The 144,179-nt window shown below is 44.4% G+C and overlaps 1 protein-coding gene across 1 annotated transcript; it reads right to left on the minus strand.

Annotated features, from left to right (window-relative positions):
• Window positions 1-18,703: 18,703 nt before the first annotated feature.
• On the minus strand, window positions 18,704-111,263 carry CFAP95 (cilia and flagella associated protein 95). The gene is made up of 6 exons (XM_069763582.1): window positions 110,900-111,263; window positions 105,558-105,669; window positions 100,811-100,926; window positions 84,031-84,099; window positions 59,633-59,693; window positions 18,704-19,056 (listed from the first exon to the last, which is right to left on the minus strand). The coding sequence occupies exons 1-6, from the start codon at window positions 110,986-110,988 to the stop codon at window positions 18,877-18,879; spliced, it is 627 nt and encodes a 208-aa protein (XP_069619683.1). The 5' UTR covers window positions 110,989-111,263; the 3' UTR covers window positions 18,704-18,876.
• Window positions 111,264-144,179: the final 32,916 nt, after the last annotated feature.

The following is a 144,179-nucleotide window of genomic DNA, read 5'->3' on the forward strand; positions in this document are numbered from 1 at the left end:
TTTTCTTTGCCTTATTTGAGATCTGCAAACATTTTGCAGAGGTCTTTTTAATTTTTGCCAGAGCTGTATTACTTCAGGAGATATCAAGTGTATGACTAATAGGAGAGTAGACATGACTTACAAATACAGAGTTGCATCATCCATGAAGCATAGAAAGGGCTAACAGACTCCCCTATGAAATTAGCCATTCCATTGGGAAAGACATGCAACTTGGCCATGACTAAAGAATGTAGATACCAGCAAAAATTATCCCTTTAATATAGTTAAGTAAGGCAACTGCTACAGTCATGGACACCGTCACTACCCAGTTTAACATTCCCAAGAACCCAGGAAAGTATCCACCTCCTGTTCCTGACGATTTCAAGTTTACTTTTCAGAATATATCATTGGTTGAAACTGTTGTAAAAGACTACATAGGGACCATGTAACATATAGCACATCAAATAAAGTAAATCCAAATAATATACTCTAGGGGACATAAAGAAATTAGAACAAGAAGCAAGATTGTTTCAAAATATTGACTGGATGTGCCAGCTTTATTGGGAAAAGAGATGAGCGCTAGATTGGAAATATCTTAAGGTATTTTTCTTTTAAATAAGACCTTTCACCAAATTATCATACTGATCTGGTCACATCATGTAATAGTGGCTGCAGAGTGGAATAAAATGTTTTGTTTTTTTAATTTTGCACCTCCTTTGCAGCGATATGAACAATCAAAGAAGGGTTTGGCACCTAATGAGTTAACTTTTTAAAAAGATAAGTGAAATAAAAAAAAGTTTTATGCTGTTCTGCAGTTGATATTATATGGTGAGTTCAGTTCAACATGAAAAATTTGTTCAAAGGTCCCTTTTCTACATAAGGTAGATGATCTTAAGCATTATGTTGCACATGTCGAAAACAGCTTTCAAAATGGTTGTTCACTGCTTGGACAGTCCCACTTTGATCTCTATTTTACCCCCTTATAAAATAATATAAAATCAGACATCTGGAGAAAGGGAGAAAGAAATCGCAGCTCTCATCTTGTTCTGATTTCCGTTACGTCCGAAGGAGGTGAGAGTGAAAGAGGCCACTGATGGCGGCTAGAATTGCATTACACAATGTCACTCGAGCCTTGGGATAGCCATCAACTGTGCAACTCTATAAACAAATATATTATGGACATTTATTATGGAAAGTAAAAATGTTTTGGTCTACACCGTTAGGGAGAGTCACACGACGATATAACTCGGACGAGGATCGCATTGCAATGCTTGAATTGGCTGTAGGCTCTCCCAACCTAAGTGTTACAGTAACATAGAAATGCGTGTTGTCACGCTCCTGTTGGGAAAGCCGACGGCCAGTCCGAGCATAGCGTTGCTATCCTCATCTGAGTTATATTGCTATGTGACTCTCTGCTTAAAGGGATTTGCTTGTTTTGAAAAACATGGCTGCTTTCCTTCATTATGTCACACAAGCCTCGGGAGAGCCAGTGCCAGTGCTGACACAACTGGAGTAATGCTAGCATTGGTGCTGGCACCGAAGGTGAGTATAGGTGTTATTATTTTAGAAAGGGGGACATAATGATTGAAAAGGGGTTGTCTGAGCAGTGGACAACCCCTTTAATACGTGTATATTTCAAAATTTTAGTTTTGTCATTTTAAGCTGCAGTTAGTTGTTTAGGGGCTGTACTCACTCGGGTGCGATGGGAGGAAAACAGGAGGCACATTCCTTTAAAAGATCATGTGGGTTTATTGCTTCATAAACCTAGAAGCGAAAACAGACTTTAGATCAAGCAAAACAAAGTATAAATGTCCATAGCAAGGCTCTGCTGTGGGCACACAGGCTGGGGTAATATCCAGTACTCAGGCTCGGTCTGAAGCCATACATACAGGAGGCCTTCTCCCTCCAAACACACAGACCATGTGCCAAACAACAGCCTCCATGTAACCACACCCATAGGTGAGGTGCGTGGGTAGCCACACACGCCCATCTCTCGTGGCTACCCGCAGCCTTATCCCAGGTGCACCAAACAAACCTCTTAGTGTTTTCGTGCACTAAAGAAGATACTCCAGGTTACATCACTGAGCACAGCCATCTCTGTGACACATACTTCCCATCGACTACGCGGCCATTAGCCTTCTTACAACAGAAAACACAATGAAACTTGTACATTTATTTTAACGCATATTCCTGTTTGAAAAAAAAAACATCACGACCTCCACTTCAGGCATAATGTGGCATCAGTCCTGCAATATACGCCAATGAGAGGTTTCCAAAGATTCACATCTAGTTTATATTTAGCCTTACTTTTTCTTAGAAAGTACGAAAAAATATAAACGTCCTTGCAGGTTATTTTCTTGTCATTTGCTCCAGTCATATTATACAACTTCCTGGCACCTGGCAGGAGTATCATAAAATTGCCTCCACTTCTGCCAAGAAAGTGAAATCTACTGCCAACTGATCCAAAGAGCAGAAAGGTGTTTGCCAGTGTTGCACAGAATATACATAATAATGACAAGGGGTTTTTATTTTCAAACACTGTGTTTGTACTTGAAGAGCTCATAAAGGCATAAGTCGGACAGGGTAAACTGTGCCACCACTGCATCAAAATCACATAAAAAAGTTTCAAAAATAATTTTAGGAAAATGTTGAGACTTATTTTGTGGAGGGTAGGGGGATCTGGGTCCTCTGATATTTATTATAACATGTTCTGGACTAAGCAGGTGATATATGTCAACTATAGATTAAAAAAATGTGGATCAAATAACACACATATATAAATTGATATACTGTACATATGTAGGAAATGGAATGGCAGACCATTTGGAAGAAATATGTGCCCAAAGAAGAAAAACTGAACTTGTAGTCATTAAAAAAGTCAGAATCAGAATATTAAAAGTAAGAAACTTTTATTAGCAAACAATGGTTGTATTGTGGTACTATAAAAGACAGGTGCCCATGCCCAACAATAAGTATACACATGTCAATACAAGGGTGCGTAATAGGATATAACACCCCAAATCACAGGACAAGAGTTCGAGTGCATCTCATAACATTAGAAAATCATCAAAAAGTTGATTTATTTCAGTTCTTTAATACAAAAAGTGAAGCTCATATATTATATAGAGTCATTGGAAACCCAAAAGTCATTATCTCAGTAAATTAAAATACTTTATAACACAAGCTTGAAAAATGATTTTTCACTCAATACTTGGTCTGGGCTCCATTTGCATCAATTATTGCATCAATGTGGCGTGGCATGGAGGCGATCAGCCTGTGGCACTGCTTAGGTATTAATACTGTTGTTTTTAAACCAGGTATAGGTACTTTTGGCAGTGTGGATAGGTGCCAAGTCCTGCTGGAGAATGAAATTTCCATCTACAAAAAGTTTGTCAGCAGAGGGAAACATGAAGTGCTCTAAAATATCCTGGTAGACAGCTGCGCTGACTTTGGTCTTGATAAAACACAGTGGACCTACACCAGCAGATGACATAGCTCCCCAAACCATCACTGATTGTGGAAACTTCACACTAGACCTCAAGTAGCTTGGATTGTGTACCTCTCCATTCTTCCTCCAGTCTCTGGGACCTTGATTTCCAAATGAAATGCAAAATGAGCAACGGTCCAGTTCTTTTTCTCCTAGGCCGTGGTAAGACACTTCTGGAGTTGTCTATTGGTCATGAGTGGCTTGACACAAGAAATGCGACACTTTTAGCCCATATCCTGGATACATCTCTGTGTGGTGGCTCTTGAAGTAATGACTCCAGCAGCAGTCCACTACTTGTGAATCTCATCTGAAAACAACACCTTGAAACACCGAGCAACAGTCTAGTTCTTTTTCTCCTTGACCAAGGTAAAACGCTTCTGGCATTGTCTATTGGTCATGAGTGGCTTCACACAAAGAATGCGACAATTGTAGCCAATTTCATGGATGCGTCTGTGTGTGGTGGCTCTTGAAGCAATGACTCCAGGAGCAGTCCACCCCTTGTGAATCTCCTCCAAATTTTTGAATGGCCTTTTCTTAACAATCATTTCAAGGCTGCGATTATCCCGGTTGCTTGTGCACCTTTTTCTACTACAATTTTTCCTTCCACTCAACTTTACATTAATATGCTGGAATACAGCACTCTGTGAACAGCCAGCTTCTTTAGCAATGACCTTTTGTGGCTTACCCTCCTTGTGGAGTGTGTCAATGACTGCCTACTGGACATCTGTCAAATCAGCAGTCTTCCTCATGATTGTGGAGCCTACTGAGACAGACGAAGGGACTTTTTAAATGCTTAGGAAGCCTTTGCAGGTTTTTTTGTTAATTATTCTAATTTACTGAGCTAATGACTTTTGGGTTTTCATTGGCTGTAAGTCATAATCATCAACATTAACAGAAATATGCACTTGAAATAGATCACTCTGTTTGTAATGACTCTATATATGAGTTTCACTTTTTGTATTGAAGAGCTGAAATTAACTTTTTGCTGATATTCTAATTTTGTGAGAAGCATCTGTATATGCCAAATACAGATAGAAAAGAGACAGGTGTAAATTCAATATGGTGAATCAGATAAATAATTTCACCACTGTATACATGGAATGAATGTGCTGAATGTGTCTCTGTAAATGTTGCCTCCTCCTCCTACTCCGCTTCCTTCACCACATCCTCATCCGGTCAGCGTACCACCTGCACAACCAACTTCAGCACAGCCAGAGGGAAATGACAGCAGGCTGGTGTGAAAATCATCTGCACAGGTGCTGTGGGGGGTATCAAACAACATACTGATGAATGGTTGGTGCCGCTGTACCTCAAGCCCGGTCTGGTGGTGTGTGATAAAGGGCAAAATCATGTAGCAGCTCCAGGCCTAGCCAGTTTGATGCACATCCCTTTCCTGGCACATATGCTGAATTTGGTGGTGCAGGGCTTCCTGAAAAATTACGCTGAGTTGTCAGAGCTGCTGCTGAAAGTGTGGGCTGTCTGTGTGTTCTTTTGTCATTCTCGGCATTCTCACCCTGCTGCTGCTCGCCTGTCTGTGCTGCAGGTTCACTTCCCCGTCACCGCCTCATATGCGACATACCCACAAGGTCGACCTCCACCACAAGGTCGACCTCCACCTTGCATATGCTGGTCTATGCAAGCAGCAGCAGGCAATAGTGGAGTTTCAGCTGCAGCACGCACGGGTATGTCACTTTGTGGAACAGCACCACTTCACCACTAACAAGTGGGCCTCCATGTAGAACATGTGCGCTGCTTCGAGTACTCCACGAACATGGACAGCGCTGATGATATTCTTGAAAAAATGTTTCAGGTCATGATGAATTGGATGATGGCACAGAAGGAAGTGGAGGAGGAACAGGGACCATTCACAACATTATCAGGCCAGTGGTCCACACATGGCTCAGAGGGTGCGTTCCTGTACCAAGGTTAGATATTTGTGCCTTCCATCAAGCTGAAAGGTAGCGCTGACTTTCATGCTGGACCAGAGACCTGTGAATCGATCTGCTCATCTTTTGTCCCAACTGTCCCAGATACAGAGGACAGTCCCATATTTGGGTCTACAGCCTGAAGTCTTGGGCATCTGCTGAATCTCCCTCACTACCACCGCATTTCCCTTCTCCTGTCAGTTTAGAGAGAAATGGTAAATGGGTGTGGATTGGGGTGTGATCAGGGGTATGGTCAAAATATACTTGAGCCAAAAGCTCTGTCCCTCTTTCTGTTCTTCAAAAGTTGAGAAGTGTGCCACAGATATATAGTGCACCGCTTAGCATAAGCACCATATTGCTTGTCCCAACATTCTGTCTTCGGGAGAAGAACTGCTTTGCCTGGGGATACCAGCCGATCACTGTGCTAACACCACTCAAAAATGGAGTTGTATTCAAAAGAGAATTCATGTAAAAAAAATAAGACGGAAACATACATCATGGTCTAAACAGGCCTTTTTTTCAATTGCTAGGATGCTAAGATTAGAGGGAATCTGGATCAGCAGCTTATCAGTAACATTACTTTTTATAAGTATTGTTACGTACGGTTGTATAGTCACGGGTTGCTGATCCCGATCCCAGATTGAAGCATTTTCGTTATTTTTGAACAGAAGCCCCTATTGTATGTGAGGATGTTCTGAATTATATTGGAATGGTGACATCTGTAATATTTTACTTGGAAAGTAAATGTTTAGAATTGTAAGACATTGGATTGCCAGGGAGACATTGCTCCAGCGCCAATCAGGACAGCAGCAAGACAAAAGATAAACAGGCGAAATAACCAACCAAGGAATCTGGCGAACAAATATCAACAGATCTGAATGCTACTGCTGGAAAATAATAGTTCACAAATAGACATCCGGGGGCGGCGGCAGCTGTTCTGAGCAGTTGTTCAACAGTGAGAAGCAGTTTATGCTGAATGCATGATGGAAATCAAGGCAGAAGCCAAATTAAATAGGTTCATGCTGTGCTGCTTTGTAAAAAGCATTCCATAATGAAAAAAAAGGACTGCTACTGCGACATCCAATGAGCTGTCCTGGATTATTCAGAATTCCAAACATGACTGAGAGTCTTACTGTGTATCTGTAAAATAATATTTGTAAAGTAATAGAAAACTCTGCATGTCTTGTTTATTTAGGCGCTAATAATAACAGTAAGATCCTAAAGATTTTGATTTGTTCATATTTTTAAAAATATTTCATAATATGTGTGGCATTAGGTTTAACCCCTTCATGACCATGGGATTTTTCGTTTTTCCGTGTTCGTTTTTCACTCCCCTCCTTCCCAGAGCCATAACTTTTTTATTTTTCCGTCAATTTGGCCATGTGAGGGCTTATTTTTTGCGGGACAAGTTGTACTTTTGAACGACATCATTGGTTTTAGCATGTCGTGTACTAGAAAACGGGAAAAAAATTCCAAGTGCGGTGAAATTGCAAAAAAAGTGCAGTCCCACACTTGTTTTTTGTTTGGCTTTTTTGCTAGGTTCACTAAATGCTAAAACTGACTTGACATTATGATTCTCCAGGTCAGTACGAGTTCGTAGACACCTAACATGACTAGGTTATTTTTTATCTAAGTGGTGAAAAAAAATTCCAAACTTTGCTAAAAAAAAAAAAAAAAAAAAAAAAAAAATTGCGCCATTTTCCGATACTCGTAGCGTCTCCATTTTTCGTGATCTGGGGTCGGTTGAGGGCTTATTTTTTGCGTGCCGAGATGACGTTTTTAATGATAGCATTTCGGTGCAGATACGTTCTTTTGATCGCCCGTTATTGCATTTTAATGCAATGTCGCGGCGACCAAAAAAAGTAATTCTGGTGTTTCGAATTTTTTTCCCGCTACGCTGTTTAGCGATCAGGTTAATGCTTTTTTTTAATTGATAGATCGGGCGATTCTGAGAGCGGCGATACCAAATATGTGTAGATTTGATATTTTTTTTATTGATTTATTTTGATTGGGGCGAAAGGGGGGTGATTTAAACTTTTATATTTTTTTTATTTTTTTAACATTTTTCTTCCATGAGAGGCTAGAAGCAGGCACAACGCGATCGCCTCTGCTACATAGCAGCGATCTGCTGATCGCGTCGGCGATGACGTCATTTCCGGCCGCCCGGCCGGAAGCGGTGGTTAAATGCCGCTGTCTGCGTTTGACAGCGGCATTTAACTAGTTAATAGGTGCGGGCAGATCGCGATTATGCCCGCGCCTATTACGGGCACATGTCAGCTGTTCAAAACAGCTGACATGTCCCGGCTTTGATGCGGGCTCACCGCGGAACCCTGCATCAAAGCAGGGGATCTGACCTTGGACGTACTATCCCGTCCAAGGTCAGATAGGGGTTAAAGTGGCTGTCAAGTTGTGGGCATAAAACTTCTACGCAAAGACAGACAGATATCTGAGGCACGTGTACGTAAAACTGGCAATTTTGGAGCAATTGTCCAACAACCTAATATGTTGGGCCAGGCAGTCTTCCCACAGATGTTGGGAGAAACAAGGATCAGTCCTACTGGATTTCATTATGTCTGATCATTTGTTCTAACAGGAAGTAGGTTGCTAAAACGGCTGTCAGACAGCAGTTTATTTCTCTCCCTCTATTTAAATCAGGGGTGTACAATCTTGTTTGACCCAAGAGTCATATTGTAACACTGAACCAATCCAGGGGCCGCACTAAAAATGAAAGGGGTATTACTTTCAGTGACATTTTTGGTGTATTGAAAGTATATTCCATGAATGTCAGATACAGTATGTAACTATCTACAGAATTCTTACCACCAAAAATCAAATCAGCACTCTCATGGTATGTTCACGAAGATTTAGAAGTAGCTTCTGGTCCTAAATCCGTATCAAAAACTGTGTCAAATACTCTATGAATAAGTTTCCAACTGATTTTCATGGGAAAAGCTTCCTTAGTGCACACAGTGCTGTTTTTTCATGTTATTTTGAATATTTTGCAATAAAACCAGACGAAGCTTATTAAAAGAGTATTTGAAGCATTTAATGTGGATTTGCCCAGAACTACACCGGAAGACCTGGTCAATGACCTGATGAGAGCTGGGATCACAGTCTCAAACACTGCTGTTAGTAACACACTACGCCGTCATGGAATAAAATCCTGAAGGTCCCCCTGCTCACACCAGCACATGTCCAGGCCTGTTAAATGATCGCCAATTATCATTTAGATGATCCAGAGGAAGATTGGAAGGTCAGATGAGACCAAAATAGAACTTTTGATATCAACTCCAACTGTTTGGAGGACAAAGGATTAGTACAACCCCAAGAACACCTTCCCAATCGTGAAGCATGGTGGGGGAAACATCATACTTTGGGGGGTGCTTTTCTGTAAAGGGAACAGTATGACTGCACTGTATTGAAGGGAGGATGGATGAGGTCATGTATCTCGAGATTTTGTCCAACAACCTCCTTTCCTTAGTAACATCAATGCTGATGGGTTGAGTCTTCCAGCATGACAATGGCCAAAAACACAGTCAGGGCAACTAAGGAGTGGCTCATTAAGAAGCATTTTAAGGTCCTGGAGTGGCATAGCCAGTCTCCAAAATTGAACCCATTAGAAAATATTTGGAGGGAGCTGAAACTCAATGTTGCTCAGCGACAGCCCCGAAACCTGAAAGACCTGGAGATCTGTAAGGAGGAGTGGGCTAAAATCCGTGCTGCAGTGTGTGATAACTTGAACAAGAACTACATGAAACGTCTGACCTCTAATTGTAAACAAAGGTTTCTGTACCAAATATTAAGTTCTGTTTATCTATTGTATGAAATACTTGTGCAATAAAATGCAAATTTATTATTTAAAAATCATACAATGTGATTTTCTGTTTTTATTTTTTTATTTTTAGATTCTGTCTCTCATAGTTGAAGTGTACCTACGATAAAAAATTACAGACCTCTCCATTCTTTGTAGGTGGGAAAACTTGTAAAATCGGCAGTGTATCAAATACTTATTTTCCCCACTGTATGTAACCTGTCAGTCAAGCATTTTTCTTTCCATACGTTTGGGGCCACGCAGAATGACATTGTGGGCTTTGCGTGGCCCCCCAGGGGATGCAGGTTTTCCACACCTGATTTAAATAAACAGCTGGTTTGTAAAGGTGTATGGGATCCTTCCTGAACCCTTCCCACGGTATTGAAGACTCTAATGCCTTGTGCAGAGAGCTTCACTGCAATTACACAGGGTTGTTGTTACATTTTTTTCACTCGTAAACGGAGCAATTATGATGAGAATACCTAAGGAAATGGATAGTGCCGTCATAGGCAATTCAAATGTTCAAACTTTCTGTAAACTAGATCTTGATTGTAAGAATAAAATCACTGCAACCAGAGTAAAGTACGGTAATATTTTCCCCGAGCTGAATAATGAATCTGAATAATGCGGGTGTATTTTGAGTGAGTGCAGTGTCAGACGACTTATCAGCTCATGAAAGCTAAATATATGGTCTACATGCAAAGCCAAAGGAGTGTGAGACAGTGGGAGGAAATCAGGACGTGCTCAGCTTACATTAGTAACAGAAGGTCAGACACAGCATTTTCATCTTTATTACTTTTCTCCATGTATATGCAGCCATTCTTTTTCCATTGGGCCATCTTCTCCTCAGCTGCCCTCTCAGAGAAGCTCTGTATCATGACTTTGTCTGGTTTTCCTGTTTTGCCGGCAATCATTTTTCTTCTCTTCATGCCAGTATGAACATCTGCACCGGCGGAATGGCTCGTGGCAAGCTCTGCTCAGCACTGGAATTCCTGTGGGTATTATTCAAAACTGTCTGCTCATGAGACTTATTACACAACACAGTCCTGAATTCAGGTGGTATTACAACTGACACATTGAAATGTAGTGGGTTCATTTTTTTTCTTTGTCTCCCTAGGTGCCATTAAGATGATATAATTCTTTATATTTCTATCCAAAACTTCTCTATTTGGGATATCTTCCCCACAAAAAAATCCGAGCAAGAAACATTCGAGCAAGAATATTCACAAAGGGGTCAATTATTCTATTTGCTGTATTCACTTTGTTGTATTCGATACCTGTGATAAATTGGAAAAGATCTACACATTTGTGTCATGAAAAATTAAGTTCTACCCTCATTTAGCAATGTCCAAGGGGATAGAATTCTGGGTTCACACACCATTTTCTCTTATGTTCTCTTATGTTCAATGGTTCTGTCGGAGCTTAGGCCTAAACCCCCCGCAAAGCAGGATTCAAAACGGCAGGGCCATGGCCTAAAATGATGCATATGTAGTCACCGTGTGCTCTGTCGTGCATCATTTTTGGCCTTATTGCAGGCAGTCATCGACATAGTTCACTACATCTTGATGTCCATATCTTGATGCCTGCCTCCAAAAGTAAGAATTCCTCTAAAAATAGAAGTGTTAATAGTTTACTCTTATAAAGTAACAAAATTCAAAGTGAAAGAACAAAAGAGAAATCTAAATCCAAACAATATTTAGTGTGACCACTCTGCCCACAGAGTCCGGATCTAAACATAAAATTCTGTCTGGGATTACATGAAGAGACGAAGGATCTGTGCAAGCCTATGTCCAGTGAAGATCTGTGGTTAGTTGTCCAGGATGTTTGGAACAATCTCCCTTCAAAATGTATTTAGAAACTGTGTACAAGGTGTAAGTATACCTAGAATAATTTATTAATCCCATAATCCTATTTAGGCTAGCAGATAACAGCACTTCAATCATAGATACTTACATTATTTACCTAATAAAGGTACGAAGTGACTAAAGAGTAAATAAAAAAAATTCTTTCTTAAGACAAAATTTAAAATTGTTTAAAAGGACAGGAAAAAACAACAGGACCTCCAAAAAGTTCAGGGTACGGTACAATCAGATGATGGATATGCAATATATCTGCCTTTTGAAGTGGTCTTTTCTTATTATATGAACTTGCTAAGTAGGGTGGACATACAAATATCTCATTAGTTCCTCTTTCTTTTTTTGAGGTCCTGTTGCTTTTTCCTGTCCTTTTAAACTATTTTAAATTTTGTCTTAATAAATAATTCTTTCACTTACTCTTTAGTCACTTCGTACGTAGAATAATTTATGCTGTTTTGAAGACAAAGGATGGTCACATCAAATATTGATTTGATTTAGAGTTCTCTTTTGTTCATTTACTTTTCAGTTGGAAAAATTAACTATTAACACTACTATTTTTTTTAAAGCATTCTTACTTTGCAGCATTTTTTGCACTAACAACTCCACTTAGCAGGTCCTCAAAGATCCCTGTTGTTTACTCTTTTACTGCTATACAGGAATTTAGACTTTACTACAAAGGCCCCTGGGTTATGCCCAAGGAAGAGCTGCTGGCCGATGGTGTATGTTCAGGCAAAAAAAGTGTCAAGGAGCCTGGCCAGAATGGGAAAAGAGGGGACAATCACAAAATCCTATACAGAAGCATAGTCGGAGGAATAGATGTGTAGAAGTGAAGGTTGGGGGAACGAGAGACATTTTGCAAAAAGAGTAAACAGACAATCCAGGGGTTAAGTTTAGAAGAACATCCAAAGGGTGATTAAAACAAAGAACTGACAGATTGGATCATTTCTGTTCTGATAAGATCTGAACACGCTTTCACATGCAGTACGTACTTTTGCAGCCATTATTAGCAATGGTTTGTGTTACACAAGATGACCTCTGGATCTGTCTCTTAAGATAAATACTGTTTACTGAGAAAGGAAGATTTCTTTTTCTTATTTCAATATTAGCACATGACTGACTTAAAATTTCCATTATTACATCCCTTTGTTTATTAATAATATGTTCAGATTTAGTCATGCGTAAAGCACACCATATGATTACCTTATCTCTCCTTATGTGACTTCTCCACTGAGAAGTTGGGATAACTGCTGAAAAATCACTTTTGTCTAGATCTCCACTACTAAGTAAACTGTGCCCCGTTTCATATGTACTGGCAGTGCTGTAAAAAAGTTTTTGACTTGAATATGTCATATACTGTAAGTTGGTTTCTGTTATTCAGCTAAGCAAAACCAAACTGAATTAAATGCAAATGGATGCCTGAACTAAAGGCCCCGTCACACATAGCGACGCTTAAGCGATCCCGACAACGATACGACCTGTCAGGGATCGTTGCTGCGTCGCTATGTGGTCGCTGGTGAGATGTCACACAGTGCGATCTCCCCAACGACGCAGCAGCGATGCGGCGAACTGTAGCGACCTGTAGAACGATGCTATTTCATGATGATTCAATGGGACGTCCTGTCAACGAGGTCGTTGGTAAGGTGTCAAACACAGCGATGTGTGCTGCCCAGCGGGACCTCAACGATCAAAAAATGGTCCAGGCCATTCCGACACGACCAGCGATCTCACAGCAGGGGCCGGATCGCTGCTACGTGTCACACATAGCGAGATCGCTACTGAGATCACTGTTGCGTCACAAAACTTGTGACTCAGCAGCGATCTCGCTAGCGATCTCGCTATGTGAGACGGGGGCTTTAGAATTAAAAACATATTGGACGACCCACTTTTGGCCTTAACGATCAAGATAAATATTTTGCTCTTGCCTCATTGCATTCTCTTAGCCATTCTATTTACCATAACAGAGACCACAGACCAAAGGCAGCCAATGCAGTAGTGGATATGTAATTTTCCACGCGGGCCTCAGGTCCAGCTGGAAAAAAAAAAATCACATTATGTGCAAATCTTGTCTGCTTTGCAGACTAGACTAATGTATGTAAAGAGCAGACAGCTGCACCATCCACTATGCAGATGAGCAACAGAGCTGGACGCTGAGCCAGTCACATGTATAATTTGGCGATGTGACTGGTCTGCAAAGCTCAGCTTTTGTCTGAACTTGACCTACGGCTGTGTAATTATTTGAGACCTTTGTTTTTCAGCAAGAGTTGTATTTTTTATATCATTTTGGGTAAATGTATGGTTGGTAGTGTTTGATTGATATATAGTTAGGTCCAGAAATACACTGCTCAAAAAAATAAAGGCAACATTAAAATACCACATCCTAGATATCACTGAATGAAAAATTCCAGATGCAAACCTTTATTCATTACATAGTTTAATGCCTTGAGAACAATAAAACATAAAAATGTAAATCTAAATTAATATCCCATGGAGGTCTGGATGTGAAATGATACTCAAAATCATAGTGGATCATAGTGGAAAATCAAATTACAGGCTGATCCAACGTCAGTGGTAATGCCTTAAGACAAGGAAATTAGGCTCAGTAGTGTGTGGCCTGATGAGTAGAGATGAGCGAGTATGTTTGGAAAACGATTGGCAAACATAAATTCGGCATGAATATGGTGCATTCAGATTTGTGGTCGGTAACACAAGCATTTTTCTTAAAATTGCAAAAGTTGATAACATTTGGTAAAAGTTCAGGAAAATAATAGCATTACCACTAAAGTATTTTAAAGTAGATGATGGGTAGATAGAATAAAAGCCAGCAATTCATGTGTCATGAACAGTAAAATCACAGCATGACAGGTTAGAATAGATAGAATAGATATATACACACATAGAATACATATATATATATATATATATATATATATATCAGTGACACACACTGTTATGTTACAGTGGTTTAATAGCAACATGGAACGAGCTCCGAAGGAAGTGGTAACTGTACTGACCGCAGTCCCTAAGCCCAACACAACACTAGAAGCAGCCGTGGGATGCCCCCAACCCTCCCCAGGCACCCCGCCACAGCCCAAGAGCCAACCACCCCCAAAGACAGAAGCAGGAAAATCCCCAAAGGATAGACTAGCCCCCCACAAACAATGACTGCGAGTGGAGAGGGGAAAGACACACACAGAATGAAACCAGGATGAGCACAGGAGGCCAGTCCAGCCAAACAGATAGGACAGGACGGAACACCGTGCGGTCAGCACAAAACACTACAAAAATCCACGCAGAGTTAACAAAAAATCTCCACACCTGACTAAAGGCGTGGAGGGCAAACCTGCCCCCCAGAGCTTCCAGCAAGACAGAATTAATTCATACTGATAAGCTGGACAAACATAGAAAGCACAGAACGGATAAGTCCACAATCTATGGACAGAAAAGAGTAAGGAAAAAACCTAGCTTTGCTGAACTGGTCAGGATAACAGGGAAATCCAAAGAGATGTGAATCCAACCAGGAACCATTTACAAGTGGCACTGGCTGAAGGAAAGAGCCAGGCATAAATAGCCGAGCAGAAAAGACGATCAGTGGAAGCAGCTGAAGACAGCTAAATCCAAAGAGCAGCCATACCACTAGAAACCACAAGAGGGAGCCCAAGAGCAGAACTCACAAAAGTGCCACTTACAACCACCGGAGGGAGCCCAAGAGCGGAATTCACAACAACACACACATATATATGTATATATATTACATGGATAGATAGATAGATAGATAGATAGATAGATAGATAGATAGAAAAGCCGTCAATTCAGCAGCCACACAGAGTAAAATCACTGCAGGAGCCGACAGGATAGAAGAGATGGATTACATACAGTAACTACAAATAGAAAAGGTAGATATGCAGATTTCTGTGAGAAATACAATTATAGTGTGTGTGCAGCTTATTGCACATGTATTTAATTAAAGATAATTTAAAAAAAATGTTGTGGGGCTCCCGCATAATTTTCGTAACCAGCAGAGGGAAAGCCAACGGCTTGGGGCTGATGTTTATAGACTGGGAAGGAGGTAATACCAATGGAGCTTCCCAGGCTATTAATATCAGCTCACAACTCTATACTTAGCCTTTGCTGGCAATTAAAATGGGGGACGCTAAAAAAAATGACGTAGGGTCCCCTATAATTAATAACCAGCAAAGGCTATACAGACAATTGCGGGCTGATATTAATAACCTAGGAAGGGGCCATGGATACTGCCCCCCCAGGCTAAAAACCTGAGCTCTCAGCTGCCCCAGAAAAGGCACATTTCTAAGATGCACGAATTCTGGCACTTAGCCTCGCTCTTCCCAATTGCCCTGTAGCGGTGGCAAGTGGGGTTATAGTGGGGAGGGGGTCACCTTTGTATTGTCAGGTGACAGCAAGCCTCGAGGTTCATAATGGAGAGGCATCAATAAGATGTTATGGAAATTTGGTTTGGATAAATCTATCCCTGTGTGTGCTGTGGCCGTTCCCAATTAGACTGAGTATTTTGAGCGCTCAAGGAATGAGACTGCACATCATTGTGACAATAACATTCCACCAATACTGATAATTTATTGTACATACATGGATTTATAATTGCATATAGAAAGGAGGTGGTTAGGGGTGGTTAGTTAATTATCATATTGTCTAGCTCCTCTGTTATTGGTTATCTAAATATATATGGAATATTGTGATTAATGCACATAAGGATGCTGATTAAGCAACTAAAATGTAGCTCTCTGCATCTAGGACAAAGTTGAGACATCTGATCATCACTTAATACATCTGGTGCTGTTCCGCTTTTTGGGTGTCTGAAAAGTACCGAGAAACCATCTGGCCTAGCTCATATGGTCAAGTTGAGCAATTGATTATAAACTAGCTGAGTATATAGATATATTTGCGTTTATATGAGTATATATGATTATAAAGGAGTATACATGCAAGTGAGATCTACATGATATATATATTTCCATCACAAAGACACCCCCATTACTAACCCCATAGCCACACTGCATGAAAACACAGACACCCAGAATAAAGTCCTTTAACCCCTTAATCCCATATGATGTACTATCCAATCAAGATAACCTGGGACTTCATTCCCAGTGACGGGATAGTACGTCATACTGTTTAATGCGACATCGCGACTTAAGTTGCGGTGATCGCATAAAATTTCCAGCGCATCTTACCTGGAGGAAAATGGCATCGGCATCCCAGGGCCTGGCTCCGCCCCCCAGGCCTCTCGATCACTGTGATTGGCTGTTCAATTCTGAACAGCCAATCACAGCGTTTATCATTGTTTCAGCCAATCAGCTTGGCTGAAACAATGAGGTCCCAGGCTAGGATCGAGTACCGATGCACTCGATCCTAGGGCCTTTGAATGACAATACCAGGCACCGGCAAAACACCCCCCCCCGGATGTCACCTGCAGTTGATCTGTCTGACCACTCTGCAGGGGTTCCCACTCTAGCTGAGAACTCCTGCAGAGCAGTTACACAGCCAGATGTAGTCTTGCTGGGCTTTGTGGTGCTACAGAAGCCTGTAACACCACAATCCCTGCATCAGTGCATTAGAAAAGAAAGAAAGAAGAGCGACTACAAACGTGTTATCAGCCCCTACCCGATCTCTCTTCACCCCCCAATCCCCCATCCCCCTCTTTTTACCCTCCTCCATCCCTCCTTGCACCACCTCCGTGCGCACGTTTAGCAGCCGCTGTGCGTTGATTGATGACACAGTTTACGGATCAACACTCGTGCTCGCTTTTATTTCATCAGCCCCCTTTGCCCAATTCCGTACACCCATCCCGCAGCCGCCAAACTTTGATAAGTGATGCAGATCACTTATCAGAGCTTGTGCCTGCCATTTTCCCTCTTTTTTTTTCACCACACCTGTGCGCACACCCAGCAGCCGCCGAACTTTGATAAGTGATGCGGTTCACTTATCAAAGCTCTCGTGCCTTCCTCTTTTTTTTCACATCTCCGTGCGCTCACCCAGCCGCCGCGTCTAACCCGTGCCTTCCTTTTCTTTTTTTTCACATCTCCGTTCGCACACCCAGCAGCCGCTGAACTTTGATAAGTGAGGCAGCTCACTTATCAGAGCTTGTGCCTGCCATTTTCCCTCTTTTTTTTCACCACACCTGTGCGCACACCCAGCAGCCGCCGAACTTTGATAAGTGACGCGGTTCACTTATCAAAGCTCTTGTGCTTTCCTTTTTTTTCACATCTCCGTGCGCTCACCCAGCCGCCGCGTCTAACCCGTGCCTTCCTTTTCTTTTTTTTCACATCTTCGTGCGCTCACCCAGCCGCCGCGTCTAATCCTTGCCTTCCTTTTCTTTTTTTCATCTCCGTGCGCTCACCCAGCCGCCGCGTCTAACCTGTGCCTTCCTTTTCTTTTTTCACATCTCCGTTCGCACACCCAGCAGCCGCTGAACTTTCATAAGTGACGCGGTTCACTTATCAGAGCTCTCGTGCCTGACGGTTGATTTTTTTTTTCACATCCCCGTTCGCACACTCAGCAGCTGTCGAACTTTGATAAGTGACGCAATTCACTTATCCGAGCTAGGGCCTGCTGTTTTAGACTTTTCTTTCACAGGTATTTTTTTTTCCCTATTTGCTTTTTTTTCCTTTAGCTTTTTCTTTTCAGAGTAGTTTGCACCAAGCACTATCCCCCCCGACACGTACACATAGTTACCAATAAAGTACACCCAAGCACCATACTTACAAAAAAATGTCCCGCTCGTCTCGTTCGTCCCAACAGCGCTATTTAGCGGAGGATGCATATTCTTTCCTTGCCTCCGACACTTATAGCGAGGGAGAGGATCTCACTTTTCTTTATTTTTCCGATTCTTCCTCATCCTCTTCCCACTCCTCATCTTCCTCCTCCGGCCCTGCGGAACCGCCACACAGACGCCGCAGGACAGAAGATGAGGCAGCACCCATCACTGATGAAGATGATGAAGCGCCCACCATTGCCGATGACGAACCAGCGCACCCCACAGCTCTGCTACATCTCTACTAGTGAGCCTCCAGCCATACCCAACTATGCTGTTTCACAGGGATCTACTGGATTGGTCCTGACATACCTAGCTCTGATTATGATGTTCTGCTGGGCTTTGAAGAATTGTTTTACTGGGCTCTGCTTCATTGACAAATCTACTCTACTGTAGGGTTATCTTGACCCTGCTTCTTTGGTTTACATGACCCGAATCTCCAGCTTACCTTTCCAGAGTCTCCTGTGGCCTACTACCCTACTCCTCATCAGCCATCAGCTTTTTTTCACTTTACCTGCATCATCTGCCAATGCAGATGCCTGAGCCAAGGCCAATAAGGATCCATCCCACCAGGTGAGACATAACAACTCGCCACTTAATTCCCCATTGCTCCTGCACTGTTGCTTCATTGATCTTGCTGGTCTTGGTTTCATTTGGATGCTGCAGTCACAGGCTATACATCCATATAACCAATGCATTCCATCAGTGACATCTGTAGTCTCACCATCCATCTCTCTCCCCTTCTCAAAGATATAAGAATACTCTACACCTACGAAGATTAAAAGAAGGCAGGTACATTCTCAGCCATTTTTAAATTTAGGAAACAAACTGCTGCAAAAACTAGAACAGAAAACGGGCTAGAGTTGCAGCAAAATAGAGACATTTTTAATGATTTTCTGAAGACATTGACACTTCCCATTTAATGTATTTGCCCATTGTTTCATAAAGTTTTAAGTTGACACTTTATTAGCTGTAACAATTTTCCTAATTTCCATAGAATTTCCATAGCGATATATGAATATGTTTTATCTTCACAGATGTGGTGTGATAGGGCAGGTTGGTTTAAACGCCTTTTGTTTCACTTCTCTATTACCATATATGCCACTTTCATCTTGCCAAGTGTTTCTTCCATGCCTTCTGTAGTCCGCTGTGTCTGTAAATTGGGAATGGCACTTTTTGAAGGCAGAATAGTTTGGAACTTCTGGAACTTTCTGAATATCAAAACAGAATATAGACAAACATGATTTTATTTAGACATGATGCTGTATAATAAATGATATGTAAATGTATTGTTAGAACAAACAAAAGAAAAGATTACAGAAGGTTGCTGGTTGAAAAAACCCCAAAACACTATCTTGTTGGACTAAGACTATCCACTGACATTATTCCTCTACTGTCCAGTTATATATTGACGTCACGTGTACTACTTAGTTACTATGTTACACATACAGATCCTTTACCTTGTGTTTTTAAAAGCAAATGAATAAATTAGGTTTTTATATATATTTTCTTGCAGTTGCTGGAAATCTACTCCTCTACACTATTATTCCAAATTTCTGCAATTGAAAAATACTATTTATACCACAAAACAAGATCTCAGTAACAGAAAAAGTTATTGCTAAGTTGCAAAGAGTAATAATACTTCAAAATATGACCACAGGTTTATTCCCACAGTTTTGAGAGATTGTACATATTTTCTAGAAATTTGAATATGGCTTATGAATTTACTGAAATCGATCTGCTCTAAACTCAGTTTTCATCATCTTCATACAGACATGATACACAATATAACACACAAGGTAGTGGAACCACTGTGCCATGGACCGAGGAGAACCTGGAGGGGTGTGACTAGGTGAACACCTGACTCTTCGCAAGAACGGCTGAAGGTGTGGTTAGACGTTAGGTGCTACTCCAGGATAGACCTCGGACACACAGCCGCTGACCCCCAGAGGGGTAGGGAGCTGGAACGGCCAGAAAACGGTGGGCACAACAGGTATAGGCAGGCACGGCTGATATACAGAAAGGCACAGCAGGTGCTTTTAGGCATGGCTGCTATACAGGAAAGCACGGCAGTTGCAGGCAGGTATGGCTAGTATACAGGAAGGCACAGCAGGTACACTGGAAGAAACAACTGGACTATAGGCAGGCACGGCAAATGTAGAGTAGACAGTGTAAGTATACTGGGATACAAGCACTTGGGACCTGAGCACTAGCAAGCATGCAGACTTGCTGACAGAACACGTTGCTCAGGCACCTTCCATAAGGTGGAGGTGCGTTAAATAATAAGTGTGTCAAAGCCATTGAAATCACCGTATATCAGGTAGAAAGTACTAAATAAATCAACAAAAATCACTGCCCTAAATACCATATCAGCAGTTAAATCATACCTTTTATTACAATTATGTAAAGGAGTATAATCATTCAAATGAGTTTTACTTAAAAAAATACTCGAACCATAGATTAGTCTGTCTGCACTCCAACAAGAGAAGAGGTTTACCCTAATTGGCCACTATTGTCTTACTACCTTGCAGCAGAGGTTGGCACCCTTAACCTGTGCAATAGCGTCCCGCTCAGTCAGCTATCCCTCCCTGGCCCTATATGGCCTTAAATAGAAAAGCGAATAGAATATAGAAATACCCGCTGCAAAATACAATATGATGTATAGATTTACAGAGACAGACAGCAAAGTACAATACAGTCTGTAGATTTACCAAGATGGCATCCAAAAAATATGTTTTAGGACACTCAACACACCTAGGGATATCACCAAGGTAAAGGACAGAATATAATTCTTCATAACAAAAAAACCCCTCATGAACCATTAAGTTCAGATTCCCAATTAAAACACTGGGTGTCTTCGATAGACATGTACTCTATGTCCAAAGATATCCCATACTGCTGTCCTGTATAATCTTTACAACAGTAATAAAAATAGAAGGTAGATGCAGAATAACAATATATCAAATACATGCCAAGATCCAATATTGCACTTATTCACAGTAAATCAGAATATTCTCAACACATTTCCCATCCGATCAGTTCATCAGGAAAACAAATGCAAATATAGACATGTAAAGATTTAGAATGAGCTTAATTAGTGGTCATTCAGAGAGTCTAGGAGACAAAAGGGGACCAGTGTCCGTCCATGTGTATCAAGGTATCAGTGTATCCGCCAACACTGATCCCTTGATACACATGGACAGACACTGCGATAGGAGGATGGGTATCACGTAGGGACAACAGTGAAACAGTACCCCACCCTTATGGGGCATGGATATTCTCTTTGGGCTCCCACAACCTCTCCTCGGGACCCAACCCCTTCCAATCTACTAGTAAAAGAGCTAACTTCGAATAGCTGACTGGAGCAGGAGTGGTACCCGGGTCCTTGAAGAAGGAGCTTAAGACAACAGGCTTGAGGAGAGACATACTGTATGGAATGAGTTGGAATGAGTTAAATAGGCCGTGAGCTTGAGCTTGCAGGATGCTGCATTTATATATTTGAGAACCTCGAAAGGACTGATAAAGTAATGACTCAACTTGTATGAAGGTAACTTGAGACGGAAAAACTTCAAGTAAAACCAAATCTTGTCCCCAGGATGAAACAGAGGAGGGTCTAAACGCTTCTTGTCTGCATCTTCGTCTTTCTTCACCCGTTCTGAAGACTTCATCAATGTGGCCTTGGTGTCCTACCAAATTATAAAGAAGCCCTTGGTGAGAGCTTCGGCCACAGGGATGTCAGAGGTAGTAGCTACAGGAAATGGAATATTGGGGTGTTGACCATACACAATTAAAAATGGAAACTTAGCACAGGACTCACGTATATGGTTATTGTAAGAGAATTCAGCCCAAGGTAGGAGTTTGGCCCAATCACTGTGGTGAGTATTGACGAAATGCCTCTGTAAACTAGTTAAGATTTGGTTGACCCGCTCTACCTGGCCGTTGGATTGAAGATGGTAGGTTGAAGAGAAGTGCAAAGTTACATTCAGTATCTTACAGGTAGCCCTCCAGGACCGTTATGTAAACTGGATGCCTCTATCAGAAACTATAGGGAAAGGTAACCCGTGAAGATGGAAGATATGCTGGATGAACTTATCAGCAAGCACAGGAGCAGATGTTAGGCCAGATAACGGAGTAAAGTGGGCCATCTTAGAGAAGCGATTGACAGCTACCCAGATGACAGTATAACCCTCAGATACTGGAAGATCGATAATGAAGTCCATCACAATATGCTGCCAGGGAGCTGATGGTACGAGCAGGGATAGTAACAGGCCAGGCAGAAGCTGATTCGGACTCTTATTCTGGGCACAGGATGAGCAGGCTGAGATGAAATTCGCAATACCTTTGCTCAGGGATGGCAAACAATAATACTGTGAAATGAGAAAGGCTGTTTTCTTCTACCTGGCATGACCAGCCAATTTAGATCAATGACCCTACTGAAAAACCCACTTCCTGTCTGATTCCGTGACGAAGGTCCTCCCGGGTGGAACTTGAGACAAGTTCACAGGAGTGACCGTAAGCATCTTGGAGGACTCAATGATGTATTGAGGCTCTTCCTCTTGGTCAGTAGACAGAACGGACCTAGAAAATGTATCTGCCTTGACATTGTCTGCTGGCCGGAAATGGAGAAAAAAATTAAAGCAGGTGAAGAACAATGACCACCTGGCTTGACGAGGATTTAGCCTCTGTTTGGACTGCAGGTAGGCCAAGTTCTTGTGGTCAGTGTAAGTAATAAGGGGATGAGCGTTTTTTTCAAGTAGAAAGCGCCACTCTTCCAAAGCCAATTTAATTACCAACAGTTCATGATCACTAATCAAGTAATTGAATTGTGTTCAGGAGCTGAAAAGGCTTTGTTAAAGAAACCACATGTCACCATATGTCCGGTAAAAAACTTCTCAGTAAGAATAGCACCGGCCCCAGCGGAAGAAGCATCCACTTCCAAGACAAACTGCTTATTAGTGTCAGGTCTGTGCTGCATTGTAGCTGAGGAGTAGGCCCATTTTAGGGAGACAAGGGAGCTTTCAGTCTCTGGAGTCCATGCCCTAGGATTAACAGCCTTGCTGGTAAGAGCAGAGATTGGAGCTGTCCAAAAAATGTGGTATGAACTGGAGATAGTAATTAGCGAATCCCAGAAACCACTGGATTAATTTCAATCCGCCTCAATCTTTGCAGGTCATTTTGGACATCCCTCCTGTGTGTGGGCAGATCAGGAGAAAACACCAATATGTCGTCCAAGTAGACCATCACACACTAGTAGGGTAGATCCCGGGAAATATTATTCACCAGTTCTTGGATGATAGCTGCTGCATTGCTGAGCCCGAAAGACTGAACAAGGAAGCAAGGATGAATAGAAGGAGCACTGCCAAAGCCCTGCAAAATGACCTCCAGTAGGCAACAGAAAACCGACTCCATGAGGATGGTCTGAGTGCCCGATGTCCACATATGGGGTTGTGCTCACAGCCCAACACCGTGCAGGACGTTTGGCATTTGCCACAGAACACCAGGATTGGCAAATTCGCCACTTGCACCCTGTGCTTTTCACAGATGAAAGCAGGTTCACACTAAGCACGTGACAGAGTCTGGAGACGCCGTGGAGGGTGATCTGCTGCCTGCAACATCCTTCAGCGTGACTGGTTTGGCAGTGGGTCAGTAATGGTGTGGGGTGGCATTTCTTTGGAGGGACGCAAAGGACTCCATGTGCTTGCCAGAGGTAGCCTGACTGCCACTAGGTAACGAGATGAGATCATCAGACCCCTTGTGAGACCATATGCTGGTGCGGTTGGCCCTGGGTTCCTCCTAATGCAGGACAATGCCAGACCTCATGTGGCTGAAGTGTGTCAGCAGTTCCTGCAAGATGAAGGCATTGAAGCTATAGTAACATAGTAACATAGTTAGTAAGGCCGAAAAAAGACATTTGTCCATCCAGTTCAGCCTATATTCCATCATAATAAATCCCCAGATCTACGTCCTTCTACAGAACCTAATAATTGTATGTTACAATATTGTTCTGCTCCAGGAAGACATCCAGGCCTCTCTTGGCCCGCTCGTTCCCCAGACCTGAATCAGATTGAAGACATCTGGGACATCATGTCTCGCACCATGCACCAACGTCACGTTGCACCACAGACTGTCCAGGAGTTGGCGGATGCTTTAGTCAAGGTCTGGGAGGAGATCCCTCAGGAGACCATCTGCCGCCTCATCAGGAGCATGCCCAGGCGTTGTAGAGAGATCATACAGGCACATGGAGGCCACACACACTACTGACCATAATCTCCTTGTCTTGAGGCATTTCCACTGAAGTTGGATCAGCCTGTAACTTCATTTTCCACTTTGATTTTGAGCATCATTCTAACTCCAGACCTCCTTGGGATATTAGTTGTGATTTATGTTGATCATTTTTAGGTTTTATTGTATTCAACACATTCCACTATGTAATGAATAAAGATTTACAACTAGAATATTTCATTCAGTGATATCTAGGATGTGGGATTTTAGTGTTCCCTTTATTTTTATGAGCAGTGTATGTATTGAAATTGCAACACTAGAATGAAGAGTCAGGAATTTAATGGTAAGCAAATGATGAAAAAATGGAAACAAAATTTGTAAATCATTTAATTTTAGATAGTATTAAGAATAAGTGCCATGTGCAGAAATACATGCACTTACATGTCCTGGCATGGTATCAATTCGGTTACTAAGGGCTTTCTGAGGAATGTTCTGCCACGCTGCATGCACTTTGGCTTGCAAATCATCAAGGTCCTCTGCTGGCAGCTCCCTTTGCAATTGCCAACCAATGATGTCTCACATGTGCTCAATGGGAGACAAGCCTGGAGGTGCTGCAGGCCATGGTAGGATGTTTAGGCCACACACACTGCTCACAGCAGCATGAGCAACATGCGGCATGGCTCATACTTTATACTAGATACTTGCTATCGCGATGTTTTAAAAATGATGCTTCCATTTTTTCATCATTTGCATCTTACTAGCATGTCTATCGATTCTGTGATTTTTATAATTACAAGATTTTTCCTTCTCTCTCTTATATTTTACACATATACACACACACACACACACACACATACCTCAATAAATTAGAATATCATCAAAAAGTTAATTTATTTTAGTTTGTCAATACAAAAAGTGAAACTTGTATATTATATAGAGTTATTAGACACAGAGTGATCTATTTCAAGTGTTTATTTTTGTTAATGTTGATGATTATGGCTTACAGCCAATGAAAACCCAGAAATCATTATCTCAGTAAATTAGAATAATTAACAAAAACACCTGCAAAGGCTTCCTAAGCATTTAAAAAGGTCCCTTAGTCTGTTCAATAGGCTCCACAATCATGTGGAAGACTGCTGAATTGATAGATGTCCAGAAGGCAGTCATTGACACACTCCACAAGGAGGGCTAGCCACAATTGGTCATTGCTAAAGAAGCTGGCTGTTCAAAGTGCTGTATCAAAGCATATTAATTGAAAGTTGAGAAAAAGGTGCACAAGCAACCGGGAGAACCGCAACCTTGAAAGGATTGTTAAGAAAAGGCCATTCAAAAATTTGTAGGAGATTCACAAGGAGTGGACTGCTGCTGGAGTCATTGCTTCAAGAGCCACCACACATAGACGCATCCAGGACATGTGCTACAATTGTCGCATTCTTTGTGTGAAGCCACTCATGACCAATAGACAACGCCAGAAGCGTCTTACCTTGGTCAAGGAGAAAAAGAACTGGACTGTTGCTCGGTGTTCCAAGATGTTGTTTTCAGATAAAAGTACATTTTGCATTTCATTTGGAAATCAAGTTCCCAAAGTCTGGAGGAAGAGTGGAGAGGCACAATCCAAGCTGCTTGAGGTTTAATGTGAAGTTTCCATAATCAGTTATGGTTTGGGGAACCATGTCATCTGCTGGTGTAGGTCTACTGTGTTTTATCAAGACCAAAGTCAGCTCAGCCGTCTACCAGGAAATTTTAGAGCACTTCCTGCCTCCCTCTGCTGACAAGCTTTTTGGAGATGGAAATTTCATTCTCCAGCAGGACTTGGCACCTGTTCATACTGCCAAAAGTACTAATATCTGGTTTAAAAACAACAGTATCACTGAGCTTGATTGGCCAGCAAACTCCGGTATTATCAAGAAGACGAGAGACATGAGACCCAACAATTCAGACGAACCGAAGGCTGCTATGAAAGCAACCTGGGCTTCCATAATACCTCAGCAGAGCCACAGGCTGATCGCCTCCATAACACGTAGCATTGATGCAGTAATTGATGCAAAAGGAGCCCCGACCAAGTATTGAGTGCATTTACTGAACATACATTTCAATAGGAAAACATTTTGGATTTTAAAATTATTTTTTAAGCTGGTGTTACGCTGGGCATAAATCAGTACATCCCCTTTGAAATGTAAGATTTTAATCAATATCTCACTGAACAATAGAACAATTTCCAAAATAGTGAGTTTCATAGAACATTTTTGCAATCCATAACAAAAATGTAATAATCTAACTTCCATTACAAAATCTTCTGTTTTATTCAAATAAGCTGTAAAAATGAATACCCCCAAATCAAAATCTACTACATCTAGTATTTTGACCTCCATGATTTTTAAGGGCAGCACCAAGTCTTCCAGGTCTGGAATGAACAAGGTAGTGACATAAATCAATCTTTTCCATTCTTCAATAACTTCTTTTTAGAGCCTGGATGCTGGATGGAGAGTGATGGTCAACTTGTCTCCACAGAATTCCCCATAGATGTTCGATTGGGTTCAACTCATATTCTTAAAACATGCAACAGATGTGTGTTTTGGTTCATTGTCATGTTGGAAAAGTGAACGTCTTTCAAGGGAGTGATGGTAGCATCTTCTCTTTCAATATAAAGCAGTACATCTGTGAATTCAAGATGTCATCAATGAAGTGTAGCTCCCTGACACCAACAGCACTCATGCAGCTCCACATAATGAAACCACTACCATCATGTTTCATTGTAGGCACCATACATTTGGAAAAATAAATTGAGAAAAATTCTGAAAGATATAAAGAAGTTGTCCACTACTATAAAGTTTTTTTTTCTTCATAAATCTTGCTATTATGTGCCACTGAAAACATCTACTGTGTTTATTTTAGCAATATTACCTGTTATCATGCTGTAGCAGCACATCTTTAGTGCACCTGGCACACCCACTCCAAAACACACCCAAACCCCTCCCTCCTCTATGTTCAGGCTGATGAGGAGAGGTCACATCTTGGTCACAAGCTGAAAGCAGCCCCAAGAACTTCACAACCATGGTGATCAAGCTTTGAGCTTTTTTTCTTTCTCATCTATTTCATAGTATAGTTTAGTATACATATATGATATAATGTAAAGATATCTCACTGCGTATATGTCTTAGATATGTAAATTACACAGTACATGTGTGGGTATATATGTCCATCTACATACACTTGTGTGCATGTATATATTATGTGTTCTTATTTTACACTATTTGTGCTTATATACAGGCACAGTCCGGCCGCAAATTGGCCCCCACTACTTCCGTCCAGTCAGTGCCCCCTCCATACTCCCCTCCAGTCAGCGCCCACATAGCGTTTTAGGACTGCGTTTCTCTGCAGCATAACGCGGTGTAACGCAGTCCTTTAACGCTGTCATTAATCGTCTATGTGTGCCCAATTTTTTACTATTGATGCTGCCTATGCAGCATCAATAATAAAAACATATGATGTTAAAAGTAATACAAAAAAAATTACATTATATTCTCACCTTCCGCGCCAGCCTTTCACACTACTCTCGACGATCTGGTCCAAATAATGCATTGCGGCAATGCCCGAACATGACGTAGCGTTCTTGCGAGACTGCTACATCATCACGTGTTATGGCTGCCAGGCATTACTGGCAACGGAACGTCACAACATGGTCTGGATGCGGGGGACGCCGGAAGGTGAGTATATAACTATTTTTTATTTTATTTCTTTTTTTTTAAACAGTGATATGGTGCCCACATTGCAATATACTACGTGAGCTTTGTTATATACTACATGGGCTGTATTATATACTACATACATATTCTAGAGTACTCGATGCGTTACAATCTGGCCAACATCTAGTAAATCTTATTCACGCAGCGTTTCACAGTTGAAAACAAAATGGCAAAATACTAGGCAGAAACGTGTTAACGCTGTGATAAAGTGCAGAGTGCTAATAAGGTGATACATATAGTGCTTACTCATGTGGGTATGGTGCCCGCTGAGTACGTAGCTCCAACGCACGTTTCGCAATATTTGCTGCTTCGGGAGGCTTGTGCACTGCTGCTTCAGATTGTTGTGTCATCACTAGTGTTGAGCATTCCGATACTGCAAATATCGGGTATCGGCCGATATTCGCTGTATCGGAATTCCGATACCGAGTTCCGATATTTTTGCGATATCGGAAATCGGAATCAGAAGTTCCTATAGTGCAATTATGCAGTATAATGAAATGTAAGCGGTGCGTGGGCGGAGACTGGGTGTGTGTGCGGGCGGTGTCTGTGCGTGACCGTGGGGCTCTCTGCGTGTGTGCCGGGGCTCTATGGGACGTGCAGGGTGTCTCTGCAGCGGGCGGGGTGTCTCTGCGGCGGGCGTGGTCTCTTTGTGGCGGGCGTGGTCTCTGTGCGGCGGGCGGGGTGTCTCTGCGGGGCGTGCGGGGTGTCTCTGCGGGGCATGCGGCGTGTCTCTGTGCGGGGTGTCTCAGTGCGGGCATCGTCCGATGGGACTACAGGTCCCATCGGACGATGTCTACTACACTGACAGTGATTGACACATTAGCCAATGATGGGACAGTAGTAGTCCCATCATCCGGCTAATGTGTTGAATGAAAAAAAAAAACTCCATACATACTCCATACAGTACATACATGACATACATATCAGGGGCGGATTATCAGAGGGTCAATATGGGCAGTAGCCCAGGGCCCAGTGGTCTGGGGGGGCCCTGGGCTACCGCACAGATTGACCCTCCACTAATTGTCTGAATGCCCGCCGGCATTTGTGTGCCCCCGGACCCGGTGGGCAGAGAGAGGGGGCCCGCATTGGTTGGGAGGTGCGTGTATCAGCCGGTCAGCTGAGAGCTCCGAGTCCCTGCACCAGGCCTGCACAGCAGCACAGCAGCACACCACATAATGGCTGCTCTGTGCACAGGACCTGTGATGAGGTCACAGGATGGGAGGAGTCAGGGGTCACATGATCGGGAGGAGGACCTCCGTGTACAGGACTTTGCTGGTTGCCATGGCGCCACAGGAAGGTAAGGCAGCGTATGTGTGAGGTCAGGAGGTGTTTACAGGGTGGATGTAGCAGAGCCGTGTGTGTACGAGGTGTATGGATCAGAGCAGCGTGTGAAAGGTGTATGGAGCGGAGTCGTGTGTGTACGATGTGTACGGAGCCGTGTGCATGAGGTGTACGGAGCGTAGCCGCGTGTGTACGAGGTGTACGGAGCAGAGAAGCGTGTGTATGAGGTGTACGGAGCGGAGCCGTGTGTACGAGGTGTACGGAGCACAGCCGCGTGTGTATGAGGTGTACGGAGCGGAGCAGCGTGTGTATGAGGTGTATGGATCGGAGCAGCATGTGAAAGGTGTACGGAGTGGAGTCGTGTGTACGAGGTGTACGGAGCACAGCCGCGTGTGTACGGAGCACAGCCGCGTGTGTAGGAGGTGTACGGAGCCCAGCGCCGTGTGTACGATGTGTACGGAGCACTGCCGCGTGTGTACGAGGTGTACGGAGCACAGCCGCGTGTGTATGAGGTGTACGGAGCACAGCCGCGTGTGTATGAGGTGTACGGAGCGGAGCAGCATGTGAAAGGTGTACGGAGCGGAGCCGTGTGTACGATGTGTACGGAGCACAGCCGCGTGTGTACGAGGTGTACGGAGCCCAGCCGCGTGTGTACGGAGCGGAGCCGTGTGTACGATGTGTACGGAGCACTGCCGCGTGTGTACGAGGTGTACGGAGCCCAGCCGCCTGTGTACGAGGTGTACGATGTGTACGGAGCACTGCCGCGTGTGCACGAGGTGTACGGAGCACAGCCGCGTGTGTATGAGGTGTACGGAGCGGAGCAGCATGTGAAAGGTGTACGGAGTGGAGTCGTGTGTACGAGGTGTACGGAGCAGAGCAGCGTGTGTATGAGGTGTACAGAGCGGAGTTGTGTGTACAAGGTGTACGGAGCACAGCCGCGTGTGTACGAGGTGTACGGAGCACAGCCGCGTGTGTACGAGGTGTACGGAGCGGAGCCGTGTGTACGAGGTGTACGGAGCACAGCCGCGTGTGTATGAGGTGTACGGAGCGGAGCAGCGTGTGTATGAGGTGTATGGATCGGAGCAGCATGTGAAAGGTGTACGGAGTGGAGTCGTGTGTACGAGGTGTACGGAGCACAGCCGCGTGTGTACGGAGCACAGCCGCGTGTGTAGGAGGTGTACGGAGCCCAGCGCCGTGTGTACGATGTGTACGGAGCACTGCCGCGTGTGTACGAGGTGTACGGAGCACAGCCGCGTGTGTATGAGGTGTACGGAGCACAGCCGCGTGTGTATGAGGTGTACGGAGCGGAGCAGCATGTGAAAGGTGTACGGAGCGGAGCCGTGTGTACGATGTGTACGGAGCACAGCCGTGTGTGTACGAGGTGTACGGAGCCCAGCCGCGTGTGTACGAGGTGTACGGAGCGGAGCCGTGTGTACGATGTGTACGGAGCACTGCCGCGTGTGTACGAGGTGTACGGAGCCCAGCCGCGTGTGTACGAGGTGTACGGAGCGGAGCCGTGTGTACGATGTGTACGGAGCACTACCGCGTGTGTACGAGGTGTACGGAGCACAGCCGCGTGTGTATGAGGTGTACGGAGCGGAGCAGCATGTGAAAGGTGTACGGAGTGGAGTCGTGTGTACGAGGTGTACGGAGCAGAGCAGCGTGTGTATGAGGTGTACAGAGCGGAGTTGTGTGTACAAGGTGTACGGAGCACAGCCGCGTGTGTACGAGGTGTACGGAGCACAGCCGCGTGTGTACGAGGTGTACGGAGCCCAGCCGCGTGTGTACGAGGTGTACGGAGCGGAGCCGTGTGTACGATGTGTACGGAGCACTGCCGCGTGTGTACGAGGTGTACGGAGCACAGCCGCGTGTGTACGAGGTGTACGGAGCACAGCCGCGTGTGTACGGAGCGGAGCCGTGTGTACGATGTGTACGGAGCACTGCCGCGTGTGTACGAGGTGTACGGAGCGCAGCATGTGAAAGGTGTACGGAGTGGAGTCGTGTGTACGAGGTGTACGGAGCACAGCTGCGTGTGTACGAGGTGTACGGAGCACAGCCGCGTGTGTACGAGGTGTACGGAGCGCAGCCGCGTGTGTACGAGGTGTACGGAGCGGAGTCGTGTGTAAGAGGTGTACGGAGCCATGTGTACAAGGTGTACGGAGCACAGCCGCATGTGTACAAGGTGTACGGAGCGGAGTCGTGTGTAAGAGGTGTACGGAGCCATGTGTACGAGGTGTACGGAGCGTAGTCGTGTGTACGAGGTGTACGGAGCACAGCCGCGTGTGTATGAGGTGTACGGAGCACAGCCACGTGTGTATGAAGTGTACGGAGTAGTGCCGTGTGTGTACGAGATGTATGGAGAGGAGCCGTATGTGTATGAGGTGTACGCAGCGGAGCTGTGTGTGTGCAAGGTATGCGGAGCAGTGTGTGCAATGTGTATGGAGCGGAGCGGTGTGTGTATGAGGTGTACGGAGTAGTGCCGTGTGTACGAGATGTATGGAGCGGAGCCGTGTGTGTATGAGGTGTATGGAGCGGAGCCGTGTATGAGGTGTATGGAGCAGAGCCGTGTGTGTATGAGGTGTATGGAGCAGAGCCGTGTATGAGGTGTATGGAGCGGAGCTGAATGTGTACGGAGCGGAGCCGTGTGTGTATGAGATGTATGGAGTGGAGCCTTGTATGCAAAGTTTACGGAGCGCAGCCGCGTGTGTAGGAGTAGCTATGTGTGGCCATTATCATGTGCGGCCAATATACAGTAAGGAGCATCATGTGTGGCCATTATACAGTATGGAGCATCATGTGCGGTCATTATACAGTATTATTGAGCATCATGTGCGGTCATTATACAGTATGGAGAATCATGTGTGGCCATTATACAGTATGGAGCATCATGTGCGGTCATTATACAGTATGGAGCATCATGTGCGGTCATTATACACTATGGAGCATCATGTGTGGTCATTATACAGTATGGAGCATCATGTGCGGTCATTATACACTATGGAGCATCATGTGCGGTCATTATACACTATGGAGCATCATGTGCGGTCATTATACAGTATGGAGCATCATGTGCGGTCATTATACACTATGGAGCATCATGTGCGGTCATTATACAGTATGGAGCATCATGTTCGGTCATTATACAGTATGGAGCATCATGTGCGGTCATTATACAGTATGGAGCATGATGTGCAGTCATTATACAGTATGGAGCATCATGTGCGGCTATTATACAGTATGGAACATCATGTGCGGTCATTTTACAGTATGGAGCCTCATGTGCGGTCATTATAAAGTATGGAGCCTCATGTGCGGTCATTATACAGTATCGAGCATCATGTGCGGCTATTATACAGTATGGAACATCATGTGCGGTCATTATACAGTATGGAGCATCATGTGTGGCCATTATACAGTATGGAGCATCATGTGCGGTCATTATACAGTATGGAGCATCATGTGCGGCTATTATACAGTATGGAGCATCATGTGTGGCCATTATACAGTATAGAGCATCATGTGCGGCCATTATACAGTATAGAGCATCATGTGCGGTCATTATACAGTATGGAGCATCATGTGCGGTCATTATACAGTATGGAGCATCATGTGTGGCCATTATACAGTATGGAGCATCATGTGCTGTCATTATACAGTATGGAGCATCATGTGCTGTCATTATACAGTATGGAGCATCATGTGCAGTCATTATACAGTATGGAGCATCATGTGCTGTCATACAGTATGGAGCATCATGTGCAGTCATTATACAGTATGGAGCATCATGTGCGGCTATTATACAGTATGGAGCATCATATGCGGTCATTATACAGTATGGAGCATCATGTGTGGCCATTATGGAGCATCATGTGCGGTCATTATACAATATGGAGCATCATGTGTGGTCATTATACAGTATAGAGCATCATGTGCGGTCATTATACAGTATGGAGCATCATGTGTGGCCATTATACAGTATGGAGCATCATGTGTGGCCATTATACAGTATTGAGCATCATGTGCTTTCATTATACAGTATGGAGCATCATGTGTGGCCATTATACAGTATGGAGCATCATGTGTGGCCATTATACAGTATTGAGCATCATGTGCGGTCATTATACAGTATGAAGCATCATGTGCAGTCACTATACAGTATGGAGCATCATGTGTGGCCATTATACAGTATTTAGCATCATGTGGGGTCATTATACAGTATTGAGAATCATGTGGGGCCATTATACAGTATTGAGCATCATGTGGGGTCATTATACAGTATTGAGCATCATGTGGGGCACTTATACAGTATTGAGCATCACGTGGGGTCATTATACAGTATTGAGCATCACGTGGGGCCATTATACAGTATGGAGCATCATGTGTGGCCATTATACAGTATGGAGCATCATGTGTGGCCATTATACAGTATTGAGCATCATGTGGGGTCATTATACAGTATTGAGCATCATGTGGGGCCATTATACAGTATTGAGCATCATGTGGGGTCATTATACAGTATTGAGCATCATGTGTGGCCATTATACAGTATTGAGCATCATGTGGGGTCATTATACAGTATTGAGCATCACGTGGGGCCATTATACAGTATTGAGCATCACATGGGGTCATTATACAGTATTGAGCATCATGTGGGGCCATTATACAGTATGGAGCATCATGTGTGGCCATTATACAGTATTGAGCATCATGTGGGGTCATTATACAGTATTGAGCATCATGTGTGGCCATTATACAGTATTGAGCATCATGTGGGGTCCTTATACAGTATGGAGCATCATGTGTGGCCATTATACAGTATTGAGCATCATGTGGGGTCATTATACAGTATTGAGCATCATGTGGGGCCATTATACAGTATTGAGCATCATGTGGGGTCATTATACAGTATTGAGCATCATGTGTGGCCATTATACAGTATTGAGCATCATGTGGGGTCATTATACAGTATTGAGCATCACGTGGGGCCATTATACAGTATTGAGCATCACGTGGGGTCATTATACAGTATTGAGCATCATGTGGGGCCATTATACAGTATGGAGCATCATGTGTGGCCATTATACAGTATTGAGCATCATGTGGGGTCATTATACAGTATTGAACATCATGTGTGGCCATTATACAGTATTGAGCATCATGTGGTCATGTGGGGTCGTTATACAGTATGGAGCACTGTGTGGCCATTATACAGTATCGAGCACTGTGTGGCCATATTTTTTTTTTTATAATTATTCTTTATGAACAGTGTGATCAGCAGTGCTAAATGGGTGTGGTTGAGACATGGATATGGGTGTGACTAGTGAATGGGTGTGGTCAGAGGTGTGTCCTAAAATTTGCTGCGGCGCACAACGCGCGCCGCAAACTTTGTCCCTCTTTCCCAACTTCAAAAGTTGGGAGGTATGGTAATATGTGGTCTGGAAATGGTGCGGTGGTATTTGTCCCTTGTATGTGCTATTATTCGATCACTGTGGTTGTAATTTGTGGTCTGGTCATGGTGCGGTGGTATTTGTTCCTTGTATGTGATATTATTGGTCAAGATATACCTAAATTGTATTGCAGATTTTAACAAATATTTCCTAGGTTACAGTAGAGTAGGGCCCGGCCCTTTTTCTGGAATAATCTGGTTCGGGTATATCGTGACCCCCCGTCACGTGACCCCCCGTCACATGACCCCCGTCACATGACCCCCGTCACATGACCCCCGTCACATGACCCCCGTCACATGACCGGGGGGGGGGCCCACAGTGTGTGAACAGCCCGGGGCCCTGGCTACCCTTAATCCACCCCTGATACATATAGACATACAGTACATTAAACATAGAGTTCATACTCACCATTACTTGTCATTTTGATCCCCGAAACCAGTGTCATCTGTAAAAAAGGTGGAAAAAACAAACAACCAATATACTCCCTGTCCGCAGAAATCCACGAGTGTCCCACGACGATCTCCCGTGGAGAACGGCAGCAACAGCTGTTGCGACCACTCACCAGGGGCCCCAGAAACACATTGACGAGAGAAAGGGATAACTCCGCCGCTGTAAAAAAATAGTCCCTAGCCTCACTTATGGCATTGCTGCATGAGAAATTTTCCCACACAGCAATTGCCATAAAGTAAGACTTTGAACTTTAGTTACCTCAGTGATGCACTGCAGGAGCCATTGTCTCCTGTCAGTGTGTCACTGAGGGTCCTATAGAGCAGTGACATCACCCGATGTCACTGTTCTATAGGGGAGATCGTCGTGGGACACTCGTTATTAATTGGACTACGGCGAACAGGTAGCATACGGTTTATTATTTTACGTTTTTTTCCAGGCGCTGAAGTATGGCAAGTATGGTTAAATGAAGAATATTAAAATACCTTTTTCCGAATGTGTGCGTGTTTTATTAACCCTTTCTTACTATTGGATTAATAGTATGCTTATTAATAGCATCTTCTTGACGCCTCTCCGTTATTAACCCGGCTTAATGTCACCTTACAATAGCAAGGTGACATTAACCCCTTATTACCCCATATCCCACCGCTACACGGGAGTGGGAAGAGAGGGGCTAAGTGCCCCTCAGGTACAGGTGACAATGGCTTCGGGGAACAAAGTGACAAGTGATGGTGAGTATGTACTCTATGTTATATGTACTGTATGTATGTACTGTATGTCTGTATGTACTGTATGTCGCATGTCCCATGTCGCATGTTGTCGCATGTCCCATGTCGCATGGTGCATGGCGCATGTCGACGCATGGTGCATGTCGTCGCATGGTGCATGCCACATGTCGCCGCATGGTGCAAGTCGTCGCATGGTGCATGTCGCATGTCGTCACATGGTGCATGTCGTCGCATTTCGCATGTCGTCGCATGGTGCATGTCACTGCATGGTGCATGTCGTCGCATGGTGCATGTCATTGCATGGTGCCGCATGGTGCATGTCACATTTCGTCGCATGGTGCATGTCATCGCATGGTGCATGTCGTCGCATGGTGCATGTCATTGCATGGTGCCGCATGGTGCATGTCGTCGCATGGTGCATGTTGTCGCATGGTGCATGTTGTCGCATGGTGCATGTCGTCTCAAGATGCATGTCGCCGCATGGTGCATGTCGCCGCATGGTGCATGTCACATGTCGCATGGTGTATGTCGTCGCATGTTGCATGTCGCTGCATGGTGCCGCATGGTGCATGACGCATGGTGCATGTCACATGTCGTCGCATGGTGCATGTCGTCGCATGGTGCATGTCGCATGTCGTCGCATGGTGCATGGTGCCGCATGGTGCATGTCGTCGCATGGTGCATGTCGCATGTCATCGCATGGTGCATGTTGCATGCTGTTGCATGGTGCATGTCGTCACATGGTGCATGTCATCACATGGGGCATGTTGTTGCATGGTGCCGCATGGTGCATGTCGTCGCATGGTGCATGTCGCATGTTGCCGCATGGTGCACGTCACATGTCATCGCATGGTGCATGTCGTCGCATGGTGCATGTCACATGTCGTCGTATGGTGTATGTCGTCGCATGTTGCATGTCGTTGCATGGTGCCGCATGGTGCATGTTGCATGTCGTCGCATGGTGCATGTCGCATGTTGTCAAATGTGGCATGGTGTGTGTTGTATGTATGTATGCACTCTTTTTTTTACATTCAACACATTAGCCGGATGATGGGACTACTACTGTCCCATCATTGGCTAATGTGTCACTCACTGTCAGTGTAGCAGGCAGAGCCCGATGGGACTTGTCCTATCGGATGATGCCTACACACCCCCCCCCCCAATGACAATCCCCCGCAGCAGACCCCCGGCGCCGGCACGCACATACCGGCGCCAGCATGCACGTACCGGCGCCGGCCCGCACATACTGGCGCCGGCACGCAGACCCCCGGCATCCGCACAATGATCATCCCAGCACAGCCCTGCCCGCCCCCAGCACAGCCACGCAGGCAGCCCCCAGCCCCGCTCACAGCCCAGTCACGCTTGATGAGTGACTGCTGACTGTGAGGCTGGTCACGCCTGCTCCTGACGTCACGTCAATTTCCAGAGTCTGGAAATTGATCTGACGTCGGCGGAAATAAGCGGCGGCTGCAGCCTGGGGGTCACATGACCCTGACTCAGCCGCCGGAATAGCGCCGCTCACAGGTGAAAACGGCAACATAAGGTATTTGCACAATTCATTAGGGGCCCCAGGGGGATACATTGGGGGTTAATTGAAAGTAGTGGACAACCCCTTTAACCTTACTTTCATAGTATATGTTAAAAAAAATGTTATATGAAACACAATCTTGTCAAAGTTTTGGAAACTATTCATGTATTCAGTGAGACAGTGAGATATTGGTGTACTCATTTATGCTGATTAAATATATATATATATATATATATATATATACACACACACACACTGTAGTAGAGCACCTCACTCGGCTGCACACGGAGGTGGACACGGGTACACTCCGGCTTTAAGAACATCCTTTTGTGTATTGCAGGCAGCATAAACTAAGGTGTAGTAAAGAAAATACAGACCTCTGGGCGAAACAGGAAAACAAAATGGTGGCAGAACAAACAGTCCTTCTGTGAACGGGGTTCCTCCCGCTCATGGCTGGGAGAACACACTGTTCAGGTTCACCAGTCCAAGCAACACTTTCCTGGAGCATTCATTATCCAGGCCCACACTGAACACTGAAAGCTCTGGTTTTCGACCATTAAGCCTAGACCTTGTGATTCCCCATCATGTGACTGATCACATGATCCTGACATCACACAGGTCCTGTCAGGACTCTGCAGGTGAAGATATGGTGAACCCCCTCCCACCTGCTCTATGGAGGTCCACTAAAAGCAGCCCATAACATAATTCATTTAATCCTCTCAACACGTATTGTGCTGAAGGAAACTACTCTGGTTTTACATCACTGATGTCTTCATGCGCAGTGACACGTATCTTCCCTCAATCACTTCATCAGTGACTGTCACAATACACACGCATATATACACACTTATATAGTACTGTGAAAGGGTTTTGTAAGGTTTCTGGATGTTCCATGGAGCCTGTTTTGCCCTCGTCCAGGAAGGAGTCTGGTACTTCGCCCTGTCCTTGAACTTCCTGTCAGTTCTGTTATTTAAGTCCAGGTCGGGAAAGGACACACTGGTAACATGTCAGGCAAGTTCTCTGGATACGAGATGTACGACTAAGGTATCTATGTTACCACTCATTTATGATTAATTTTCTGATATTTGTGATAAGAAAATGGCAGAACAGCTTCCTCCTCACAGACCATATGATTGTCCTATTGAACTACTTCTGGGGGCGGCTATCCCATTCAAAAATGTCTATCCACTAGCAGCTCCGAAGTTGCAGGCCCTAAAAGAATACATTGATGAGAATCTGGCCAAGGGATTAATTCATCCTTCCTCATCACTGGCAGGAGCACCCATCTTTTTGTAAAGCAGGATGGTACTCTTAGATCCTGTATTGATTATTGGGAGCTCAACAAGGTAACCATTCAGAACCGTTATCCTCTGTCGTTAATTCCTGAAGTGCTTGAAAGAGTATGTCACACTAAGATCTTCTCTAAGTTAGCTCTTCAAGGAGCGTATAACCCGATTCGGATCTGCTCTGAAGACGAATGGAAGACGGAATTTAGATGTCGTTATGGGCACTGAGTATCTTGTGATGCCTTTTGGTCTTTGCAACACTCCGGCAACCTTCCAACACTTAGCTAATGACATTTTTAGGGATCTTTTAGATCATTTTGTCCTAATCTATCTGTACAATAGTTAGATTTTTTCCGATTCATTACAGGAAAATCAATAGCCTGTTAAGATTGTTTTAAGACGCCTGAAAGAGAATCATCTCTACTGTACATCAAACCTGAGAAGTATGAGTTACATTGCACAGAGATTCAATTTCTCGGTTATGTCATCTCACCACAGGGACATAACATGGAAGCAAGTAAGATCCAGGCTAATTTTGATTTGTCCGCACCTAGGAATGTCAAGCAGGTACAACGTTTTATCGGGTTCACTAACTTTTACAGACGGTTTATTCGTAATTTTTCTGAGATAGTTCGACCTATCACTCCGCTAACTAAGAAGAAAAATATGCAAATTGCCTCTTCTGAGAAAAAGAGGACTTAAATTCTATAGCGACACCTGTTGGAAGTAGCGATCCTACAAGTCACAATCAACCCTTTAACGAGTCGTGCAATATGACTTAGGATAAAAGCCAAATCAGTATCTCAATTCGCAGACACGGTGTTTCGGGCTGTTGGCCCTCGTCAGTGCGAAGCATGAGAACTGATATGGCTAGGTGAGAGGCTCTGGACTGGGGTCTAAGGGGTATTATTTCTCCTTATGGAGAGTGACATACCCTCTCTGGCTTGTCAAGGTAAGGAGGCTTATTCGCCGTGCAATGCTCCTCTGGGAAATATAATATGCAAATTGCCTCTTCTGAGAAAGAGGACTTAAGAAGAAAAAGACTTTCTTGGGGTCTTCTCAAGCTCAAGAGGCTTTTGATTGTCTTAAGTCCCATTTCACTTCTGCACTAGTGTTGATTCATCCTAACCCAGCACATCCTTTCATCGTGAAGTGGACGCTTCGGATTGTGCTCTGGGGGCCATCCACTCATAAAGAACAGGATAGAAAGGTCTGTTACATGTTCCATGGAGCCTGTTTTGCCCTCGTCCAGGATGGAGTCTGGTACTTCGCCTTGTTCTTGAACTTCCTGTCAGTTCTGTTATTTAAGTCCAGATCGGGAAACACTGCTTGTCTGAGTATTTTGTTTGCTGTTGGCTTCTGAACTTCCTCCTGGCTTGCTTCTGGAGTTCCTGCTGCTGCTCGTTTACTCGGTGCTCTGCCTCATCACTTCCAGCTGCCTTCAGTCCTCTGTGCTGCTTCCTGATTCTGGAGGTGGTTACCTTTTGTCCAAACGTCTAAAGAGAGGAGCTATACATCTCTGGTTCTGCTGTGGTCTGTAAGAATTTCTGACATTATTCTTACCTGAGTATTACTTCTTGGACAGTGTTTGTGTGGGCTGTGGTGCTGGACTTGAGCAGAACTTTTTCAGCCCAAAAAGTAGTACACTAAAACCTCCTTGCTGACAGCACCTGCATATTTCTGGACTTCCATGAAAGGTGTCGTCTCCACTGTCTGCATATTTCTGGACTACCACATATAAGTTCCGGTCACACTCTTGCTTCATAAAATTGCTGGACTTGCTTGTTGTAGCGCTCGCACCCCGCAATCACAGTTGCTGGACATTTTTGTTTTGTGCTGTGCAGTTCGCTGTAATTTAAAGATTGTCTCTGTTAGTTTGTGTTATACTCCTTGCTTTTTTAAATACAGTCTATTTTTCTCAACTTTGGTCTCAGATTCGTTTTATCCCACGCAATCAGATTCCATAGTACCTTCATAATTGTTACAGGTTTAAGTAGATCTGCATAGAGCACCCATCTCAAAATAATCAAGTCTGGTTTCTGGAAGAGACTGAAGGGTTTGTGCAAGTCTATATCCACAGAAGATCTATGGTTTGTCCTCCAGGATGTTTGGAACAACGTCCCTGTCAAATTCCATCAATAACTGTTTGCACTCACCCAGCAAACACTGAAATGATGTGGCAGGTCACAAATTGCAGAAGACGACTGGAGCGGCACTCATAACAGAAGAAGATGGCAGCAGGTAAGTACACTGAATAAAAATATAAACATAACACTTATTTTTGCTCCCATTTTTCATGAACTCAAAGATCTAAGACTTTTTCAATGTAGGCAAAAGGCATTTTTTCTCTCAAATATTGTTCACATATTGTCTCAGTCTGTGTTAGTGAACACTTCTCCTTTGCAGAGATAATCCATCCACCTCACAGGTGTGGCATATCAAGATGCTGACTAGACAGCATGATTATTGCACAGGTGTGCCTTAGGGTGACCACAATAAAAGGCCATTCTAAAATACAAAGTTTTATCACACAGCACAATTGGCACAGATGTCCCAAGTTTTCAGGGAGAGTGTATTTGGCATGCTGACTGCAGAATTTTCCATGAATGCTGTTGCCCGTGAATTGAATGTTAATTCATCTACCATAAGCCATCTCTAAAAGAATTTCAGAGAACTTGGCAGAACATCCAACCGGCCTTACAACTGCAGACCACGTGTAAACATAACAGCCCAGGACTTCAACATCCAGCATCTTCACCTCCAAAATCATCTGAGACTAGCCACCCAGACAGGTGCTGCAAGGATCAGTTTGCATAACCAAAGAATTTCTGCACAAACCATCAGAAACTGTCTCAGGAAATCCCATCTGCATGCTCATCGTCCTCTTTGGGGTCACCATCTGACTGCAGTTTATCATCGTAACAGACATTAATGGGCAAATGCTCAAATTTGATGGCATCTGGCAAGTTGAAGAGGTGTTTTCTTCACGGATGAATCCCGGTTTTCACTGCACAGGGCAGATGACAGACTGCATGTATGGCGTCGTGTGGGTGAGCGGTTTGCTGATATCAACAATGTGAGTCGAGTGGCCCATGGTGACAGTGGGATTATGTTATAGGCAGTCGTAAGTTACTGTATGTACAAAAGTCTGGATGCGGGAATGTTCACACACACACAAGAGATGCAGAGCATCTGGCTCACAGCCTATTAATGACGCCCATACTCTTAGATCAGGCGGGCTGCCCAGTGCTAAATAAAGTGCATCCTGTGTGAACAGAGGCCACAGTTTACAGAGCCATCTGGGCCCAACTGCGCCCTGAAAAAATATATATAGTGCAAAAAACACATAGCAATATATGTGAGGTATTAGTTAATATTATGGACAAATACGGAAGCTCGCAACCCACACAGGATGCATTTTAGTTAGCACTGGGCAGCCCGCCTGATCTAAGAGTATGGACGTCATTAATAGGCTGTGAGCCAGATGTTCTGCATCGCTTGTGTGTGAACATTGCCGCATACAGACTGTATCTTTTTGTGCACTGGTGTACCAAACAGCCACCCCGATTGAAGGCTGGCTGTCTCATCGGTATTACTGCACCTGTGTAGCTGCCATCTTTAATTGGGTCCACTGCACCCTGATAGTGCATTTGTTTTTTAGGCCTGGGCATGTAAGCATCTCTGCCTTTTTCCTGGTGTTTTTTTTATAGATTTTTGGAGGATTTTCAAGTCCTCTTTCTGTGGTTTTAATACCAGCATACTCACTAGACATGTCACCCATTGAGCATGTTTGCGATGCTCTGGATCGGAATATACGACAGCATGTTCATGTTCATGCCAATATCCAGCAACTTCGCACAGCCACTGAATAGGAATGGACTAATACTTTACAGGCCACAATCAACAACCTGGTCAACTCTATGTGATGGAGAGGTGTTGCACTGCGTAAGGCAAATGTTGGTCACACCAGATACTGACTGGTTTTCTGACTCCCAACCCTCTCCAGAACTTCCCAGTACTGTAAAACTGCGCATTTTAGTGAAGCCATTTATTGTGGCCAGTCTAAGGCACACCGGTGCAATAATCCTGCTGTCTAGTCAGCATCTTGATATGCCACACCTGTTATGTGGATGGATTACCTCGGCAAAGGAGAAGTGCACACTAACACAGATAGACAAATTTGTGAACAATATTTGAGAGAAAAAAGGCCTTTTGTGTACATATTAAAAGTTTTTGATCTTGAGTTCAGCTTATGAAAACTGGGAGACAAAACAAAAAATTGTTGTGTTTATACTTTTGCTCAATGTATTTTAATTGGGGGGAAAAGGACCATTCCAGTGGTAAAATAAAAACAAAACAAAATGCCGGAGTGTCGCTTTAAACACAGAATACTTATCCTGAGAGCATGGACTTCTCTGAAGAATATTTCATTAGAGATTATTTATAGAGCCTTGTCTAATGAGCAAAAATACGAAACCTGATCCAACAGTATGTGTGGTCCAGACTGTGTGCACAATCAGTCCTTGTGTGCAGACATCATGCAGAAAGAAATTGTGAAGTCTTCTGAGTAAGAAGATAATTGTCTGGAAGTTGCTTAGAAGTAAGATTAATAGCTATATAACTCCTTGCAATATTTTGAGTGAAGCACAGACTTTCAGTTGTGTTTGACTTTTATTGCACCCATTTGGTAAATTCAAAAAAGTTCTTTTTTTCACATTAATGTACACTCTGCACCTTATCTTGACTGAAAAAAATGAAATGTAGAAATTTTGGCAATTTAATACAAAAGAAAAACTGAAATATCACATGGCCATAAGTATTCAAACTCTTTGCTGAGACACTCATATTTAAGTCCCATGCTGTCCATTTCCTTGTGATCCTCCTTGAGATGGTTCTACTCCTTCATTGGAGGCCAGCTGTGTTTAATTAAACTGATAAGATTTGATTTGGAAAGGCACACACCTGTCTATATAAGACCTCACAGCTCACAGTGCATGTCAGGCCAAATGAGAATCATGAGGTCAAAGGAACTGGCCAAGGAGCTCAGTGACAGAACTGTGGCAAAGCACAGATGTAGCCAAGGTTACAACAGAATTTCTGCAGTACTCAAGGTTCCTAAGAGCACAGTGGCCTCCATAATCCTTAAATGGAAGACGTTTGGGACCACCAGAAGTATTCTTTATTGATGGATAATATCTAATTAACGTTGAATTTACCTAGGTAATAGAGCTTGGATAAAGATAGTTTTTGATCGAAATGCGTCGCTCTTTCCCCGTGTTGGCATTTGGAGAGCATTCCATCATTTTCGGAACATGGAATAATAAGGATAAAGAGTGAAATTTAAGGAGCTGGATAAACTCCTTTTTCACTCCGGCAGAGAGATTGTTAACCGACATATAAGAGGAGGGTGCATTAAGGGTCTTGTTACATTAATCTCTTACCCATTCCTTTGCTTGGGGCTGTGGAGTGGAGTCGCCAATGTTTTCATTTGCCTAGGGTTCCAGAATACCTTGTCGCGGCACTGCTTTTTTGCCTATGTTGCCTTGATCGAAAAAGTGCTCTATGCAACACTACAATTCATCTTTTTAAATTGGGCTTACTTCTAAATGATCTTTTTGAATTCTGTTCTAAAAAGGACCACAACTCATTATACAGTGAAAAGCAAAAGGGTAACAATGTTTTGAACTTTTGACTTTCAGGCTCTATATGTTAGAATCTGTTTTGTTTTTTGACCATCTGCCATCTTGTTGTGGTTTTCTGGCTGCTGGTCTTTTTCCCCTGGTGCTGGGTTGTCTTAGGTCAGGTGATTGCATCACCCTTTATTACCCAGCACCTGCCTCCCATTCCTTGCTGGACAACAGTTAATCCGCTTGAGTTCTGGCTAGGTGCTTTGATAGCTTTTTGTGTTTGATATTGTGCAGTTCTGGGATCTCTGTTTCGGCTATCTTTAGTTTCTGGTTTCAGTTGGTTTCTGTAGCCGTCTCTGTGTTTCTATTAGGAGGTGACCTGTTTTTATACCTAGTCCTTAGATCTTTCAGGGACCTTCTTCCACCTATCTATAGGTCTTCCCTGAGGTTAACCTAGGATCATCTAGGTCTATTCGCAAGGAATGGGTCGCCCACTCCAACGTAGGGTATCAGCCTAGTCTCAGTGCAGGGTCAGTTTTCCCCCTTCAATCCTAGTTCTGTGTTGCAGTTCCGTAACAGTTTGTCCAGCCATACAAAAAAAAAAATTCTCTCCCATATTCCTTTAATATGTGCAGCGTCCAAGAACTTGCTCAACGCTTGCAAGGGTTAACTTTGGAAGTAGCCGTCTGCAACAGCACGCGAGTAATTCCTCTGGAGCACGCTCTGAAGAACTTAAGGTAGGATTACCTGAGGTTTTTTTTGGTAAACGGCAGGAATTTTTTTACGTTTAAAAATGCATGTTTACTATATTTTCGGCTTAGACCCAGATCCTCAGGGAGTGAATTCCAGCATATGAGGATTATTATGTCTTTGTGAAATGAACCCCAAATCTGGGCATTTTCATTACATCCTGATGATCCTTGCTTGACATCAGTAGAAGCATTTTTTCTGCTATGGGGTTGTTATATGATGATCCTGATCGGGTCACATCAGATGAGGCAGAGCTCAGGCGGCTTAAACAGGGTTCTGTTGATGCTGAGAGGTATTGCACCCAGTTCAGACAATGGTCCGCAGAGGTCAGGTGGAATGACCCAGCGCTCAAGAGTCAGTTTTTAGCAGGTTTGAGTGAAAGAGTTAAAGATTTGCTCATTGCATATCCTGCACCTGATAGTTTGGAAACTGCTATGCAGTTAGCTATCGGTGTGGATCGAAGATTGAGAGACAGAATGAAGAGAAGGCTCTTATAATGCTGAACCCCGTCTCTCAGGATAGCCCCGTCAACAGCGGGGAACCGATGCAACTTGGGGCGATGTCCTCTCATTCCCAGGAGAGGGAGAAAAGGTTTTCTGAAGGGCGTTTTTACGATCCGCAGGAGTTTCTTTTCTGGTAATACCACATATCATGGTCATTCCATTGATTTTCAGGTAATGGTGGATTGTGGTTATGCACTTAATTTGATTGATCAACAATTCCTAGACAAATATACGTAAGTTTGATTCTGAACCATTGTCATCTCCTATTCCTGTTGTGGCTATTGATAACACTCCTCTGGAACATGGGTGTATTTCTCGAAAGGTTACCGGGTTCACAATTACTGTGAATATGGAACATCAGGAGTGTATAGACTTGTTTGTCCTTGCTAAATTACCTTGCCCAGTCGTCCTGGGTTTACCCTGGTTAAAAATGCACAATCATTTGCTGGACTGGTAGTCTAGTACTAAAAGGTCCTGGGGTCAGGGGTGTTATGTAATTTTCGGAGGTTGAGTCGCAAGCTCTACCACCCCATAGAGATTACGTCTGCGCTATTGAGTTCGTCCCAGGTGCCACACTTCCTAAGAGTCGTTTATTTAGTCTGACGATTCCAGAGAGGGAGGTGTTATGATCAGGTGGCCTTGGAGCAGCATGAAAACCTTCACTGGAGTAGGTGGTAACTATACTGACCGCAAACCCTGATCTTATCACCGCAACTAGAAGTAGCCGTGGGGTGTGCCTAACAAAACCTAGACACCTCGACACAGCCGGAGGACTAAATACCCCTAAAGATGGAAATAGGAAAACTATCTTGCCTCAGAGTAGACCCCCAAAGGATAGGCAGCCCCCCACAAATAATGACTGTGAGATGGAGAGGAAAAGACACACGCAGGCAGAAAACAGGCTTAGCAAAGGAGGCCACTTCTAGCTAAAAAGAAAAGGACAGGACAGGATACTAAGCGGTCAGCATAAAAATACTACAAAAAATATCCACAGCAGAAAATACAAAACTCCACCACCTAACTAAAGATGTGGAGAGTATAACTGCAACTCCAGAGAATCCAACCAGACTGAGAAAAACAACTGGCACAGTCTAAGCTGGACAAATAGAAACAAAAGATCAGCACTGAAAATAAGCACACAGCAAGTGTGCTTCAGAAAAAGAAACAGACACTTATCTTTGCTGAACTGGCAGCTAAGCAGGTGAGGCCAGGCAGAGATCCAATACTTCCAAAGAAACATTGACAACTGCAAAGGGCTAATGAATCCTGCACACTTAAATATCCCAGTCAGAACAGCAATTAGCAGATACACCTGGCCAGGACTGTGACTCAGAGACAACTGCATTCCCACCTACAACCACTGGAGGGAACACAAGAGCAGAATTCACAACAGTACCCCCCCCTTGAGGAGGGGTCACCGAACCCTCACCAGGACCTCCAGAACGATCAGGATGAGCCAGATGAAAGGCACGGACCAAATCAGCAGCATGGACATCAGAGGCAAAAACCCAAGAATTATCCTCCTGGCCATAACCCTTCCATTTGACAAGGTACTGAAGTTTCCGCCTCAAAAAACGGGAATCCAAAATCTTCTCAACAACATATTCCAACTCCCCATCAACCAACACAGGGGCCAGAGGATCAACAGAGGGAACAACGGGCTCCACATATTTCCGCAACAAAGATCTATGGAAGACATTATGGATAGCAAAAGAGGCCGGAAGCGTCAGTTGAAAAGACACCGGATTAATAATCTCAGAAATCCTGTAAGGACCAATAAACCGAGGCTTAAACTTAGGAGAAGAAACCTTCATAGGAACATGACGGGAAGACAACCAGACCAGATCCCCAACCCGAAGCCGGGAACCAACACACCGACGACGGTTAGCAAAACGCTGAGCCTCCTCCTGAGACAACACCAAATTGTCAACCACATGAGCCCAAATCTGCTACAACCTGTCAACCACAGAATCCACACCAAAACAGTCAGAAGGCTCAACCTGCCCAGAAGAAAAACGAGGATAAAAACCAAAATTACAAAAGAAAGGCGAAAACAAAGTAGCCGAACTAGCCCGATTATTAAGGGCAAACTCGGCCAATGGCAAAAAAGCCACCCAATCATCCTGATCAGCAGACACAAAGCATCTCAAATAAGTCTCCAAAGTCTGATTAGTTCGCTCGGTCTGGCCATTTGTCCTAGGATGAAATGCAGAAGAAAAAGACAAATCAATGCCCAGCTTGGCACAAAAGGCCCGCCAAAACCTAGAAACAAACTGGGAACCCCTGTCGGACACAATATTCTCCGGAATACCATGCAAACGGACCACATGCTGAAAAAACAACGGAACCAAATCAGAAGAAGAAGGCAATTTTGGCAAAGGCACCAAATGAACCATCTTAGAGAATCGGTCACAAACAACCCAGATAACCAACATCCTCTGGGAAACAGTAAGATCGGAAATAAAATCCATAGAAATATGCGTCCAGGGCCTCTCAGGGACCGGCAATGGCAAAAGCAACCCACTAGCACGGGAGCAACAAGGCTTGGCCCGCGCACAAGTCCCACAGGACTGCACAAAAGAATGCACATCACGCAACAATGAAGGCCACCAAAAGGACCTACCAACCAAATCTCTGGTACCAAAAATGCCAGGAGGACCAGCCAACACGGAACAGTGAACCTCAGAAATCACTCTACTAGTCCATCTGTCAGGAACAAACAGTTTCCCCACAGGACAGCGGTCAGGTTTGTCAGCCTGAAATTCCTGAAGAACCCGTCGTAAATCAGGGGAAATGGCAGAAAGGACCACCCCCTCTTTCAGAATACCGACCGGCTCTAAGACCTCAGGAGAATCAGGCAAAAAACTCCTAGAGAGGGCATCAGCCTTAATATTCTTAGAACCCGGAAGGTACGAGACCACGAAATCAAAACGAGAAAAAAACAAGGACCATCGAGCCTGTCTAGGATTCAACCGTTTGGCAGACTCGAGGTAATTTGCTGCGGGTGAAGGAGGGCGATGAATGGAAGACAGCCTTTAATACCCCAGAAGGTCATTTTGAGTGTCTGGTGATGCCTTTTGGCCTTACTAATGCACCTGCGTTTTTTCAAAATTTAATTAATGACATTCTGAGGTCGTTGATTGGTAGGAGTGTTTATTTGGATGATATTTTGATCTAATCGTCCGATCTGGAGACGCATTGGCAGAGAGTCCGCGAAGTTCTACAGATTTTGAGCGAAAACTCACTCTTTGCTAAATTGGAGAAGTGCGAGGTTGCGCTACAGAAAATGAGTTTTTTTGGGGTACCTTGTCTCCAGTGATGGGTTTGAGATGGACCCGGTGAAGGTCCAGGCGGTATTGGAGTGGCCTAGGCCTAAATGTTTGAAGTTGGTTCAGAGATATTTAGGGTTTGCTATTCATTAAGGAAAACTCATAAATAATTATTCTGTGATCGCTAAACCTATAACTGATCTCACCAAGAAGGGTTCCAATACTGTCCAATGTTCCTCTGAGGCTGTTAAGGCTTTTGAGCATCTCATGGAAAGGTTTAGCTCTGCTCCTGTTTTGATCAGACAAGCCATTTCTGGTAGAGGTTGATGCCTCTTCTGTAGGGGTGGGGGAAGTTCTGTTCCCAGAGGGAGACGATGGGGTGCATCCCTGTGCATTCTTTTCTAAAACATTTTCAGAGACTGAGCTCAACTATGATGTTGGGAACAGAGAGTTGCTGGCTATTAAACTCTCGTTTGAGCATTGGCGAGATTTTTTGGAGGGGGTTTGACATCCGATACAGGTTTTTACTGGTCATAAGAATCTGATATATCTGGATGCTACTAAACGTTTGAATGCCCGTCAGGCTAGGTGGGCACTGTTTTTGCCCGGTTTCATTTCTCCGCAGCATATATCCCTGGGACGAAGAATATTAAATGGGATGCTTTGTCTCATAGTTTCTCTCCGGCAGTTAATACTGAGAAGGAGGAATGTATTTTGCAGAGAGGGGTGGTGGTGGCAGCATTGGGTTCTGAGTTGGAGAGTAGAATCCTAGAGGCCCAGAATGCTGCACCAACTAACAATCCGTATGGTAAATTATTTGTGCCTAGAGCCTTGCAGAGAGCTTTGCTTGCTGAATATCATGAGTCTCAGTTGGCAAGTTATCCAGGGATTTCGGAAACTAGGGATTTCCGAATAAGGCTCGGTCAAGAGGATCTGGAGGATCCTTGTAAACAAGCAGGTACTATTAGAATCTGTTTTGTTTTTTGACCATCTGCCATCTTGTTGTGGTTTTCTTGCTGCTGGTCTTTTTCCCCTGGTGCTGGGTCGTCTTAGGTCAGGTGACTGTATCACCCTTTATTAACCAGCACCTGCCTCCCATTCCTTGCTAGACAACAGTGTTAATCCGCTTGAGTTCTGGCTAGGTGATTTGATAGCTTTCTGTGTTTGATATTGTGCAGTTCTGGGATCTCTGGTTCTGCCATATTTAGTTTCTGTTTTCAGTTGGTTTCAGCAGCCGTCTCTGTGTTTCTATTAGTTAGGAGGTAACCTGTTTTTATACCCAGCCCTTAGATCTTTCAGGGACCACCTTCCCCATATCTATAGGTCTTCGCTGAGATTAACCTAGGATCGTTGGTGGGTCTATTCGCAAGGAATGGGTCGCCCACTCCATCACAGGTTACCAGCCTAGTCTCAGTGCAGGGTCAGTTTTCCCCCCTTCTATTCTAGTTCTGTGTTGCAGTTCCATAACACTATATCTCACCATCCACTATTGCATTGATAGTGAGACTACAATCATTTTATAAACAATCATCTTGGCTATCTAACACATAAATTTGACTTGCAACTATTTAGCATATGATCAGTGATGCAGATTCTCGTCATGTCACTGCGTAGTTACTGTTTTGCTCCTAGTGATAGAAAAATATTTTTCTTCCTGAATACTACAAAATACAACCTATAGCATCATACAGCTCATCGATAGCGGTCTCTTGGCCAAGAAAACTGTCAAACTGCATCATGTGAGTGCCATAATAGTTGGAAGAATATGAAATGAAGTCCGTCCATCGATTCAGAAGCCAAAAACTGGATATCCAGGCAAAATATTGGAGTCAAGAAGTCTCTTCATCCCATGGTCTATCAGTTCTGGCACGACAAACACAGCAGTGGAGGTGACTCATACGCTTCATAATAGTGAGATTACAAACATCGATGCAAGCACCGTGCAATGTACATAACATTGCATTGCATTGGAATGGTGGCCCAAAAAAAGGGGAAGAAGCCTTGGCTTCAATATTGTCATAAGATGCGTTGGTTTGACTTTGCAAACAAGTACGAAAAGTGGACAAAAAAAATTTTAAATGGATGATTTGGAGCGATGACACGAAAGTTAATAGTCTAGGTTCTGACAGGTGCAAAAGGGTCTAAAATAAACAAGGTAAAAAAGTACTAACGGACTGAGAAATTGAAGGAAATGTCAACTTTGGTGGAGGAAGCCTGAAGATATGGGGTTGTTTCACAGCCAAAGGCATTGGATAGTTGACCAGGATAGATTGTGGTCTCAATGCTGAGCTATATGTGAGTATCCTACAAGAGGAGATACTTCATACACTCAAGTACTATGGGTATTTAAAGGACAACACGGTGTTCCAACGGGACAACATGAACCAACTTTGAGAATGTGTAGAAGAGACGGGAAATCAAATTTCGGTCAACACATGTTTGACTCTGATTGAGAGCATGCCCAAAAGGATTCAGGCAGTGTTGAAAGCCAAAGGTGGATTTACAAAATACTAAATAACACAATAATAAAAATTTAAATTTAGATCTTGAGGAGCAAAACCGTAACAATGAAGTGACATGGCAAGAATATGCATAACTAATCATATGCTAAATAGTTTAAAGTCAAATTTAAGTATTAGCTATCCAAGAGGAGCTCTATAAAATGATGGCAGTCTCAAGATCAAAGCAGAAGTGGATAATGAGATATCGGGCCTGAAACTCCAAAGTTCAAAACATTGTTACCATTTTTCTCTTCACTGTATATGCATTGTATTTTCATTGTTTAATTGTTAAAAAAAAAAAAAAGTTGTATCCAAAATAAAGAATTTGGTCAAAAATCTATGAGACCTTTTTGATTTTTTGGGTTAGGTTCTTCTGATTCTCAGTTTCCTCTTCATTTCTGTAAAATGGCTGTCAGTCTTTCAGATTACACTATCCACTCTCTACATTAATGGTTCTTGGCTGGCTCATCCAAGCGCAGGCTGCTGCATCCTGGACTTCACTATGTATGCTGAGTTTTAGTAGTCTGGATTTAGCATACTTCTCTTGCTTGGACTGGGTAAAAGTAAGCAGAAGTATATCAAAGCACATATAGTGTGGGAAGCTGTTAGCTTGTTTACAGAAATTTAGAGGTAACTGAAAATTATATGAACTGTGCAAAAAAAGAGGGAAAATACAGTGTACAGTGGGGAAAATAAGTATTTGATACACTGCCGATTTTGCAAGTTTTCCCACCTATAAATGATGGAGAGGTCTGTAAATTTTATCCTAGGTACTGTAACAACCCTGCTGGCATCACTGCATGGCCTCCCATCCCCCACCTGCATTACACTCAACTCACTCACTTCTCTGGGCCATCTTGTGACTTCTTTCTGCTGCCAGCTCCATGCTGTGTGCCTCATGTCTGCTGCTTGCTCTGTGCATGCTCTGTGTGCATAAGGGGGCGGCGCCGGCAACTCCTGTGTCTTATTGAGACTGTGTGCACCTTGCTAAGGTGTCCCCGACCAATTGCCATGAGGCTTCCTGTATTTAAGCCTTCCCCACCCATTGGTGTGGGCCTGTGCAACTTACTCCCTCAGTCAGTTCTTAGCTGCTGAGCTGCGAGGCCCTGTCTCTGTTACTCTTATATCCACCACCCAGGGGGGCGTTGTACCCTGGTCTGTGTCCTGTGTTTGCCATCCAGTGGGGCCTCGTACCCTGGCCTATGTCTGCCACCCAGAGGGGTGTCGTACCCTGGCTTGTGTCCATGTCTCTGTGCCTTGGTCTGTTCCTGACTTTGTCTTAGCCTAGTCCTGTTCCTGTGTCCGTTTTTATCCCTGCCTTGGTTTCCTTTCCCTGCTGTGCATACTCTGTGTCTTGCTTTGCTCTGCTTTTGGCTCTGCTCTCTGAGACCTTGCTTTGCTCCTTGCTCTGCATTCTGTGACCTGGCTCTGCTCTCAGCTCTGTACTCTGTGGCTTTGCTCTCAGCTCTGCACTCTGTGGTTTTGCTCTGGGCTCTGCACTCTGTCTTGCTCTGCACTCAGTTCTGCACTCTGACTTTGTTCTGCTCTCAGCTCTGCACTCTGTTGCTTTGCTCTCAGCTCTGCTCTCTGTAACTTTGCTCTGCACTCTGACCTTGCTCTGCAGTCTGTGGCTTTGCTCCGCTCAGCTCTCGCTCTGCGGTTCCGCTCCTTGCGGCTCTACCTGGATCCGCTCCTTGCAGCTCTACGTCTTTTGCTCTTGGCTCTGCCTTTTGCGTTTCTGCACTTGGCTCCGCCTCCTGCTCTTGGCTCCGCCTCCTGCATTTCTGCATGTGGCTCCGCCTCCTGCTCTTGGCTCTGCCTCCTGTGTTTTTGCACTTGGCTCCTCCTGGCTCCGCCTCCTGCATCTTTGTTCTTGGCTCTAGCTCCTGTGCTTTTGCTCTGCATCCGCTCCTGTGCTTTTGCTCTGCATCCGCTACCCCTAACCCTAGGGATCCAAACCCTAACCCTAGCCCTAACCCTAGCCCTAACCCTAGGGATCCAAACCCTAACCCTAGCCCTAATCCTACCCCTAACCCTACCCCTAACCCTAGGGATCCAAACCCTAACCCTAGGGATCCAAACCCTAACCCTAGCCCTAACCCTACCCCTAACCCTAGGGATCCAAACCCTAACCCTAGCCCTAACCCTACCCCTAACCCTAGGGATCCAAACCCTACCCCTACCCCTAACCCTAGGGATACAAACCCTAACCCTAACCCTAGGGATCCAAACCCTAACCCTAGCCCTTACCCTACCCCTAACCCTAGCCATTTCGATTTATAGTGGGTTTTCTAGTTGATTTTTATGATTGGCAGCTGTCACACACTAAAGACGCTTTTTATTCCAAAAAATATTTTTTGCGTTACCACATTTTGAGAGCTACAATTTTTCCATATTTTGGTCCACAGAGTCATGTCACACGCCCTCTGTAGGCCCATTGGCGGTGTCTAGATCTTGATTTTTCACTTGTGAAATTTCTCATCATGCATATCAAAAACGCAAGGGCAGGAAAAAACACATGTAAACGTGTAAAAACGCGGCTTTTTTTACCGCATACGAAAACACATGCGTCTAAAAAATGCAGTGTTTGTACGCGTTTACATGCGTTTTTTCCACCACCTGTGGATGCATTTTAAACGCTGCGTTTTTAAACGCAAATGTGAAACTAGCCTAAATTGCACCTGTTTGAACTCGAACTGTATAAAATAGACCTGTCCACACAATCAATCACTCTCCAACACATCCACCATGGCCAAGGTCAACCAGATGTCAAAGGATACCAGGGACAAAATTGTAGACCTGCACAAGGCTGGGATTAGCTACAGGACAGTAGGCAAGCAGCTTGATGAGAAGGCAACAACTCTTGGCACAATTATTAGAAAATCGAAGAAAAACAAGATGACTGTCAATCTTCCTCAGTCTGGGTCTCCATGCAAGATCTCGCCTCGTAAGGTAAGGATGATTCTGAGAAAGGTCAGGAATCAGCCCAGAACTACACGGGAGGATCTGGTCAATGACCCGAAGATAACTGAGACCACAGTCTCAAACATTACCATTAGTTACACACTATGCTGTCATGGATTAAAATCATTCAGTGCATGCAGGTCCCCCTGTTCACGCCAGCACACATCCAGGCCCGTTTGAAGTTCACCAATAACCATCTGGATGATCCAGAGGAATGGAAGAAGGTTAGATGAGACTAGAACTAGAACTTTTTAGCATCAACTCCACTCGTTGTGTTTGGAGGAAGAAGAATGACGCGTACAACCCTAAGAACACCGTCCCAGCCATGAAGCATGGTGGGGTAAACATCATACTTTGGGAGTGCTTTTCTGCAAAGGGGACAGGACGACTGCACTGTATTGAATGGAGGATGGACAGGGTAATATAACACAAGATTTTGGCCAATAACCTCCTTTCCTCAGTAAGAGCACTGAAAATGGGTAGTGGCTTGGTCTTCCAACATGACATTGACCTGAAACATACAACCAGGGAAACTAAGGAGTGGCTCCTTTAGAAGCATTTTAAGGTCCTGGAGTGGACTAGCCAGTCTCCAGACCTAAACCCAATAGAAAAGCTGAAACTGAATGCCGAGCGACAGCCCCAACACCTGAAAGTTCTGGAGAAGATCTGTATGGAGGAGTGGGCCAGAATCCCTGCTGCAGTGTGTGGAAACGTATTTCATGCAATAAAATGCAAATTAATGATGTAAAAATCATACAATGTGATTTTCTTTATTTTTTTTCTAAGATTCTGTCTCTCACAGTTGAAGTGTACCTACAATAAAAATTACAGACCCCTCCATTCTTTGCAGATGTGAAAACTTTCAAAATCAACAGTGTATCAAATACCGTATATACTCGAGTATAAGCCGACCCGAGTATAAGCCGATCCCCCTAATTTTGCCACAAAAAACTGGGAAAACTTATTGACTCGAGTATAAGCCTAGGGTGGAAATGCAGCATTTACCGGTGAATTTCAAAAATAAAAATAGATCATTATTGCCCCATAGCTGTGCCATATAGTGCTCTGCACCGTTCATATTTCCCCATAGCTCTGCCATATAGTGCTCTGCACCGTTCATATTTCCCCATAGCTCTGCCATATAGTGCTCTGCACCGTTCATATTGCCCCATATCTGCCCCATATAGTGCTCTGCACCGTTCATATTGCCCCATATAGTGCTCTGCACTGTTCATATTGCCCCATATCTGCCCCATATAGTGCTCTGCACCGTTCATATTGCCCCATATCTGCCCTATATAGTGCTCTGCACCGTTCATATTGCCCCATATCTGCCCCATATAGTGCTCTGCACCGTTCATATTGCCCCATATCTGCCCCATATAGTGCTCTGCACTGTTCATATTGCCCCATATCTGCCCCATATAGTGCTCTGCACTGTTCATATTGTCCCATATCGTGCTCTGCACTGTTCATATTGCCCCATATCTGCCCCATATAGTGCTCTGCACCGTTCATATTGCCCCATATCTGCCCCATATAGTGCTCTGCACTGTTCATATTGCCCCATATCTGCCCCATATAGTGCTCTGCACTGTTCATATTGCCCCATATCTGCCCCATATAGTGCTCTGCACCATTCATATTGCCCCATATCTGGCCCATATAGTGCTCTGCACTGTTCATATTGCCCCATATAGTGCTCTGCACCATTCATATTGCCCCATATCTGGCCCATATAGTGCTCTGCACTGTTCATATTGTCCCATATCTGCCCCATATAGTGCTCTGCACTGTTCATATTGCCCCATAAAGTGCTCTGCACTGTTCATATTGCCCCATATCTGCCCCATATAGTGCTCTGCACCGTTCATATTGCTCCATATCTGCCCCATATAGTGCTCTGCACCGTTCATACTGCCCCATAGATGCTCGGTATAAATCTGTGCCGCCGCCGCTGCTGCTGCAATAAAAAAAAAAAAAGCCATACTCACCTTTCTTGATTGCAGCTCCCAGCTTCCGGTCCCGGCGTCTCCCCGCTCTGACTGATCAGGCAGAGGCCGCCGCGCACACTATATGCGTCATCGCGCCCTCTGACCTGAACAGTCAGAGCGCAGATAGACGCCGGGAAGATGGAGCGGCGCCCGGCGGCTGGAACGCGGACAGGTGAATATTACATACTTACCTGGTCCCGACGTCCGGCTCCCCCTGCCGTCCCACGGTCTTCTGTGCCGCAGCCTCTTCCTCTATCAGCGGTCACCGTTACCGCTGATTAGAGAAATGAATAGGCGGCTCCACCCCCATGGGAGGTGGAGCTGCTTATTCATTTCTCTAATGAGCGGTCCCACGTGACCGCTGAAGAGGGGAAGAAGCTGCAGCACAGAAGACTGTGGGAGGGCAGGGGGAGCGCCAGGATCGCTGGGACTAGGTAAGTATGCCTCAGCGCCCTCTCCCCCTCACCCGCCGACCCCACCGCTACCGTGACTCGAGTATAAGCCGAGAGGGGCACTTTCAGCCCAAAAATTTGGGCTGAAAATCTCGGCTTATACTCGAGTATATACGGTACTTATTTCCTCATTGAATAAACTATGAATTTCTTCAGAAATGTTTATTGTTAATAGGCAGGTGTAGGTCACCTAAATACTGGGATAAATACTGTCATGTGACAGTAATCCTAATCTAAAATTGGTGCAACAGATTATTCTATTTCAAAATATTTGAGAAAAAAATGCAAATAAAAGGAATACAAATATGTGTTATAGTGTAAAAGGAGATACTGTAAAGTACATTAGAAATATCACTGTGATTTCAGGTAGCAAAACAGTCACTTATCTTGTGGACAATACAGATTTTTGCATGGGATCAGGAACTAATAAAGGGTTCAAAGGTTTGATTAGGCTAATATACAGATCAGTCAAAAAAAAATTGAAAACCACCACTGTGACAAAGGACATGATGGCAGTCCAGATAGCAGACCTCCAGTATATACGGTAATTACTATAAATTTCTGAGTCTGATGGTAATGGACATTTTGTATCGTAAGAGAAGCAACTTGTGTACTATACTTATCGTACATGGAGGAAAGTGCGCAACACGGTATGCAATAATGATGAAACTGGTCTGTCTCTTTCTCTCAGGCTTTGTTAGGCCTGAAACATTATCAACACACTGCGACGCTAAAACATGCAAACATGAAACATGAAAATTGAACTGCATTACTGCACTAAATATGAAAAAATGAGAGCGTTTAGCGCATAAATTGGCCAATTCATGTGTACCTGGTAGCCACATTAGGGCATCTCTCGTATACCAGGTCCTACACTTTCCTTTCCTCGCTGAGAATAAACGTCTTCATCTGAATGGGTACCTGTGAAACCTCTTCTGAGACTAAATTTCTCTCTCTCTGTGGAGGGGTAATGGACCTGCTGCGATTAAAACACCTGTGGCTAAGAGGCCGAGTGCTCAGTCAGAAGGCTAGTGAATACAAAGAGAGAGAAATTTATTTTTATCATATTTCTAGTGCAGTAATGCAGTTCAATTTTCATGTTTCATGTTTGCATGTTTTAGCGCCGCAGTGTGCTGCCTTATTTAATTGACTGTATATGAGTTGGTGACTCTAGGTTCAGCACCTGTTAGTCTATGTTTGGATGTGACGGTCAGTTTTTGAAATTTGTTTTCACTAGCCTTCTGACTGAGCACTCCGCCTCTTAGCCACAGGTGTTTTAATCGCAGCAGGTCCATTACCCCTCCACAGAGAGAGAAATTTAGTCTCAAAAGAGGTTTCACAGGTACCCATTCAGATGAAGACGTTTATTCTCGGCGAGGAAAGGAAAGTGTAGGACCTGGTATACGAGAGATGCCCTAATGTGGCTACCAGGTACACATGAATTGGCCAATTTATGCGCTAAACGCTCTCATTTTTTCATATTTCTAGTGCAGTAATGCAGTTCAATTTTCATGTTTCATGTTTGCATGTTTTAGCGCCGCAGTGTAATGCCTTAGTTATTTGACTGTATATGAGTTGGTCACTCTAGGTTCAGCACCTGTTCACACTTAGTCTATGTTTGGATGTGACGGTCAGTTTTTTTGAAATTTGAAACATTATCAACACTTAACCCCTTCACGCCGCGGCCCTTTTTCGTTTTTCGCTCCCCTCCTTCCCAGAGCCATAACTTTTTTATTTTTCCATCAATATGGTCATGTGAGGGCTTGTGATTGCAGGACGAGATGTACTTTTGAATGACACCATTGGTTTTACCATGTCTTGTACTAGAAAACGGGAAAAAAATTCCAAAAAAGTGCAATCCCACACTTGTTTTTTTGTTTTATCTTTTTTGCTAGGTTCACTAAATGCTAAAACTGACCTGATATTATGATTCTCCAGGTCATTACGAGTTCATAGACACTTAACATGTCTACGTTATGTTTTTATCAAAGTGGTGAAAAAAAATTCAAAACTTTGCTAAAAAAAGAAAAAAAAAAGCGCCATTTTCCGATACCCATAGCGTCTCCATTTTTCGTGATCTGGGGTCGGGCGAGGGCTTATTTTTTGCGCGCCGAGCTGACATTTTTAATGATACCACGCTTGTGCAGATACGTTCTTTTGATCGCCCGTTATTGCATTTTAATGCAATGTCGCGACAACCAAAAAACGTAAATCTGGAGTTTCAAATTTTTTTCTCGCTACACCGTATAGCGATCAGGTTAATGTTTTTTTATTGATCGGGCGATTCTGAATGCGTCGATACCAAATATGTGTAGGTTTGATTTTTTTTATTGTTTTATTTTGGATGGGGCGAAAGGGGGGTTGATTTAAACTTTTTTTTTATTTATTTCATATTTTTAAAAACATTTTTTTTTAACTTTTGCCATGCTTCAATAGCCGCCATTGGAGGCTAGAAGCTGGCATCACTCGATCGGCTCAGCTACATAGCAGTGATCATCAGATCGCTGCTATGTAGCTGAAATGCAGGCTTGCTATGAGCGCCGACCACAGGGTGGCGCTCACAGGAGGCCAGCATCAGTAACCATATAGGTCTCAAGGACCTCTAAGGTTACCATCCTGACGCATCGCCGACCCACGATCATGTGACGGGGGTCGGCGATGCGCTTATTTCCGGCCGCAAGCAGTAGTCAAATGCCGCTGTCAGCGTTTGACAGCGGCATTTAATTGGTTAATAGCGGCGGGTGAATCACGGTTTCACCCGCCGCTATTGCGCGCACATGTCAGCTGTATAAAACAGCTGACATGTCGCGACTTTGATGTGGGCTCACAGCCGGAGCCCACATCAAAGGGGGAGACACGACATGCGCAGTACTAGTACGGCGCATGTCGTGAAGGGGTTATGTAATGATCGGATCATTACATAGAAATGTGCAACAAGTCAGATCTCGCGCTGCAATATGATGTCCACCATTGCTTTGTTCTTGTCAGTCATCTCTGAATATAAATATATAGAGAAGATTAATAAAAAATAATGGTACTTACATGAAATGTTGTATACTGAAAAGGGGCCATATAGTCAATACCATAAGTTGTTATCAGATGCCTAAAAGAGATGGTGATAAGTGAGGTAACCCAGTAAGAGTGGATTATAAATATGAATCTAGATATAAATGTACACTTTCATGTTCAATTACAAGTTATGTAAACTATTTTCAAATTACCGTATTTTTTATCAAAATGGAAATACACAATTATAGTTTGCATACATTGCAATGATGATGGCTAAAAAGTCAGAAACAGCTGTAATAAAGTTTAAATAAGTGGCTCTGTAGATATGATGCAGCATCTTTTTATGCACAAGCACTGGATGCATACAGTAGTTGGCTAAAAAAGTACCTACAGTACATATCTCTGTACACTGAAATGACCACTGGTTTGCCCGACTCCTCCATAGGCATCCACATTAAGATGAGTAGACTATGAGCTGTAAAGCTCCATTTGTCCGATGGATGGAGGACAATTTCATGTTCAATTACAAGTTATGTAAACTATTTTCCATTTATTTTTTTATCAAAGTGGAAATACACCATTATGATTTGCATACATTACACTGGTGATGGCTAAAAAGTCAGAAAAAGCTGTAATAAAGTTGAAATAAGTGGCTCTGTAGATATGACACAGCATCTTTGCTATGCAAAAGCACTGGATGCATACAGTATGTTACGGACTGACCTGGTTGGAGTAGTGATAATGCAACCACTAGGGGCAGCACCGGGCAGGTAGCGTAGTCTGGAACAGCCAAGGAGTCGATTCACAGGAACAGCAATGTAGTTTGAAGGAATAAGCAGGAATCGCAGTCAAGGAAGCCAGAGGTCATTTACCAGGAGCAGTAGTATCGTTTGAAGGAATAAGCAGGAATCGTAGTCAAGGAAGCCAAAGGTCGTTTACCAGGAGCAGTAGTGTCGTTTCAAGGAATAAGCAGGAATCGTAGCCAAGGAAGCCAGAGGTCATTTACCAGGAGCAGTAGTGTTGTTTGAAGGAATAAGCAGGAATCGTAGTCAAGGAAACCAAAGGTTGTTTACCAGGAGCATTAGTGTCATTTGAAGGAATAACCAGGAATCACAGTCAAGGAAGCCTGAGGTCATTTACCAGGAGCAGTAGTGTCGTTTGAAGGAATAAGCAGGAATCGTAGTCATGGAAGCCAAAGGTCGTTTACCAGGAGCAGTAGTGTCATTTCAAGGAATAAGCAGGAATTGTAGCCAAGGAAGCCAAAGGTCGTTTACCAGGAGCATTAGTGTCATTTGAAGGAATAAGCAGGAATCACAGTCAAGGAAGCCAGAGGTCATTTAACAGGAGCAGTAGTATCGTTTGAAGGAATAAGCAGGAATTGTAGTCAAGGAAGCCAAAGGTCGTTTACCAGGAGCAGTAGTGTCGTTTCAAGGAATAAGCAGGAATCGTAGCCAAGGAAGCCAGAGGTCATTTACCAGTAGCAGTAGTGTTGTTTGAAGGAATAAGCAGGAATCGTAGTCAAGGAAGCCAAAGGTTGTTTACCAGGAGCATTAGTGTCATTTGAAGGAATAACCAGGAATCACAGTCAAGGAAGCCAGAGGTCATTTACCAGGAGCAGTAGTGTCGTTTGAAGGAATAAGCAGGAATCGTAGTCAAGGAAGCCAAAGGTCGTTTACCAGGAGCAGTAGTGTCATTTCAAGGAATAAGCAGGAATTGTAGCCAAGGAAGCCAAAGGTCGTTTACCAGGAGCATTAGTGTCATTTGAAGGAATAAGCAGGAATCACAGTCAAGGAAGCCAGAGGTCATTTAACAGGAGCAGTAGTATCGTTTGAAGGAATAAGCAGGAATTGTAGTCAAGGAAGCCAAAGGTCGTTTACCAGGAGCAGTAGTGTCGTTTCAAGGAATAAGCAGGAATCGTAGCCAAGGAAGCCAGAGGTCATTTACCAGGAGCAGTAGTGTCGTTTGAAGGAATCGCAGGTGGAAAGAAGCTTGACTAAAGGCAGGTAGCTCAATAATCATGCAAGGAACTGAGACCAAGGCCAGGTTTAAATAGGATGTGCAATCAGAATGAGCCAAAGAGGAACTCAGGGTGGTATCCAACAGGAAACTCAGGGAGGAGACATCAGCAACAACATAGGTTCAATTATTTGGATAAGCACAGAACTGTCCAGCAAGCTGAATAGCCCAGAAGGAAAAGCTGCCGACTGGTGCGCAGGAGCTGCTAGGTTCGAATCCTGACACAGTAGTTGGCTAAAAAAAAGTACCTACAGTACATATCTCTGACTGTACACTAAAATGACCGCAGGTTTGCCAGAGTCCTCCATAGGCATCCACATTAAGATGAGCAGAGCATGAGTTGTAAAGCTCCATTTGTCTGATGGATGAAGGATGGTCGTGGTCTCATCTTGGGTAATGTATACACTCTATTAACCAGTAAAAAAATCTTTTATAGGGAGTAATCACATGTCTTGAACGCGAAGGTAGCTGCAAGACATGCAATGAGTTAGTGGTCTAAATCCAGGTGGCAGGTTCTCTAGACCATATTTTCATTTTTTCGAGAGGAATAAGGATCTAATGTATATTCCTTTTCTTGTCCACGTTTTAAAGCGAATTAGGGAGTATTTTTAGGGAGTAATATTAATAAAGGCATTGACACTTTTAATTTGTTCTTCTCTGAACAGTACATTTCCTCTTCATTTTGATAATCTGCTCACATGCATGGGAGTGACTTGTTTAATAAAGATTGGCAATCTCCGGAATTTAGAACATAATGATTCGTCAGTCGATATTGGATTTATTATTTTGATATGCTGCTGTGTTGTAAGAAATGTTAAAAACATAACTATTGCCCTTTGATACTTATCCTTAGTCTCATATGATCTACACATCTATAAATATTTTTTATTTTCAGATAATAAAACTATCTGTATGACTTATAACTGAGGATGAAAACAGTACATTTATATTGTCTTCAATTAATCAGTATTGCACATAATTTTCATTATAGGAGGTTCGGCACTAATTAATTTTGATACATACAATGATTTTTTTTTAATATCAGCAATAATTGGAAATACATGATTCAGCAGAACTTTGTCAATAATTACTTCAGGAAAGTTTGATGCTGTTGTTTTATGCCAAAATATTAAGGTAATAAAATATTTTGATAGCATGTACCTACACAATACAACATACGGTAATCAGATTTAATACATTAACCCCTTCACTCCACAATCAATTTTCATTTTTATGTTTTTTTCCCTCCACTTCTTCCTTTTTTATTTTCCTGTCCACATAAACATACAATGGCTTGTTTTTTGCAGGCTGAGCTGTAGTTTTGAATAACACCATTCATTTTACCATTTAATGTACTGTAAAAATGTCAAAAGTGTTGAAATTGGGAATAAAAATGTAATTCTGACTTTTTTTGCATTTTGTTTTTATGGCACACATTTTGTTGTGTTACTGTGAAACATTCTCAGCATGAGTACAGAGATATGAAACTTGTAAAGATTTTTTTATTTAAGTAGAGAAAAAAGAAAATTTGCAAAATAAAAATTAATTTTTGGTTTGTATTGCCATATTTCGAGATATGTAAACTTTTTCTTTTTATATCGATTGAGCTGAGTAACGGTTTGTTTTTGGCATGATGAGGTGTTTTGACACGATTTTTGATTAAATACAATGTTTTAATGTGCTGTTACTGCATTTTTTAGGGTGGAGTAGTGGCCAAAAAAACACATTTCTGGCTGTTTTTGATTTTCTTTCTCGTTAAGGCATTTACTGATTGGGTTATTTAATTTTATATTTCGATAAATCGGTCTTTTCTGAATGTAGCATTACCAAATATGTTTATTTTTTTCTTATCTTTTTATTTTCAGTGGGGAAAATGGAGGTGATTTGAACTTTTATTTTTTTATACTTTATTTTTTTTTAGTCTTCTTAGGGAACTTTAACCCCCCGGGCCATTTTTTGTTCCCCTTCTTCCCAGAGCCATAACTTTTTTATTTTTTGGTCAAATGGCCATGTGAGGGCTTGTTTTTTGTGGGACAAGTTTATTTTAACATATCGTGTACTGGAAAACTGAAAAAAAATTCCAAGTGCGGTGAAAATGCAAAAAAGTGCAATCCCACAGTTGTTTTTTGGGGTTTTTTTTTACCATGTTCACTAAATGGTAAAACTGACCTGCCATTATGATTTTCCAGGTCATTATAAGTTCGTAGACAACAAACATGTCTAGGTTCTTTTTTATTTAAGTGGTGAAAAAAAAATTCCAAAGTTTGTAAAAGAAAAAAAAATTGCACCAATTTCCAATACCTGTAGCGTCTCCATTTTTTGGATCTCGGGTTGGGTGAGGGCTTATTTTTTGCGTGCCTTTTTAATGCATTTTAATGCATTGTTGCGGTGATCAAAAAAAGTAATTCTGGCGTTTTTACTTTTTTCTCGTTACAATGTTTAACGATCGGGTTAATTCTTTTTTTATATTGCTAGATCGGGCAATTCTGAATGCGGCGATACCAAATATGTGTATGTTTTATTTTTTTATTGTTTTATTTTGAATGGGGCGAAAGGGGGGTGATTTGAAATTTTATTTTATTTTTTTACTTTTTGCATGCTTCTATGGGAGACTAGAAGCTGCAGTTGTCCGATCAGGTCTGTAGCATACAGGATCAGATCGCCTGTATGTACCAGAAATGCTCACTTGCAATCTGGCTATGACAATCATAAAGATCTGCAGGAGACCTCTGGTTGTCATGCCAACCCATCGGTGACCTGCAATCACATGACGGAGTCACCGATGGGCAGAATTTCCGGCGCGCTTGTCAGTAGCGCAAGTTAAATGCCGCTGTCAGAAATTGACAGTGGCATTTAACTAGTTAACAGCTGCGGGTGGATCGCGATTCCACCCGTGGCTGTTGCAGGCACAGCACCAAAGCCCGCACCAAACAGGAGGCGAACAACATCGGTATACTATTACGCCCGATGTCGGAAAGGGGTTAAACTGCTATCGTCCTATCAGTTACAGTACATACTGCAATAGCACAGTACCACACTATATAGTTTAAATCTCAGTCTCCTTTGAACTTCAGCATATGGGCTCATTCCCACTTGCAATGAAATCTGACTAATACAATCAGATTATAAATCTTATTGCATTTGGACCAATGTTATTCTATCATTGTGTGTTCATCTGCAATTTCTTTTTTTCCCAGCCCGGATCACGATCGGACTGGAAAAAAATTGCAGCATGCTGCGATTGTAATTGGAAATTGGATCACATCTCGCAATAGAAGTCAATGGGTGCGAGAAAAAAAAATCCCACAGCAGTCGGACCATTAGGCTGCCGTCACACTAGCAGTATTTGGTCAGTATTTTACATCAGTATTTGTAGCCAAAACCAGCAGTGGAAGAATTAGAGGAAAAGTATAATAGACACATATGCACCACGTCTGCATTTATCACCCTCTCCTGGTTTTGGCTGAGAAATACTGATGTAAAATACTGACCAAATACTGCTAGTGTGACGGCAGCCTTAGGCCGGCCTCACACTAGCGAGTTTTACGGACGTAAGAGCACAGAAACTACGTCCGTAAAACTCGCATAACATACGGCACAATTATTCTCTATGCCCCTGCTCCTATCTGCTGTATTTTACTGATCAGTATTATACGGCTTTCTACGGCCGTAGAAAATCGCAGCATGCTGCGTTTGTCACCGTACTGCGCAAATAAAACGTCAATGAAAGTCTATGGAAGCCACAAAAATATGGATTACACACGGACAAGCAGTGTGACTTGCGAGGAATACGCAGCGGTGTTAGAGAGAAAAGCCGGTAATTCAGTGCGGTGTACAGTAAAATCACACTGACAGCTTACAGTAGAATAGGTAGAATAAATGTGTACACATAGAATAGGTATATATATATATATATATATATATGTGTCAGTGAGACACATACCGTATATACTCGAGTATAAGCCGATCCGAGTATAAGCCGACCCCCCTAATTTTGCCACAAAAAACTGGGAAAACTTATTGACTCGAGTATAAGCCTAGGGTGGAAAATGCAGCAGCTACCGGTGAATTTCAAAAATAAAAATAGATGCTCTGCACCGTTCATTATTGCCCCATAGATGCTCCATATACAACTGTGCTATATAGAATGCTCTGCACCATTCATTATGGCCCCATAGATGCTCCTTATAAAGCTGTGCCATATAGAATGCTCTGCACCGTTCATTATGGCCCCATAGATGCTCCTTATAAAGCTGTGCCATATAGAATGCTCTGCACCGTTCATTATGGCCCCATAGGTGCTCCTTATAATGCTGTGCCATATATGCTCTGCACCTTTGATTATGGCCCCATAGGTGTTCCTTATAATGCTGTGCCATATATGCTCTGCACCTTTATGGCCCCATAGGTGCTCCTTATAATGCTGTGCCATATATGCTCTGCACCTTTGATTATGGCCCCATAGATGCCCCTTATAATGCTGTGCCATATATGCTCTGTACCTTTGATTATGGCCCCATAGGTGCTCCTTATAATGCTGTGCCATATATGCTCTGCACCTTTGATTATGGCCCCATAGATGCTCCTTATAATGCTGTGCCATATATGCTCTGCACCTTTGATTATGGCCCCATAGATGCTCCTTATAATGCTGTGCCATATATGCTCTGCACCTTTGATTATGGCCCCATAGGTGCTCCTTATAAAGCTGTGCCATATATGCCCTGCACCTTTGATTATGGCCCCATAGATGCCCCTTATAATGCTGTGCCATATATGCTCTGCACCTTTGATTATGGCCCCATAGGTGCTCCTTATAATGCTGTGACATATATGCTCTGCACCTTTGATTATGGCCCCATAAATGCTCCTTATAATGCTGTGCCATATATGCTCTGCACCTTTGATTATGGCCCCATAGGTGCTCCTTATAAAGCTGTGCCATATATGCCCTGCACCTTTGATTATGGCCCCATAGATGCCCCTTATAATGCTGTGCCATATATGCTCTGCACCTTTGATTATGGCCCCATAGGTGCTCCTTATAAAGCTGTGCCATATATGCCCTGCACCTTTGATTATGGCCCCATAGGTGTTCCTTATAATGCTGTGCCATATATGCTCTGCACCTTTGATTATGGCCCCATAGATGCTCCTTATAAAGCTGTGCCATATATGCCCTGCACCTTTGATTATGGCCCCATAGGTGCTCCTTATAATGCTGTGCCATATATGCTCTGTACCTTTGATTATGGCCCCATAGATGCTCCTTATAATGCTGTGCCATATATGCTCTGCACCTTTGATTATGGCCCCATAGATGCTCCTTATAATGCTGTGCCATATATGCTCTGCACCTTTGATTATGGCCCCATAAATGCTCCTTATAATGCTGTGCCATATATGCTCTGCACCTTTGATTATGGCCCCATAGATGCTCCTTATAATGCTGTGCCATATATGCTCTGCACCTTTGATTATGGCCCCATAGATGCTCCTTATAATGCTCTGCCATATCTGCTCTGCACCTTTCATTATGGCCCCATAGGTGCTCCTTATAATGCTGTGCCATATATGCTCTGCACCTTTGATTATGGCCCCATAGATGCTCCTTATAATGCTGTGCCATATATGCTCTGCACCTTTGATTATGGCCCCATAAATGCCCCTTATAATGTTGTGCCATATATGCTCTGCACCTTTATGGCCCCATAGGTGCTCCTTATAATGCTGTGCCATATATGATCTGCACCTTTGATTATTGCCCCATAGATGCTCCTTATAATGCTGTGCCATATATGCTCTGCACCTTTGATTATGGCCCCATAGATGCTCCTTATAATGTTGTGCCATATATGCTCTGCACCTTTATGGCCCCATAGGTGCTCCTTATAATGCTGTGCCATATATGCTCTGCACCGTTGATTATGGCCCCATAGATGCTCCTTATAATGCTGTGCCATATATGATCTGCACCTTTGATTATGGCCCCATAGATGCTCCTTATAATGCTGTGCCATATATGCTCTGCACCTTTGATTATGGCCCCATAGATGCTCCTTATAATGCTGTGCCATATATTCTCTGCACCTTTGATTATGGCCCCATATATGCTCCTTATAATGCTGTGCCATATATGCTCTGCACCTTTGATTATGGCCCCATAGATGCTCCTTATAATGCTGTGCCATATATATTGCTCTGCACCTTTGATTATGGCCCCATAAATGCTCCTTATAATGCTGTGCCATATATGCTCTGCACCTTTGATTATGGCCCCATAGATGCTCCTTATAATGCTGTGCCATATATATTGCTCTGCACCTTTGATTATGGCCCCATAAATGCTCCTTATAATGCTGTGCCATATATGCTCTGCACCTTTGATTATGGCCCCATAGATGCTCCTTATAATGCTGTGCCATATATTCTCTGCACCTTTGATTATGGCCCCATATATGCTCCTTATAATGCTGTGCCATATATGCTCTGCACCTTTGATTATGGCCCCATAGATGCTCCTTATAATGCTGTGCCATATATATTGCTCTGCACCTTTGATTATGGCCCCATAAATGCTCCTTATAATGCTGTGCCATATATGCTCTGCACCTTTGATTATGGCCCCATAGATGCTCCTTATAATGCTGTGCCATATATGCTCTGCACCTTTGATTATGGCCCCATAGATGCTCCTTATAATGCTGTGCCATATATTCTCTGCACCTTTGATTATGGCCCCATATATGCTCCTTATAATGCTGTGCCATATATGCTCTGCACCTTTGATTATGGCCCCATAGATGCTCCTTATAATGCTGTGCCATATATATTGCTCTGCACCTTTGATTATGGCCCCATAAATGCTCCTTATAATGCTGTGCCATATATGCTCTGCACCTTTGATTATGGCCCCATAGATGCTCCTTATAATGCTGTGCCATATATGCTCTGCACCTTTGATTATGGCCCCATAAATGCCCCTTATAATGTTGTGCCATATATGCTCTGCACCTTTATGGCCCCATAGATGCTCCTTATAATGCTGTGCCATATATGATCTGCACCTTTGATTATGGCCCCATAGATGCCCCTTATAATGCTGTGCCATATATGCTCTGCACCTTTGATTATGGCCCCATAAATGCCCCTTATAATGCTGTGCCATATATGCTCTGCACCTTTGATTATGGCCCCATAGATGCTCCTTATAATGCTGTGCCATATATGCTCTGCACCGTTGATTATGGCCCCATAGGTGCTCCTTATAATGCTGTGCCATATATGCTCTGCACCTTTGATTATGGCCCCATAGATGCCCCTTATAATGCTGTGCCATATATGCTCTGCACCTTTGATTATGGCCCATAGGTGCTCCTAATAATGCTGTGCCATATATATTGCTCTGCACCTTTGATTATGGCCCCATAAATGCTCCTTATAATGCTGTGCCATATTTATTGCTCTGCACCTTTGATTATGGCCCCATAAATGCTCCTTATAATGCTGTGCCATATATGCTCTGCACCTTTGATTATGGCCCCATAGATGCTCCTTATAATGCTGTGCCATATATATTGCTCTGCACCTTTGATTATGGCCCCATAAATGCTCCTTATAATGCTGTGCCATATTTATTGCTCTGCACCTTTGATTATGGCCCCATAAATGCTCCTTATAAAGCTGTGCCATATATGCTCTGCACCTTTGATTATGGCCCCATAGATGCTCCTTATAATGCTGTGCCATATATGCTCTGCACCTTTGATTATGGCCCCATAAATGCTCCTTATAAAGCTGTGCCATATATGCTCTGCACCTTTGATTATGGCCCCATAGGTGCTCCTTATAATGCTGTGCCATATATGCTCTGCACCTTTGATGATGGCCCCATAGATGCTCCTTATAATGCTGTGCCATATATGCTCTGCACCTTTGATTATGGCCCCATAGATGCTCCTTATAATGCTGTGCCATATATGCTCTGCACCTTTGATTATGGCCCCATAAATGCTCCTTATAAAGCTGTGCCATATATGCTCTGCACCTTTGATTATGGCCCCATAGGTGCTCCTTATAATGCTGTGCCATATATGCTCTGCACCTTTGATTATGGCCCCATAGATGCTCCTTATAATGCTGTGCCATATATGCTCTGCACCTTTGATGATGGCCCCATAGATGCTCCTTATAATGCTGTGCCATATATGCTCTGCACCTTTATGGCCCCATAGGTGCTCCTTATAATGCTGTGCCATATATGCTCTGCACCTTTGATTATGGCCCCATAGATGCTCCTTATAATGCTGTGCCATATATGCTCTGCACCTTTGATTATGGCCCCATAGATGCTCCTTATAATGCTGTGCCATATATGCTCTGCACCTTTGATTATGGCCCCATAAATGCTCCTTATAAAGCTGTGCCATATATGCTCTGCACCTTTGATTATGGCCCCATAGGTGCTCCTTATAATGCTGTGCCATATATGCTCTGCACCTTTGATTATGGCCCCATAGATGCCCCTTATAATGCTGTGCCATATATGCTCTGCACCTTTGATTATGGCCCCATAGATGCTCCTTATAATGCTGTGCCATATATGCTCTGCACCTTTGATTATGGCCCCATAAATGCTCCTTATAAAGCTGTGCCATATAGGCTCTGCACCTTTGATTATGGCCCCATAGGTGCTCCTTATAATGCTGTGCCATATATGCTCTGCACCTTTGATTATGGCCCCATAGGTGCTCCTTATAATGCTGTGCCATATATGCTCTGCACCTTTGATGATGGCCCCATAGATGCTCCTTATAATGCTGTGCCATATATGCTCTGCACCTTTGATTATGGCCCCATAAATGCTCCTTATAAAGCTGTGCCATATATGCTCTGCACCTTTGATTATGGCCCCATAGGTGCTCCTTATAATGCTGTGCCATATATGCTCTGCACCTTTGATTATGGCCCCATAGATGCTCCTTATAATGCTGTGCCATATATGCTCTGCACCTTTGATGATGGCCCCATAGATGCTCCTTATAATGCTGTGCCATATATGCTCTGCACCTTTATGGCCCCATAGGTGCTCCTTATAATGCTGTGCCATATATGCTCTGCACCTTTGATTATGGCCCCATAGATGCTCCTTATAATGCTGTGCCATATATGCTCTGCACCTTTGATTATGGCCCCATAGATGCTCCTTATAATGCTGTGCCATATATGCTCTGCACCTTTGATTATGGCCCCATAAATGCTCCTTATAATGCTGTGCCATATATGCTCTGCACCTTTCATTATGGCCCCATAGGTGCTCCTTATAATGCTGTGCCATATATGCTCTGCACCTTTGATTATGGCCCCATAGATGCCCCTTATAATGCTGTGCCATATATGCTCTGCACCTTTGATTATGGCCCCATAGATGCTCCTTATAATGCTGTGCCATATATGCTCTGCACCTTTGATTATGGCCCCATAAATGCTCCTTATAAAGCTGTGCCATATATGCTCTGCACCTTTGATTATGGCCCCATAGGTGCTCCTTATAATGCTGTGCCATATATGCTCTGCACCTTTGATTATGGCCCCATAGATGCCCCTTATAATGCTGTGCCATATATGCTCTGCACCTTTGATTATGGCCCCATAGATGCTCCTTATAATGCTGTGCCATATATGCTCTGCACCTTTGATTATGGCCCCATAGATGCTCCTTATAATGCTGTGCCATATATGCTCTGCACCTTTGATTATGGCCCCATAGATGCTCCTTATAATGCTGTGCCATATATGCTCTGCACCTTTGATTATGGCCCCATAGATGCTCCTTATAATGCTGTGCCATATATGCTCTGCACCTTTGATTATGGCCCCATAAATGCCCCTTATAATGCTGTGCCATATATGCTCTGCACCTTTGATTATTGCCCCATAGATGCTCCTTATAATGTTGTGCCATATATGCTCTGCACCTTTGATTATGGCCCCATAGGTGCTCCTTATAATGCTGTGCCATATATGCTCTGCACCTTTGATTATGGCCCCATAGGTGCTCCTTAGAATGCTGTGCCATATATATTGCTCTGCACCTTTGATTATGGCCCCATAAATGCTCCTTATAATGCTGTGCCATATATGCTCTGCACCTTTGATTATGGCCCCATAGATGCTCCTTATAATGCTGTGCCATATATGCTCTGCACCTTTGATTATTGCCCCATAGATGCTCCTTATAATGCTGTGCCATATATGCTCTGCACCTTTGATTATGGCCCCATAAATGCCCCTTATAATGCTGTGCCATATATGCTCTGCACCTTTGATTATGGCCCCATAGGTGCTCCTTAGAATGCTGTGCCATATATATTGCTCTGCACCTTTGATTATGGCCCCATAGATGCTCCTTATAATGCTGTGCCATATATGCTCTGCACCTTTGATTATGGCCCCATAAATGCCCCTTATAATGTTGTGCCATATATGCTCTGCACCTTTATGGCCCCATAGATGCTCCTTATAATGCTGTGCCATATATGATCTGCACCTTTGATTATGGCCCCATAGATGCCCCTTATAATGCTGTGCCATATATGCTCTGCACCTTTGATTATGGCCCCATAAATGCCCCTTATAATGCTGTGCCATATATGCTCTGCACCTTTGATTATGGCCCCATAGATGCTCCTTATAATGCTGTGCCATATATGCTCTGCACCGTTGATTATGGCCCCATAGGTGCTCCTTATAATGCTGTGCCATATATGCTCTGCACCTTTGATTATGGCCCCATAGATGCCCCTTATAATGCTGTGCCATATATGCTCTGCACCTTTGATTATGGCCCATAGGTGCTCCTAATAATGCTGTGCCATATATATTGCTCTGCACCTTTGATTATGGCCCCATAAATGCTCCTTATAATGCTGTGCCATATTTATTGCTCTGCACCTTTGATTATGGCCCCATAAATGCTCCTTATAATGCTGTGCCATATATGCTCTGCACCTTTGATTATGGCCCCATAGATGCTCCTTATAATGCTGTGCCATATATGCTCTGCACCTTTGATTATGGCCCCATAGATGCTCCTTATAATGCTGTGCCATATATGCTCTGCACCTTTGATTATGGCCCCATAGATGCCCCTTATAATGCTGTGCCATATATGCTCTGCACCTTTGATTATGGCCCATAGGTGCTCCTAATAATGCTGTGCCATATATATTGCTCTGCACCTTTGATTATGGCCCCATAAATGCTCCTTATAATGCTGTGCCATATTTATTGCTCTGCACCTTTGATTATGGCCCCATAAATGCTCCTTATAATGCTGTGCCATATATGCTCTGCACCTTTGATGATGGCCCCATAGATGCTCCTTATAATGCTGTGCCATATATGCTCTGCACCTTTGATTATGGCCCCATAGATGCTCCTTATAATGCTGTGCCATATATGCTCTGCACCTTTGATGATGGCCCCATAGATGCCCCTTATAATGCTGTGCCATATATGCTCTGCACCTTTGATTATGGCCCCATAGATGCTCCTTATAATGCTGTGCCATATATGCTCTGCACCTTTGATTATGGCCCCATAGATGCTCCTTATAATGCTGTGCCATATATGCTCTGCACCTTTGATTATGGCCCCATAGATGCTCCTTATAATGCTGTGCCATATATGCTCTGCACCTTTGATTATGGCCCCATAGATGCCCCTTATAATGCTGTGCCATATATGCTCTGCACCTTTGATTATGGCCCCATAGGTGCTCCTTATAATGCTGTGCCATATATGCTCTGCACCTTTGATTATGGCCCCATAGGTGCTCCTTATAATGCTGTGCCATATATGCTCTGCACCTTTGATTATGGCCCCATAGATGCTCCTTATAATGCTGTGCCATATATGCTCTGCACCTTTGATTATGGCCCCATAAATGCCCCTTATAATGCTGTGCCATATATGCTCTGCACCTTTGATTATTGCCCCATAAATGCTCTTTATAATGCTGTGCCATATATGCTCTGCACCTTTGATTATGGCCCCATAAATGCCCCTTATAATGCTGTGCCATATATGCTCTGTACCTTTGATTATGGCCCCATAAATGCTCCTTATAATGCTGTGCCATATATGCTCTGCACCTTTGATTATTGCCCCATAGATGCTCCTTATAATGCTGTGCCATATATGCTCTGCACCTTTGATTATGGCCCCATAGGTGCTCCTTATAATGCTGTGCCATATATGCTCTGCACCTTTGATTATGGCCCCATAGGTGCTCCTTATAATGCTGTGCCATATATGCTCTGCACCTTTGATTATGGCCCCATAAATGCTCCTTATAATGCTGTGCCATATATGCTCTGCACCTTTGATTATGGCCCCATAGATGCTCCTTATAATGCTGTGCCATATATAATGCTCTGCACCGTTGATTATGGCCCCATAGGTGTTCCTTATAATGCTGTGCCATATATGCTCTGCACCTTTGATTATGGCCCCATAGGTGTTCCTTATAATGCTGTGCCATATATGCTCTGCACCTTTGATTATGGCCCATAGGTGCTCCTTATAATGCTGTGCCATATATATTGCTCTGCACCTTTGATTATGGCCCCATAAATGCTCCTTATAAAGCTGTGCCATATATGCTCTGCACCTTTGATTATGGCCCCATAGGTGTTCCTTATAATGCTGTGCCATATATGCTCTGCACCTTTGATTATGGCCCCATAGATGCCCCTTATAATGCTGTGCCATATATGCTCTGCACCTTTGATTATGGCCCATAGGTGCTCCTTATAATGCTGTGCCATATATATTGCTCTGCACCTTTGATTATGGCCCCATAAATGCTCCTTATAAAGCTGTGCCATATATGCTCTGCACCTTTGATTATGGCCCCATAGGTGCTCCTTATAATGCTGTGCCATATATGCTCTGCACCTTTGATTATGGCCCCATAGATGCCCCTTATAATGCTGTGCCCCATATATGCTCTGCACCTTTGATTATGGCCCCATAGATGCTCCTTATAATGCTGTGCCATATATAATGCTCTGCACCTTTGATTATGGCCCCATAGGTGCTCCTTATAATGCTGTGTCATATATGCTCTGCACCTTTGATTATGGCCCCATAGGTGTTCCTTATAATGCTGTGCCATATATGCTCTGCACCTTTGATTATGGCCCCATAGGTGTTCCTTATAAAGCTGTGCCATATATGCTCTGCACCTTTGATTATGGCCCCATAGGTGCTCCTTATAATGCTGTGCCATATATGCTCTGCACCTTTGATTATGGCCCCATAGATGCTCCTTATAATGCTGTGCCATATATGCTCTGTACCTTTGATTATGGCCCCATAAATGCTCCTTATAATGCTGTGTCATATATGCTCTGCACCTTTGATTATGGCCCCATAGGTGTTCCTTATAATGCTGTGCCATATATGCTCTGCACCTTTGATTATGGCCCCATAAATGCTCCTTATAATGCTGTGCCATATATACTCTGCACCTTTGATTATGGCCCCATAGATGCCCCTTATAATGCTGTGCCATATATGCTCTGCACCTTTGATTATGGCCCCATAGGTGCTCCTTATAATGCTGTGCCATATATGCTCTGCACCTTTGATTATGGCCCCATAAATGCTCCTTATAATGCTGTGCCATATATATTGCTCTGCACCTTTGATTATGGCCCCATAAATGCTCCTTATCATGCTGTGCCATATATGCTCTGCACCTTTGATTATGGCCCCATAGATACTCCTTATAATGCTGTGCCATATATGCTCTGCACCTTTGATTATGGCCCCATAGGTGCTCCTTATAAAGCTGTGCCATATATGCTCTGCACCGTTGATTATGGCCCCATAGGTACTCCTTATAAAGCTGTGCCATATATGCTCTGCACCTTTGATTATGGCCCATAGGTGTTCCTTATAACGCTGTGCCATATATGCTCTGCACCTTTGATTATGGCCCCATAGGTACTCCTTATAAAGCTGTGCCATATATGCTCTGCACCGTTGATTATGGCCCCATAGATGCTCCTTATAATGCTGTGCCATATATGCTCTGCACCGTTGATTATGGCCCCATAGATGCTCCTTATAATGCTGTGCCATATATATTGCTCTGCACCTTTGATTATGGCCCCATAGATGCTCCTTATAATGCTGTGCCATATATGCTCTGCACCTTTGATTATTGCCCCATAAATGCTCCTTATAATGCTGTGCCATATATGCTCTGCACCTTTATGGCCCCATAGGTGCTCCTTATAATGCTGTGCCATATATTGCTCTGCACCTTTGATTATTGCCCCATAAATGCTCCTTATAATGCTGTGCCATATATGCTCTGCACCTTTGATTATGGCCCCATAGGTGCTCCTTATAATGCTGTGCCATATATGCTCTGCACCGTTCATTATGGCCCCATAGATGCCCCTTATAATGCTGTGCCATATATGCTCTGCACCTTTGATTATGGCCCCATAGGTGCTCCTTATAATGCTGTGCCATATATGCCCTGCACCTTTGATTATGGCCCCATAGGTGTTCCTTATAATGCTGTGCCATATATGCCCTGCACCTTTGATTATGGCCCCATAGGTGCTCCTTATAATGCTGTGCCATATATGCTCTGCACCTTTGATTATGGCCCCATAGGTGCTCCTTATAATGCTGTGCCATATATGCTCTGCACCTTTGATTATGGCCCCATAGATTCTCCTTATAATGCTGTGCCATATATGCTCTGCACCTTTGATTATGGCCCCATAGGTGCTCCTTATAATGCTGTGCCATATAGAATGCTCTGCACCTTTGATTATGGCCCCATAGGTGCTCCTTATAATGCTGTGCCATATAGAATGCGGCTGCAATAAAAAAAAAAATCACATACTCACCTCTCTTCTCAGGACGCCAGCGCTTTCAATAATTACCTGCTCCTCGTGCGGCTCCGTCTCCAGCACTGACGCTCAGCAGAGGGCGCGCACTGACTACGTCACAGCGCCCTCTAACCTGAGCGTCACTGCCAGAGAACGCTGCAGACGGAGCCGTACCGGAGCGAGGAGCAGGTAATTATAGCGCTGCGCTCCCCTTACCTGCTGCGACGCGGTCCCTGCAGTCCCTGGCTTCTCCGGCGCTGCAGCTTCTTCCTGTAATTGAGCGGTCACATGGCACCGATCATTTACAGCAATGAATATGCGGCTCCTCCCCTATGGGATCATCGGAAGGTATGGATATTGTTTTTTTTTTTTTTGTACAGATCGAGGGTCTTCAGTGATTGGATTGAGAGTAGAATAAATTATTACAACAACCTTTGTTTTTATTTCATTAAAATTATTTTTAATAATGTGTGTGTGTTTTTTTAACCCTTTACTAGTATTGGATTAATAATGGATAGGTGTCATAATTGACGCCTCTCCATTATTAATTTGGCTTAATGTCACCTTACAATAGCAAGGTGACATTAACCCTTCATTACCCCATATCCCACCGCTACACGGGAATGGGAAGAGAGTGGCCAAGTGCCAGAATAGGCGCATCTTCCAGATGTGCCTTTTCTGGGGTGGCTGGGGGCAGATATTTTTAGCCAGGGGGGGGGGGGCCCAATAACCGTGGACCCTCTCCAGGCTATTAATATCTGCCCTCAGTCACTGGCTTTACTACTCTGGCGGAGAAAATTGTGCGGGAGCCCACGCCAATTTTTTCCGCCATTTAACCCTTTAATTTAATAGCTAGAACGGCCAAATTTTGTATATACACACTACTAACATTAGTAGTGTGAAATATGCAAAAAAAATGGGGATATGAGATGGTTTACTGTATGTAAACCATGTCTCATATCATGTCTGGTTTAGGAAGGAGAAAGCAAAAGCCGGTAATTGAATTATCGGCTTTAAAGCTAACTAGCGCTGTATGAAGTAATAATATATATACATATATGTGTCTACTGACATATATATATATATATATATATATATATATATATATATAGACAGTATATATGTTTTTATTTTTTTTTTACACATGGATCCCTTGTATAGCCGTATGTCGGTTTTGCAAGCCTGCGAGAAAAACACGCAGTACGGATGCCATACGGATTACATACGGAGGATGCCATGCGCAAAAAACGCTGACACACCCTGCCTACGGAGGAGCTACGGACCACTACTTTGGGGACTTTTCAGCGTATTACGGCCGTAAAAAACGGACCGTATTTTCATACGCTGAGTGTGAAGACGGCCTTAGAGTGCTGTTCGATTTTTACATACCGACGTCCTTTGAAAAGCCACATACATATGCCACATATAGTAAAATCACAGCAAGACCTGACAGAATAGAAAAGATAGAATAGATCTATACACATAGAATAGATAGATATAAAGATATCAGTCACAAATATAATTAGAAAAATTACAAAAGAACAACCCAAATCCAAGATAAAAGCTATATATAAATAAATATCATAATCATTAATATAGTGAAATTAGCTCCCCAGGGTGTCTTTTGAACAGAAAGAAAGTGGCAACCACTTAAACCAAGAACCAAAACCAATCACCAAACCCAAGGATGCACCAGGAAGACCAGACTGGATCATAAAATATAACTTTATTAATTCATTATTTAGCAGCGATACAATATATAAAATCAATAAATTCTGTAAAAATTATACAAAAAATTATACAAAAAAGTGTGCAACACAGGATGGCGTATAAATTATGATAGTCACTTATATATCTGTGCAAGGTAAGTATTCCCCAACATCGGGGTATAATAATTTCCCTGAGAATTTGTGCAAAAATGTGGAAAAAACAATTATCTTAAAAAACAACTCCCATAATATTGTGCAATATATGCAAAAAGTGCTTAGGTGCAATTTAAGTTTTAGGGAACTCGGTTTTTATATATACCAGGGTTTTTTCCCTCAGACCATACACAGTGCCAACGAAAACAAGGTGCTAAGTGTTAAATTTAAAAAGTCCAGGGATAAAATTAATGAACATTACCTTAGGGCACCACGCTGTCCTGAGTACACGCACACACCCAGGACGGCGTGGTGCCCTAAGGTGATGTTCATTAATTTTATCCCTGGACTTTTTAAATTTAACACTTAGCACCTTGTTTTCGTTGGCACTGTGTAGGGTCTGAGGAAAAATCCCTGGTATATATATTAAAACCGAGTTCCCTAAAACTTAAATTGCACCTAAGCACCTTTTGCATATATTGCACAATATTATGGGAGTTGTTTTTTAAGATAATTGTTTTTTCCACATTTTTGCACAAATTCTCAGGGAAATTATTATACCCCGATGTTGGGGAATACTTACCTTGCACAGATATATAAGTGACTATCATAATTGTGCGTTTGGGTCTCCGTTTATTTATTTTTATACGCCATCCTGTGTTGCACACTTTTTTGTATAATTTTTTGTATAATTTTTACAGAATTTATTGATTTTATATATTGTATCGCTGCTAAATAATGAATTAATAAAGTTATATTTTATGATCCAGTCTGGTCTTCCTGGTGCATCCTTGGGTTTGGTGATTGGTTTTGGTTCACAAATATACAGTGGGGCAAAAAAGTACAGTGGGGCAAAAAAGTATTTAGTCAGTCAGCAATAGTGCAAGTTCCACCACTTAAAAAGATGAGAGGCGTCTGTAATTTACATCATAGGTAGACCTCAACTATGGGAGACAAACTGAGAAAAAAAAATCCAGAAAATCACATTGTCTGTTTTTTTAACATTTTATTTGCATATTATGGTGGAAAATAAGTATTTGGTCAGAAACAAAATTTCATCTCAATACTTTGTAATATATCCTTTGTTGACAATGACAGAGGTCAAACGTTTTCAGTAAGTCTTCACAAGGTTGCCACACACTGTTGTTGGTATGTTGACCCATTCCTCCATGCAGATCTCCTCTAGAACAGTGATGTTTTTGGCTTTTCGCTTGGCAACACGGACTTTTAACTCCCTCCAAAGGTTTTCTATAGGGTTGAGATCTGGAGACTGGCTAGGCCACTCCAGGACCTTGAAATGCTTCTTACGAAGCCACTCCTTCGTTGCCCTGGTGGTGTGCTTTGGATCATTGTCATGTTGAAAGACCCAGCCACGTTTCATCTTCAATGCCCTTGCTGATGGAAGGAGGTTTGCACTCAAAATCTCACGATACATGGCCCCATTCATTCTTTCATGTACCCGGATCAGTTGTCCTGGCCCCTTTGCAGAGAAACAGCCCCAAAGCATGATGTTTCCACCACCATGCTTTACAGTAGGTATGGTGTTTGATGGATGCAACTCAGTATTCTTTTTCCTCCAAACATGACAAGTTGTGTTTCTACCAAACAGTTCCAGTTTGGTTTCATCAGACCATAGGACATTCTCCCAAAACTCCTCTGGATCATCCAAATGCTCTCTAGCAAACTTCAGACGGGCCCGGACATGTACTGGCTTAAGCAGTGGGACACGTCTGGCACTGCAGGATCTGAGTCCATGGTGGCGTAGTGTGTTACTTATGGTAGGCCTTGTTACATTGGTCCCAGCTCTCTGCAGTTCATTCACTAGGTCCCCCCGCGTGGTTCTGGGATTTTGGCTCACCGTTCTTGTGATCATTCTGACCCCACGGGGTGGGATTTTGCGTGGAGCCCCAGATCGAGGGAGATTATCAGTGGTCTTGTATGTCTTCCATTTTCTAATTATTGCTCCCACTGTTGATTTCTTCACTCCAAGCTGGTTGGCTATTGCAGATTCAGTCTTCCCAGCCTGGTGCAGGGCTACAATTTTGTTTCTGGTGTCCTTTGACAGCTCTTTGGTCTTCACCATAGTGGAGTTTGGAGTCAGACTGTTTGAGGGTGTGCACAGGAGTCTTTTTATACTGATAACAAGTTTAAACAGGTGCCATTACTACAGGTAATGAGTGGAGGAAAGAGGAGACTCTTAAAGAAGAAGTTACAGGTCTGTGAGAGCCAGAAATCTTGATTGTTTGTTTCTGACCAAATACTTATTTTCCACCATAATATGCAAATAAAATGTTAAAAAAACAGACAATGTGATTTTCTGGATTTTTTTTTCTCAGTTTGTCTCCCATAGTTGAGGTCTACCTATGATGTAAATTACAGACGCCTCTCATCTTTTTAAGTGGTGGAACTTGCACTATTGCTGACTGACTAAATACTTTTTTGCCCCACTGTATTTAGTCAGTCAGCAATAGTGCAAGTTCCACCACTTAAAAAGATGAGAGGCGTCTGTAATTTACATCATAGGTAGACCTCAACTATGGGAGACAAACTGAGAAAAAAAAATCCAGAAAATCACATTGTCTGTTTTTTTTAACATTTTATTTATTTTATTTATACATTATTTATTACTAAATATACTCATTTGATGAAAAAAATGGCATGGGCTCCTGCTTAATTTTCATAACTATCAGAGGGAAAGCGGACAGCTGTGGAAGGGGGCTTCCAAGGCTATTAATATCAGCTCACAGCTGTATACTTAGCCTTTACCGGTTATTAAAATGGGAGACCCCCCCAAAAAATGACGTAGGGTCCCCCTATATGTAATAACCAACAAAGGCTAAGCAGACAGCTGTAAGGAGATACTAATAGCCTGGAGGGGACCAAGGATACTGGCCCCCTCCGAGACTAAACACATCAGCTCTCAGCCACCCCAGAAATGGCGCATCCTGTGGGCTTGATGTCACCTGACAAAAGAAAGGTAACATCCACACCCCCCCAACTATCACAACACTTGCCACCGATACAGGGCAAGTGGGAAGAGTGAGGCTAAGGGATTGTTTTCACTTGCGAGGAACACGTCCGTGTCTCACATGTGGAAACGAAGCTCTGGTGCCGGCACTGTGGAGCGGAGTGTGTGGCTCCATGTGTTGCTATGCGGCCGCACGCTCCGCTCCACAGTGCCGGCGCCAGAGCTTCGTTTCCACATGCGAGACACGGACGTGTTCCTCGCAAGTGAAAACAAGCCCTAAGTGCCAGAATTCGAGTATCTTATATATGCGCCTTTTGTTGGGGTGGCTGAGAGCAGATGTTTTTAGCCAAGAGGAGGCGCAATATCCATGGCCCCTTCCTAGGCTATTAATATCAGCCCACAGCTGTCTGCTTAGCCTTTGCTGGTTATTAAATATAGAGGGACCTTATGTAATTTCTTTGGAGGTTCTCCCATTTTAATAACCAAGAAAGTTTAAGTATATGCATGCAATGATTAACATTTTCACTAAGTTAGCAGACATTAACCTAGTGAATGTGTAGTTGTAGTTGTAGTTGAGTTGATCATACACATAGCTTGATTACTTTTACGATTATAAGGTAAAAGGAATAATGCTGCCACTATTTTGTTTTTACGCTTTCATTTTTCCAATTTTTTTTTTTTTTAAGCGTCAATATTTGTATTTTTTTATTTAAAATAATAAAAGTAACAAAATCAGCTACCGTATATTCACTCATGTCATAACTACAGTACATGTGATATCTACAGCCAATCACTCACCTGATATAGACGGCACAAGCCTTAGGCTAAGTTCACACTTTGCGGATTCCACTGCGGATTTTTCCGCAGCGGAATTCCAAAATCCGCAGTGAAAACCCGTTGCGATTTTTACTGCGGATTTATCGCGGTTTTTTTTTACTGCGGATTCTTATGCGGATTTTCATCTGCAGTTTCCTATTGGAGCAGGTGAAAATCCGCAGAAAAGAAGTGACATGCTGCGGAATGTAATCCGCAGCGTTTCCGCGCGGTTTTTTCTGCAGCATGTGCACAACGTTTTTGTTTCCCATAGGTTTACATTGTACTGTAAACTCATGGGAAACGACTGCGGATCCGCAGCAAAATCCGCAAAGTGTGAACACAGCCTTAAGGTTTAGTAATTGGCTATAGCGGTCAAGTGTGCTGTAGTGGTCAAGTGTGCTGTAGTTGTGATGTTACCTCTGCAGCCTGTTAAGAAAACATAGAGCAGCAGTGGAGAGCTGGAGCTGGGGAGTATAGCCTATTTCATTATTTTGATAAACAGCAAGCTAATGGAGTTTAAAAAAAAGGTATAAATGGTAAATCCATTTACCGTATATACTCGAGTATAAGCCGACCCGAGTATAAGTCGACCCCCCTAATTTTGCCACAAAAAAACTGGGAAAACTTATTGACTCGAGTATAAGCCTAGGGTGGAAATGTAGCATTTACCGGTGAATTTCAAAAATAAAAATAGATCATTATTTCCCCATAGCTGTGCCATATAGTGCTCTGCACCGTTCATATTGCCCCATAGATGCTGCACAGATGCCCATATAGTGCTGTGTGCCGTTCATACTGCCCCATAGATGCTGCACAGATGCCCCATATAGTGCTGTGTGCCGTTCATACTGCCCCCATAGATGCTGCACAGATGCCCCATATAGTGCTGTGTGCCGTTCATACTGCCCCCATATAGTGCTGTGTGCCGTTCATACTGCCCCCATAGATGCTGCACAGATGCCTCATATAGTGCTGTGTGCCGTTCATACTGCCCCCATATAGTGCTGTGTGCCGTTCATACTGCCCCCATATAGTGCTGTGTGCCGTTCATACTGCCCCCATATAGTGCTGTGTGCCGTTCATACTGCCCCCATATAGTGCTGTGTGCCGTTCATACTGCCCCCATATAGTGCTGTGTGCCGTTCATACTGCCCCCATAGATGCTGCACATAAATCTGTGCTGCCGCTGCTGCAATAAAAAAAAAAAACCACATACTCACCTCCCTTGATTGCAGCTCCCAGCGTCCGGTCCCGGCGCCTCCATCTTCCCGGCGTCTCTGCTCTGACTGATCAGGCAGAGGGCGCCGCGCACACTATATGCGTCATCGCGCCCTCTGCCTGAACAGTCAGAGCGCAGACGCCGGGAAGATGGAGGCGCCGGGAAGATGGAGCGACGCCCGGCGGCTGGAACGCGGACAGGTGAATATAACATACTTACCTAGTCCCAGCGATCCTCGCGCTGTCCCTGCCTTCCTCCCCGTCTTCTGTGCTGCAGCATCTTCCTGTCAGCGGTCACCGGCACCGCTGATTAGAGAAATGAATAGGCGGCTCCGCCCCTATGGGAGGTGGAGCCGCTTATTCATATCTCTAATGAGCGGTCCCACGTGACCGCTGAAGAGGGGAAGACGCTGCAGCACAGAAGACGGGGAGGAAGGCAGGGACAGCGCGAGGATCGCTGGGACTAGGTAAGTATACCTAAGCGCCCTCTCCCCCTCACCCGCCGACCCCACCACTACCGTGACTCGAGTATAAGCCGAGGGGGGCACTTTCAGCCCAAAAATTTGGGCTGAAAATCTCGGCTTATACTCGAGTATATACGGTAATTATTTTTCTTACATTTTAATCACTTACATTTTGTTGTGATGTTTATTATGATGTGGCAAAACAGCTCCAAATCCACTATCTGGAAGTCCAGTCTGCCTACAAGGAAATAAACAGAAAACATTACACATTTTACTTAGTGTCAATTTCTGGATAAACGTTTGTCAGGTACCAGCACTCCGCTGCCACTAATCGTAGGGACAATCACAAAATGTATTGACTATTGATGGATGTGGCCATGATCGCTTTCGCTATGGTCCTCTCCCCCATGAGCATACCGTATATACAGTGGGTACGGAAAGTATTCAAACCCCTTTAAATTTTTCACTCTGTTTCATTGCAGTCATTTGGTAAATTAAAATCAAAGTTCATTTTTTTCTCATTAATGTACACTCTGCACCACATCTTGAATTAAAAAAAAACAGAAATGTAGTACTTATTACAAATTTATTAAAAAAGAAAAACTGAAATATCACATGGCCATAATTATTCAGACCCTGAATAGCGCAAATCTTCTTTAGAGGGAAGAACTCCAATTAGGAAAATGGAACAATCCTACAGCAAGCTGTATCTTACACTACTGAACAATGATTATCTGATAAAAGTATATTTTGAATTATAACAGTTAATCCCACATACCTACTCCCCCCTTCGGTGATCTCAGATTTGGCTGGTCAATGGGATGCTGGCGTCGGTGGACAGCTTACCTGCATGGACCCCCATCCGCACTGGCCTGGTCGCGATGTCTATGACCGAGGTCGTTATGCCCCTGACAAGAAAGACATCACCTGCTTCTGGATCTTGGTAGGTCAAGAAGCTGTAGCATCGACCTTCCCGGGCTCAGACTTCAGAGTTCCACCACCCACTCGATGACCAAGATACTGCAGCTCCGTCATGCCTATTTGACATTTTCCTGGCTTTATAATAAAACTATCACCCTGGACACGCCTAGGCTTACCCCTTTTCCAGTTGGCTCAGGTGTATGATTAGCCGCATAGGTATCGACGATCTGTGCTGCTGTGGCTGCCTCTTTTGGCTCCTAGTCCATCACGAACTGCCGCACCTCCGCAAGGCAAGGATGCAGAAATTAATCCTACACCATCAGGTCCTTCCATTTCATAAAGGTGGCAATAGATGGAACCCATTTCGAGCAGTGGGTTTAGGGACTAAGCCCATCCACTAGCTCACCGTAGCTGTCGTTAAGTCTATGTTGGAGGAACATGAACTCTTTTTGGTACACTTCAGGGGTCAGCTGATATATCCTTATCAGGGCCTGTTTGATGGCCTCATAGTCTCCATCTTAGTCTCAAGGGAAAGCAGAGAACACCTCCACTCATTTGCCTCATAAACCCTGGGGTTAAGTATCAAGCCCACTGGTCATTCGGCAACTGGTACTGTCTACAGGCCTTTTCGAATTCCCTAAAAATTGTGTCCAGGTCCCGGTCCTTTTCCAAGAGAATGCTCGGGATCAGGTTTATAGGTGTTGACAGTATCACTGCTCAGTGGGGCAGATCGCTGCATTTGGATTCAGACTAACTCCAGTTGATCCCGCGCCTCTAGCTCAGCTTGTCGCTCTGCAACCTCTCGCTCTTGTTATGCAGTGTTTCTCTAGGCTTGTTGCTCTGCAGCCTCTCGCTTGACTTGTCGCTCGTCAGCCTCTCATTTTCATTCTGCAGCCTCTCTCTTGGATTGGCGCTCTGCAAATTCCCGCTCTGCTTGGCATTCTTGTAGCACAAGCTGAATTGAGGGTCACATCCTTCCATTTGCTGTAGATTCCGTGGCAAGCAAGTGTTCATTCCACTCTGGGAGCTAACTTTGCTGATGGTCCCCTCTTCGTCAGATAGTTCTGAACCAGATCCCCAACTGGGTATCCTGGTGCTACACTGGTCCTGGGCCCTGGTGCCACATTGTGTCGGTGTCTGGCATCGTCCTCAACCAAGGTCACAGATCAATATATCTTTGTCTTTCTCTGTCCCATCAAGACCTCACTCCTCACACAAATGGATCAGCACAGCTTTTCGTGCTTCTTATGAACAGCTGCCATCATAGCTTAACTGTAGTGCCAGCGTCCCTGCACACTTTACCTCTCCCTCCGGCAGGGATGCCAACTCATTCACCACCGCGCCCCCTGTCGTCCTCCTCCTTCCTTGTCTGCTGCTGCCCGGAGTGATTGCATAGCGCTCAGATCCCCTGGCACTGTGTTAGGGCGGGTGCGCGCTCCCTACTTCTTAAAGGGGCTGTGTGCACTGTCCTAAAGTGTCCCAAGCCAATGGCTGAGAGACATTTATTATTTAAGGCACCTTCACGTGCATAGTGGTCCCTCTGAAACATTGCCTGTTTGTTCCTAAACATGCTTGCTAGCTCTCAAGTCCCAGTCTGCTAGTTCTTGCTAGTGTCTGTCTGAGAGCACCTGCCGTGCCAGTGTTTATATATAAGCCGGACCTGCCTGCAATTGCCGTGCCAACCTGTGTATCAGCCAGACCCCCCAGCACTTGCCATGCCAAGCGTAACAGTCCGCATCATCCTGTGTCTGCTGGCATCAGTTATTCTTACCCTCTAGGCTGTTCCAGCTGCCAGTCTCACGCAGCTGTCATGCGTTTGTGGTCTGCCCTGGAGTAGCACCTGGGATTCATTAGGAGCCAAGCCTAACCCTACAATCAGGGGCTTTAGGGAAAAGTCAGGTACTGATCTAGTCACACCCCTTCAGGTTCTCCTCGGCATAGTGGTTCCACCACTCCCGTTACAGTTTGCACATGCCATGGAATACACTGGCTCTCAGGTGTCCTCTATTTTTGACCTATACCAGGAGGTCCCCCTTCAGAAAGAACAGCAGGATAAAATTCTCTCCTACTTGTGGACAGTAACCAGCCGTCTTGATAAGATGTCAACTCCGGCCGTGCTCGCACCTACCCAAGCTGCGACAACCCCAGCCGTTACCGAACAGCCTGCCAACTATGTACCCGTCTCTGGATCCCATCTGTCAGCTCCTCCACACTATGGCGGTGACACTACCCTAGGTCAGGGGTTTATTAATCAGCGCATGCTGCACTTTGAACTCTTGGCTCATCAGTTAGTTTCCAACCAGGCCAAAGTTGCTTTCATCATGTCCCATCTCCCTGGCGAAGCTCTAGCATGGCTAAATCCCCTATGGGAGAGAGGGGACCCTCTTGTGTCAAACCTCCAGTCCTTTCTAGAAGCATTCCGTGAGGTCTTCGATGAGTCCGGCTGTCCTTTTTCTACAGCATCTTTCCTAATCGAGCAGCGCCACGGTAACCTCACAGTGAGCCAGTACGCTGTTCATTTTTGTACCCTGTTGTCCGAACTCCCCTGGAATAATGAGGCTCTGGTAGCTACCTTCTGGGAGGGCCTATCTGGGTGAATCAAGGACGAGCTGACCGGTTTTGATATACCCACCTCTTTGGATGACCTGGTGTCCCTGGCAGCCCAGAGACATCATGTTTCCATAGCGATCCAAAGAGTTGACCCGTGAAAGAAGATCTGTGCACCCAGCTCCAACCTTCCAAAGGCCGATTACTCAGCAAGCTTCAGCTTCCGTACCTCCCCTTGAGACTATGCAGTTTTACCAGATGAAGATGGCTAAGCATCGTCAGGAGGCTCGTTGTGCAGAGGGAAGATTCTTCTATTGTGGCAGTCCTGAATATGTAATCTTTCCTTCCCAGAGAAATCGGAAACTCCAGAGTCTAGATTTGTTTGAGAGGCTACTCTGGGTGAGAATCACTCCTCTCTATCATTGACTCTCATGGTATCAGTCTCCTGTGGCAACATTCATTTTGCTGAGTCGGCCTACCTGGACTCCGGTTCCGCAAATAATCTCATCCAACAGACTATTGTAGAGCGGTATAAAATCCCGATTCAACGTCTACAGGATCCATTGTTGGTTTCATTGATGGATGGTAAACCTCTTTCCGAGACCATTCTTTTTGTTACTGAGCCTGTGGAATTTTGGGTAGGAATGCTATACTCAGAGAAGATTCCTCTCTATGTGCTGTCAGGTCTGTCTCACCCTCTGCTTCTAGGTCTGCCATGGCTGCTGAGACACGAACCTGTCTTTGACTAGGAATCTGGAGAAGTACTCTGTTGGGGACAGGAATGCCACAAAAACTTCCTTGTTCCCATTCGTCCTGCTCGACACCCGGCTTCTCCATCTAAGTTATCTGACTTGCCTGCTGATTATTGGACGTACAATGACGTCTTCAACAGGAAGGAGGCTGAGATGTTACCACCTCATAGGCCATATGACTATCCCATTGACCTCCCTGGTTCCTCTCCTCCGCGACGTTGTATCTACCCCCTGTCTCAGGCTGAGACTTGAGCCACTTTTGAGTACAGTAAAGAGAATCTAGCCAGAGGATTTATCCAGAAGTCTTCCTCTCCGGCTGGAGGATTCTTCTTTTGTTAAGAAAAAGGACAGGTCACTTTGACCCTGTATCGATTATAGGGGTGTCAACCAAATAGTGATAAAAAAATAAGTATCCTCTGCCCCTCATCTCCAAGCTGTTTGATCGTCCAAGTTCCAGAGTCCTCATGAAACTTGACCTGCGGGAAGCATACAATCTGATCCGAATACGCTAGAGGGATGAATGGAAGATGGCTTTTAATACCAGTGATGGCCACTATGAGTATCGTGTAATGCCCTTTGGACTCTGTAATGCCCCTGCAAGTCCTTCAAGAACTGGTGAACAACATCTTTTGGGACCTCCTTTACACGTGTGTGATAGTTTACCTAGATGACATCTTGTCGTTTTCTCCTGATCTGTGCACACAGCGGAGGGATGTTTATAAGGTTCTGCATAGATTAAGGAAGAACCATCTGTATGCCAAGAATAAAAAGTGCATCACTGAGCAGACTTCTCTTCCGTTTCTTGTGTACATCTTCTGTGAGGCTGGCCTGAAAATGGATCCTGAGGAGGTGGCTGCCGTCTTGAAGTGGCCTCGTCCTGATGGACTCCAAGCTATCCAGCAGTTTCTCGGAACTACTAAAGTTAGTTCATCCTGTTCGATAGTGTGGAGTGGGGATATCTCTGGCAGGTGCTCCGGAGTATGGGGTTTGGACCGCAGTTCATATCCTGGATTCGACTGATGTACTCGATGCCGATGGCTAGGGTTAGGGTAAATGGGGACCATACAACTGGCTAGAGGGACGAGACAGGGGTGTCCGCTCTCTCCTCTTTTGTTTGCTCTGGCTGTGGAACCACTGGCTGCTAAGCTTCGACGGTCTGATGAGGTGACTGGGTTTAAATATGGGATGATTGAAGAAAGGGTGGCGTTGTATGCGGATGACATTCTGCTATTTCTGGCTGACCTGGGTATGTCCTTGGAGGGAGCCATTGGGATTATTGAGCGTTTCGGATCGGTGTCGGGACTTAGGATAAATTGGAGTAAGTCTGTCTTGTTTAAGGTGGATGATGATGGTGGGGAGCCACTGGAGGATGGGCGACTGGAGGTGACTAGCCAATTTAAGTACCTTGGAATATGGGTATCTATGCCTGTTACTGACTGTATACATAGAAATCTGACTCCAATCTTAGGTGTTCTTAAAGCGAAAGCGGATGCTTGGCTTAAACTGTATTTATCTGTGGTAGGTAGGGTGAATCTTATTAAAATGATTTTGATGCCAAAAATACTGTATATTCTTCATAATGCGCCAGTTTGGATACCACGCGGGAGATTTAGACAGATTAACTCTCTGTTCAGGAATTTGATATGGGGGAGACAGCATCCGCGTATCAAACTGGAGACACTTCAGCGACCCAAGGAAGATGGGGGACTGGCACTGCCTAACCCTGAAATATATTTTCTTGCAGCCCAGAGTCAGCATTTAAAAGGCTGGGCGCATGAAGGGTCATCTGGGGCGGTACAGCGGCTGATGGAAGTGGTGACAAAAAGAAGGCCAGTGGTACAATGTTTGGAGGATGGATCCCTGGGGGCTCTGGGGAAATTATATCCGACTGTGTTGTTGATACGCAGGCTGTGGGGTAGGCTGATACATATACGGGGGGTCACGGATTTGACTAGATTCTCACCGCTATGGCATAACAGCAACTTACAGGAGTTTGAGGCACTGGGGGTACTGACAGAATGGCAAGTCAAAGGGATTCAATACGTGTATCAAATAATTGAGCGAGGTGAATTGAAATCATTTTCCCAATTACAGGCGGAATTTGGTCTTGGGACTGTGGGGGAATTTCAGTATTTGCGGATGAGGCATGCTTTTGGAGCTCAGAGTAGAAACGGAGGTATTGGAATTCAGAGGGATATAGTACTGGAGTATGTGTGTAATGAAGGGACTACTGGGGGAGTCATATCTACTTTGTATAAAGATCTGTTGCACACTTTCCTATTGGGGTTTCCAATAATGGCGAGAGCTAAGTGGGAGAGGGATCTGGGTCCAATGGAGAATGAGACTTGGGAGTCGGTGCTAGAATGGGTCCCACGATTGTCACTGAGCGAACCGTATAGACTGTCACAGCTCTATGTGATACACAGGGTTTATAAGTCACCGATGGTGCTATATAAGGCTGGTTTGCGTGATGATTCTGAATGCCCGAGGTGTAAAACTGCAGATGCTGATATACTCCATATGATGTGGACGTGTCCGAGACTGGCTGCTTTTTGGGTGGTAGTTTTGAGTCGTATGGAAGGTGCGTATGGATGTAAGGTGCCAAGGGATCCTATAGTGTGCTTGTTGGGATGTGTGGATGAGATTGGAGTGGATAACAACCTAAAGATAGCTATTGCCAGATTGTTATACATGGCTAGGAAGGTAATAGCTCGAAATTGGATTAGGGAAGAACCGCCGTCAAGAGGAGAGTTCCTCCAGTATGTGAAGCAGGGCCTGACACTGGAAAAGGGGTTTTATAAAAAAAGAGGGAAAATCGAAATGTTCAATAAAATGTGGTCTCCGTGGATTGCTATGGGATAGGGGTATTATAGAGGGAGAGTTAATTAAGGTTCCTAATTAATGGTAATGTTAAATGTGGCTTATATTATTGGCCGAGGGATTAGATAGTATATTGGTCTAATGATGGAAGTGCTAACCAAGGTGAGCTGCTTTGTTGGGTGGGGTTGGGGGGTGGAGGGATTGAAGGGGAATGTTTGAAGGGGGGGAAAAAAGCTTTGTATTGAAAATAAGAAAAATTTATTTGAATTAAAAAAAAAAGTTAGTTCATCCTGCATTTTTTCCTCTCAGATCGCCCTTCTTTCTGCCTTGACCCACAAGTGGGCCAACCCTACGATATGGACTCCTGAGGCAGAGAACACCTTTGTGTCTTTGAAACCAGCCTTCTCGTCTGCTCCGATGCTGCATCGAGTGGACAATAAAGAAATAGTCCTTCCTGGAAGTAGATGCTTCTTCCTCAGGAGCCGGAGCCATTCTTATCCAGAAGTCTCCTTCCGGCTGCATCTTTTCCATAACCTTCTCAGCTCCAAAATGAAACTACTCGGTAGGCGATTGAGAACTGTTAGCAATTAAACTGGTTCTGGAGGAGTGGCGATAATTGCTCAAAGGAGCGCTGCATCCAGTGGTCATCTACACTGACCACAAGAATCTAAACTATCTGCACTCTTCACAGTGGCTTAATCCACAACAATTCAGGTGGTCTCTGTTCTTCACCCGCTTCAACTTTACTCTCCATTTCCAGACGGCTGATAAGAACGTCAAGACGGACGCTCTCTCTACATCTTCCGACCAGGAAGAGGAGCTTCAAAACATCATTGAGCCCTCCAAAATGATTATGGTCACTCCGTTGGATTTGTCTCGGCTCCCTCCAGAAAGACTTACGTTTCTGGAGCAGAAACGAAGTGGGTCCTTCTATGGGGTCACTCGTCTAAGTTGGCTGGTCATGCTGGACTGAAGAAAACACTTCTCCTCATTTCTCAACATTAGTGGTGGCCGACTCTGCACAAGGATATCGTGGATTTCATCTCTGCCTGTCTATCTTGTGCCCAGAACAAGACACCAATACAGTTTCCGACTGCTCGGCTACTTCCTTTTGCTCATACCACCTGCTCCCTGGCAGCATATTGCAATGGATTTCATCACTGATCTTCTAGCATCGAGTGTTCCATCTTCTGGGTGGTTGTGAATTGATTTTCCAAGATGGCTCATGTCACTACACTCTCCGGGTGTTCAATCTGCTCCAGTGCTTATAATCAACAACGTCCATGTTAGTATCATAGCCCATGGACAAAAAGTGATAAGGCAACGTAAGATGTAAATTTATAAAAAGTAATATCTTTATTATAAACAAAAAACAAAGATAAAAGGAGAGACAAAAAACAGTGACAGGGCTAAAGAAAACCTCCGTAGGGAAGGACCAATAATATAGCGGACGCAAATACACTGTTAAATTACTGGCAGTATATAGTACAAAAATACATAAAAATATGCTAATGCGTAAGTATAGAAATAACTGCGAGTGATCCAAGAACAAGTGTACAAAACAGGCGGATGCGCAATCTCCTCAGTCAACCTGCCGATACGAGACTATAATATAATATGTACATATAAGATGTCATAAGTGTACTGAATGGTAAACTGAAAGAAATAGAAATCAATGCCAAAAAAGCGGTCATAAACAAAGAACAAACGCGGTGCTGTAGTATACAAAAAGGGGTTGCAAATATCACAATATTTCTACCGCAATAATACCGCAATGATAAATGACCCAATGGCAATATATGGACCTAGTGGCTAGACAAAGATCAGTACCGGCAAGTAGATCCGGCCACAAACAAAGTCCAAACACAAGTATCGGTAAGTAAGCAAAAGTATGGGAGAGCTTACCGCTAAGGTAAGATGCGTCCGGTGTCCTTCCTGCCTGCCCGACGGGCGCCGTTTCGCTGCTCGCTTCTTCCGGGGGCGTGTGCTCCGGGGGCAATCTGCTCCAGTGCTTGCAGAGAAATTTATTCTACACATTTTCCGCCTCCATGGTTTCCCGCTCCATATTGTCTCGGATAGAGGAGTCTGGTTTACTTCTCGCTTCTGGAGGGCCACCTGCAAGCTACTGGGAAAGGCACCAGCTAGGAGAGGACCAGATTGTTACTATCTCATTTTGGAGCAATCCGATCCTCTCCTAGCTGGTGCCTTTCCCAATAACAAGTACACTCCCCTGATGAGAAAGAGATGCGTCAGGAGGGATTTTTAAATCAGAATAAGGTATACTTGGGTACTGCCCTTGCTAGGGCAGGAGTCGATGCAGAGGGCACAACAGGGTAGCTTGAGGAATGTTTCATCGAAAGGCCTCGACTGAGGATGTAACCCGGATGCCAGTCTGCAAGTGAATTGGATGAGTTCCACACTTTTTCTATCTTTCTTTGCACTTTTTTGCACAAGGGCATATACCGTATGTATCTGTTGTTCTAGTCCTATCACTAATGTTCAGGTATTAACCCCTTTCTGCCATTAGACGTACTATTGCGTCCATGTGGGGTGGGCTTTACTTCCCAAGGACGCAATAGTACGTCATATGCGATCGGCAGCGCTCACGGGGGGAGCGCCGCCGATCGCGGCCGGGTGTCAGCTGTTTATCGCAGCTGACATCCGGCACTATGTGCCAGGAGCGGTCACGGACCGCCCCCGGCACATTAACCCCCGGCACACCGCGATCAAAGATGATCGCGATGTGCCGGCGGTACAGGGAAGCACCGCGCAGGGAGGGGGCTCCCTGCGGGCTTCCCTGAGCCCCCCGCAGCAACGCGATGTGATCGCGTTGCTGCGAGGGTCTCACCTCCCTCCCTGCTCCCTCCAGCCCCGGATCCAAGATGGCCGCGGATCCGGGTCCTGCAGGGAGGGAGGTGGCTTCACAGAGCCTGCTCAGAGCAGGCACTGTGAAGCAGCCTGCACTCCTATCAGATCAGTGATCTGACAGAGTGCTGTGCAAACTGTCAGATCACTGATCTGTGATGTCCCCCCCTGGGACAAAGTAAAAAAGTAAAAAAAAAAAATTTCAAATGTGTAAAAAAAAATAAAAAAAAATATTCCAAAATAATGAAAAAAAAATAAAAATATTATTCCCATAAATACATTTCTTTATCTAAATAAAAAAAAAAAAACAATAAAAGTACACATATTTAGTATCGCCGCGTCCGTAACGGCCCGACCTATAAAACTGGCCCACTAGTTAACCCCTTCAGTAAACACCGTAAGAAAAAAAAAAAAAAAACGAGGCAAAAAACAACGCTTTATTATCATACCGCCGAACAAAAAGTGGAATAACACGCGATCAAAAAGACAGATATAACTAACCATGGTACCGCTGAAAACGTCATCTTGTCCCGCAAAAAACGAGCCGCCATACAGCATCATCAGCAAAAAAATAAAAAAGTTATAGTCCTGAGAATAAAGCGATGCAAAAATAATTATTTTTTCTATAAAATAGTTTTTATCGTATAAAAGCGCCAAAACATAAAAAAATGATATAAATGAGGTGTCGCTGTAATCGTACTGACCCGAAGAATAAAACTGCTTTATCAATTTTACCAAACGCGGAACGGTATAAACGCCTCCCCCAAATGAAATTCATGAATAGCTGGTTTTTGGTCATTCTGCCTCACAAAAATCGGAATAAAAAGCGATCAAAAAATGTCACGTGCCCGAAAATGTTACCAATAAAAACATCAACTCGTCCCGCAAAAACCAAGACCTCACATGACTCTGTGGACCAGAATATAGAAAAATTATAGCTCTCAAAATGTGGTAACGCAAAAAATATTTTTTGCAATAAAAAGCGTCTTTCAGTGTGTGACGGCTGCCAATCATAAAAATCCGCTAAAAAACCCGCTATAAAAGTAAATCAAACCCCCCTTCATCACCCCCTTAGTTAGGGAAAAATTAAAAAAATGTATTTATTTCCATTTTCCCATTAGGGCTAGGGCTAGGGTTAGGGCTAGGGTTAGGGCTAGGGCTAGGGCTAGGGCTAGGGTTAGGGCTAGGGTTAGGGCTAGGGTTAGGGCTAGGGTTAGGGTTAGGGCTAGGGTTAGGGCTAGGGTTAGGGTTAGGGCTAGGGTTAGGGCTAGGGTTAGGATTAGGGTTAGGGCTAGGGTTAGGGCTAGGGCTACAGTTTGGGTTGGGGCTAAAGTTACAGTTAGGGTTTAGATTACATTTACGGTTGGGATTAGGGTTAGGGGTGTGTCAGGGTTAGAGGTGTGGTTAGGGTTACTGTTGGGATTAGGGTTAGGGATGTGTTTGGATTAGGGTTTCAGTTATAATTGGGGGGTTTCCACTGTTTAGGCACATCAGGGGCTCTCCAAACGCGACATGGCGTCCGATCTCAATTCCAGCCAATTCTGCGTTGAAAAAGTAAAACAGTGCTTCTTCCCTTCCGAGCTCTCCCGTGTGCCCAAACAGGGGTTTACCCCAACATATGGGGTATCAGCGTACTCAGGACAAATAGGACAACAACTTTTGGGGTCCAATTTCTCCTGCTACCCTTGGGAAAATACAAAACTCGGGGCTAAAACATATTTTTTGTGGGAAAAAAAAAGATTTTTTATTTTCACGGCTCTGCGTTATAAACTGTAGTGAAACACTTGGGGGTTCAAAGTTCTCACAACACATCTAGATTAGTTCCCTGGGGGGTCTAGTTTCCAATATGGGGTCACTTGTGGGGGGTTTCTACTGTTTAGGTACATTAGGGGTTCTGCAAACGCAATGTGACGTCTGCAGACCATTCCATCTAAGTCTGCATTCCAAATGGCGCTCCTTCCCTTCCGAGCTCTGCCATGCGCTCAAACGTTGGTTTCCCCCAACATACGGGGTATCAGCGTACTCAGGACAAATTGGACAACAACTTTTGGGGTCGAATTTCTCCTCTTACCCTCGGGAAAATACAAAACTGGGGGCTAAAAAATAATTTTGGGGGGAAAGATTTTTTTTTTTAATTTTCACGGCTCTGCGTTACAAACTGTAGTGAAACACTTGGGGGTTCAAAGCTATCACAACACATCTAGATGAGTTCCTTAGGGGGTCTAGTTTCCAAAATGGTGTCACTTGTGGGAGGTTTCTACTGTTTAGGTACATTAGGGGCTCTGCAAATGCAATGTGACACCTGCAGACCATTCCATCTAAGTCCTCATTCCAAATGGAGCTCCTTCCCTTCCGAGCCCTCCCATGCGCCCAAACAGTGGTTCCCCCCCACATATGGGGTATCAGCGCACTCAGGACAAATTGGACAACAAATTGTGGGGTCGAATTTCTCCTTTTACCCTCGGGAAAATACAAAACTGGGGGCTAAAAAATAATTTTTGTGGGAAAAAATTTTTGTTTTATTTTTACGGCTCTCCATTATAAACTTCTGTGAAGCCCTTGGTGGGTCAAAGCGCTCAGCACACATCTAGATAAGTTCCTAAGGGGGTCTACTTTCCAAAATGGTGTCACTTGTGGGGGGTTTCTACTGTTTAGGTACATTAGGGGCTCTGCAAACGCAATGTGACACCTGCAGACCATTCCATCTAAGTCTGCATTCAAATGGCACTCCTTCCCTTCTGAGCCCTCCCATGTGCCCAAACAGTGGTTCCCCCCACATATGGTGTATCATCGCACTCAGGACAAATTGGGCAACAAATTTTGGGGTCCAATTTCTCCTGTTACCCTCAGGAAAATACAAAACTGGGGACTAAAAAAATAATTTTTGTGGGAAAAAAAATTTGTTTTATTTTTACGGCTCTGCATTATAAACTTCTGTGAAGCACTTGGTGGGTCAAAGTGCTCACCACACCTCTAGATAAGTTCCTTAGGGGGTCTACTTTCCATAATGGTGTCATTTGTGGGGGGTTTCAATGTTTAGGCACATCAGTGGCTCTTCAAACGCAACATGGCGTCCCATCTCAATTCCTGTCAATTTTGCTTTGAAAAGTCAAACGGCGCTCCTTCCCTTCCGAGCTCTCCCATCCACCCAAACAGTGGTTTACCCCCACATATGGGGTATCCGCGTACTCAGGACAAATTGTACAACAACTTTTGGGGTCCAATTTCTTCTCTTACCCTTGGGAAAATAAAAAATTGGGGGCAAAAAAATAATTTTTGTGAAAAAATATGATTTTTTATTTTTACGGTTCTACATTATAAACTTCTGTGAAGCACTTGGTGGGTCAAAGTGCTCACCACACCTCTAGATAAGTTCCTTAGGGGGTCTACTTTCCAAAATGGTGTCACTTGTGGGGGGTTTCAATGTTTAGGCACATCAGTGGCTCTTCAAACGCAACATGACGTCCCATCTCAATTCCTGTCAATTTTGCATTGAAAAGTCAAACGGCGCTCCTTCCCTTCCGAGCTCTCCCATCCGCCCAAACAGTGGTTTACCCCCACATATGGGCTATCAGCGTACTCAGGACAAATTGTACAACAACTTTTGGGGTCCAATTTCTTCTCTTACCCTTGGGAAAATAAAAAATTGGGGGCGAAAAGATAATTTTTGTGAAAAAATATGATTTTTTATTTTTACGGTTCTACATTATAAACTTCTGTGAAGAACTTGTTGAGTCAAAGTGCTCACCACACCTCTAGATAAGTTCCTTAGGGGGTCTACTTTCCAAAATGGTGTCACTTGTGGGGGGTTTCAATGTTTAGCCACATCAGGGGCTCTCCAAACGAAACATGGCGTCCCATCTCAATTCCAGTCAATTTTGCATTGAAAAGTCAAATGGCACTCCTTCGCTTCCGAGCTCTGCCATGCGCCCAAACAGTGGTTTACCCCCACATGTGGGGTATTGGCATACTCAGGACAAATTGTACAACAATGTTTGGGGTCCATTTTCTCCTGTTACCCTTGGTAAAATAAAACAAATTGGAGCTGAATTACATTTTTTGTGAAAAAAAGTTAAATGTTTATTTTTATTTAAACATTCAAAAAATTCCTGTGAAGCACCAGAAGGGTTAATAAACTTCTTGAATATGGTTTTGAGCACCTTGAGGGGTGTAGTTTTTAGAATGGTGTCACACTTGGGTATTTTCTATCATATAGACCCCTCAAAATGACTTCAAATGAGATGTGGTCCCTAAAATAAAATGGTGTTGTAGAAATGAGAAATTGCTGGTCAACTTTTAACCCTTATAACTCCCTAACAAAAAAAAATTTTGGTTCCAAAATTGTGCTGATGTAAAGTAGACATGTGGGAAATGTTACTTATTAAGTATTTTGTGTGACATATCTCTGTGATTTAATTGCATAAAAATTCAAAGTTGGAAAATTGCGAAATTTTCATAATTTTCGCCAAATTTCCGTTTTTTTCACAAATAAACGCAGGTACTATCAAATAATTTTTACCATTGTCATGAAGTACAATATGTCACGAGAAAACAATGTCAGAATCACCAGGATCCATTGAAGCGTTCCAGAGTTATAACCTCATAAAGGGACAGTGGTCAGAATTGTAAAAATTGGCCCGGTCATTAACGTGCAAACCACCCTTGGGGGTAAAGGGGTTAATGAATTCTAATTGTATCTCTTTAACAACTTATCACCTTTAGTGAAGAGATCAACATGAGACTAGTGTCAATTACTGTATTCTGACATTAGAAGTAGCTCTTTTTAGATATATATCCACTTTGTTTTAAATATATATCAATGAAAGTTATTTTTAGAGTATTGTTTTGGTTGTTCAAACAGAAAGCAAAAAAAACAAACTAACAAAAAAAAAACCATAACAAACAAAACAATGAAATTCCAGCATGGGAAGAAGGAGGTATTGACCTGAACCTACCTGACAACTAAGCAAAGTTTTGGCTTAAGGTACCTTCACACTAAACGACGCTGCAGCGATCCAGACAACGATCCGGATCGCTGCAGCGTCGCTGTTTGGTCGCTGGAGAGCTGTCACACAGACCGCTCTCCAGCGACCAACGATGCCGGTAACCAGGGTAAACATCGTGTTACTAAGCACAGGGCCGCTCTTAGTAGCCCGATGTTTACCCTGGTTACCATCCTAAAAGTAAAAAAAACAAACGCTACATACTTACCTACCGCTGTCTGTCCTCGGCGCTTTGCTTCTCTGCTCTGGCTGTGAGCGCCGGGCAGCCGGAAAGCAGAGCGGTGACGTCACCGCTCTGCTTTCCGGCCGCTGTGCTCATAGCCAGAGCAGAGAAGCACAGCGCCGGGGACAGACAGCGGTAGGTAAGTATGTAGCGTTTGTTTTTTTTACTTTTAGGATGGTAACCAGGGTAAACATCGGGTTACTAAGCGCGGCCCTGCGCTTAGTAACCCGATGTTTACCCTGGTTACCAGTGAAGACATCGCTGAATCGGTGTCACACACGCCGATTCAGCGATGTCAGCGGGAGAGCCAGCAACCAAAGAAAGGTCTGGCCCTCTAGCCCCGACCAACGACATCACAGCAGGATTCTGATCGCTGCTGCGTGTCAAACTAAACGATATCGCTAGCGAGGACGCGGCAACGTCACGGATTGCTAGCGATATCGTTTAGTGTGAAGGTACCTTAAGATGCACAGCAGTTAATTCATGAAAGTTAAACTTAATTTCTTCTGACCAGCCTTTAAGTAGTGTGCTACAATATAAAGGGGGACATGGCGCAGGAATATAGCGTGTAACCTGGCATCAACTTATTTTATTATTTAAAGATGATGTCAAATACTTCCCACTGCAAACACAATCTATACAAAATATACCGTAAATGAAGTACAACCAGAAACAGCTTATGTCTGAATATTCTCATTAAATTCATCACACTGTCTTATTTTAAGGGCATAAGGACATACAGAGAGAAAGCAGCCCCCACTATAGCAGATGGATTACACGCTTGCCCCTTATTAAAATGCAGGACATATGAGCACAGAGCTGAACTCATAGTGATTCGCTGATCCCCAGGGAGGTCTCAATCTAATGGCGCATTTAGACAAGCTAATAAGGCCTCAAGAGTTGTTAGAAATGCTTGTTCCAGACTATCAGCCAATCTAAACAGGCCAGCAACCACCCGACAAAAAAGTAAAATGCTCATTCATGAGGTGCTGCCGATAACATGGCTTTCTATGAGCGCATAAATTTCATCGGCCGATCTAATCAGGCCAGTAAATGATAGCCGATCGTCTCCTATATAGACAACTGGAAGATGTTTAAGAGCTTCGATTTGCCCGTCTGTAGGGGCCACTAGGCTGTCACATCTGTGTTGTAGTTTGTTATGAACAGAAACCAATATGCAGTGCCACACTCCTCACCCATCAGAGACCTAACAGACCCCACTATTTTATAATATAATCCATTGAGCTGTACAATTGTTTTTTCTTCCAAATATGATGGAATCTACAACAGGGGCTTTAATGTAGATGAAACCAAAGACTTAGAAGAAGATGAAGAAATAGATGTAACCCCTTCCAAAGCCCGAGACATTATATAATAAAGTAAAACACACAGACATGCATTTAAAGGGGTTGTCCATTACATTTAATGTTCCTCTATTAAAATACCTACTGTATTCCTAATGTGCTCAAAACTGCCCTATGGGGAAAGCCTTTCACTTCTGTTAGGTTGATGTTCTTTCCAAGATGGGGAGAAGTAAGGAGAAAGCTTCAGACGGAGACAAGGAAACATGAATGAGGGTGTCGTGATAATAAGGGACAGAGGAGGAACAAATCGTATTTATAAAAGGTAATGAACTGTTTTTTTTCAACTGAGTTTATTTTAACAATCTATATTAGGAGTCAAAGAATTGAATGAAGTGGACAACCTCTTTAATGTTTCTAGGTATTTATTACACAGTGTAATAAATTGCAGATAGGCTAAAACTCAAACCTTGGGGTTGAAAATCTCAATTTACCTGTAAACTATAGAGCAAGTTACCTTTTAAGATTGAGAGTATCAAAGTTGTCCTCATTGACCATCTGTTTGCCAACATCTCGGACTTCACCTTTCAGATAAAGTTGAGACAGTTGATGTTCAGTGGTGGTATTCCAGTCCTGAATAAAATAATGCAAATTATGACAATTGGTCACATTTTTTATATTTTAATAGACTTGTTTTTTTCAACTTGTATTTTGTCCATGTTCAAATTTGCCATATAGTAATTTGTAAAATCCAAAATTTTTAAAAGATTTATCCAACTTCATTGGAAAGTCATAACTCAAGACCAAAACGTTTATAGTGCTGATAATGACAGGAAGGCAGTCACTTTAGAGGGGTTCTCCAAAAATGTAATTAAATACCCATAATCACATAATTCAAATGGCAGCCAGTTCTGGTCACATGTCAGGACATGCAGCAGTCAGAAAACCAGTATCGTAAGCACACATACCTCAGAGAGCCGAGGATAAGGGCTGTGAAAAGAATAAATCTTTCGTGCTCAGTCATGTGGGAAGATTTATTTTCTCTTGCATCTGAGCCCTTCTCCTAAGTTCACTGAGATGTGCGCTTACAATAATGATCTTTTGACTGCAGCCGGATAAGTGATGTAATGGCCACTGATGGCCACTGATGCATAAGAACTATTACATGACCTGAAGTTTATTTTATAGAACTGGTGCACCATGGTAATGTCATGTGAAGGACATTTTATACACGTCAATATCGACACTTTAACAAGCCTTGCAATATGAGTTAGGATAAAAGCCAAATCAGAATTCCAATTTGCAGGCACTAGAGTTCAAGTCCTCTTCCACTTCCTCATATTGGCATGCCAGACCTGGCTTGTCAATCTCCACAAGGAGTAACCTTATCCCTTAGTTCCCAGCCTTAGCCTTTAACCTAGCCGAATCAGATCTCATACTCTACACTGCCGAGGGGTAGTACACCGAAACACTGTGTCTGCAAATTGAGATTCTGGTTTGGCTTTTATCCTAAATCATATGGCAAGGCTCGTTAAAGAGTCGATATCAACTTGGAGGATTGCTACTTCCAATAGGTCCACTAGACTTCAAGTCCTCGTCCTCTCTGAAGAGACAATTTGCATATTTAATATAGAGGAGTGCTTCTCAAACGGTGAGGTCATGTGCCCTGTAGTTAGTGAGGCTCAGTTCTGTAGGAGCTTTCGCAGAAGTTTTTTCTATGGCTACATATATATGGTTTACCAGCATAATTCACTCCTTTTGTGCCCTTTAAAGGGACTCTGTCACCTGAATTTGGAGGGAACAATTTTCAGCCATAGAGGCGGGGTTTTCGGGTGTTTGATTCACCCTTTCCTTACCCCCTGGCTGCATGCTGGCTGCAATATTGGATTGAAGTTCATTCTCAAACACCCGAAAACCCCGCCTCTATGGCTGAAAATTTTTCCCTCCAAATTCAGGTGACAGAGTCCCTTTAACTCCTTCATGCTAGACATGTTTTTGTTTTTTCCCTGCTCCAAGAGCTATAACTTTTCTATACCCCCATCAGCAAAACTGTATGAGGGCTTGCTTTTGGCAGGACAAGTTGCAATTTCTATTGATGCCATCAATAAGCAATTTATTTAAAAGCTGAAACATGTCAAATAGGGTAAAAAAATTGCAAAAAGGTTAACTTTGTTTATTGGGTTTCATTTTCACAGTATTCATTGTGTAGTAAACATTAGTTGGAAATATAATTCTTCAAGGCAGTAATGTTTGCAATGCCAAACATATTTAAAAAAATGCTGACGTGTTTCGATTTCTGTTGGCATTTTCTAAGATCTATGACTTCTTATTTTTCAGTTGATGGAGCTGGGTGAGGGCTTTTCTTTAAATGGAGAACTGTATTTTTTTATTGGTACCATTTTAGGGTATATAAAATGCTTTGATCATCTATTATTGCATTTTTTGAGGAAGACGTTGTGACCAAAAAATGGAATTACTGAGGTTTCGATTTTTTATTTCAAATTTTGCAGAATTAAACACACAAGCTAATTACTTTAATATTTTTCATAGCTCAGGGTCTTACGGACGCAGCGACACCAAATATATTTATTTTTATTTCTGAATTGGGAAAAGGGAGGATATATATATATATATATATATATATATATATATACATACACACACACATACTGTATATATTATATACTGTGCATATATACATAAACACACACAGCTCTGGTAAAAGATACGGGACCACTGCAAAATTTTCAGTTTGTCTGATTTTCTCTTTTTAGATATAATCTTGAGTAAAATGTAACTTATTCTTTTATTCTATAAACTACTGACAACATGTCTCCAAAGTTCCAAGCAATACATTTTGTATTTATTTTCTGAAAATGAGAAATGGTCAAAATAGCAACAAAAAAATGCATTGCTTGCAGACCTCAAATAATGCAAAAAAATAAAAACAAGTTCATAAAAACTATGTAAAGCAGTTAATACAAGAGAAGATAGATTGTAGATTGTGAGCCCTCGCGGGCAGGGTCCTCTCTCCTCCTGTACCAGTTGTGACTTGTATTTTTCAAGATTATTGTACTTGTTTTATTATGTATACCCCTCCTCACATGTAAAGCGCCATGGAATAAATGGCGCTATAATAATAAATAATAATAATAATAATAATAGTATTCTGCTACAGATGGATCTGGATAAGTTGGAAACTTGGGCTGAAAGGTGGCAGATGAGGTTTAACAATGATAAATGTAAGGTTATACACATGGGAAGAGGGAATCAATATCACCATTACACACTGAACGGGAAACCACTGGGTAAATCTGACAGGGAGAAGGACTTGGGGATCCTAGTTAATGATAAACTTACCTGGAGCAGCCAGTGCCAGGCAGCAGCTGCCAAGGCAAACAGGATCATGGGGTGCATTAAAAGAGGTCTGGATACACATGATGAGAGCATTATACTGCCTCTGTACAAATCCCTAGTTAGACCGCACATGGAGTACTGTGTCCAGTTTTGGGCACCGGTGCTCAGGAAGGATATAATGGAACTAGAGAGAGTACAAAGGAGGGCAACAAAATTAATAAAGGGGATGGGAGAACTACAATACCCAGATAGATTAGCGAAATTAGGATTATTTAGTCTAGAAAAAAGACGACTGAGGGGCGATCTAATAACCATGTATAAGTATATAAGGGGACAATACAAATATCTCGCTGAGGATCTGTTTATACCAAGGAAGGTGACGGGCACAAGGGGGCATTCTTTGCGTCTGGAGGAGAGAAGGTTTTTCCACCAACATAGAAGAGGATTCTTTACTGTTAGGGCAGTGAGAATCTGGAATTGCTTGCCTGAGGAGGTGGTGATGGCGAACTCAGTCGAGGGGTTCAAGAGAGGCCTGGATGTCTTCCTGGAGCAGAACAATATTGTATCATACAATTATTAGGTTCTGTAGAAGGACGTAGATCTGGGGATTTATTATGATGGAATATAGGCTGAACTGGATGGACAAATGTCTTTTTTCGGCCTTACTAACTATGTTACTATGTTACTATGTTACCCCAGCTGCCATTTGTCATTCCTTTTGTAGGTCACTTGATGTCATCCTGCAGTTGCTGAATGACATTCGAATAAGATGACGGTCATCCCAGTCAGTGGAGAGTTGTTTTCGCCCTCTGCCGGTCTGTAGCTTTGTTGTCCCCGATGTCTGCTGCTTGGCCTTGTTGTAATGGAAGCCGTCATAGAAATTTTAGGATAGAGGCAATATGACGCTCACTGTGTCCCTCTGGTTGTAAAGCCAGAACTGAGCCTTTCTTTTCCTCACTTTTCTTTTCAACTCCTTTGGCATGTATAAAGTTATTTTTTCATTCCTATTACTTTTGGGATATTACTAGCACTTGTTTTGCCATACAACTTGTCCTATTTCAAGAGGATTGTGAACACCACAGCAGTTTGGGAACCACTCCTGGCAGTGACTGCTGGGTGTCAGCTGATCACCCTGCGGCGATCGAGTGTGCATACAGCTCCTGGACATACTCAGTACATCAAAGGCCGTGAAGCTCTTCCCAACCAAGACGTACTGAGTAGGTCCTAAAGGGGTTAATATGACTCATTTCACTATAACCTTTCAGTGTAAACAGGCTGCCAATCACCTGATGAGCCAGCAAAATGCTCATTCATTGGGTCAATTGATCATTTGTCCAGTGCAAAAAAAGTCATAGCTCTCAGTGGAGCCTCATCTGTGAAAACAGGACTCACATTGCCAAGAACTATGGCAGCCCATGTGCACCGAGTGATCTATTCCTGATCGCTTCTTGTGCATTGTTTACCGCGCTCCGCCAGTACAAACAGGCTGTTAAACGACCACCAATTACTAAATGTTATATGATCAGCTGATGCCAACGGTGCCCCCAACAGACCTCTTACAATCAGAGGCATACATAGAAATCATCAGGCCCCACAGAAGAAGTCCTAAATGCCTTAGCAGTGTGCCACTGCTTACAATATAGTTGCTGTAGTTCCATCATGGTGAGCATTGTTAGATGGCAGGAATAGCACTATGTGCAACACTAACTCCCCCCCACTAATAGAACTGATAATGCAAGCTACAAGTCTTATCTTTTGAAAATACAATCCAAAATTTGTCAAAACCCATTAAAAAGGGCAGGTTACTGGTATCAGTCCCAGTACTGACATTTGGGCAGGGTTAAATATAGCTTTATTTACATAAACCAAGAAAAAAAACAAAACTTAATCTAACAAATTATACTCACTTCACTGGTGTCGTTTCCTAATCGTCTATAGGTAGATTGAGACAAACTCTTCTTACCTAGCGGAGCTTCATTGACATCATAATCTTTAGGTTCAGCTTCACGACTCTGATGCCTAAGCAACAATAAATTTAAAAAAAATTAAAATTGACAAATATTACTTATTTCTTTGTAAAATATTGACCAGTTTTAAAGATCTCCAGTTACTGTCATAAAACATCATACATATACTGTAAAATAGTATAGTTTTGTCTAAATAAAGCACTGGATATAAATATGGTGAGCACCTCATGGGTCTAGGTCTGTAGGCCACAAGAATCACAAGCATTTACACAGCAAAGCAGCTCACCAAGTGAAAAAAGCAACCTTTCATAAAAGCCCGGGGAACAAGTATTTTTGATTGGTATTTGTAAGCCAAAACCAGCAGTGTCTCCAAAACACAGAACAGGTGTCAGTCTTTCAATTACTGTATAGTTTCCACTCCTGGTTTTGGCATTCGTACAATGATGCAGAACAGTGACCAAGTACTGAGGTGTGACTAAGTCCTAAGGCCTCCTTAACACGTCCTGATATTTCCGATAATGGAAAAAACAGTACCAGTGATATCAATGTCCATTTGTACGATCCTTGTGCTACCATGTATCCGTATGTACCATACGTGTGGCATCCGTTTGCATAATTAGTGCCATGCTTGTGTATTTTACTGTACAAGTATTTCGCTAATAAAAAATAAATTGAAAAAATTGGTGTGGTGTCCCCCTTATTTTTAATAATCAGCTAAGGGAAAGCAGACAGCTGTCAGCTTGTCTCATTGTGCTGAGAAGGGCCCAATAACCATGGAGCTTCCCAGCCCATTAATACCAGCTCATAGCTGTCTGCTTAGTGTTTACTGGTTATTAAAAATGGAGGGACTCTAAATAAAATGACGTGGACCCCCCTATTTTAATAACCAGCAAAGGTTAAGGAGACAGTTGCAGGCTGATATTAATAGGCTGGGAAGGTCCATGGTTATTGGGCCCTTCCCTGCCTAAGACCAGCCCTCGACAGCCCCCAGAAATGGTCCATTAGATGCGCCAATTCTGGCATTTAGCCAGGGCTAGTCCCGATTGCCCTGGATCAGTGGCAATCAGGATAATGGGAACATGGTGTTGATGTCAGCAGCTGGTGCTTACATCAAGCTCTGTGGTTAGTAATGGAAAAGAAAGAAACATATACGCAAAAGTCCTTCATTTGCAAAAATCAGTTCCCCAAAATTTTCCTCCTTCATCCATTTATTAAAAAAAAAAAGAAGTCCACACCAGTCTGCTGTAATCCACATTGAGCTCCTACAACGATTCCCGCCTTTTTAGTCCAGAGTATGGAGTACTGTTCACCAAACGAAGCTCCAAAGACTAGAGCAACAGCCACTGCCAGTTCTCACGCTGCGCCCTTCAAGAACCCGGCTGCTGTGACGAGTGGTGACGTTAGTAAGGTCACCACAGTTCACATCTGCCGAGTAACAGAGAGGGCAACGCGAGAGCTGGATTGATGAGCGGAGATGTCAGCGCTCATCATTCTGGCTCTCACGCTCCGCTCATGAGAGCCGACGGCTGTGAATTGAGGTCCTCTCTTTTTATAACTAGTAAAGGCTAAGCAGACAACTCGGAAGCTCCATGGTTATTAGGACCTTCCCAGCATAATAAGACCAGCTTAGTTGTCTGCTTTCACTTAGCTGGTTATTAAATATAGGGGGGACCCCACACCATTGTATTCAATTATTTATTGCTAAATACATGTGCGGTAAAATATATAATTAGTTCCGTGATTGTGTATCTCACGAACACCTTTCCATCTACCTATTTATCATTTTTTCTCTATCTTAGCACATCTAACACCTAAACAATGGTCATTTCTATTCTGCATTCTAGTCCAGTATGTGTCCCGCTGATGTTGCCCACAGATGTCACAAGTATGTTACATATGGACACACGGGTGCCACACATGGATGTGGATAGCACCAATACTGGTTTTTCCAGTACCGGAAATATCAGGACATATGAAGGAGGCCTAAGGTTATGTGTCCTGGTTCAGGATTGCTTCAGGATTTGGTCAGGATTTGATGCAGGTAAAATCCTGACCAAATCTGCACCTGAGGTCACTGGCAGGTCACCTGCGGTGTTCTTGCGTGTTTTGCTCATTGTAACGACATGCTGCTTTCTGAAAAGACGCGCCGCATGTGCGTTTTTGCGGCTATGCCGCATGCGTTTTTTCCTGCATAGTGGAGATGGGATTTCATGAAATCCCCTCCACTATGCTGTAACATCTGGACACTGCGTTTTTGACGCTGCGTCTCAACGCATCGTCAAAAACGCAGCGTTTCCTGAATGTGGAAACATACCCTAAGGCTGTGTGTCCACAATGAGTTTCTGGTGATCTTTTTACGCTGCATATTCTTGCTACAACAAGAACGCATCATCTTGCAGTTGCCGAAAAGTGGATGGGATTTATAGAAATCTCCTGACCACTGTGTTTTTTTAATCTTTGCGCAAACCGACCCGCATTGCGTGTTTCAAATCTTCAACATGTCAATGTCTCTTGGGGTATCCTGAGTTTTATGTGCGGATTTTTGCCATCGACTTGTATTGTATATTCCGAAAATCAGCAGATAAACAAGATACACGCTTTAAATGTGTTTACAAGGAAGAAATGCATGAAAAATGCATGTAATATGCACATGACTATCAGTAAAGTTTTCTCAAAGTCATATGACAGGAAGTATGTAAAACAAAGTACCGTAGCTTTATTTAAAAGCATGACATGACCCCCAAAAAAGAGACAAAAAACACAGCGTCAAAAACGCATGCAATAAAATTGTGGTCAAATGTCAAATTAGCATGATGTGTTCAGCTGCAAGATGGCTTCCAGCCACCTGTTGGGAGTCATCCTGTGTAACAGACTCCCTCTCCCTTAGGGAGTCGCTGAGCAACAAGTAGAATCATTAATCAGTAAGGTGTACTACTAGTGAATTATGTTCCTTGTTCCTGCTGCGGCCAGTGTCCTGAACATTTTCCTCTGGTCCCCTGTGGCCAGTGTCCTGAAACTGTATCCCTGTTCCCAGTCCTGTATCCGTAGTCCCCTGGTCCCAGGGTGGCCAGTCCTGTATTATTATTATTATTATTATTTATTGTTATAGCGCCATTTATTCCATGGCGCTTTACATGTGAGGAGGGGTATACATAATAAAAACAGGTACAATAATCTTAAACAATACAAGTCATAACTGGTACAGGAGGAATGAGGACCCTGCCCACGAAGTTGCCTGGTCCTGGAGCGGTCAAGTCCCTGAAACCTTGTCCCCTGGTCCAGGAGCGACCATGCCTAAATCTCATCCCCTGGTCCACGTACTGCCAGTGCCTGAATATTGTTCCCTGGTCCATGTGTGCCAAACCCATATCAGTATTCCAAACTGGCGTGTCAAAACCGATCCCGAATCCATGTCAGTAACCATTCTGTAGAGGTGCCAGAACTTACTAGTCTGAACATTGCCCTAGCCCAAACCAGTGTCAGTGTACCTGACCCCTGGGGGTCAGCATCTGCAATATCAGGTTCTGCCCAAGAGTCGTACTTGATGGCTACCTGCAGCCCAGTCTGTCTCCACCATCAGGAGCTCCAGTGAACACCAAGTAGCCGCTTAACTATGCCCATTCCTGGGCAGGCCCAGCCCTGTGGTACAGTGGGTCCTGAATTCCACATGTGCCACCATTGGGCGTAATACACAGTAGACTATTGGCTGAAACCATTGATATCTGCAGTTTTGTGGGATGTTAATCTAATGTATATGGTGGCTTAAGGAACCTTGTGCTCGGAAGAGCCATCTCTTTAGTTTTCTGCTTTCTGCTAGGTTCACAGGGTCTTCCCGAGTACTCTGGTTGGGGCCACCATTCTACTCACAGGTTCTCTGGCTAGCTAGGGCTGTCATGCAAAGCAGCAAAGGACAGAGTTTGCTAAGGCTACGTTCACATTTGCATTGTACGATGTTGCGTCGGCGACGCAATGCACAACGCAAACAAAAACGCACAAAAACGCATGCTAAAATGCAGTTTTGTGACGCATGCGTCCTTTTTTGCCGAATTTTGGACGCAAAAAAAATGCATCTTGCTGCGTCCTCTGCGCCCTAACGCTTGCGGAAAAAAAAACGCATGCATCGCAAAACACATGCAAACGCATGTCCATGCGCCCCTATGTTAGGATGCCCTGGTCTGCACTGCGCGCCCACAGTGCTATAAGGATCTCATCTGCACATAAACACAAAAAATGTTTTCTTGAAAGTCATCCAGTTAATTTTTATACTAAAGCTATGGCTTTTGTTTTCAGAGCCAACAGACTCCCTTTTAAAGCGAATCCAAAATCTCAAATACAGATACCATATTATATTAGAAGAGACAGTCCCGAGGTCATCAGCCAGGACTAAAATGGACAGTATCCAATGGAGCTCCCAAACAACATGTATCTACCAAAAAATGGAGCATATAACCACAAGGAAAAAATACATTTTTATTTCAAAATCAATTATGACACATCATAAATATGAATTAAAGAGTAATCATTTAGACCACAAAATACACAAATCGAAATTCTCAATTTCCTATAAAAAAAATAAATAAACATTATAGAAGCAGTCACGACCTTACAGCGTGGGAAAATGTTCGGAAACTTTCCCACGCTACAGAGTTCATGTCGGCTCAGGCTATAAGGCTGCGCAGGCAGCTTTTCATTCATTCCTCTGTGGTTTACAGCCTGGTCGGTTGCATTAGCAACGCTCCCGGTTGTAAACTATTACAATTATCGACTATTCTGCTATCTAGCTCTGTATGAAATATAAATATATGTATATAGACTGTATATATGTTTTCACGTATATTTGAGTCCATGCATCCAGTATATGTCCATTTTGTAAGCCGGTGAGAAAATCTCGCCATACGAATGTCACACGGATTCTTACATGAGAGAAAATCGCATCCTCGCTCTGCACACGGATGACATATGGATCACTGTTCAGGGAACATTTCTGCGAATCTCAGAAGTAAAAAACGAACCGTATTTTTATACGTTGTGTGGAACGCCGGCCTATGGCTGTATATGGAGACTGCTCGCTTGCGCCACCTATCTAGAAAAAAAGCAAAATAGTGCCCACAGTGGAGCAATATATTGGTATTTCTGGCTATGTAACCTTTTTCTGCAATTGTCCCTTCTGGAGTTCTACAGTACACAAGTCCTTGTATCTGACAAGCAGAGGCTGGAGAACCTTACTTCCTACACAGCCCCCAATATGAATCCCACCCTACAGAAGCCCTGCTGTCTCTTACCAGCCAGACACCTTGGTGGGCTTGTCATAGTGCATGTGACTGGAGCGCAGGTACAAGGAGCCCTTCCTGTCCATTCCATACATCGCCATATGTGTCGGTCCACAGAGCTGCTCTCTCGTGTTCTTCCGCGCTGGAACTATTTTCTCTCAGTGAACTATGAGTAGAGCGTTCTCGCTGCCATAGTAACACCAGCGCCTGGGGCCGCTGTGCTGTCTGATCAGTCCGCGACGTCACAGTCCCGCATTCCTAGGAAGTAGATCAGTACGGGGGGGACAGTGACGAGTGCCCCCCGTGCCTTTGTGAGTGAGACATTATGGCGCTGGGGCTGGCATGCTAGCTGACATGCCAGCACAACCGCTGAGGCTTGGACACATTTAGCCACTGGGTGGCAGCACTAATCAGGGACCGATCTGACGTTATATGTGATTATATATGGTAACATTGCTATCAGATGAGTCCTTGATTAATACTGCCACCTGGTGGCTAAATACCTGTGACATCCACAGTAACATAGCAATACAATACATATGATTTATTGGATTATTGCCATCACTCTATTTTCCTGTAGTTTCTTCCCCTTTCCAGAAATGAAATATTAGCAGCTTCATTATGTAATATAAGAAGTGTAATCGCTGCTTTTACATTATGTAAATGACCTTGTATGAATAATAAAGGTGGCACCATGTCTGGTGGGTTTCCTCCCACACTCCAAATACATACAGGGTGTGTGAATGACAATGGGCCCCATCTATTCTGCTCACGGAGCCCCAGCGGCAGAACTCTGCTGGTGCAGTAACTAAACCTGCATCCAAGACACAGGTTCAGTTAAACTCTATTGCCGTGCAGGCCCGCGTGGCAATAGTTAAAAGCCGCCAGCCAATCGGAGGCTGGCAGCTGACGTCAGCGCGTACGTATGACGTCATTGTCATTCGCCAGCGAGTCCACGCTTGAAATGCCTGCATCATCTGCCCCATGATCCTGCCCTACCTGTCTACATTCTGCCCCATCATCCTGTAGACTCATGGTCCAGGATGATTCATGGGGCAAGATGGAGACACATGGGGCAGGATGGAAACACATGGGGCAGGATGGAGACATGGGGTAGAATGGAGAGAGATGGTGTAGGATCATGGGGCAGGATGGAGACATAGGGCAGGATCATGGGACAGAGGGGGCAGGATCAGTAGCATAGCTACTGGGGCAGAGGGGGCGGTCGCCCAGGGCCGCACGCTCTGAGGGGGCCCACCCGGAGCTATGCTACGGTAACTGTATCGGTGCGCGCAGCTCGCCGATACAGTTACATTCTGCGGCAGAGCAGGGAGAATCGATCTCCCTGCTCTGCCACCCGGTCGCTATGGGACCCCGAGCAGGTGAGGCGACACGGTGTCAGCAGTGGGCCCCCGCAAGTCATCGCAAGGTCAGCTGTATCAGCATTTAGCCGATACAGCTGACCACATTGATGAGAGGAGCGCTACACTCCTCATATCATTCCCCTGTCAGTGTCTGACATGACACGCCGACACTGACAGCGGGCATGATGATGTCACTACCCGGTGCCCACTGTCAGGAGATGAGCGGGAGCTCGGAGCACCATGGGAACAAGTAGGAAGAGAGGTGAGTATTTATAGTTTTTTATGGGGGCTGCCTTATGCTTCAGGGTCTGCCTATAGGGGTGCTGTCTTATACTACAGGGTCTGCCTATGGGGTGCTGTCTTATACTACAAGGTTTGCCTATGAGGGTGCTGCCTTATACTGCAGGGTCTGCCTATGGGGGTTCTGCCTTATACTACAGGGTCTGCCTATGGGGGTGCTGCCTTATACTACAGGGTCTACCTATGGGGGTGCTGCCTTATACTACAGGGTCTGCCTATGTGGGTGCTGCCTTATACTGCAGGGTCTGCCTTTGGGGTGCTGCCTTATACTACAGGGTCTGCCTATGGGGTGCTGCCTTATACTACCTGGTCTGCCTATGGGGTGCTGCCTTATACTACAGGGTCTGCCTATGTGGTGCTGTCTTATACTACAGGGTCTGCCTATGGGGGTTCTGCCTTGTACTACAGGGTCTGCCTATGAGGTGCTGTCTTATACTGTACTACAAGGTCTGCCAATGTGGTGCTGCCTTATACTACAGAGTCTGCCTATGGGGTGCTGTCTTATACTACAGAGTCTGCCTATGGGGTGCTGGCTTCTACTAAAGGGTCTGCCTATGGGGGTGCTGGCTTCTACTACAGGGTCTGCCAATGGGGGTGCTGCCTTATACTACAGAGTCTGCCTATGGGGTGCTGCCTATGGGGTTCTGCCTTTTACCACAAGGTCTGCCTATGGGGTGCTGCCTTATAGTACAGGGTCTGCCTATGGGTGCTGCCTTGTGCTATAGAGTCTGCCTATGGGTGCTGCCTTGTGCAAATTTAGAGGGCACAGAGAACCACACAGCAGATGCAGTAATAGGGACACATACGGCAGCAGCTGCTCAGTATTGGGATATCAGCAGGATGAGGAGTTTGTGCAGGTTGGGAATAGATGGTGATGGCTGGAATATGAGAAGTGAAACGTGTCTTTGTTGCATTCTCTGCAGCCGAGTTGTGGCTGGAAGAAGTTGTCATGTCGGTCTGGGCCAGATGGAAAAATGAACGATTCCATGAGAAAGAGCGTCAGCGGTAATTCATTATCTGTAACTGTGCTGTAATCTCTTATATGTTCTGTAGGACTGGTACCTACCACTGACTATATGGCGGTAATATTCAGGTTGGTCTTTATAAAGAGATTATCTTCAGAAACAGTGTGGTCATCTGCAGAGGTTCTCCTCCAGTATTAGGGTGCGTCACTGAGTTGTAATCAAGGTTACCTGGTTATGGGCCCACTCAGAAGTTTTGCTCCCCCGAACCAAAACACTAGCTACGCCTCTGGGCAGGATCACGGGACAGATGGGGTAGGATCATGGGGCAGGATGGAGACAGATGGGGCAGGATGGAGAGATCATATGGGGCAGGATGGGACATCACATGGGGCAGAATGGATACTCATGTGGGGTGAAGGATGGGAGAACATATGGCTGGAGAAAGAAATGAGACACACCGGGGCCAGGATGGGGATATTATTACCATAGGGGCTAATTAATTAAGGGATATTATGACTGCATTTATTTTAGTCTTTGACTATATTGTTTTAAATAGGGGGGGGGTCCTGTTACTGTGCAGAGCGACACTGTTGCCTTTTTTTCTTCATCTGGTGTAGTGTAGAAGTTGGGAAAAAATTAAGTAATGTGCTCTGCAAGCCGTGCTCTAGATAACTGTCATTTCCTGCAGAGAAGAGCCCTGGCTGGAAGAAGTGATGGCAGTCTCTGCTGGAGGAAGATGAAAAGCGAAGATGAAGGACCTCACCTTGAGATGTTACTAGTGAGTCACTGTGTTACCTGTACACTGACACTATACACTGTATACTATATACAGAGGTCCTGTGTACAATGTCACAAGTGATCACTGTATTACCTGTACACTGACACTGTATATAGAACTCCTGTGTATAATGTCATTGATCACTGTATAACCTGTACAATATATACAGCGCTCATGTGTATAATGTCACTGTTGATCACTGTATTACCTGTACACTGATACCGTATACAGAGCTCCTGTGTATAATGTCACCGGTGATCACTGTATTACCTGTACATGGACACTGTATACTAAGTACAGATCTCCTGTGAATAATGGCACTTATGGTGATATTAGTATTGTGGGTGTTTTTATTATTGATTAGTATTGTAGTATTCGGTCACTATGTGGTGGTAATATGAGGTCCGGCCATTGTGTGATTGTATTTTTTCCTTGTATGTGTTTTTATAGGTCACTATGTGGTGGTAATATGGTGTCTGGTCATGGTGTGGTGGTATTTGTCCCTTGTGTGTGATATTATTGGCCATTTTAAAAATTGAAAAATACATAAAAATATGTTTAAATTATTGTGCATATTTTAACAAATGTTTAATAGGTTAGAGTAGAGTAGGGCATGGCCAAAAGTGTCTACCTTGTCATGGTGGCAGATTAAAAAATTGTTTGGCCAAAACAAAAGCTGCCGGCTATGTTTGTGATCTGGTGGTGGGAACTGTTAATGTGTGATTGGTGAGAAGTGGAGTTTTTCCCAGAGAGAGTGGCGGGTCTGTGGACAGTTCGTGGGGTGGAGCCTGGGCAGAGTCTCAAGGGGGTGTTGTGAATTCTGTGGCCAAGCTCCCTCCTGTGGTCGAGAGTGGTACTTTGGCTGGTTCTGTCTATGAGCTTCCTTTGGTGGATGAGAGTGGTACTGCGACTTCTGAGTTTCCTTCCTCAGGTGATGAGGTTAAGTCGTTAGGTGCTGCTCTATTTAACTCCACCTGGTGCTTTGATCCTGGCCTCCAGTCAATGTTCTAGTATTGGTCTTGCTTCCTCCTGGATCGTTCCTGTGGCCTGTCTTCCTGCATAAGCTAAGTTTTGCTTGTGTTATTTTTGTTTGCTATTTTTTCTGTCCAGCTTGCTTTATTGGTTTTTCTTGCTTGCTGGAAGCTCTGAGACGCAGAGGGAGCACCTCCGTACCGTTAGTCGGTGCGGAGGGTCTTTTTGCCCCTCTGCGTGGTTGTTTGTAGGTTTTTGTGTTGACCGCAAAGCTATCTTTCCTATCCTCGGTCTATTCAGTAAGTCGGGCCTCACTTTGCTAAATCTATTTCATCTCTGTGTTTGTATTTTCATCTTACTCACAGTCATTATATGTGGGGGGCTGCCTTTTCCTTTGGGGAATTTCTCTGAGGCAAGGTAGGCTTATTTTTCTATCTTCAGGGCTAGTTAGTTTCTCAGGCTGTGCCGAGTTGCATAGGGAGCGTTAGGCGCAATCCACGGCTACCTCTAGTGTGGTGTGTTAGGATTAGGGATTGCGGTCAGCAGAGTTCCCACGTCTCAGAGCTCGTCCTTTGTTTTTGGTAATTGTCAGGTCACTTTGTGTGCTCTGAACTTCAATGTCCATAGTGGTTCTGAATTACCTGTTCATAACAGTACTGGAGGCCCAAAGTACTAATGCTTCTCAATAGAGGGAAAAGAGAAGTTCTGAGACCATTTTTTTTTCTTTGCACTGTGTTCTGTCTTTCTTTTCCCCTTTACATCAGGGTGGTTCAGAACACAGGTGTGGACATGGACATTCAAGGTCTGTTCTCTTTGATGGATAATCTCGCTATAAATGTACAGAATATTCAAGATTTAGTGGTTCAGAATCCTATGTTAGAACCTAAGATTCCTATTCCTGAGTTATTTCTGGAGATAGAGCAAAGTTTTTGAATTTTAAAAATAATTGTAAACTATTTCTGGCTTTGAAACCCCGCTCCTCTGGTGACCCAGTTCAACAAGTTAAGATGATTATTTCTTTATTACGTGGCGACCCTCAAGACTGGGCATTTTCCCTTGCGCCAGGAGATCCTGCATTATGTAATATTGATGCGTTTTTTCTGGCGCTCGGATTGCTGTACGACGAACCTAATTCAGTGGATCAGGCAGAGAAAAATTTGCTGGCTCTGTGTCAGGGTCAGGATGAGATAGAGATTTATTGTCAGAAGTTTAGAAAGTGGTCCGTCCTCACTCAATGGAATGAATGTGCGCTGGCAGCTATTTTCAGAAAGGGTCTCTCTGAAGCCCTTAAGGATGTCATGGTGGGATTTCCTATGCCTGCTGATCTGAATGAGTCTATGTCTTTGGCCATTCAGATCGGTCGACGCTTGCGCGAGCGTAAATCTGTGCACCATTTGGCGGTATTATCTGAGCATGAACCTGAGCCTATGCAGTGCGATAGGACTTTGACCAGAGCTGAAAGGCAAGAACACAGACGTCAGAATGGGCTGTGTTTCTACTGTGGTGATTCCACTCATGCTATCTCCGATTGTCCTAAGCGCATTAAGCGGTTCGCTAGGTCTGCCACCATTGGTACGGTACAGTCGAAATTTCTTTTTTCCGTTACTTTGATCTGCTCTTTGTCTTCCTATTCTGTCATGGCATTTGTGGATTCAGGCGCTGCCCTGAATTTGATGGACTTGGAGTATGCTAGGCGTTGTGGGTTTGTCTTGGAGCCCTTGCAGTGTCCTATTCCATTGAGAGGAATTGATGCTACGCCTTTGGCCAAGAATAAGCCTCAGTATTGGACCCAGCTGACCATGTGCATGGCTCCTGCGCACCAGGAGGATATTCGCTTTCTGGTGTTGCATAATCTGCATGATGTGGTCGTGTTGGGGTTGCCATGGCTACAAGTCCATAACCCAGTATTAGATTGGAAATCAATGTCTGTGTCCAGCTGGGGTTGTCAGGGGGTACATGGTGATGTTCCATTTCTGTCTATCTCATCATCCACCCCTTCTGAGGTCCCAGAGTTCTTGTCTGATTACCGGGATGTATTGGATGAGCCCAAGTCCAATGCCCTACCTCCGCATAGGGATTGTGATTGTGCTATCGATTTGATTCCTGGTAGTAAGTTTCCTAAGGGTCGACTGTTTAATTTATCTGTACCTGAGCACGCCGCTATGCGGAGTTACGTGAAGGAGTCTTTCGAGAAGGGTCATATTCGCCCGTCATCGTCGCCATTGGGGGTTCTTTTTTGTGGCCAAGAAGGATGGTTCGCTGAGACCTTGTATTGATTACCGCCTTCTAAATAAAATTACGGTCAAATTTCAGTACCCCTTGCCGCTACTGTCTGATTTGTTTGCTCGGATTAAGGGGGCTAGTTGGTTCATCAAGATAGATCTTCGTGGTGCGTATAATCTTGTGCGTATTAAACGGGGCGATGAATGGAAAACAGCATTTAATACGCCCGAAGGCCATTTTGAGTACCTGGTTATGCCATTCGGACTTTCTAATGCTCCATCAGTGTTTCAGTCCTTTATGCATGACATCTTCCGAGAGTACCTGGATAAATTCCTGATTGTATACTTGGATGATATTTTGGTCTTCTCGGATGATTGGGAGTCTCATGTGAAGCAGGTCAGAATGGTGTTCCAGGTCCTGCGTGCTAATTCTTTGTTTGTGAAGGGGTCAAAGTGTCTCTTTGGTGTTCAGAAGATTTCATTTTTGGGGTTCATTTTTTCTCCTTCTACTATCGAGATGGACCCTGTTAAAGTTCAGGCCATTTATGATTGGACTCAGCCAACATCTCTGAAGAGTCTGCAGAAGTTTCTGGGCTTTGCTAATTTTTATCGTCGCTTCATCGCTAATTTTTCTAGCATTGCTAAACCGTTGACTGATTTAACCAAGAAGGGTGCTGATGTGGTCAATTGGTTTTCTGCTGCTGTGGAAGCTTTTCAGGAGTTGAAGCGTCGTTTTTCTTCTGCCCCTGTGTTGTGCCAACCAGATGTTTCGCTTCCGTTCCAGGTCGAGGTTGATGCTTCCGAAATTGGAGCAGGGGCTGTTTTGTCGCAGAGAAGTTCTGATTGCTCGGTGATGAAACCGTGCGCCTTCTTTTCCAGGAAATTTTCGCCTGCTGAGCGAAATTATGATGTTGGTAATCGAGAGTTGCTAGCCATGAAGTGGGCATTCGAGGAGTGGCGTCATTGGCTTGAAGGAGCTAAGCATCGCGTGGTGGTCTTGACTGATCACAAAAACTTGACTTATCTCGAGTCTGCCAAACGGTTGAATCCTAGACAGGCTCGTTGGTCGCTGTTTTACTCCCGTTTTGACTTTGTGGTTTCGTACCTTCCGGGCTCTAAAAATGTGAAGGCGGATGCCCTGTCTAGGAGTTTTGTGCCCGATTCTCCGGGTTTGCCTGAGCCGGCGGGTATTCTCAAAGAGGGGGTAATTTTGTCTGCCATCTCCCCTGATTTGCGGCGGGTGCTGCAAAAATTTCAGGCTAATAGACCTGACCGTTGCCCAGCGGAGAAACTGTTTGTCCCTGATAGGTGGACGAATAAAGTTATCTCTGAGGTTCATTGTTCGGTGTTGGCTGGTCATCCTTAAATCATTGGTACCAGAGATTTGGTGGCTAGATCCTTTTGGTGGCCGTCTCTGTCGCGGGATGTGCGTTCTTTTGTGCAGTCCTGTGGGATTTGTGCTCGGGCTAAGCCCTGCTGTTCTCGTGCCAGTGGGTTGCTTTTGCCCTTGCCGGTCCCAAAGAGGCCTTGGACACATATCTCTATGGATTTTATTTCGGATCTCCCCGTCTCTCAAAGAATGTCGGTCATTTGGGTGGTTTGTGATCGCTTCTCTAAGATGGTCCATTTGGTGCCCTTGTCTAAATTACCTTCCTCCTCTGATTTGGTGCCGTTGTTTTTCCAGCATGTGGTTCGTTTACATGGCATTCCAGAGAACATCGTTTCTGACAGAGGTTCCCAGTTTGTTTCGAGGTTTTGGCGAGCCTTTTGTGCTAGGATGGGCATTGATTTGTCTTTTTCCTCGGCTTTCCATCCTCAGACAAATGGCCAGACTGAACGAACCAATCAGACCTTGGAAACATATCTGAGATGTTTTGTTTCTGCTGATCAGGATGATTGGGTGTCCTTTTTGCCTTTGGCTGAGTTCGCCCTTAATAATCGGGCCAGCTCGGCTACTTTGGTTTCGCCGTTTTTCTGCAATTCTGGGTTCCACCCTCGTTTCTCTTCAGGGCAGGTTGAGTCTTCGGACTGTCCTGGTGTGGATACTGTGGTGGATAGGTTGCAGCAGATTTGGACTCATGTAGTGGACAATCTGACTTTGTCCCAGGAGAAGGCTCACCGCAGGCGCTGTGTGGGTCCCCGACTTCGTGTTGGGGATTTGGTTTGGTTGTCATCTCGTTATATTCCTATGAAGGTTTCCTCTCCTAAATTTAAGCCTCGTTTCATTGGTCCATATAGGATTTCTGAGGTTCTTAATCCTGTGTCTTTTCGTTTGACTCTTCCAGCTTCTTTTTCCATCCATAATGTGTTCCATAGGTCATTGTTGCGGAGATACGTGGCACCTGTGGTTCCATCTATTGATCCTCCTTCTCCGGTTTTAGTTGAAGGGGAATTGGAGTATATTGTGGAGAAGATTTTGGATTCTCGTGTTTCGAGACGGAAACTCCAGAATCTGGTTAAGTGGAAAGGTTATGGTCAGGAAGATAATTCCTGGGTCTTTGCCTCTGATGTCCATGCTGCCGATCTGGTTCGTGCCTTTCATGTGGCTCATCCTGGTCGGCCTGGGGGCTCTGGTGAGGGTTCGGTGACCCCTCCTCAAGGGGGGGTACTGTTGTGAATTCTGTGGCCAAGCTCCCTCCTGTGGTCGAGAGTGGTACTTCGGCTGGTTCTGTCTATGAGCTTCCTTTGGTGGATGAGAGTGGTACTGCGGCTTCTGAGTTTCCTTCCTCAGGTGATGAGGTTAAGTCATTAGGTGCTGCTCTATTTAACTCCACCTGGTGCTTTGATCCTGGCCTCCAGTCAATGTTCTAGTATTGGTCTTGCTTCCTCCTGGATCGTTCCTGTGGCCTGTCTTCCTGCATAAGCTAAGTTTTGCTTGTGTTATTTTTGTTTGCTATTTTTTCTGTCCAGCTTGCTTTATTGGTTTTTCTTGCTTGCTGGAAGCTCTGAGACGCAGAGGGAGCACCTCCGTACCGTTAGTCGGTGCGGAGGGTCTTTTTGCCCCTCTGCGTGGTTGTTTGTAGGTTTTTGTGTTGACCGCAAAGCTATCTTTCCTATCCTCGGTCTATTCAGTAAGTCGGGCCTCACTTTGCTAAATCTATTTCATCTCTGTGTTTGTATTTTCATCTTACTCACAGTCATTATATGTGGGGGGCTGCCTTTTCCTTTGGGGAATTTCTCTGAGGCAAGGTAGGCTTATTTTTCTATCTTCAGGGCTAGTTAGTTTCTCAGGCTGTGCCGAGTTGCATAGGGAGCGTTAGGCGCAATCCACGGCTACCTCTAGTGTGGTGTGTTAGGATTAGGGATTGCGGTCAGCAGAGTTCCCACGTCTCAGAGCTCGTCCTTTGTTTTTGGTAATTGTCAGGTCACTTTGTGTGCTCTGAACTTCAATGTCCATAGTGGTTCTGAATTACCTGTTCATAACAAGGGGGCCCCAAAAATTTTGCCAGTATGGGGCCCCGAAATTCCTAGTGGCAGCCCTGACCGGGGTGGTCTCTCCCAGAATACAGCGGCCTGAGGACAAAGAACACAACCAAGCAATTTGTTAAGGAACTAGTTTTTACTGACAATGAAAATTGTGTTACCTCGGAAATAGCAAGAAAGAAACACAGTTAACTATTACACACACCTAGCCCAAGTCAGCTAGGACCCCTGCGCTGCACAACCGATAGGGAAAAAGAAGGAAAAAAAACAAGAACAAGAGTCCAAAAATAAAGTGAGTAAGTAACTTTAATATATAGATAATATAAACCAAGGTGGTAAGGTTGGCGGTGCACCAGGAAAATAGGACACATCACAAGGTACAAAGTGAATATGCACAGAATGTAATAAAATAGTAGAATGGTAAAGATCGTAAAAGGAAGCCGCAAAGTATAGCAGCAAAAAATGGAATGTATTCAATAAATAGAGCTGTGCAAAATAGCAGCTGTTAACTACAGAGAGTTACAACATGTAAAAATGGGTATCTAAGTGCTGCTGCAATGGAGCAATACAAAAGAATAATAAGTGCATCCAGGCATATAGAAATAGAGTGAGAGATCAACAAAGATGTATATAAAGTGCTGGTGCAAGAAGTACAAAGATGTATATAAAGTGCTGGTGCAAGAAGTAAATAATATTAATCAATCACATGTATTCAGGTTATAATAACATTATTAAGATTGCCATGGTTAGGGAATAAGTACTCCATAAATACCAAGGGTTTTTGCAGTGTGTCCCTTTTATGCGCCCACCCCGACGCACGTTTTGGCGTCAGCCTTTGTCCGGCCCAGTATGTTCTAACAGGTACACTATAATTGGACTGACCTGTGGTTCTGCCTAATGCAGTAACCATGTGTTACCCAGAGCAAGGGTGCAATTAGATGAGTGCCCCTGCAGCAGTGCAGTGCAGAGATTCCCAAACTTAACAATTCTCTAAAATTACAATTCTGTTATGCTATTTATACACAAGCTCACCCACTGAGTGGAGTATCTAGCTAAGTGTTACGCTTGCACCCTGACAGGTTGGTGCAAGCGTGGAGGGTGTGGCTCCACTGTGCCACAAACCAGACTACCTGAAAGGGGTGTGACTAAGCAGCTATCATTGGTGTTCGCTGGAGCCTCTGATGGTGAGGTCAGGCTTGTGCGGCAGGTAGCTGCCAAGTACCACTCCAGGGTGGTGTCTGGCTGTGGCTACTAATCCCACTGGGGGATGGAACGCTAGGACAGGAGCAGCCAACCGGCTCGACTGGCAGGCGGGCACGACTGAGACATTGGCAGGCAGGCACGGCTGAGACACTGGTAGGCAGGCACGTCTGAAACACTGGCAGGCGGGCACGGCTGAGACACTGGCAGGTGGGCACGGTTGAGACACTGGCAGGACCGGCAGACATGGCTGGTACTCTGGCAGGACAGGTACTGACTTGGTAGGGACAGGAATACGGGCAGGTATATAGAAACAGGTAGGGACCTGTTCAGACTGGAGGGTATATGGGAACAGGTAGGGACCTGACCCGCAGTATGCAGAATGGAAGTGGAGCAGGACCGCAAGGTTGCGGAGAGCACAGCAGAGACGCTGGTTTCAGTGCAGCGAGCTGAACCACAAGGAGCAGATGCAAGGAAGAACCGCAAGAGGCGGAGCAAAGACCAGAACCGCAGGAGGCGGAGCAAAACCCAGACCTGCAGGAGGCGGAGCAAAGACCAGAACCGCAGGAGGCGAAGCAAAGACCAGAACCACAGGAGGAGGAGCAAAAACCAGAACAGCAAGAGGCAGAGCAAAGACCAGAACCTCAAGAGGCGGAGCAAAGACCAGAACTGCAGGAGGCAGAGCAAAGAGCAGAGCCGAAGGAGGCAGAGCCAAGAGCAGAGCCGAAGGAGGTGGAGCCAGGAACAGAACCGCTGGAGGTGGAGCCAAGATCAGAACAGCTGGAGGCAGAGCCAAGAGCAGAACTGCTGGAGGCAGAGCCAAGAGCAGAACCGCTGGAGGTGGAGCAAAGAGGAGAGGGAGTGAACACAAGGAAACACACAGTTTAATAGGAAAGGCTACAGACAGGGATATAAATGGACACAGGTATAGGACTAGGTTCAGACAGGGTCAGGAACGGGATAAGGCACAGAGACAAGGACTCAGACCTAGGTACAAAGTCCCACTGGGTGACAGAAACAAGAGACACAGGTACAGGCCAGGGTACGGAGCCCCTCTGGGTGGCTGACACTAAAGAAATAGCAAGACAGGACCTGGCACCTCAGCAGCAAGACACTAACTGAGGAAGTAAGTTTCTCAGGCATCCTCCTATGGGCGGGGATGCCTTCAGTACCTGAGGCCTCTTGACAATTGGCTGGGGACACCTTTGGAAGATGCACACTGACTCAATAAGAGCCAGGGAGTGCCGACACCGACCCCTTATGCACACAGCCAGGAAGTAGGCAAAGAGCATGCAGGACACAAGAGGCACCCAGCATGGAGCCAGCAGAAGACAGAACACAGAGCATGGCCCGGAGTGGTAAGTAAGTTGGTGTGTAAGGCAGGTGGGGGATGGGAGGCCATGCAGTGATGCCGGCAGAGTTGTTACACTAAGGTTCACACAGCCATCTTAGCAAACAATGTCTCTAACTGTGAATTTAGGTTTGGCGCCAAACTCTCTCTAAAGTCTGCGTGTCTGCACCCACCGGGTTCCCTGTGGTGGGGCCTGAGCTCAGAATTTACCGACTCTTAACTGAACACTGAAGTGGCTGTCTAATCGTCTGAATGGTTGTTTAGATGGGAGTTCCTGAGCTTGTCTCCTGGATCGCAGTTTTTCCCTGGCAGGCTAGCAGAAAGCCATTCACATCACAGCTAATGCTTTCGGTGGAATCTTACTCTGTATCTAACCGTAGTGATCTCCCCAACATGATTCTTCTTCGACAGGAATCACAGGAATAGTTGCACCTTTCCTCAGTAATCTGACCAGCTCCTAGCACACTGCACACACCCATTCTTCTTAACTCTCCTGTGCTCCCGTCACATCTGTCTCTTACTAACTGCACTCCAAGATGGCCGCCTGCAACTCTGTCATCCTTCAGTTTTCCTACTGTCACTGGGGGTGGTTCAGGTGACAGTCGTATGAATCTACAAACCGCCGCCATCTAGTTGCTAAACCACCAATAACATTTCATGTTTACATAGCACCCTCACATGCCACCCCACTATAGGTTGGTGTCCTCGACACACCTTCTCAGATGAAATCGTCCTGCGCATAGCGTTATGAGGGTATGCTTGCGGTAGCCCAAGTGGTTCTTTGCAGAATCAGCGTTGTTGACTCCCTTGGTGCACTCTCAATGGGAACAGTCACAGGTTGGATCAGGGCAGTCGTCTCTCCCTGTATATCATCTCTGGGGGAAACCATGGGATGTGAAAATCTCTCTATGGGGTGCAATATTGCAACAGATGGGCCCTCAGTCTGTAGAGGAGCTGGTACAGCCCACCGATCATCATCTATAGGCGGGTCCGGTCTCCTTGACTCAAGTTCAGGTGCCGCCTCAATGAGCTTACATAGTCGCAGCATGTTGCGATGGAGATTCCTAGATGGCCCCCCAGTCCCCACCGGTTCCACCTCATACACGGGGATATTGTGCTCCACCCTCCTTTTCATCACATACTGTACTGCCTCCCACTGGTCTCTAACTTCCCAGTTGTCTCAACCGATTTCCCACCACTCTGTGCACCGTTATCAAGCACCACTGGTGCTCCTGGGCCCATGCGGCAGTGGTCCGAGGAGGATCAGCCATGGGATCGGGCATGTGTAGGTCTTCAATTTCCCTATCTGCCCTCCCGAACATCAGCATGTGGGGTGAGTACCCGGTCGTGCTATGCACTCGATTATTGTAGGCCCACATCAGTTCAGGCAGGTACTCAGGTCAGCACGCTTTTTGATCATTCTCCAGGGTTCACAGCATTTGCAGGAGGGTGCGGTTGAAATGTTCACACGCACCATTGCCTTGCGGATGATAGGGCGTCATCCTAGACTGCTCAATATCATACAGGTGATACAGTTCCTTCATCAAGGTACCCTGGAAGCACGCTCCCTGATAGGAATGAATCAGCCGTGGACACCTAAACACTTGAATGAAGTGACAACATACCGCCTCAGCGGCTGATTCTGTGGTCTGGTCTCTGGTAGGTACTGCCATTGCATATTTAGTGAAATGATCAGTCATCACCAAACAATATGAGTGTCTTGAACAGGAGTACCCTATTTGCACATAGTTTATCATGAGTATCTCCAGCGGAATGGATGTCTGGATGGTCTGAACAGGAGCTTGCTGTTCCAGACTCTTGCTCAACCCACATGCTCGGCATTTTTGCCATACTTCAATTACCATCTTTTCCAGATCTGGGCAGTAAATTATTCTGCACAAACACTTATAAGTCTTTTCCCTCCTAAAATAAGCCCCTCTCATGGGCCTCATGTGCATCTACTGGACTTAATGACATGGGAATCATAACCTGATGGCGGTGCTGCAACTCTGACGGTAAATATATCTCACGGCACAAAAGGCCTTGAATCACACTGAGTTTATCCCATTGACGCAACAGTTTTTCTCCTTCTGATAACAGCTGTGACCGCTCCTATTGGCCTGGACCCAGTGTTTTACCCGCTGCACATCTCAGTTGTCATTCTGGGCCCGTTCCCAATCCTCTGGAGTGTTTCCATGCACCATGGGCATCCCAGAGGCCACCCCACTTGAATGCACAATGCTCTGGAAGGCAAGCAGCGGTCTCATCAGAACCCAGGAAAATTTGTCTGCGTTTCCATTTTCCCTTCCTGACCGGAACTTGGTACGGTAGTTAAACTGAACCAGCCACGCTGCAGGTCTTGTTGTAGTTTCTGCAGATGATCCTCAAATGATGTCCCACACACCATCATATCATCTAGGTAGATCAACACTGACTCGAAGTTCAGGTCACCCAAGCAATGTTCCATTAGCCACTGAAATGTTCCAGGTGCATTTGAAAGACCAAATGGCATTCTATTGAACTCATAGAGTCCCATTGGGAGGATGAACGCCGTCTTCGCCTTGTCCTTCTCTACTACTGAAAATTGCCAGTATCCACTGGCCAAATCAAGGATGGAGAAGTACTTAGCCCAATCCAGAGCGGACAGTGATTCTTCGATCCAGGGATGTCACGGGGTTACTGCAAAAGAGCGCAGCCAGACCGCAGCACCTGGTTGCTCCTACCACGCTGAGAAGAAGCATTTCTCCAGTGTATTAAACGTGTTTATTTTTTCCAGCAGAACAGGGGTTAATCGGACATATTGGAAAACTCCTACATTCAGCTGTGCTCTGTTAGCCACTCCTTTTCCCAGAGCGGAGCGCGTGTTACATATGACAGCAGCTCATTACCTGAGCTGTGCTGTACGGCTGGGGAGATGAGGACACAAACAAAGCTAACATTGATTGGCTGCGCTGTGGCCAATCAGTGTTACCTTAAACTTTAAGACCTGCTCCACCGCAGGGAAGAGTGGTGAGTGACAGAAAAAGTCATGAGGACAGGAGCGCTGTGGTACTTACAAATCCTGAGCTGCAGGCTGCAGCAGCAGCAGCCGAGCATGTAGCTGTTATCAGTGACGCCCGCACTGCTCTCTGCCTAGCTCTGAGTACCAGAGCCGGGAGTAGTGGTGACGTCACGCTGCTCGTGGCTCCTCTCACAGTTAGTGAGAGAGCGGTGCGGGTGTCACTGATTATAGCTGACATGTTCGGCTGCTTCTGCTGCAGCCTGCGGCTCAGGAATTGTAGGTTTAAAAAGCAGTTATGTGCAGACTACAGCAAACACTGCCCCCTGCTAAAGTGAAATTAATGTTCACCCTTCACCACGCCCGTAGGGGCATGGGAAGCAGTGAATATTCATTTACCTTTAGCAGCGGGGACAGGGGATTTTGCTTCCTGTCACCCACTGCGGCTCCGCTGGCACCGGGGCCCCCATAGCAGCTGCCCACTGGCTGGGGGCCCCTGGAGCAGTGGGGAGCCCTAGGCAGCTGCTGGCCAGTATGTCAGCAGTTGTCAGCGCCTGGGCCCACCAGAGAATCCTCCGGTTCTCCGGTGGCCCAGTCCGACCCTGCCTGCCTGGATCCCCGCTCTCGGTCTGTTCCTCGGCATCCTGCTGCTGCTTCTCTCTCTCCCACTTCCTGACACATTGCCAGCAGGCCTCCAGTGAGAATGCTTAGGACACGGGCGAGTGTACCTCCGGTCTCTTGAAGGGACAGCGCGCATTTTTTAAAAATCTTAGTTAACCAATGGCAGCATACTGATTACTACTTCTGGCCCCTCTGTCATAGGGAGAGTGCAGGGGCAACAAGCACCTAATCTTGCTATTTCCGGTTCTGTTCCTGTTCTAACTGCGCTGTAATAGTATTCCGTTTTGCGCTCTGCTGATACTGTTTGTTTCCGCAGAATATCAGTGTCCAATTGTTCGGCAATCCTAAGACGACTCCTGCATCTTTATATTCAAGTGCCATCCCGTTCCGCCATCTGCCATCTGTACCCCTGGACTATGCTATAGGTGCCAGAGCCAGCTTCCTCCCATCTACCTGGAGTCTGACTACCCTCACCAGAGCCAGATTCACATCTCATACCCGGTGTCCGTCGGTCTGCTCCACCATCTCTGTTATATTTGTTTACTTGTTTGTTCCGCTGGGACAGCTGCCACGTGTCTGGGGTCTAACTGGAGGGAGCACCTGTGTCCCCCAGGTATTCCACTCTGGACCTTTTCGAGGGATATTACTATGGATACCTGGGGCTCACTAGTTATGCCCCCTTCGGAGCCCCCCTGTTGTGAATTCAGCTTTTGGGCTCCCTCCGGTGGTTGTAGAGGGTAATGCAGTTGTGCCTGGACTGCAGGAGTGGACAGATGTATCTACTAATTGCAAAACTGACTGGGGTATATAGCTTTGCTGGATCCTTTAGTCAGTGCCAGTTGTCCATTGTTCTTGAAGGATTCACTTCCCTGCTGGTCTCTCCAGTTTGCTGTGTTTTTCTACAAAGATAAGTCCTGGCTTTGTTTTTGCTGTCCACCTGCAGTGGACCTTATAGTTCTGTGCATTTTCATGTTTTTGTCTTGTCCAGCTTGGTCTGTGAAGGATTTTTTGCAGCCTAGCTATTTCTCTGGAGATGCAGATATACCCCCCATGTCTTTAGTCAGATGTGGTGATCCGTATTTTCTGCGGTGGATATTTTCTAGTGTTTTTATACTGACCGCATAGTACTCTGTTCTATTTTTTCTTTTTAGCTAGTATGGCCTCCTATGCTAAAATCTGATTTCATATCTGCGTATGTTATTTCCCTCTCCTCTCACAGTCAATATTTGTGGGGGGCTATCTATCCTTTGGGGATTTTCTCTGAGGCAAGATAGGTTTCCTGTTTCTGTCTTTAGGGGTAGTTAGATCTTAGGCTGTGCCGAGGGGTCTAGGGAGTGTTAGGTACCTCCCTGGGCTACTTCTAGTTGCGCTACTAGGTTCAGGGTTTGCGGTCAGTACAGGGACCGCCTTCTCCAGAGTACGTCTCATGCTGCTCCAAGGCCACCAGATCATAACAGTACAACTGGCCAACAATGAGTTAATTGCATCTCAGAAGAAGGGTGGAAAGATTTTGAGCCATTTTTTTTTTCCTTAGCCTGTTTGGTTTGTTCCTCCCTCTTTACCTCTGGGTGGCTACAGAGTCTAGTATTAACATGAATGTTCAGGAGTTAGTTTCTCGGGTGGATCAGCTTGCTGCTAGGGTACAGGGTATTTCAGATTTCATTGTTCAGACTCCTGCCTTAGAACCTAAGATTCCCACTCCTGATTTATTCTTTGGTGACAGATCCAAATTTTTGAGTTTCAAAAATAACTGTAAACTGTTTTTTGCATTAAGACCCCGGTCTTCTGGTGATCCTATTCAGCAGGTTAAAATCATCATATCTCTGCTGCGTGGTGACCCACAGGATTGGGCATTTTCCCTGGAATCTGGCAATCCTGCTTTGCTTAATGTTGATTCGTTCTTTCAGGCATTGGGGTTGTTGTATGATGAGCCTAATTCTGTGGATCAGGCTGAGAAAATCTTGTTAGCCCTGTGTCAAGGTCAAGAAGCGGCAGAATTGTATTGCCAGAAATTTAGAAAATGGTCTGTACTGACTAAATGGAATGAGGATGCCTTGGCGGCAATTTTCAGAAAGGGTCTTTCTGAATCCGTTAAAGATGTTATGGTGGGGTTCCCCACGCCTGCTGGTCTGATTCTATGTCTCTGGCCATTCAGATTGATCGGCGCTTGCGCGAGCGCAGAGTTGTGCACACTGTGGCGTTGTCCTCTGAGCGGAGCACTGAGCCTATGCAGTGTGATAGGATTTTGTCTAGAGCTGAACGTCAAACATTCAGGCGTCAGAATAGGTTGTGTTTTTACTGCGGCGATTCTGCTCATGTTATTTCTGATTGCCCTAAGCGTACTAAGAGAATCGCTAGTTCTGTTGCCATCAGTACTATACTGTTATGGACCTGGTGGTTAGGAGCACCCGAAAAGACCTGATGGTTAAACTAACAAAGGACAAGCTCTGGGAAGTGGGAGCTCTGCTGACCACAACCCCTAATCCTATCACACACACTAGAAATAGCCGTGGAGCGTACCTAACTCTGCCTAGACGCCTCTTCACAGCCTAAGAGCTAACTAGCCCTAGAGATAGAAAATAAAGCCTACCTTGCCTCAGAGAAATTCCCCAAAGAAAAAGGCACCCCCCCACATATATTGACTGTGAGTTAAGATGAAAGTCACAAACACAGAAATGAAACAGGTTTCAGCAAAGGGAGGCCAGACTTACTAAACAGACTGAGGATAGGAAACGTAACTTTGCGATCAGCACAAAAAACTACAAAAAGACCACGCAGAGTGTGCAAAAAGACCTCCGCACCGACTCACGGTTCGGAGGTGTCACTCTGCATCCCAGAGCTTCCAGCTAGCAAGGCAAAATCATGATAGCAAGCTGGACAAGAAAACAATGAACAAATAATTAACTAGCAGGGACTTAGCTTCTGCTGGAGTAGACAGGTCACCAGAAAGATCCAAGAGCGAACAGAACCAGTACAAGAACATTGACAGCTGGCATGGAGTAACGATCTGAGTGGAGTTAAATAGAGCAGCCAGGCAAAGAATAAACTAAGTCACCTGTGGAAGGAACCTCAGAAGCAGCAGCTCCACTCACAGCCACCAGAGGGAGTCCATGGACAGAACTCGCCGAAGTACCATTCATGACCACAGGAGGGAGTTCGATAACAGAATTCACAACAGTACCCCCCCTTGAGGAGGGGTCACCGAACCCTCACCAGAGCCCCCAGGCCGATCAGGACGAGCCAAATGAAAGGCACGAACTAGATCGGCAGCATGAACATCAGAGGCAAAAACCCAGGAATTATCTTCCTGACCATAACCCTTCCACTTGACCAGGTACTGAAGTTTCCGTCTCGAAATACGAGAATCCAAAATCTTCTCCACCACATACTCCAACTCCCCCTCGACCAACACCGGGGCAGGAGGATCAACGGAGGGAACCATAGGCGCCACGTATCTCCGCAATAACGACCTATGGAACACATTGTGGATGGCAAAAGAAGCTGGAAGGGCCAAACAAAATGACAAAGGATTGAGAACTTCAGAAATCTTATACGGACCAATGAAACGAGGCTTAAACTTAGGAGAGGAAACCTTCATAGGAACATAACGAGACGACAACCAAACCAAATCCCCAACACGAAGTCGGGGACCAACACAGCGCCGGCGGTTAGCGAAACGTTGAGCCTTCTCCTGGGACAATGTCAAATTGTCCACCACATGAGTCCAAATCTGCTGCAACCTGTCCACCACAGTATCCACACCAGGACAGTCCGAAGGTTCAACCTGCCCTGAAGAGAAACGAGGATGGAAACCAGAATTACAGAAAAAAGGCGAAACCAAAGTAGTCGAGCTGGCCCGATTATTAAGGGCGAACTCAGCCAAAGGCAAGAAGGACACCCAATCATCCTGATCAGCAGAAACAAAGCATCTCAGATATGTTTCCAAAGTCTGATTAGTTCATTCGGTTTGGCCATTAGTCTGAGGATGGAAAGCCGAAGAAAAAGACAAATCAATGCCCATCTTAGCACAAAAGGACCGCCAAAACCTCGAAACAAACTGGGAACCTCTGTCCGAGACGATGTTCTCCGGAATGCCATGCAAACGAACCACATGCTGAAAAAACAACGGCACCAAATCAGAGGAGGAAGGCAATTTAGACAAGGGTACCAAATGGACCATCTTAGAGAAGCGATCACAAACCACCCAAATGACCGACATCCTTTGAGAGACAGGGAGATCTGAAATAAAATCCATGGAAATATGCGTCCAGGGCCTCTTCGGGACCGGCAAGGGCAAAAGCAACCCACTGGCACGAGAACAGCAGGGCTTAGCCCGAGCACAAGTCCCACAGGACTGCACAAAAGAACGCACATCCCGTGACAAAGAAGGCCACCAAAAGGATCTAGCTACCAAATCTCTGGTACCAAAGATTCCAGGATGACCAGCCAACACCGAACAATGAACCTCAGAGATACCTCTACTAGTCCATCTATCAGGGACAAACAGTTTCTCCGCTGGACAACGGTCAGGTCTATCAGCCTGAAACTTCTGCAGCACCCGCCGCAAATCAGGGGAGATGGCAGACAAAATTACCCCCTCTTTGAGAATACCCGCCGGCTCAGGAACACCCGGAGAGTCAGGCACAAAACTCATTGACAGGGCATCAGCCTTCACATTCTTAGAGCCCGGAAGGTACGAAACCACAAAATCAAAACGGGAGAAAAACAGCGACCATTGAGCCTGTCTAGGATTCAACCGTTTGGCAGACTCGAGATAGGTCAAATTCTTGTGTTCCGTCAAGACCACAACGCGATGCCTGGCTCCTTCAAGCCAATGTCGCCACTCCTCGAATGCCCACTTCATGGCCAACAACTCTCGATTGCCAACATCATAATTGCGCTCAGCAGGCGAGAAATTTCTAGAAAAGAAGGCACATGGTTTCATCACCGAGCCATCAGAACTTCTTTGCGACAAAACAGCCCCTGCTCCAATCTCAGAAGCATCAACCTCGACCTGAAACGGGAGCGAAACATCTGGCTGGCACAACACAGGGGCAGAATAAAAACGACGCTTCAACTCCTGAAAAGCCTCTACAGCCGCAGAGGACCAATTGACCACATCAGCACCTTTCTTGGTCAAATCAGTCAACGGTTTAGCAACACTAGAAAAATTAGCAATGAAGCGACGGTAAAAATTAGCAAAGCCCAGGAACTTCTGCAGGCTCTTCACAGATGCCGGCTGAGTCCAATCATAAATGGCCTGAACTATAACAGGGTCCATCTCGATAGTAGAAGGAGAAAAAATGAAACCCAAAAATGAAACCTTCTGAACTCCAAAGAGACATTTTGACCCCTTCACAAACAAGGAATTCGCGCGAAGGACCTGGAACACCATTCTGACCTGCTTCACATGAGACTCCCAATCATCCGAAAAAAACAAAATATCATCCAAATATACAATCATGAATCTATCCAGGTACTTTCGGAAGATGTCATGCATAAAGGACTGAAACACAGATGGAGCATTAGAAAGCCCGAATGGCATAACCAGGTACTCAAAATGGCCCTCGGGCGTATTAAATGCTGTTTTCCATTCATCGCCCTGTTTAATACGCACAAGATTATACGCCCCTCGAAGATCTATCTTGGTTAACCAACTAGCCCCCTTAATCCGAGCAAACAAATCAGACAGCAGCGGCAAAGGGTACTGAAATTTGACTGTGATCTTATTAAGAAGGCGGTAATCAATACAAGGTCTCAAAGAACCATCCTTCTTGGCCACAAAAAAGAACCCTGCTCCCAACGGTGATGACGACGGGCGAATATGACCTTTCTCCAAGGATTCCTTTATATAACTCCGCATAGCGGCGTGCTCTGGCACAGATAAATTGAACAGTCGGCCCTTAGGAAACTTACTACCAGGAATCAAATTAATAGCACAATCGCTATCCCTATGAGGAGGTAGGGCACTGGATTTGGGCTCATCAAATACATCCCGGTAATCCGACAAAAACTCAGGGACTTCAGAAGGAGTGGAAGGCGAAATTGACAGCAATGGAACATCACCATGTACCCCTTGACAATCCCAGCTTGACACAGATATAGATTTCCAATCCAATACTGGATTATGGACCTGTAGCTATGGCAACCCCAAAACGACCACATCATGCAGATTATGCAACACCAAAAAGCGAATATCCTCCTGATGTGCAGGAGCCATGCACATGGTCAATTGAGTCCAGTACTGAGGCTTATTCTTGGCCAAAGGCGTAGCATCAATTCCTCTCAATGGAATAGGATACTGCAAGGGCTCCAAGAAAAAACCACAGCGCCTGGCAAACTCCAAGTCCATCAAATTCAGGGCAGCGCCTGAATCCACAAATGCCATAACAGAATAGGACGACAAAGAGCAAATCAGAGTAACGGACAAAAGAAATTTAGACTGTACCGTACCAATAGTGGCAGACCTAGCGAACCGCTTAGTGCGCTTAGGACAATCGGAGATAGCATGAGTGGAATCACCACAGTAAAAACACAGCCCATTCCGACGTCTGTGTTCTTGCCTTTCAGCTCTGGTCAAAGTCCTATCACATTGCATAGGCTCAGGCCTATGCTCAGAGAATACCGCCAAATGGTGCACAGCTTTGCGCTCACGCAAGCGCCGATCGATCTGAATGGCCAAGGACATAGACTCATTCAGACCAGCAGGCGTGGGAAATCCCACCATGACATCCTTAAGGGCTTCAGAAAGACCCTTTCTGAAAATTGCCGCCAGGGCACACTCATTCCACTGAGTAAGCACAGACCACTTTCTAAACTTCTGACAATATACCTCCGCTTCATCCTGACCCTGACACAAAGCCAGCAAGATTTTCTCTGCCTGATCCACTGAATTTGGTTCATCATAAAGCAATCCAAGCGCCAGAAAAAACGCATCTACATCACGCAATGCAGGATCTCCTGGCGCAAGGGAAAATGCCCAGTCTTGAGGGTCTCCACGCAACAAAGAAATAATGATTTTTACTTGTTGAACGGGGTCACCAGAGGAGCGGGGTTTCAAAGCAAGAAACAGTTTACAATTATTTTTGAAATTCAGGAACTTAGATCTATCCGCAGAAAACAAATCAGGAATCGGAATTCTAGGCTCTAACATCGGATTCTGAACCACAAAATCTTGAATGTTTTGTACCCTTGCAGTGAGATGATCCACACAAGAGGACAGACCTTGAATGTCCATAGCTACACCTGTGTCCTGAACCACCCAGAGGTTTAGGGGAAAAGAAAGACAAAACACACTGCAGAGAAAAAAAAATGGTCTCAGAACTTCTCTTATCCCTCTATTGAGATGCATTAACACTTTGGGCCAGCTGTACTGTTATGGACCTGGTGGTTAGGAGCACCCGAAAAGACCTGATGGTTAAACTAACAAAGGACAAGCTCTTGGAAGTGGGAGCTCTGCTGATCGCAACCCCTAATCCTATCACACACACTAGAAATAGCCGTGGAGCGTACCTAACTCTGCCTAGACGCCTCTTCACAGCCTAAGAGCTAACTAGCCCTAGAGATAGAAAATAAAGCCTACCTTGCCTCAGAGAAATTCCCCAAAGAAAAAGGCAGCCCCCCACATATATTGACTGTGAGTTAAGATGAAAGTCACAAACACAGAAATGAAACAGGTTTCAGCAAAGGGAGGCCAGACTTACTAAACAGACTGAGGATAGGAAAGGTAACTTTGCGGTCAGCACAAAAAACTACAAAAAGACCACGCAGAGTGTGCAAAAAGACCTCCGCACCGACTCACGGTTCGGAGGTGCCACTCTGCATCCCAGAGCTTCCAGCTAGCAAGGCAAAATCATGATAGCAAGCTGGACAAGAAAACAATGAACAAATAATTAACTAGCGGGGACTTAGCTTCTGCTGGAGTAGACCGGTCACCAGAAAGATCTAAGAGCGAACAGAACCAGTACAAGAACATTGACAGCTGGCACGGAGTAACGATCTGAGTGGAGTTAAATAGAGCAGCCATCCAAAGAATAAACTAAGTCACCTGTGGAAGGAACCTCAGAAGCAGCAGCTCTACTCACAGCCACCAGAGGGAGTCCATGGACAGAACTCGCCGAAGTACCATTCATGACCACAGGAGGGAGTTCGATAACAGAATTCACAACATATACAACCTAAATTTCTGTTATCTGTGACCTTGATCTGCTCATTATCATCATTTTCTGTCATGGTATTTGTGGATTCAGGCGCCGCTCTGAACTTAATGGACTTAGAATTTGCCAGACGTTGTTGTTTTGCCTTGCAGCCTTTGCAGAACCCTATTCCTTTGAGGGGCATTGATGCTACACCGTTGGCTAAAAATAAACCTCAGTTTTGGACACAGCTGACCATGCGCATGGCGCCAGCCCATCAGGAAGATTGTTGTTTTCTGGTGTTGCATAATTTGCATGATGATATTGTGCTGGGTTTTCCATGGTTGCAGCTACATAATCCAGTGTTAGATTGGAAATCCATGTCTGTGACTAGTTGGGGTTGTCAGGGGGTTCATGATCAAGTTCCTTTGATGTCAATCTCCTCTTCCCCCTCTTCTGAAGTTCCTGAGTTTTTGTCTGACTTCCACGATGTATTCGATGAGCCCAAATCCAGTTCCCTTCCACCGCATAGGGACTGTGATTGTGCTATTGATTTGATTCCAGGTTGTAAGTTCCCTAAGGGCCGACTTTTCAACCTGTCTGTGCCTGAACATACTGCCATGCGGAGCTATATTAAGGAGTCTTTGGAGAAAGGGCATATTCGGCCATCTTCTTCACCGTTGGGAGCGGGGTTCTTTTTTGTTGCCAAGAAGGATGGCTCCTTGAGACCCTGTATTGATTATCGCCTCTTGAATAAGATCACGGTTAAATTTCAATACCCCTTGCCTTTGCTTACTGATTTGTTTGCTAGGATTAAGGGGTCTAGCTGGTTTACTAAGATTGACCTTTGAGGGGCATATAATCTTATTCGTATCAAGCAGGGTGAAGAATGGAAAACTGCATTTAATACGCCCGAAGGCCATTTTGAATACCTTGTGATGCCATTTGGACTCTCTAATGCCCCATCTGTGTTCCAATCCTTCATGCATGATATCTTTCGGAGTTGTCTTGATAAATTCATGGTTGTATATTTGGAAGATATTTTGATTTTTTCCAATGATTGGGAGTCTCATGTGAAACAGGTCAGGATGGTATTTCAGATCCTCCGTAATAATGCTTTGTTTGTGAAGGGGTCAAAGTGCCTCTTTGGAGTGCAGGTTTCTTTTTTGGGTTTCATTTTTTCTCCCTCATCTATAGAAATGGATCCGGTTAAGGTTCAGGCCATTCATGATTGGATTCAGCCCACATCTGTGAAGAGCCTTCAGAAATTATTGGGCTTTGCTAATTTTTATCGTCGTTTCATTGCCAACTTCTCCAGTGTGGTTAAACCTCTAACCGATTTGACCAAGAAAGGCGCTGATGTGACGAATTGGTCCTCCGCGGCTGTTTATGCCTTTCAGGAGCTTAAACGCCGATTTACTTCTGCCCCTGTGTTGCGTCAGCCAGATGTTTCTCTTCCATTTCAGGTTGAGGTTGACGCGTCTGAGATTGGGACAGGGGCCGTTTTGTCTCAGAGGAATTCTGATGGTTCCTTGATGAAACCATGTGCCTTCTTTTCTCGGAAGTTTTCGCCTGCGGAACGCAATTATGATGTCGGCAATTGGGAGTTGTTGGCTATGAAGTGGGCATTTGAGGAGTGGCGACATTGGCTTGAGGGGGCCAAGCACCGTGTTGTGGTCCTGACCGATCATAAGAATCTGATTTACCTCGAGTCTGCCAAACGGCTGAATCCTAGAAAGGCTCGATGGTCCCTGTTTTTCTCCCGTTTTGATTTTGTGGTCTCGTACATTCCTGGTACTAAGAATGTTAAGGCGGATGCCCTCTCTAGGAGTTTTTTTCCTGATTCCCCTGGGGTTCTTGAGCCGGTCGGCTGTTATGAAGGCAATCCAGGGACACAGTGTGCCAGCAATCAGAGCACATACAGTGATCTGAGAATAACCCAAAAACAATAGAACGAGCTCTGAGACGTGGAATCTCTGTAGACCGCAATACCTGAACCTATCCTAAACACAACTAAAGGCAGCTGTGGATTGCGCCTGTCACTACCTATGCAACTCGGCACAGCCTGAGGAGCTGACTAGCCTGAAGATAGAAAAACAAGCCTGACTTGCCTCAGAGAAATACCCCAAAGGAAAAGGCAGCCCCCCACATATAATGACTGTTAGCAAGATGAAAAGACAAACGTAGGGATGAAATAGATTCAGCAAAGTGAGGCCCGATATTCTAGACAGAGCGAGGATAGCAAAGAGAACTTTGCAGTCTACAAAAAACCCTAAAGCAAAAAACCACGCAAAGGGGGCAAAAAGACCCACCGTGCCGAACTAACGGCACGGCGGTGCACCCTTTGCGTCTCAGAGCTTCCAGCAAAAACGAATAGACAAGCTGGACAGAAAAAGTAGCAACAAAAGCAAAGAAGCACTTATCTAAGCAGAGCAGCAGGCCACAGGAAAGATCCAGAAGCTCAGGTCCAACACTGGAACATTGACAAGGAGCAAGGAAGACAGAATCAGGTGGAGTTAAATAACAAAGCAGCCAACGAGCTCACCAGAACACCTGAGGGAGGAAGCTCAGAAGCTGCAGTACCACTTGTGACCACAGGAGTGAATTCAGCCACAGAATTCACAACAGTACCCCCCCCCTTGAGGAGGGGTCACCGAACCCTCACCAGAGCCCCCAGGCCGACCAGGATGAGCCACATGAAAGGCACGAACAAGATCTGGAGCATGGACATCAGAGGCAAAAACCCAGGAATTATCTTCCTGAGCATAACCCTTCCATTTAACCAGATACTGGAGTTTCCGTCTAGAAACACGAGAATCCAAAATTTTCTCCACAATATACTCCAATTCCCCCTCCACCAAAACCGGGGCAGGAGGCTCAACAGATGGAACCATAGGTGCCACGTATCTCCGCAACAACGACCTATGGAATACATTATGTATGGAAAAGGAGTCTGGGAGGGTCAGACGAAAAGACACAGGATTGAGAATCTCAGAAATCCTATACGGACCAATAAAACGAGGTTTAAATTTAGGAGAGGAAACCTTCATAGGAATATGACGAGAAGATAACCAAACCAGATCCCCAACACGAAGTCGGGGACCCACACGGCGTCTGCGATTAGCGAAAAGTTGAGCCTTCTCCTGGGACAAGGTCAAATTGTCCACTACCTGAGTCCAGATCTGCTGCAACCTATCCACCACAGAATCCACACCAGGACAGTCCGAAGACTCAACCTGCCCTGAAGAGAAACGAGGATGGAACCCAGAATTGCAGAAAAATGGAGAGACCAAGGTAGCCGAGCTGGCCCGATTATTAAGGGCGAACTCAGCCAACGGCAAAAAGGACACCCAATCATCCTGGTCTGCAGAAACAAAACATCTCAGATATGTCTCCAAGGTCTGATTGGTTCGTTCGGTCTGGCCATTAGTCTGAGGATGGAAAGCCGAGGAAAAAGACAGGTCAATGCCCATCCTACCACAAAAGGCTCGCCAAAACCTCGAAACAAACTGGGAACCTCTGTCAGAAACAATATTCTCAGGAATGCCATGCAAACGAACCACATGCTGGAAGAACAAAGGCACCAAATCAGAGGAGGAAGGCAATTTAACCAAGGGCACCAGATGGACCATTTTAGAAAAGCGATCACAGACCACCCAAATGACTGACATCTTTTGAGAAACGGGAAGGTCAGAAATGAAATACATCGAAATATGTGTCCAAGGCCTCTTTGGGACCGGCAAGGGCAAAAGCAACCCACTGGCACGTGAACAGCAGGGCTTAGCCCTAGCACAAATCCCACAGGACTGCACAAAAGTACGTACATCCCGTGACAGAGATGGCCACCAGAAGGATCTAGCCACTAACTCTCTGGTACCAAATATTCCAGGATGACCAGCCAACACCGAACAATGAAGTTCAGAGATAACTTTAGTAGTCCACCTATCAGGGACGAACAGTTTCTCCGCCGGACTACGATCAGGTTTATTCGCCTGAAATTTTTGCAACACTCGCCGCAAATCAGGGGAGATGGCAGACACAATGACTCCTTCCTTGAGGATACTCGCCGGCTCAGATGAACCCGGAGAGTCGGGTACAAAACTCCTAGACAGAGCATCCGCCTTCACATTTTTAGAGCCCGGAAGGTACGAAATCACAAAATCGAAGCGGGCAAAAAATAACGACCAACGGGCCTGTCTAGGATTCAAGCGCTTGGCAGACTCGAGATAAGTAAGGTTCTTATGATCAGTCAATACCACCACGCGATGCTTAGCTCCTTCAAGCCAATGACGCCATTCCTCGAATGCCCACTTCATGGCCAGCAACTCTCGGCTGCCCACATCATAATTACCCTCAGCAGCCGAAAACTTCCTGGAAAAGAAAGCACATGGTTTCAACACTGAGCAACCAGAACCTCTCTGTGACAAAACCGCCCCTGCTCCAATCTCAGAAGCATCAACCTCGACCTGGAACGGAAGAGAAACATCTGGTTGACACAACACAGGGGCAGAACAAAAACGATGCTTCAACTCCTGAAAAGCTTCCACAGCAGCAGAAGACCAATTAACCAAATCAGCACCCTTCTTGGTCAAATTGGTCAATGGTTTGGCAATGCTAGAAAAATTACAGATGAAGCGACGATAAAAATTAGCAAAGCCCAGGAATTTTTGCAGACTTTTCAGAGATGTCGGCTGAGTCCAATCCTGGATGGCTTGCACCTTAACCGGATCCATCTCGATAGTAGAAGGGGAAAAGATGAACCCCAAAAATGAAACTTTCTGCACCCCGAAGAGACACTTTGATCCCTTCACAAACAAAGAATTAGCATGCAGGACCTGGAAAATCATTCCGACCTGCTTCATATGAGAGTCCCAATCATCTGAGAAGATCAAAATGTCATCCAAGTAAACAATCAGGAATTTATCCAGATACTCACGGAAGATGTCATGCATAAAAGACTGAAACACAGATGGAGCATTGGCAAGTCCGAACGGCATCACTAGAAACTCAAAATGACTCTCGGGCGTATTAAATGCAGTTTTCCATTCATCTCCTTGCCTGATTCTCACCAGATTATACGCACCACGAAGATCTATCTTAGTGAACCAACTAGCCCCCTTAATCCGAGCAAACAAGTCAGATAACAATGGCAAGGGATACTGAAATTTAACAGTGATCTTATTAAGAAGGCGGTAATCAATACATGGTCTCAGCGAACCATCCTTCTTGGCTACAAAAAAGAACCCTGCTCCCAGTGGTGATGACGATGGGCGAATATGTCCCTTCTCCAGGGATTCCTTCACATAACTGCGCATAGCGGCGTGTTCAGGCACGGATAAATTAAATAATCGACCTTTAGGGAATTTACTACCAGGAATCAAATTGATAGCACAATCACAATCCCTATGCGGAGGTAGGGCATCGGACTTGGGCTCTTCAAATACATCCTGATAATCAGACAAGAACTCTGGGACCTCAGAAGGAGTAGATGACGAAATAGACAAAAATGGAACATCACCATGTACCCCCTGACAACCCCAGCTGGATACCGACATAGAGTTCCAATCCAATACTGGATTATGGGTTTGCAGCCATGGCAACCCCAACACGACCACATCATGCAGATTATGTAGCACCAGAAAGCGAATAACTTCCTGATGTGCAGGAGCCATGCACATGGTCAGCTGGGTCCAGTACTGAGGTTTATTCTTGGCCAAAGGTGTAGCATCAATTCCTCTCAATGGAATAGTACACCGCAAAGGCTCCAAGAAAAACCCACAACGTTTAGCATAAAACACCTATAATATATCCTTATGTGGATTACCAAACTACAAATAAACACCTATAAACAAAGGCACCACACATAGTACCAATGTGTGGTGCCTTTGTTTATAGGTGTTTATTTAACGTTTAGCATAATCCAAATCCATCAGATTCAGGGCAGCGCCTGAATCCACAAACGCCATGACAGAATACGATGACAAAGAGCATATCAAGGTAATGGACAGAAGGAATTTGGATTGTACAGTACCAATGACGGCAGACCTATCGAACCGCTTAGTGCGCTTAGGACAATCAGAAATAGCATGAGTGGAATCACCACAGTAGAAACACAGACCATTCAGACGTCTGTGTTCTTGCCGTTCAACTCTGGTCATAGTCCTATCGCACTGCATAGGCTCAGGTTTAATCTTAGATAATACCGCCAAATGGTGCACAGATTTACGCTCGCGCAAGCGTCGACCGATCTGAATGGCCAAAGACATAGACTCATTCAAACCAGCAGGCATAGGAAAACCCACCATGACATCCTTAAGAGCCTCAGAGAGACCCTTTCTGAACAAAGCTGCCAGCGCAGATTCATTCCACAGAGCGAGTACTGACCACTTCCTAAATTTCTGACAATATACTTCTATATCATCCTGACCCTGGCACAAAGCCAGCAAATTTTTCTCAGCCTGATCCACTGAATTAGGCTCATTGTAAAGCAATCCGAGCGCCAGGAAAAACGCATCGACATTACTCAATGCAGGGTCTCCTGGCGCAAGAGAAAATGCCCAGTCCTGAGGGTCGCCGCGCAAAAAAGAAATAATAATCAAAACCTGTTGAATAGGATTACCAGAAGAATGAGGTTTCAAGGCCAGAAATAGCTTACAATTATTTTTGAAATTAAGAAACTTAGTTCTATCACCAAAAAACAAATCAGGAATAGGAATTCTTGGTTCTAACATAGATTTCTGATCAATAGTATCTTGAATCCTTTGTACATTTGTAAGGAGATTATCCATTGAAGAGCACAGACCCTGAATATCCATGTCCACACCTGTGTCCTGAAACACCCAAATGTCTAGGGGAAAAAAAAGACTGAACACAGAGCAGAGAAAAAAAAATGATGTCAGAACTTCTTTTTTCCCTCTATTGAGAATCATTAGTGCAGGCTCCTTGTACTGTTATGAAGGCAATCCAGGGACACAGTGTGCCAGCAATCAGAGCACATGCAGTGATCTGAGAATAACCCAAAAACAATAGAACGAGCTCTGAGACGTGGAATCTCTGTAGACCGCAATACCTGAATCTATCCTAAACACAACTAAAGGCAGCTGTGGATTGCGCCTGTCACTACCTATGCAACTCGGCACAGCCTGAGGAGCTGACTAGCCTGAAGATAGAAAAACAAGCCTGACTTGCCTCAGAGAAATACCCCAAAGGAAAAGGCAGCCCCCCACATATAATGACTGTTAGCAAGATGAAAAGACAAACGTAGGGATGAAATAGATTCAGCAAAGTGAGGCCCGATATTCTAGACAGAGCGAGGATAGCAAAGAGAACTTTGCAGTCTACAAAAAACCCTAAAGCAAAAAACCACGCAAAGGGGGCAAAAAGACCCACCGTGCCGAACTAACGGCACGGCGGTGCACCCTTTGCGTCTCAGAGCTTCCAGCAAAAACGAATAGTCAAGCTGGACAGAAAAAGTAGCAACAAAAGCAAAGAAGCACTTATCTAAGCAGAGCAGCAGGCCACAGGAAAGATCCAGAAGCTCAGGTCCAACAATGAAACATTGACAAGGAGCAAGGAAGACAGAATCAGGTGGAGTTAAATAACAAAGCAGCCAACGAGCTCACCAGAACACCTGAGGGAGGAAGCTCAGAAGCTGCAGTACCACTTGTGACCACAGGAGTGAATTCAGCCACAGAATTCACAACAGTTGGCATTTTGAAGGAAGGGGTGATTCTTTCTGTCATCTCCCCTGATTTGCAACGGGTTCTTCAGGAATTTCAGGCTGATAAGCCTGACCGCTGTCCTGTGGGGAAACTGTTTGTTCCTGATAGATGGACTAGTAAAGTGATTTCTGAGGTTCATTGTTCTGTGTTGGCTGGCCATCCTGGGATTTTTGGTACCAGAGATTTGGTTGGTAGGTCCTTTTGGTGGCCTTCTTTGTCACGGGATGTGCTTTCTTTTGTGCAGTCCTGTGGGATTTGTGCACGGGCTAAGCCTTGCTGTTCCCGTGCTAGTGGGTTGCTTTTGCCATTGCCGGTCCCTGAGAGACCTTGGACGCATATTTCTATGGATTTTATTTCCCGATCTTCCTGTTTCCCAAAGAATGTCGGTTATCTGGGTTGTCTGTGACCGATTTTCTAAGATGGTTCATTTGGTGCCTTTGCCTAATTTGCCTTCTTCTTCTGATTTGGTTCCATTGTTTTTTCAGCATGTGGTACGTTTGCATGGTATTCCGGAGAATATTGTGTCCGACAGAGGTTCCCAGTTTGTTTCTAGGTTTTGGCGGGCCTTTTGTGCCAAACTGGGCATTGATTTGTCTTTTTCCTCTGCATTTCATCCTCAGACAAATGGCCAGACTGAGCGAACTAATCAGACCTTGGAGACCTATTTGAGATGCTTTGTGGCTGCTGATCAGGATGATTGGGTGGCTTTTTTGCCATCGGCCGAGTTTGCCCTTAATAATCGGCTAGTTCGGCTACTTTGGCTTCGCCTTTTTTTTGTAATTTTGGTTTTCATCCTCGTTTTTCTTCTGGGCAGGTTGAGCCTTCTGACCTTCCTGGTGTGGATTCTGTGGTCGACAGGTTGCAGCAGATTTGGGCTTATGTGGTGGACAATTTGGTGCTGTCTCAGGAGGAGGCTCAGCGTTTTGCTAACCGTCGTCGGTTTGTTGGTTCCCGGCTTCGGGTTGGTGATCTGGTTTGGTTATCTTGCCGTCATGTTCCTATGAAGGTTTCTTCCCCTAAGTTTAAGCCTCGATTTATTGGTCCTTATAGGATTTCTGAGATTATTAATCCGGTGTCCTTTCGCCTGGCACTTCCGGCCTCTTTTGCTATTCATAATGTCTTCCATAGATCTTTGTTGCGGAAATATGTGGAGCCCGTTGTTCCCTCTGTTGATCCTCCGGCCCCTGTATTGGTCGATGGGGAATTGGAATATGTTGTTGAGAAGATTTTGGATTCCCGTTT

The sequence above is a fragment of the Ranitomeya imitator genome, chromosome 1, assembly GCF_032444005.1.
Source record: "Ranitomeya imitator isolate aRanImi1 chromosome 1, aRanImi1.pri, whole genome shotgun sequence".
Taxonomy (NCBI): Eukaryota; Metazoa; Chordata; class Amphibia; order Anura; family Dendrobatidae; genus Ranitomeya; species Ranitomeya imitator.

Bases quoted from the DNA above. Each gene is read 5' to 3' on its own strand.
- CFAP95 (XM_069763582.1), bottom strand. From the start codon at position 110,988: ATGGCGATGTATGGAATGGACAGGAAGGGCTCCTTGTACCTGCGCTCC. The intron at 100,927-105,557 runs GTGAGTATAATT...TATTTTATTCAG, and splicing joins TAGGAAACGACACCAGTGAA to GACTGGAATACCACCACTGA. The intron at 59,694-84,030 runs GTAAGTGATTAA...CATCTCTTTTAG, and splicing joins AATAAACATCACAACAAAAT to GCATCTGATAACAACTTATG.